Source organism: Oncorhynchus keta, chromosome 20 (genome assembly GCF_023373465.1).
Source record: "Oncorhynchus keta strain PuntledgeMale-10-30-2019 chromosome 20, Oket_V2, whole genome shotgun sequence".
Taxonomy (NCBI): domain Eukaryota; kingdom Metazoa; phylum Chordata; class Actinopteri; order Salmoniformes; family Salmonidae; genus Oncorhynchus; species Oncorhynchus keta.
In genome coordinates, this window is record NC_068440.1 from 3,222,172 (window position 1) to 3,345,226 (window position 123,055).

A 123,055-nucleotide genomic window follows, 5' to 3' on the forward strand; every position below is an offset into this window, starting at 1 on the left:
GAAAAAAGTGAAGAAAAAAGGTTAAGACAAACATGTGGCCAACAGGGGGTTCTGGGTGAGTTTGATGCAGACTCACCTGGGGTGATCGAGAAGCGTTCCGCCTGCCATCTCTACTCCCAGACGGACCCCCCCAGCACTGATCAGACGTGTGTCCTCTCCGACCACAGTTGGTGCAGGGAAGGCCTCCTCCTCCGGTACCCCTCGGCGCAGCCCCTCCCAACTCCAACGGAATGGGAGCGGAGGGGCTGGGTGTTGGAACGCACAGGACCCTCTCTGAACGCCCGCGGGCAGCCAGCAGATTGTCCAGTCGAATGGACATGTCAATCAGCTGATCCAGTGACAGAGTGGTGTCCCGACACGCTAACTCCCGGCAGACGTCCTCTCGGAGACTACACCTGCAGTGGTCCATAAGGGCCCTGTCGTTCCACCCAGATCCGGCTGCCAAGGTCCGGAACTCCAGCGCGTAATCCTGGGCGCTCCTCCTCCCCTGCCTGAGATGAAAAAGTCGTTCTCCCACCGCTCGGCCATCTAGAGGGTGATCAAACACGGCACGGAAGCGGCGGGAAAACTCTGGGTAGTGCTCCCGCACTGAGTCTGGGCCATTCCAGACTGCGTTTGCCCATTCCAAAGCATGACCCGTGAGGCAGGAGATGAGGACACTCACCCTCTCCGCTCCTGAGGGAGTGGGTCTGACGGTGGCCAGGTATAGTTCCAGCTGAAGCAGAAACCCCTGGCAACCCGCCGCCGCTCCATCATAAGCCCTCGGTAGCGTCAGACGGAGGGTGCTGGAGTCGGGAGATGAGGAGTCCGGAGCCGGGGGTGCCGAAGGTGGAGAGAGGAGACCACTCCTCTCCCATCGGTCCATTTTCTCCATCACTTGATCCATCGCGGATCCGATCCGATGGAGGACGGTGGTGTGGTGGAGAACCCGTTCCTCCATCGATGGGAGAGGGTTGGCTGCTGCTCCTGCTGACTCCATTCAATTTGATAGGTGCGGGATTCTGTAATGCTCCGGGTGTCGTGGGTGTGGAGTCAAACGCAGGAGACAGAGAGTGCAATGCTGTGCGTCTTTAATAGCACCAACGCACCACAGGGTGCTCACAATAGTAACGGCCCCAAACACAGGGAATGAAAATGTACAACGGAAAAATCACGACCAGGCACTAACACACACCTCTACAACAGAGCCGAAGGTTACACTGAAATAATCCTGCACAACAACCAGGCGGGCCGGCTGTCTAATAAAGACAAACTAATCATACATAAACAGGTGCTACCAATAAACATACAAGGAGGGGGAGGAAAGACAATCAGTGGCAGGTAATAGGCCGGTGACGACGACCGCCGAGCGCCACTCGTGACACTGAGCAAGGAACTGAAACGTTAGCTTTCTTACATAGCACATATTGCACTTTTACTTTCTTCTCCAACACTTTGTTTTTGCATTATTTAAACCAAATTGAACATGTATCCTTATTTACTTGAGGCTAAATTGATTTTATTGATGTATTATATTGTATTGTATTATATACTTATTATAAGTTAAAATAAGTGTCCATTCAGTATTGTTGTAATTGTCATTATTACAAAAAAGAAAAAAAGAAAACGGCCGATGAATCGGCTTTTTTGGTCCTCCAATAATCGGTATCGGCGTTAAAAAAATCATAATCGGTCGACCTTTACTTTGTGCGTGATTGTTTATTGTTAGGTCGGTACGTTTCCGGCTGGTTCATTCCCGGGTGCTGCCTTACTCAAGAAAACAGAAAAAGAGACTCTGATAAGGAGTAAGAAATGTGGGACCAATGCGCAGCGTGGTATGTGTTCATTATGTTTATTCAGACTGAACACTGAAAATACAAAATAACAACGTGAAATAAACCAAAACCAAAACAGTCCTGAAAGGTGCAGAAAACACTAGACAGAAAATAATTACCCACAACTAAAATGGGGAAAACAGGCTACCTATAAGTATGATTCTCAATCAGAGACAACAAACGACACCTGCCTCTGATTGAGAACCATACCAGGCCAAACACATAAACACAACATAGACTACCCACCCCAACTCACGCCCTGACCAAACTAAGACAAAGACATAACAAAGGAACTAAGGTCAGAACGTGACAGACGATGTTTGTTTGCGGCTACATTAAGTCAATTATATATATATTTTTTTTTTATTGTTTTAAAAAATTGTAATCGGTTGACCTTTACTTTGTAAAGGTCGACCGATTACTGATATGTGACACATAATAATGCAACAATAACATGCAAAACAGTCAAGCCCCAAAAAAGCCCAGCTTTATTAACTCAATGATATATATATATATAAATATTTTCGTTTTTTGCTAATAATGTAGGGCTCAAAGCAGATGGGGCTCACCTGCCGTGAATGAAGGGGCCCCGCTGGTCCTGCTAGTATTGCGCCGCTGGTCCTGCCAGCAATGGAACACCGGGAGGCACACACCTCTTCTGAAACAAAAACGCGATCCTCTGTCAACGTCTCGCTTCAGTTCACTCGCACATCAGAGAACTACAGCCCTCTCAAAGGACTAGGTACGAGCGCGAGAGAAAAGAGAAGCTAAATACACCACGGGTGCTTGAGTCGTTTTATGTCAGTTACATGTAGCCTACTGTTCAATACCTATATAGTGTTTGGCGTTTGGATGAATCAAAAGGCATACTTGAGAAAATAACAGAAGGAATCAAGTGAGCAGCTCTCAGCTCTGAGCACTGAGCAGGCATGTCCCGAAGGAAGCAGAGCAATCCAAGGCAATTTAAATGTAAGTTTCTATTTCTCTACCTTTTGTGTTGCCTTATTAAAAAAACATATTTAAACACATGCTGTATTATCTTCAACATATAGAATGTATTTCACAATAGAAAGTGAGAGACATCATTACGATCAACTTTTGATTCGTAAATATTTCAGCAGCCTAGGCATGTCCCGAAGGAAGCAATGCAATCCAAGGCAATTTAAACGTAAATGACTTCTGTGTTGCTTTATTAAAACACAGAAAACACGGGTTAGTGAAATATTTACGAATTAAAAGTTGATTGTAATGATGTCTCTCACTCTCTATTGTGAAATACATTCTACATGTTGAAAAAAATACAGCATGTGTGGAAATATGCAAGCGTATTTGGAAGAAATCATCATTATAGCATTATAGCCTATATACTATATAATGAATGGTCACAATCATTTGTAAATAGTTGTATACAAAATGTTCTGGAGTTTTGTGAAATGTGGTAATTTTTGCAACTGTTGTTCTTGAGCTAGTGCAGTCTACTTTTTGTTGTTGCTCTTTTCATACTATTTCTTAGAAGTGTATGATTTAATACAATGTATCCATGTGTTCCATCAGCAGCCATGTGAAATCCTTAGATTAGGGCCAACTGAATGTATTTAAATGGACTGATTTCCTTATATGAACTGTAACTCAGTAAACTCTTGTTGCATTTATATTTTTGTTCAGTGTATTTTTAACCACTAAAAGTCACTGCATTAAATATCATTTTTCTGTTTGCTTGTGGGAAGATTTTGTATTGTCCATTTATCATTGATTCGGGGTAAAATCACCCAACACATTCTGATAACCTGTCCTAAACCTTTAACCTCATACAAACCACTGCCCTCATATGGCATTTGTTTACACATTACATGTTTATATATATATATATATATATATATATATATATATATATATATATATATATATATATATATATACACATTTCATCATGACTATGCCCGTGGCTGTTTATGATATAGGTTGTTATTGTTATGACAGTGTTATAACTTATTACTGAGAGTTTAAGTGAAGTGTTTACCTTGTATATAATACAGTCTGTTCTGCTCACCTTATGTCATTGGACTGCCTTGGTGTTATCAGAGTAAAAACTCGTGTGTGTGTTTAAATCATTGAACTATTTCAACCCTTCTAACTTACATTAGGTCAACGCACCTGTATCTACTTTAATACAGTGTGTACTGTAATGCAGTGTGTACGTCTCACCCCCTATCATTGGGTTATACGTCAAAGTAAAAACTCAAGTATAGTTGGGGGAATGTGGTGAGCCTGAGAGCCAGCCCATCAGCACAGACAGTTATAGCAGAGGACAAAAAGGTTGTTAAAGGGTGAGGAGGATTTTTCTGCTCCCCCTTCAATGGAACGCATTGCCCCTGCCTGTTATCTGGCCATGCGATTCACAGTGAGCAGAGTATTTTAATATTTAGCTTATTCCATTCTCTGGGGTGCCCTCTGCAGAGCAGATAAAAAAAGAGGAGGTCTGAAAGAGCTCCATTAATTTGCCCCGATGACTGAGGTGATAAGGGGAGATAATGGAGAAGATAAGCTGTAGAAGATATACCATCAGACACCCCATTATTACCATTAGAATTCCAGCCTGGCAGTCTGCAGTTTCCTGATAATCCCCCACCACCACTGGATGATAACACAAAAAATAGTCACTCTGTCCACACTCCCGAGGCCCTTTGTTATCCCACCTCCAGGATATTCTGATAATATGGTGATATATATATATTATGTCTTTTTTCCCCCGCCTCAACTTTTGTGCCCATATTAGTATAATTATTTCTCCATTTTTTCCATCACACAGAGATATAACAAAGGCATTTCTTTCTGGGAATCTTTCACGTTGGTTTTTCCACCTTATTTCATCTTGCCCCCAAATACAGAGCTTTTATTGTAATAAGAGTTAGATCTCAAAACCAGATAGATGAAAAGGTGGTGTTGTATGGGAAAACATATATCAATGGTATCAGCCAAATCTAACCGGCCCAAGTTGGTAGCAGCTGTTGTTCTTTGCCTTATCACCTCTAAGCCAATATGCCAATAAATATTGTTCAGATTGGGCTGGCCAAAGTTATGACAGGGGGATTAAAATAATGTCCAGTGCATTGCAGATTGGGCTAGGCTGGGTATGTGTGATATGTGGCCGTGCGTTGAAACCTTCACAGTGTCCACACACCACCATGTCTCTTCTACACACACTGTACAACTTTAAGTAGTACCGTATTAATTATTTACATACAATTGCATGGCAATGCACTCTGGGTGATTTGAAGCGTAAACAGTCAATTATACCGTAAATTCCAAAGAAATCTTGGTTTAACAGTACATTACTGTTACTGTACAGCACTGTGGGATTGGCAACTTGCAACCTTTTCAAACAATTAGGATTGATAGGACTGAGAGACATCGAGGTCCGAAGTGAACCAAACATGGTGTGTAAAACGTTTACTGCATAGGATTTACCTAAACGAATTACACCAAACATTACTGTAATAAAAACAGTGATTTATACGGTCCATTTTTTACATTAATCAACAGTAGAATACTGTGAAGCATTATACTGCAACATACTGTAAATGGTGCATTATCAAAACATTTTGTGGGCAGTGAAATAATTAATGTATTTTGAATGATACTGTAATTCCATCCCACAGAATACAGTATCATAACGTATCTTTGGAGCGCTAAAAACCTTTTGACCACTAATGGGTGCACGGTGTTGTTGTTTCAGGCTCATTAACGTATTTTGCGGTTTGCCTTGTAAGAGGCTATATTTGTTGCACCTGTGAGTAAGAACGCTGTACCAATTGAACTCCTATGTGGTTATAGTGACCCACTTGTTTTGAGACCCACATTTTTTTTTGCCTGTTTTGCATGTTATTTTGGCATTAAAACGTGTCATATATCAGTTTGCAAACAATGTAAAAAATAATATATATCATTGAGTTAATAAAGCCGTATACAAACATGGTCTCTTTTGTTTTCTTGAGTAAGGCAGGTCACTTTCTTATTTTATTGGTCAATAGGAAAGTGATTAGATGAAGCAAATAAACTACAGGAATGCATTGCTAGTACAAACTGGATTATGTTCCGGGATTCTTCCGATGGCATTGAGGAGTACACCACATCAGTCACTGGCTTCATCAATAAGTGCATTGATGATGTCATCCCCATAGTGACCGTACGCACATACCCCAACCAGAAGCCATAGATTACAGGCAACATCTGCACTGAGCTAAAGGCTAGAGCTGCTGCTTTCAAGGAGCGGGACTCTAACCCGGAAGCTTATGAGAAATCCCTCTATGCCCTCCGACGAACCATCAGACAGGCAAAGCATCAATACAAGACTAAACTTGAATCGTACTACACCGGCTCCGACGCTTGTCGGATGTGGCAGGGCCTGCAAACTATTACAGACTACAAAGGGAAGGACAGCCGAGAGCTGCCCAGTGACACAAGCCTACCGGACGAGCTAAATAACTTCTATGCTCGCTTCGAAGCAAGTAACACTGAAACATGCACAAGAGCATCAGCTGTTCCAGACGACTGTGTGATCACGCTCTCCATAGCCGATGTAAGTAAGACCTCTAACAGGTCAACATTCACAAGGCCGCAGGGCCAAAAGGGTTACCAGGATGTGTACTCAGAGCATGCGCTGACCAACTGGCAAGTGTCTTCACTGACATGTTCAACCTGTCCCTGACGGAGTCAACCTGTCCCTACAGCTCATCGTTCATTACCAGAGTGCCCTCAAAGCTCATCACTAAGCTACTTTACAGTAGGTGTACTGTAAAATGAAATACAGAATTTTGCTAGCCACTGAGTTACCTGTAAGTTACGGCTGTAATGGTTTTCGTCCTCCTCTTCTGGGGAGGAGTAGGAAGGATCGGACCAATGCGCAGCGTGGTAAGTGTCCATAATATAACTTTAATGAAATATAACTGAACACAGAAAACAAAAGAATAAGAGAATAAATGGAAACCGACACAGTCCCGTATGGAGCAAACGCTGACACGGAAAATAATCACCCACAATCAAAATGGGGAAAACAGGCTACCTAAGTATGATTCTCAATCAGAGACAATGATCGACGGCTGCCTCTGATTGAGAACCATACCAGGCCAAACACAGAAATACAACATAGAAAAAAGAACATAGACTACCCACCCCAACTCACGCCCTGACCAAACTAACACAAAGACATAATAAAGGAACTAAGGTTAGAATGTGACAACGGCAACCCCTTTACTTTGTATAGTAGTTCCAGGTGATCAGAATTTGAATCAACAATATGAAATGTATGTTCTAAATATTCTAAATTCCCCTTATTAATTATAAAAGTCTGACTTCTATTGTTATTATATGCCAATTTGATAGTGTGGCTCTCAGTCAGTGAAGAATGAATAATTCCCAGATCAATGCGACATGAAGAGGGGTGACTGCATGCCAGCGTCTCTCTCTCCATCCCCAGCATCTGTGCACTCTGCTAATTAGGTAGACTGTGTTGTGGTCCATTGGTCTACAAAGAGGCGGCAGGTAGCCTAACGGTTAAGAGCGTTCGGCCAGTATCCAAAAGTTTTCCGTTTTGAATTCCAGATCGTACTAGGTGAAAATCTGTCAATGTGCCTTTGAGCAAGGCACTTAACTCTAATTGGGTAAGAGCGATTGACACATGTACAGTAGTTGGGACCTGACTAAGAGGAGTTCATGTTCCTTTCTCTCCCCCTCTACAATATTATAAAACAATACTCTGCATCGTTTCACGTTGACGATGGATATCACTGCGACCAAGATGGCACAGGGATGAAAGGAGCGTTGTCAGGTGATCCTCTCTGTTAGCAAGCGGAGCACTGAGCGGTCTGGCCAAGTCAGACCCTGTGGGAGGTTATGAAAGGTGTTGATGACTGCTTTCTTTGTTAAATGAGGGGGGTTGATAACTACTTCCTCGGATGAATGAAAGGTGTTGATTTGTTACAGTGTTTCCCTTTTGGGGTAGATTTACTGTGGTGTACATTTGGGGCTATTGTGTTGAGAGGCTGGTTAGAAAGTGTTGGAGTTGATGAGAGTGAATGAATGAATTGTATGGACTGTTTGGGCAACTTTCCGTTGTGCCTCAATATGCAGAGAAAATGTGCATTAAAGAATAGAATCTGTCTTCAATTAACCACACTGGAAAAACTTTTAAAGTTTGTTTTGTGATGGAAAAATGAGGTACAAACTGGTGTGAACTGCTTAATTCCAGAATTGACACAATCATCGCAATCCATTGAAATTGGCCTCATTCCTTTCTGATATAATCAATGTAAAAAAGCAAGACAAGCAGGATGTTTATTTGACAAATCTTTATATGTTCCAGTGTTTGTAGATTTGCTATTAGTGATGTCCAGCAAGACTGCGGCAACAAAATCCCTTTTATTTTCAGGTTAACCTTCAGTTAGCTTGCAGGGATCAATGCTTGTGTTAGTCAACCACCATTATCAGTTACACCATCTCCCTTCTGTTTGTTGTTGTTGAATAACATCGATACCAATATCTAGTCTGCTCATGGTAGAACACAGAATGCGAGTTGTGAAGAAAAAAACATTGCAGGATTGAATTCTTTCATTGATTCGTTTTTCTGCACAGAGGGAGGTGGATTTTCCTCAAATTATGGCAGGATAATCAGTGTGTTCTAATGTATTGTACATGTAAAGGATTTGATTCAGAGAGGAAGGAAGTTGATTTTGTTCTGTAATTCGCTTAATTTAATTCCTTGTTGTAATTTGAATAATCTGTGAAGTTCAGAAAGGATTTGACTGTAGAGAAAGAGAGAGAGAGAGAGAGAGAGAGAGAGAGAAGGCCTAACCCTACTAGAGTCTGAACCAAGGAGGGTCTACAGCAACACCTAGATCTTCTGCATAGATTCTGTCAGACAAGGGGCCCTGACAGTACATCTCAGTAAGACCAAAATAATGGTGTTCCAAAGAAGGTCCAGTTGCAAGGACAACAAATACAAATTCCATCTGGACACCGTTGCCCCCCCCCCCCCAAAAAAAAGAATGTTAACTTCCACAATGATGTGAACAATCTTAGAGACAACGCAAGAAGGGCCTTCTAACTCTATTACATAAAATTCGATATACTAAGTAGGATCTGGCAAAAAATACTTGAATAATTTATAGAACCCATTGCCCTTTATGGATGTGATGTCTGGGATCCGCTCACCAACCAAGAATTCACAAAAGGGGACAATCACCAAATTAATACTCTGCATGCAGAATTCTGCAAGAATATCCCCAGAGTACAACATAAAACAGCAAATAATGCAGGCAGAGCAGAATTAGGCCGATACCCGCTAATGATCAAAATCCAGAAAAGAGACGTTCAATTCTACACCCACCTAAAAGGAAGCGATTCCCAAACCTTCGATAACAAAGCCATCACCTACAGAGAGATGAACCTAAGTAAATTGGTCCTGGGGCTCTGTTCACAAACAGACCCCAGAGATCCCCAGGACAGCAACTCAGTTAGACCCAACCAAATCATGAGAAAACAAAGAGATAATTGCTTGACACATTGGAAAAAGTTAACAAAAACTAAACTAGAACGCTGTTTGGCCCTATACAGAGAGTGCACAGTGACAGAATACCTGACCAGTATGACTGACCAAAGCTGCTGCTCCAGTTTCAACTGTTCTGCCTGCGGCTATGGAACCCTGACCTGTTCACCGGACGTGCTACCTGTCCCAGACCTGCTGTTTTCAGCTATCTGAAGCAGAGACAGCAGGAGCGGTAGAGATACTCTGAATGATCGGCTATGAAAAGCCAACTGACATTTACTCCTGAGGTGCTGACTTGTTGCACCCTCAACAACTACTGTGATTATTATTATTTGACCCTGCTGGTCATTTATGAACATTTGAACATCGTGGCCATGTTCTGTTATAATCTCCACCCGGCACAGCCAGAAGAGGCCACCCCTCATAGCCTGGTTTCTCTCCAGGTTTCTTCCTAGATTTGAGCCTTTCTAGGGAGTTTTTCCTAGCCACCGTGCTTCTACACCTGCATTGTTTGCTGTTTGGGGTTTTAGGCTGGGTTTCTGTACAGTACTTTGATAAATCAGCTGATGTAAGAAGAGCTATATAAATACATTTGATTTGATTTAAGGAAAGCTTTGACTATTTACAGACTCAGTGAGCATAGCCGTGCTATGGGGAGAGGCCGCCATCGGCAGACCTGGCTCTCAAGATAAGACAGGCTATGTGCACACTGCCCACAAAATGAGGTGGAAACTGAGCTGCACTTCCTAACGTTCTGCCAAATGTTTGACCATATTAGAGACACATATTTCCCTCAGATTACACAGACCCATGCAGATCTCACTTAGACTTTTCAGCAAAACTCTATAAACACATTCTCATACTCAAAACACATTCTGCACTCTAATGCACATGTCATCCATACTGGTAAACACAAGTGGCAACAATCAAATACAAATAGAGAACCCATGTCATTGATTGAACACAACCACTCAAAATTGATTTAACCTGTTTCAAATGATGCGACACAACCAATATAAACCAGTTCAGAGAGCAAACAGGTTGTTGAAGGTGGGAAGGAGAACGTCTGAGAATGGATACTGTAGTACAGTGCATTTTAGGCTGCATACTGTACAATAGACAAATTGTATGGCCCTGAACATTGTGCTTTACATTTATGAACAGTACTGACTGCTCAATAGATTTTGACTGGTTGCAGGTTCATATCAACAAAGAACAAGAATTACAGTATCACAGAGACAAAGGACACGTTTGTGAGATGCAGGGTACAGTACTGTAAAAACAGGGGAACATGGAGGAGGAAGAACAAAAATCAAAATTGCAAAGTGCAAAGCAAAATAGTATTTCTGATCAAAAGACAATGACGTAAAAATATGAATATTTATTTAGATTAAAAATGTACTTCTCCCTGAGAATTGTATGTTTTGAACAATGTGTTTTCTATTTTTTGGTGTATTGTTTACTGACTGCTTGAGAGTGTATATCATTTTGATCCCTTTGTTTATGATTTGAGAGCAGTGTTTGATTTTGAACACAGGTAAAACTGTTTTGAGGCGAATGTTTCATTTTGCAAGAGGAGTCAGAGGTTGTGTAAATAGTGCTTGAAGATGAGGTTTTGTGTTTAATGTTTTCAGGAAATGGAGCAAGGTTTCAGAAATTGTGTTTTAGCAATTGAGAAAAACTGTAATTGAAATTGAGCTGTGAGTGAGTGAGTGAGAGAGAGAGAGGGAGAGAGAGAGAGAGAGAGAGAGAGAGAGAGAGAGAGAGAGAGAGGGAGAGGGAGAGGGAGAGGGAGAGGGTCTGGGTCTGAAGAGGAGAGTGAAGGTGATAAATTGGAAGGGAAGACAGACAGGTCTGATAAACACAGATTGGTTGATGTGAGGCAGCCAGACCAGCCACCAAGGAATCAACAGTTTGAATGTTGCAACTAGATCAAAATCTCTAGATCTCTTCAAACAGGGGGAACAGTAAGCAAGTCAAGGACAAACCCAGGTCAACTGTCCTTCCGTCTCCTTTCCTTTCTGAGTGTTAACACTACCGGTGTCCCTCTATTGTGAAGTTTAGGCTTTATTTTGTTGACACTAAATACAAGAGGCAACACTTAAGGAAGTATTGGTGCTCCTCTCCTCTCTCCCAGTTAAAAGGGTGATTTGAACCTTTGGTGGTTAAGGGCTGTGCAATCAGTCTTCCTAATCTCATTTAAAGATGGAAATAAACAATCAGTCTTCATGGTGAGGAAGAAAGCCCAGAGATGCACGTGTGTAGGATTATGGTAATGTGGGAATGAAACAAGCGTCTTTAATACACTGCACTAATAACTCTTTTTGCATGCGAGAAGAAGATGGTTCCAACAAAAATGGGGGAAGACGAATCTCAATGACATTGTTTCTTTGAACCGAAAACTAAAATTTGCATGCAGATTTCTCAACATTAATCTGGGACTATTTGTTACAGATGGTAAATGTTCAGAGAACAAGTCAGAAAAAGGCCATAAAAAAAATCTCAGGGTAGGATTTCTGAGCTAGGATCAGGTCATCCACGTCCATATGACCTTATTCATTATGATCTAAAAGGCTAAACTGATGCAATGTTGAGGGAGACATTTTTATCTTCCCTCAAGTCCTGGAGGTAAACAACAGTTAATTTAGGTCTCAGGTTGTGCTCTCTCTCTCTCTCTCTCTCTCTCTCTCTCTCTCTCTCTCTCTCTCTCTCTCTCTCTCTCTCTCTCTCTCTCTCTCTCTCTCTCTCTCTCTCTCTCTCTCTCTCTCTCTCTCTCTCTCTCTCTCTCTCTCTCTCTCTCTCTCTCTCTCTCTCTCTCTCTCTCTCTCTCTCTCTCTCTCTCTCTCTCTCTCTCTCTCTCTCTCTCTCTCTCTCTCTCTCTCTCTCTCTCTCTCTCTCTCTCTCTCTCTCTCTCTCTCTCTCTCTCTCTCTCTCTCTCTCTCTCTCTCGATTCCTGGCCCACTGAAAACAGCCCTGAGGTGATAGCAGCACAGACCTAGGGAGAAATAGAGAGAGGGAGAGAGAGTAAGAGTGAGAAAGAGTGAGTGATATAGAGAGAGGCCAGAGATAGAGAGAGCCGTTAGTCACGGCACTGAGGAGATTGGACACACAATGCAGCATGGCACCGCACAGCGTAACGTGGTGGATCGGATTCCCTTGTCCCCAGCCAAGGTGCCACAGCTGCGTGTTTGATGTGTGGCAGCCGGGCAGGAGGGGCATGTGGAGAGTGCTATGCTCTCTCTCTCTCTGAAATAAAAATTCTGATCGCATTATTGGCATGAAATACAATTTGTAGATTTTTCCAAAGCAGTATAGTGGTATAGCATTTCAGTAAATACAGTACAATGCAATGAGGATAATGAAATACAGTTAATTTCAGTAGTAACAATAATAATAGTACATATAATCATGTATACAGGTACAACAATACTGCTGTTGTATTGTGTAATCTTCAGTTGATACATTTTATAAAAAATAAAAATAAGATTATAAAAATATATATATATTGGTAAATAAATAAAAAACGAAATGTACATGGATGATGGTCACACTATTACTTGTAAGTTATATACAATGTAACTACTTCAAGGAGTTAATGGCCATGGGATATCCCTTATACGTACATACTGTATCTGGCAGTAATATTTTAGGTTTCTCCCTCATCCAAATTCACAGCTTTATGTAATTAGTAAATGCATAGAAGTTGGGAATTCATTGAGATATTTTCTTGAAAAATATTTGGGAGTATTTCTCACAGTAGAGGAAAAAGTGCATCTCTGTCTCTACCTCCCCTGTCGTGCAGTGACCACATAGACACTCCTCTTTGGATAGCCATGTCTTTTTTGTCTCTCCCTTTTTCGATAGCCAATTAGTGATCACTGAGCCTGTATTTGGTCAGGATCTGTCTATGTTTTGTATCTCTGATAGCTCTGCAGCTCAGGAGTACTGTGTTTAAGCATTTTATTCTTGATTCTGCCAGGGCCACATGCCTTTCCAGGTTTAAGGCGTTGTATTTTCTTTGAAAGTTCAGCCTGTGTAAGTTGGTAGTCCATTGGGTTCTGGTTGTTTTTAATTTTATGTTGTAAGGAGCTGCGTTTTTCTTGAATATTTTGGGGATTTAAAGTAAGTGTAACGATCTGAGTGTAGTGGGTGAGGAGTCAGGCGCAGGAAGCAGAGAGTTCAGGTGAGTGCTATTTTAATGCACAGAGAAACGGCGAACATAAGCCAACCCTCACTAAATCACAGGGTGTAATGAACAAACAAATGCCCCAAACAGGGGGACTTAAACTGTCCAGGGAAAACCCACAAAATGGGAAAACACAAAACCCATAGACGTGCACACAAGTACACCAAACAGACGGTCACAATAATTAATCCCGCACAAGGAACCAGGCGGGCCGGCTGACTAATAAAGCCTTACTACTAACTACCTAACTCAAAACAGGTGCACTCAATAAACACATAAGGAGGGGGAGGAAATAATCAGTGGCATCTAGTAGGCCGGCGACGACGACTGCCGAGCTCCACCCGAGGGAAGGGGAGTGTCCTTCGGTCGGAGTCGTGACAATAAGGTCTTCTGATGGTATTATTTCATAGAGATTTTTTTTTAAAAATCCAAATGTTACCATTTTGAATGGCTAGGTCATTCCTTTGTTTTCCATTTAAACCATTCCATTTCTCCCAGAACAATCTTCAATCTCTTTCAGAGTATTTCCAAAATGCTTCCATTTCTTCCATCTTAGATTTTGTTTGTATTCTTTCAGTGTCACAATATTGTTGCCGAACGTCTCTATCCTGTGGTTGGTGATGTTTCCTACTTGATTTAAGCTCTAAAACATTTTCTTATGAGATTACGTTCAGCATCAAACAATTTCCCTTTTTGAGGTTTACAATTGTCATTTTTTTGCCCCTGTTTGCATAAATTTACTTTTGTGGCTACTTTATGATATATCTCATTTCATTTATTCATAGCCAAATTTATGTCAGGGAGGTTTGGGCTGAATGTACTTGAAAGGAAATCAGTGATACAGATTGTAATTTCTGGGCAAAGCACTGCTGTGTTTAAGTGTGCTGCGATGTCAGGGGCCCATCTGTATATTTTATTTAGATGAATCAGTGTACACAAACTCCCGCCCGTAATGGTGTCTGTGTTCTGACAGTGAATGCACTAATGGTGGAGGGGTTCAAGTCTGAGATTGCATAGTCAACAACATTGGTCACAAGAGCTGAGCAGTAGGTGAATCTTCCCAAAGAAGAGATGCACTCTCCTTTCCATTTTAGTTAACTACCTGGTCAGGGCTATTTCTATTACTAGTGGGGTATATGGAGGGACGTCCAAATGTACTGTATGTCTATTACCCTCAGGCTTTGCGGTTCAGAAGCTGTTCTAACATTAAAATACCTACACAAACTGACATTCCCCTCATCTTGAAACTGGTTGGTCTCTCTTTGGAGATGACCAGAAAACTGATCATCATGGGTAAGATGAATCTGAGGGAGAAGCATAAACCACACCTATGTATAAATCATTGTCACTAAGGATTGTGCCCTTTTCTGAGTTTAACCCTGTTTTATGTTTTAATGTTTTAATGATTGAAGTAGAATTTCCCTATAGCCCGAAGGACTTTTAGAGTTTGTGGTCTTAAGACCTAAGGTAGAGGAGTACAAGCCCTGGATAATTCAATAACTAAAACCCAACTAAAATATAAATCCAACATGCAACAATCTGAGTTACGGTTCATATAAGGAAATCACTCAATTGAAATGAATGAATTAGGTTCTAATCCATGGATTTCACATGACTGGGAATGCAGATATGCATCTGTTGGTCACAGATTCTTTAAAAAAAGGTAGCGAGCCTCCCGGATGGCGCAGTGGTTAACCTCTTGGTCCTACCTGGAACGCAGGCGTCCCATCTAGACATCTGGAAATGCAAATGCGCTACGCTAAATGCTAATAGTACTAGTTAAAACTCAAACGTTCATTAAAATACACATGCAGGGTATTGAATTAAAGCTACACTCGTTGTGAATCCAGGCAACAAGTCAGATTTTTAAAATGCTTTTCGGCGAAAAGCATGAGAAGCTATTATCTGATAGCATGTAACGCCCCAAAGGACCCGCAGGGGACGTAAACAAAATAATTAGCATACACAAACCGCACAAATAAAATATAAAACATTCATTACCTTTGACCATCTTCTTTGTTGGCACTCCTAGATGTCCCATAATCACTATTGGTTCTTTTTTAATTAAATCGGTCCATATATAGCCTAGATATCGATCTATGAAGACTGTGTGATAAACGGAAAAAAATAGCGTCTTATAACGTAACGTCATTTTTTTTAATTAAAAAAGTTGACGATAAACTTTCACAAAACACTTCGAAATACTTTTGTAATGCAACTTTAGGTATTATTAAACGTTAATAAGCGATCAAATTGATCACGAGGCGAAGTATATTCTTTAGCTGTCCGTCTGGAAATAATGTCCGGGTAATTCTCAACCAAAATATCCGGTCAGAGACCGGAGGAAATGCGTTGCCTTGCGTCTGTTTGACCAAGAAACAAAGCCTAGGCAAACGAGTAGACTCTAGACAACGTGTGGAAGCTGTAGGTATTGCAACCTCAGCCCCATTAAATGTGGTTCACCATTATCAATGGGTTCAAGTCGCGCATGGATATATATTTCCATTTTCAGTGATCAGATTTTCCTGCGCTTTTCGATGAAACGCACGTTCTGTTATAGTCACAGCCGTGATTTAACCAGTTTTATAAACGTCTGAGTGTTTTCTATCCACACATACTAATCATATGCATATACTATATTCCTGGCATGAGTAGCAGGGCACTGAAATGTTGCGCGATTTTTAACAGAATGTTCGAAAAAGTAGGGGGTAGGATTAACAGGTTAAGGGCGCTATACTGCAGTGCCAGCTGTGCCACCAGAGACTCTGGGTTCGCACCCAGGCTCTGTCGTAACCGGCCGCGACCGGAGGTCCGTGGGGCGACGCACAATTGACCTAGCGCTGTCCGGGTTAGGGAGGATTTGTCTGGTAGGGATATCCTTGTCTCATCGCGCACCAGCGACTCATGTGGCGGGCGCAGTGCGTGCTAACCAAGGTTGCCAGGTGCACAGTGTTTCCTCCGACACAGTGCTGCGGCTGGCTTCCGGGTTGGATGCGCGCTGTGTTAAGAAGCAGTGCGGCTTGGTTGGGTTGTGTATCGGAGGACGCATGACTTTCAACCTTTGTCTCTCCTGAGCCCGTACGGGAGTTGTAGAGATGAGACAAGATAGTAGCTACTAACAATTGGATACCACGAAATTGGGGTGAAAAAGGGGTATAATTAAAAAAACAAAAAACAAAATAAAAAGGTAGCGGTGTGACCACCATTTGCTAAAGAGTTGATCAGGCTGTTGATTGTGGCCTATGGAACATTGTCGACCCAGAGCATCCCAAACATGCTCATTTTCAGCTTCCAGGAATTGTGTACAGATCCTTGTGACATGGAGCAGTGCATTATCATGCAGAAACACGAGTTGATGGCAGGCGGATGAATGGTACGACAACGGGCCTCAGAATCTCGTCACGGTATCTCTGTACATACAAATTGCAATCGATAAAATGCAATTGTTTTTGTTGTCTGCCTATACCATAACCCCACCGCCTCCATGGGGCACTCTGTTCACATCATTGACATGAGCAGACCGCTCGCCCACACGACTCCATACATGCTGTCTGCCATCTGCCCGGTACAGTTGAAACCATGATTCATCCGTGAAGAGTACACTTCTCCAGCGTGCCAGTGGCCATCAAAGGTGAGCATTTACCTTCTGAAAGCGGTTACGTCGCCAAACTGAAGTCAGGTCAAGACCCTGGTGAGGACGGGGAGCCCGCAGATGAGCTTCCCTGAGACCATTTTTGACCGTTTGTGCAGACATTCTTTAGTTGTACAAACCCACAGTTTCATCAGTTGTCCAGGTGGCTGGTCTTAGACGATACCACAGGTGAAGAAGCTTGATGTGGAGGTCGTTGGGCTGGCGTAGTTACACGTGGTCTGCGATTGTGAGGCTGGTTGGACGAACTGCCAAATTCTCTAAAATGACAGTCCTATGGTAGAGAAATGAACATTTAGTTCTCCGGCAACAGCTCTGGTGGACATTCCTGCAGTCAGCATGCCAGTTGCATGCTTCCTCAAAACATGAGACATCTGTTCCTAATGAAGTGACAATGGGCTGATTGATTTGAAAATGCTTCTTAGGTTTCACGCCTTAGTGTTATCACGAACACTGGTAAGATGCATGTCTATGGAGATGCTAACCATTGCACTAAGGCCGAGGACGAGTTCAGGGCCAGGGACCGTAGGTTGAGAAACACTTCAGATCACATTGACTTCTATTGAAGTCTCAGGTGCTGCTGCAGTGCTGTGTCCCTGGGCCAAGCAAGCTACGGTCACCAGGTTCGAAAACCAGGAGCCAGGCATCAGCCAGCATTGTGTGTTTGTGTGTGTTTGTGTGTATGTGTGCGTATGTGTGTGTGTGTGTGCGTGCGTGCGTGCGTGCGTCTGTCCGTGAGTGTGTATGGTATAGAGGCAGTGTAGTGGCTGAGGCTCAGGAATGATTTCCACATTCAATTACCTCACCTCTAATTAGGGGACCTGTGGAGGGCCCCAGCTCTGTGATACAGGCCCCATGTTGTACTGTGGAGCCAGCTGATAGTGTGCACTGGCGCTATCACCTTGCAAACACACTCCTATTACATCGCAGGAGGGAGACAAACATAACCATGTAATTTACAGTCACTCAGATCATACCTGCATATTTTATTTTGTAGGTTAGTGAGTGTGTGTGTGTGTCTCTATGTGTTGTGGTTTCTCTAGCTCTTCTGATTCAGTCAGTGTTTGAGAGAAGGAAGGCTTCTATCTCATCCATTTCTGTACATTTGTATTGTTCGTATCACAGTCAGACTACCAGAACTTAAAGTAATGTTTTTTTAGTGAGCTTTATCAACAAGTGAATTACAACAAAATCCACCCAATCAATCAATCAAATTGTATTTGTCACATGCTTCGTAAACAACAGGTGTAGACTAACAGTGAAATTCATACAGGCCCTTCCCAACAATGAAGACAGAAAACAAGTTAAATAATAGAAAAACAATAAAAGAAGGAATAAATACACAATGATAACTTGGCTATATACACGGTACCAGTACCGAGTTGATGTGCAGGGTACGAGGTAATTGAGGTCGATATGTACAGTACAGTGCATTCAGAAAGTATTCAGAGCCCTTCCCAATTTCATCATTTTATTACGTTACAGCCTTATTCTAAACTGGATTAAATTAATTTCCCCATAAATCTACACACAATACCCCATAATGACAAAGCAAAACAGTTTTATTTTTTATGTTTGCACATTTATTAAAAATTTAAACAGAAACACTTTATTTACATAAGTATTCAGACCCTTTGCTATGAGACATGAAATTGAGTTCAGGTGCATCCTGTTTCTATTGATCATCCTTAAGATATTTCTACAACTTGATTGGAGAAACAAATTCTATACATTTTTTTCCCGGAAGGTTCTCTCATCTCCACAGAGGAACTCTAGGGGTTCTGTCAAAGGGACCATCAAGGCACTTCTCCCCCAGTTGCTCAGACTGAACCAGGTTTTCCTCTTGTCTGAGTTTAGCACCGTTCTGTTGATTTTTATTCCACATCAGTTAACTGATGCTAGCAGTAGAATCCGATTTAAAAAACAGATACTGTCACGTCTACCCCTGCTCCGGAATACTATCCACTGGTCCTGGGAATCATCATTGCTAACACCTGGCACTCATCATTACGCACACCTGGCACTCATTGTTATGACTCACACCTGGACCTCATAACCTCCTCTTTTTAGGTCCCTTCCTTTTGTTCAATCCTCAGTTGGTATTGCACCTGCGTTCATGTTACCTCGCTTCTGTTACGCTGTCTTGTTTCATGTTTGTTGTTTTCATTAAACGTTTCACCTGCACCTGCTTCTCGACTCACGGAGTCATCGTTACAGATATAAATATAACTTATGGAACAGTGGGGACTGTGAAGAGACAGACACACGCATACACATGATAACACACGCACTCCACACACACGTACACATGTACTCTGTCTGGTGTAAAGCAGACTGAACCAGGTTTTCCTCTATGTCTGTGCTTAGCTCCATTCTGTTTCTTCTTATCCTGAATAACTCCTTAATGATTACAACAGCCATGGCTACATGGAACTCTATTCCACATCAGTTAACTGATTTTGTATTGTGTCTATATACGTATGTGCTTAGTAGGGTAGTGGCACGAGGGCACACACTTAATGTGTTGTGAAAAGTATTATGAAATTAAATATATGTAACTGCCTTAATGTTGCTGGACCCCAGGAAGAGTAGCTGCTCCCTTGGCAGCAAATAATGGGGATCCATAATAAATACAAGCAGACCAATAACATGATGCAGCCACCACTATGGTTGAAAATATGGAGACGGGTACTCAGTAATGTGTTGTATTGGATTTGCCCCAAACATAACACTTTGTATTCAGGACAAACAGTGAAACAGCCACATTTTTTTCAGTATTACTTTAGTGCCTTGTTGCAAACAGGATGCATGTTTTGGAATATTTTTATTCTGTACGGTCTTCCTTTTCACTCTGTCAATTGCGTTAGTGGAGTAGCTACAATGTTGTTGATCCATCCTCAGTTTTCTCTTATCACAGCCATTAATAAACTATGCAATTGTTTTAAAGTAACCATTGGCCCCATGGTGAAACCCCTGAGCAGTTTCCTTCCTCTCTGGCAACTGAGTTAGTAAGCACGCCTGTGTCTTTAGTTACTGGGTGTATTGATACATCATCCAAAGTGTCATTAATAACTTCACCATATTCAAAGGGATATTCACTGTCTGCTCCCCCATCTACCAATAGGTGACCTTCTTTGTGAGACACTGGAAAACCTCCTTGGTCTTTGTGGTTGAATCTGTTTTTGAAATTCATTGATTGACTGAGGGACCTTACAGATCATTTTATGTGTTGGGTACAGAGATGAGGTAGTCATTCAAATCAGGATGAACACTTATTGCACACAGAGGGAGTCCATGCAACTTATGTGACTTGTTAAGCACATTTTTATTCCTAATCTTATTTAGGCTTGCCATAACAAAGGGGTTGAATACTTATTGACTCAACACATTTCAGCTTTTCATTTTGAATTAATTTGTAAAAATGTTAAACCATTCCACTTTGACATTATGAGGTACTGTGTGTAGGCCAGTGACAATGAAAAGTAAATGTAATCCATTTTAATTTCAGGCTGTAACACAACAAAATGTGGAAAAATCAAGGGGTGTGACTACTTTCTGAAGGCACTGTAGGTGGGGATCAAGTGACTAGGCAATAGGATAGATAAACAGTAGCAGCAGTGTGTGATGAGTCAAAAGAGTTTGTGCAAAAAGGGTCAATTTGTATTTTGTATTAATTATGGATCCCCATTAGCTGCTGACAAGGCAGCAGCTACTCTTCCTGGGGTCCAGCAAAATTAAGGCAGTTATACCATTTTAAAATCATTACAATACATTCACCGATTTCACAACACACTGCAATACAGAGAGTCCGTGTAGATATTGGTTTGCTATTTAACTAAGTATTTGGCAGTCTTATGGCTTGGGGGTAGAAGCTATTCAGGGTCCTATTGGTTCCAGACTTGGTGCATCGGTACCGCTTGCCATGCGGTAGCCGAGATAACAGTCTGACTTAGGAGGATGAAGTCTTTGAACATTTGTAGGGCCTTCCTCTGACACCGCCTGGTATAGAGGTCCAGGATGGCAGGGAGCTCGGCCCCAGTGAAGTACTCGGTCGTACGCACTACCCTCTGTAGCATCTTACAGTCAGATGCAGAGCAGTTGCCATACCAAGCGGTGATGCAGCCAGTCAAGATGCTCTCAATGGTGCTCTCACGCTGTGTGTAAGAATAAGAGAGAGTAAAGTCTGTTGACATTGTCAGTTTTAAGGGACTCAAATCAACCAGCCAAAATCAAGCCACATTTCAAACACCTTCGTAGGTAGTTTGAAGTCAGATACAAATCTGATTCCTGATTCCTGGCCATGCGACCTGTGTATGAATGGTCAAATCTGATTTATTTGTCCTCAAGTGTTTTTTAGACTGTTGCTTGTTGACAGTTTGACAAGAACATGTGGTAGCTAACTAGGTTGTGAATTGATTAAAAACAAATGAGTGAATGTGCTAGAAAGCTAAGCAGCTACCTAGCTACGGTATATACTGTATTATACTATATACTGTACTGCTGTGGCTAGCCAGAAAGGACTCGTTTTGAAAGTTGGATCATCTTATCCTTTAAGGCTTTAAAAGTGTTCTCACACTATCACTTTGAACATTCTAAGCAACTGGGAAACATCCGTGGCAGGCATATTGTTGTCACCTTAGCTTGCTGCATAACTTCTGAGTGATAGGAAGCACGAGCACCACCACCAATCAGCCCACACCACCGTGCACACACCCATCGTTACTTTGGCAACTAGCGTAGCCATGTCAGCAAATTACTTCTGTCTGTACACACACAAAGGCCTTTACTGCTCAAAACTGATTTGGGCATTAAGGCCTGCAGTGTGAACAAGGCTTAAGAGAACACACATGCATGCGTACATGCATGCACAAACATACTCAGATGTGTAAGTGCACACACAGACACACATACACACGTTATATTCTTCTCTCCGTGTGGGGACCTAAAATGTATTTCCATTCAAAATCCTATCTTCCCTAACCCCTAACCCCAAGCTTAACCCTTACCCTAACCCGTAACCCTAAACCTAACCACTAACCTCTTACATGACTCTAATTTGAACCCTAACCCCTAAGCTTAAAATAGCCTTTTCCCTTATGCGGAAGTGGGAAATGTCCACACGAGGGATACTTTTCCTTGTGTTACTATCCTTGTGGCGACTTTTGGGGATTGAAGATCCCCACAAGGATATTTGTATTTATGTATTAATGATCCCCATCCTGTGGTCCAGCAACATTAATTAACAGTTATATACAGTTTAACATTTGACATGACATTACATTCCATAACACTTTACACAACACATTTAGTGTGTTCCCTCAGGCCACCACTTCACGATCACATACAGTATTTACAATAAAAACATCCATGTGTACGTGTGTGTAGAGTTCGTGTCTCATCATGTATGTGTGTGTGTCTGTGCCTTTGTGTGTCTCTGCACAGTCCCCATTGTTCCATAAGGTGTATTTTTACCTGTTTTTAAAAAATCTGATTCTACTGCGTGGAATAGATGTCCATGTAGTCATGGCTCTATGTCATGTCTCTACACGACTGAAAAGTAGTCCAGGTGCGAGAAAACTAGAAGAACACACACACACACACACACACACACACACACACACACACACACACACACACACACACCACAAACAATAAGTTTGTGTTGCAAAACCAATATTCTCTTTACACCTCATGTAATCCTCAGTCAGACTCCAAGCATAAATTCTAATGTAAATATGCAAAGTTTCAAATGACTTGAAAAAATGTCATACAGTATTTCAAAGGTGAAAATGTCCTGAACTAATTCCTTCAGGCAGGTAGGTAGCCGCAATTCCTTCACCGCCCCTGATTAAAGCAAAAACAGGAATATACAAATATCAAAGAATTTGCGTAGCTCGGAGCAGCAATGAATCATTGGGATTTAAATGAGTACAATTGTGTGGAGGGGAGGAGAATTAATCAAATATGAACTTCCCAAAGGCATCAGGAGTAAATGAAAAAAAATAAACATTGTACTGGCAGATAAAAAAGTGTGTTATGTTCTGACTACCTTCAGTGGCTTGCTTTTGCTTTTGTGAATATTTAGCCCTGCAGTGCAACCTTAGGCTTTTGGATCAGTTCCCGTTTTGCTCACTGTGGAATAACCACTTTGTTGTGTAGAACATGCTTTTATTCAGAATTTAAAAGCAGAGTGGAGTAGAACCCATTGATTGTATCAACCTATTTCTCTCTTGATAAAAAATGTTTTCTATTATTCTAGTCTAATCTCGGCCTGAGAAGAGGAAAGACCTCTGTGAAGGCAGATTATATTGATCATTGATGTGGACATCTTATTTTGGGAATGCTTGAACTGACTCTCTCTCTCTCTCTCTCTCTCTCTCTCTCTCTCTCTCTCTCTCTCTCTCTCTTTAATTTAAGGGGCTTTAATGGCATGGGAAACATATGTTTACATTGCCAAAATATGTGAAATAGATAATAAACAAATGTGTAATAAACAATAAAAAAAAACTGTGAACATTACACTCACAAAAGTTCCAAAAGAATAAAGACATTTCAAATGTCATATTATGTGCAAATAGTTAAAGCACAAGAGGAAAATAAATAAACATAAATATGGGTTGTATTTACAATGGTGTTTGTTCTTCACTGGTTGCCCTTTTCTTGTGGCAACAAGTCACAAATCTTGCTGCTGTGATGACACACTGGGGGTATTTCTCCCAATAGATATGGGAGTTAATCAAAATTGGATTTGTTTTCAAATTCTTTGTGGATCTGTGTAATCTGAGGGAAATATGTGTCTCTAATATGGTCATATATTTGGCAGGAGGTTAGGAAGTGCAGCTCAGTTTCCACCTGATTTTGTGGGCAGTGAGCACATAGCCTGTCTTCTCTTTAGAGCCAGGTCTGCTCTGTAAGGCTATGCTCACTGAGTCTGTACATAGTCAAAGCTTTCGTTAAGTTTGGGTCAGTCACAGTGGTCAGGTATTCTGCCACTGCGTACTCTCTGTTTAGGGCCAAATATCATTCTCGTTTGTTGTTTTTTTGTTCATTCTTTCCAATGTGTTAAGTAATTATCTTTTTGTTTTCTCATGATTAGGTCTAAAGGGATCGGGAGACAGGCACAGGAATGCGTCATCTTTTTTTAAATGTTAAATTTCACCCAAATTACAGCGTGCCATGTAAAGGCACGGGGACGAAGACCAAACAAACGCGTATGCAAAACACAGGAATGAAACCACAAAAAAAGAGAGAGGAGTACCTTGAATAAATACACCGGGGCGAGACCCGTAATCATCTGCGCAACACAAGCGGCACGAAAGCCAAAACAACACAGCACAGGTACTCACATGACCAACGGACATTGGAATAATAATCGACAGCCCAATGGAAACCAAAGGGCACATTTATACAATTAGTGTGCGCAATGACACAGTTCCGGAGGGATCCGTGACAATATAGTGTTTTACGTTGTACACTAAGGATATTTATGCAGAATCCTCCATGCAGAGTCTCAATTGGGTGTTTGTACCGTTTTGTGAATTATTGGTTGGTGAGCGGACCCCAGACCTCGCAATGGGTCCTATAACTGATTCAAGTATTTTTCACCAGATCCTAATTGGTATGTTGCATTTTCTCATTCTCTCAATCTCTCTCTATTTTGTTCTCTCTCTCCCCCTTTTCGGAAGTTGGTGTGGAAGGGGGCCAGACGTTGTGTGAATTAGAGGAGAACGTGGCGCTGTCTTATGAAGACTCTATGGATGAGAACCTCTCTGATGATGCCGGCCGCAAAAGTGTGAAAGATGCAGATGACTCCAGCAGCAAAGGTGATGCTTCTACTTTTTATATGCTAGCCATAGTATATATGTTGGTTTATTTATATACTGTAACACTTGATAACTGTTGAGATCCCCCACCTCTTTTGAAAAAGTCTAACCAATTAAGGAAATACATTTTTTGTTTTATTATCCTGCTAAATGTCTAGAAAAATGCACAGACGTTTTATACTGTCTAGATCTAACTGATGGGACTGGCAGTTAGTTGGCTTTAGTACCCAAAGAAGGAACAACAAACAACCTGAAACACAATCATCTTCCATTCCCCTCTTCAACATCTCCAGTAACACCCACCTAGAGTGAATCTGTCAATCCTTCCCTCTCTTTCTCTCCACTCCACCCCCCATCATTCTCTGTTGCTGGAGGATCATTCGTTGCCTTTTCATTCTAGAATACAATTCCAACAAGAAGTGCGACATTGAGTGAGAAATACCTCTTCTTTATTAACAAATGTATTGGTCATAGAAGGTCAATAACAACATGATCGCTGCAGGGTTTCAACATCCCGGGCTGCAGTATACTATCACTAGCTCTCTGAACTGAAATGAAATGACACACATTTCTCCTGGCCACACCTTACGATCACACAAGGCTAATTTGCGCACTGCTCCAGAGTCATTGAGGGGAGGATATTATATCTGTCGTCTCCCGTACTGGAATTCAACAACACCAGGCCTTTTTTAAATTCACTTTCTGTTTAAATGGTACATATGTTATTTTAAAATGATGAATCTTCCCTTGAAATGTTTTTCAATATTTCCTGCGTTCAAGAAAGTTTGGAGACAGCAAACTTTATAAACTACCTGCAAGGAGGAAATCTTCAGAAGGGAAATCTTTCTAAATGGTGTTTCAGTTAATTAGTATCCTTTTGTTCTTTCTGTTAAAGAACGAAAGGGACAATGTTTCAGTGCATTCATTTCTACAAATGAAATGTAAAATGTTTTGGCCACCTGCTTTTTTGTAATTGTGTGTGCTCGTCGAAATTATATTTGTCTACAGGTGAAGACATGTATTTGATATATTTTAAATCATTTACATGTATGCTAAATGACCAAAAGTCGAACTCGTCGAACATCTCATTCCAAAATCATCGGCATTAATATGGAGTTGGTCCCCCCTTTCCTGCTATACCAGACTGACAGCTCCTTGCAGACTGACAGCTCCTTGCAGACTGGCAGCTCCTTGCAGACTGACAGCTCCTTGCAGACTGACAGCTCCTTGCAGACTGGCAGCTCCTTGCAGACTGGCAGCTCCTTGCAGACTGACAGCTCTGGTTGTTCCATGCAGACTGACAGCTCTAGCTGCTCCATGTAGACTGGCAGCTCTGGCTGCTCCATACAGGCTGACAGCTCTTTCTGCTCCATGCAGGCTGACAGCTCCTTGCAGACTGGCAGCTCCTTGCAGACTGGCAGCTCTGGCTGCTTCATGCAGACTGACAGCTCTGACTGCTCCATGCAGGCTGACAGCTCTGGCTGCTCCATGCAGGCTGGCAGCACCTTGCATACTGGCAGCTCCCTGCAGACTGGCAGCTCCTTGCAGACTGGCAGCTCCTTGCAGACTGGCAGCTCTGGCTGCTTCATGCAGACTGCCAGCTCTGGCTGCTTCATGCAGACTGACAGCTCTGGCTGCTCCATGTAGACTGGCAGCTCTGGCTGCTCTATGCAGGCTGACAGATCTGACTGCTCCATGCAGACAGGAGACTCCAGTAGCGCAGGAGAGGAGAAAGGCTCCGACAGCGCAGGAGAATCCGGCAGCAGCGCCGGACAGGCGGGAAACTCCGGCAGCAGCGCTGAACAGGCGGGAAACTCCGGCAGCGCAGGAGAGGCGAGGCGCACTGTAGGCCTGATGCGTGGTGCTGGCACTGGTGGTACTGGGCCGAGGACACGCACAGGAAGCCTGGTGCGGGGAGCTGCTACCGGAGGGCTGGGGTGTGGAGGTGGTACTGGATAGACCGGACTGTGCATGCGCACTGGAGCTCTTGAGCACCGAGCCTGCCCAACCGTACCTGGCTCGATGCCCACTCTAGCCCGGCCGATACGAGGAGTAGGAATATACCGCACCGGGCTATGCACCCGCACTGGGGACACCGTGCGCACCACTGCATAACACAGTGCCTGCCCGGTCTCTCTAGCCCCCGGTAACCACAGGAAGTTGGCTCAGGTCTCCTACCTGGCGTAGCCATACTCCCTGTGAGCCCCCCAAGACATTTTTGGGTCTGAATCTCGGGCTTCCATCCGCTCTGCCGTGCTAGCTCCTCATAATGCCGCCTCTCTGCTTTTGCTGCCTCCAGCTCGGCTTTGGGGCGACAATAATCTCCAGGCTGTTCCCAGGGTCCTTTCCCGTCCAGAATCTCCTCCCAAGTCCATTTCTCCAGGTAGTGCAGCCTCTCCCACTGCATTTGCTGCTTCTCCTGCTGCTGCTGCCTCTGTTGCCTCTCCTGTGGCTCCTGCCTGTTGACACGCTGCTTGGTCCGTTTGTGGTGGGTGATTCTGTCACGGTTTTCTAATGGTGAAGGAGAGTCGGACCAAACTGCAGCGTGTCGATTTCGATCCATGTTTATTTAAACAAACGTAAAACACGACTCAACACGAACACTACAACACTACAAAACAATAAACGAAACGAAATCCCAAACAGCCTATACATGTGTCAACTAACATCGAAAAGGACATCAAGACACTCAGGACATTCACCCACAATACAACCAAAGAATATGGCTGCCTAAATATGTTTCCCAATCAGAGACAACGATAACCACCTGCCTCTGATTGAGAACCACTTCAGACAGCCATAGACTTTCCTAGAACACCCCACTAAGCTACAACCCCACTAAGCTACACACCACATACAAAAACCCATGTCACACTCTGGCCTGACCAAATACATGAAGAAAAACACAAAATACTTTGACCAGGGCGTGACACTTCTGACATACCTAACGTCAGCAGAGGAGTCAGTCTCGTACTTTATGTAGACGTCGAGCAGTCAGGCACATACAGTTACGGCTGTAATATCAGGGCTAGCAGGCAATCAGTCTAGCAGCTGTGTACAGTAGTTTTGCAAATCTCTCTGTAATCTTCCTCATGTCCTTCATTCAACTGATGTTGAACTTTTCCTGTTAGCTTCGCAGAACATCACTGCTACATTACTGCATTGTAATAAACACACATCAGACATTTACTCCAGTTTAGGTTGCTCAAGGAGCACAGCTTAATGTCACTGTCCTGAGGCTGCATACTTGTGAAGTCTATACCACATTCTCTCTCTCATTCATTCCCAGTATGAACGGCGTCAGTTAGATAGCATAGACTCAGCTAATGCTTTAGTTTGCAGTCATATTTCAACAGTTAAAAAAATGTTTTTTTTTGCGTAATAACCATTTCATGTCTAAATGAATAGCAGGTTGACTGTAGAATAACCAAGTCGATGTTACCATTAGATGGCCCCTTTGCTGCCGAGTGAGGCTGACCTCTGAATTATCCTTCCTCAGGTGAAGAAGAGTGTGGACAATCAAAATCACAGGTTGATGATGGACACAGTGGGAAGTCGGGAGTAAGGCCACAGAACAAGGAAGAGTGGGACGGACCAAGTAAGACAACACACACTACACCATTCCCGATTATTTAACCAACTCGTAAATCCACCACAACTTCATAAAAATTTGCTGGACGTGTGGTGGACTTATGAGTTGGTTAATTAACCGGAACAAACACAAATCATACACGTAAAGGATCTGGCATATCTGGTTCATATCTTTTCATGGTTTTGTAGCCATTGTCTAGTGTGATATTACTAGCACAGACAGACATTCAGTCTTTGTCCCAGATTACTACAGTCAGTGTGGTATCGTCTCTCTCTCTCTCTGCTCTCCTTCAGGGCAGAACATGATTAAAAGGAGATAACGAATCATATCCATGTCAGTAATGAGCTACACTGCCTTTTATCTGATCGTTTAGAAATATGTATTTTTCTTCAAGATTTTGCTGCTCTTTGGTGAGGTTGCTTAGGGAAGGGTTTTCCAAACCTCTCCTTGTGGGACCCCCAGTCGTTCCAAGTATTTGAACTATTCCACAGCTAGCAGACCTGATTCAAAGGGTCAACTAATCATGAAACACTTGACTAGGTGAATCAGGTGAGTTAGTTCTGGGCTATAACACAATTGTTAAATGTCTTATTGTCCCCAAGGAGAGGTTTGAGAATCACTGGCTTAGGGAATAATTACAGTATATGGAAAGGTGGTTATACACACTTTCCTCTGATGGGATACAACATATTTTATATATGAACCTTGAAATTTAAACCAATGTGATTTTTTTAATGGAGATTTTTTACTTTTATGTCAATTGTGGTGTCCTGTCAACGTTACATCTTCCTAACAGTGAAATATACATGTGTTATATAATCACAAACCTATTCTATAATCAATCTATAATAATAAGCCTGTAGGCATACAGTTTCAATTGACTTTCAACATTCATTATCACCGACAACCACTCTGACTTGGATATAACTTTTTCCAACGGCCAAGAAATGTACATTTGATCCTGTCCAATAATAAGTCCAATAATACGTTTCGGGAGAGAGTAGAGCGAGAGAGAGATGAATAACGAGAGAGAGAGAGAGAGAGAGAGAGAGAGAGAGAGAGAGAGAGAGAGAGAGAGAGACAAAGTGAGACGAAGGAGCGACACGGATACACCTGCAAGTTACGAGGGCCTGGGAGGATCGGACTAGGGATGGGGATGGAAAATGGATTTTTAATGGCAGTGTTGGATTAGAGAAATCCCTGGAACAATGTTAAATCATTACAGCTCCAGACGACATCAAAGTCCCCATGATTGAGTCCCTAAAGCCTTTTCACAGGGGGACTGGCGGAGAGCAAAGCGGGTGTAAACCAGTGGCGAGACCAGGCCGGCCACATTGGGCTAGAGTGGATTGGAAATGTAAGAGCAGGGAGATACATCGGGAGACAGTCTCTTTACTTCTGATATATTACAGAATGTGATGTGGTGAAGCCAGGGATGTATGTCAATACCATATATATATATATATATATATATATATATATATATAGTATATGTATATAGTCCTACAACTGAGAGGTGTTATTGAAAGGAGATAGTTATGTGAAGTGATGAAGTCAGGGATACAGGATACATCTACTGTATAGTATACGTGTACATCTGAAATGTATTTTTGAAAGTGCCATATTGGAAATGAACTCAGTTAAATAGCAAGAGTTAAATCAACTCCAAATGTAACACTGATTTGGGGTTTATATGGTCCCACCCACGGGTTGTGTTAAAACTACTCTTGTCATCGTGTTGATATTTTTGGAGTTAAAGCAACACTAAATTAAGTGAATATCCAACCCTCAGAGAGTTACTTAAATTTAACTCCAATTGCCATTTTACTATTGTCGGTGTTGTTTTTAATCAACTCCCTTGCCATTTTACACTTTTCTGTGTTGTTTTGAATTAACAATCAACTTCCTTGGAGTTCTAAGTGTGTGAAGCCTTATTTGAAAATGTCTTAATGTGTCACATTATGTTGGTTTGCAATGTGACATCCAACGTCTGTTGGAAGCCAACTTGCAGGAAGATATCCAGCACTGTTACATCACTCACAACTTGTGTTTAGAATGCTTGTCAGAGTAGGGAAGAAATCCCAGTCCATGAAGACGACCTACACTACGTAAACTGGAATAACTATCTCACTAACGGTTGCTCTAAATCCAACCACTTACATTTTTGCAAAACTAACACAATCTGTATGTTTCTTATCTTTGGGTGGCATAAGATAATTAACAATCAAATTCAAACAATCAAAACGCAGATTAAAAATCATTTTCAAAATCTATCTGTAACAGGACATGCTTGGAAATATGACAATGAAGCCCCTCCCCTGTGGATCACTCCATAGATGTAACTTCCTGGCTCTGGTTACTCTTAGTGGAGTTAAAAGTACTCCGTCTCAATCAACTCCAGATATCAACTCTAACTCCAGGAATCGGATCACTCTCTTCAATTTAACCCACATTTTTTTAAAAGACTGATTTCAACAATCCTTGATTTACTGTGTTAGAACAGGAAGATTGACCTTTGACATGCAGAATGTGAATAGGCTTCTGTATACATCTGAAAGGTGTGGAAAGTGTCATTCGTATAACATAAGCCAATCGAGTATTATATATCTCGCTATACTTCCAATTCCTCCTTGGTGAATATTATCAACACACTTGTCCACCTGACCCTCACTTTGTCTCGCTTATAAAGGCAGTGTCTAAATGATGGATCTCTCACTATGTGGATGAACGAGGGAGGGAGGAGGAGGAGGGACCTGGTTGTCAGCCGAATTAACTAAGATCTCAAATAATGCTGTTAATAATAATATTCATATCGATAATGATAAAGGCCTCTAATCTTCACAAAAACAAAACGCCATGTTCCTCCCTGATTGTTGGAGTGTTGCGGTATTCAATTAGGAGGTTTTCTCCAGCATATTAATCATCTCCTCAACAAACAACTCGGCAGTAATTAAAGCCTCAGCCTGGATAAAGACTTGTTGCTGGATCATCAGTCTGTTTATCAACGCTCACACAGCCGCTGTTAAGTAAATTTCGTGTCTTGAGGGGAATTTCAATTATCGCAGTCAGGTTAGCCTATATTTTTTGGTGAGTTTAGTTTATTTGGATCAAACAAACAAATACATGATAAAGTACAGAACACTAACAGAGAAGAACAACATAAGATATTACATTAAATTAAAAAATAAGAGTTGTAAAGACACCAAGAGGCAACAAAAATACTATTTACACAGTATTCATATATACATATTCATATATACAGTACAGTTAAATTCGAGATGCTCAGTGATACAAGATGTTAATTCATTTTTTTTTTAAAGCTAAACTTGCTTTTTGCGAGAGTTACCTCTGGTGGCAGAGCATTCCACGGTGACATGGCTCTATACTTATAACTGAGCGACGTATTAAATCTGTTTTTGGTTTGGCTACCGTGAAGAAACCCATAGTGGCGTGTCTGGTGGGGTTTGTCTGTTTTAAGTGTATGCAAATAGATTATACAGGTGGTTAGGCATTTTCAACACACAAATGTTTCTTAAAAAGATTAGAAGTAGTGAGGGAGAGGACAACTGTTTAAGTTTGGATGTTTGAATTCAAGTCTGTCAATGGAATGGAAAGTGCCTTAAGTGTTTGTAAATGGGGGGAGAGTGGCAGATCTAAAGGAAGAATAGAACTAGAAAGGCTTGACCCGAGCAGCGATGCTCCCTACCCCACAGGGGTTTGACAGAAAGGCCAGGGGAGTGAAATGTAAGCTTTCTGATAATGGTAAAATAAAATGGGAAGTGTGTGGAAGGAAAAGAAAGCCTGTTGGGCCAGAGGAAACATATACAGGTTACTGAGGAAGTATGGAAGTCAATCAAGGAATAAATTGTATCATTAATATTGTTATTTATTTATTTATTTGAGCTCATTTATAGGTCTGTTTTTATTTATTTTTATCAACTCCATCTCACATTCTATGAAGATGCATATTTTAATTATTGCATTAGTGTTTTGTGGAATTGGTTATTTAGATGGTTCTAGACCGGTTGTGGGATTGGGATTTCAGTCTACAGAACACAACCTTTTATTTAATGTTGGGGTGATCATATCAGTGCGATACTGTATATCTGAGTCTTGAGCTTGTGGTTGGTCAGCCCTGAACCATCAGCAGGGGCTGTACACGGTCTCACAGTACGACTGTGAGAGGACTTAACACATCCATCACTGTGCTGCAGCACATCATAAAATCACTCCACACCCTACAACCTCTTTATTCTCCAACAGCTTGAAACCCCCAACGCACTCAAACAGACTGCACCACAGCAGCAAGATCATTCCCTTCTCCGTGAAATCTAGACAGAGAGCGAGAGAGGGAGAGAGAGAGAGAGAGAGAGAGAGAGAGAGAGAGAGAGAGAGAGAGAGAGAGAGAGAGAGAGAGAAGCAAAAAACCTGTGACAATGTGCCTGAGAAATGTGTTTTTTTCCTCTCACTTCCTCTCCTAAGCCAAAGATGGGCTTTCTCCAAATCCTTGTGCCCTATCAGACAAATTAAAGTAAATCAAGCATGAAATGAAGCAGTAGAGCCTGGAGATAAGGTCCCTTTAAGTCCCTCACAGATTACGCTGTAGAGAGAGCAAGAGAGGGAGTGAGGGGAGTGTGAGAGAGTGAGAGGGAGCGAGGTGCATCAGGTCCCCAGCAGTGGAGGAGGCCAGCCTCTCATCTCAGCACAATAGAAGCCTGTGTATTGGATTACTGATGTGGGGGAGCGGTGCAGTAAGACGAGAGGGAGACAGAAAAATGAAAACAGAGTTTAAAATGTTCTTTAAATCTCCCGAGCCCCCAATGTTCCCCCCAAAACCAAACTTAAATTAATTGTATTTTTTTTTAACAGAGAAAGTCATCAGAGAGAGAGAAATTTGACTTGAGAGTGAGAGAGAGAGAGGGAGAGAAAGACAGAGAGTGAGGGGGAAATGTGCGTTGCGTGTCAGACTTGAAGATATTTTTAATGGATATTGGAGTATTGGATTTATGTATTCCGTGATGTTTTTACGGGTATGCTCAGTGCTCATTGAATTTAACAAGACCAGTGGGCCGCTCAACCAGGAACTCCCTGCCTCTCTGTAATCCAAGTTCTTAGTCACGAAGAAAAAACTACTCCTGATCACACTGAGCCAGAGACTTAGGTTCGTCAGCCTTTCTATTTGGTTGGTCTCCTAGACCATTTTCAAAAAATACTCCTGAAACTGTATTTTGTATTTTATTTTGTATGAACTTTTATTTAATCAGGGGAGCCCAATTGAGACCAATGTCTCATTTACAAGGGTGCTCCGAAAAAGTCCACCAATACAACAAAAAGATATAAAAACTACAAGACAGCTAAAAATACATTACATCCGGTTATTGCAACAAGTTTCAATAATCAATTGAAACAAATGCACAATTCAGTGAACTCATTTAATAGCAGTTTTAAACTACCCCATCGGCACCAGGGAATCCAGGTGTCATTTGTTTTGTAAGGTATTCATAACTGTGGTGCGTTAAATCTTAAGATGGATTCACTAAACTTTGAGGAGACAAGCGGGACCTTAAGAGTTAATCCACCCTGCGAACGGGTTTGGTATCAAAATGTTGTTATATTTCAACAGAGAAATTAGGTATGTTAGAAGCTTGTGGAGCCAAGCTTTGTAAACAAGAAGGGAGTAATGAAGTGGGTATGCAGGATTTTTGTGAGGTCCAGCTGACCTTCTTATACAGGATGCAGTGATGAGTATTAAAACTGTCACCTGTAATAAAGCCAAGGGCGCTATGGTAGACAGCATCCAAAGGTTTAACTATCACCATAGTCAAGAACTGGCAGAAACATGTACAGTACAATCTGCTTCCTGCTGTTCATGGAGAGGCAAGAGCTATTTCCAAGAATGAAATTTTAATTAAAGCTGCAATATGTAACTTTTTGTCATTCTCGTTAAAAGCAAGTGTAAAACGGTAGAGCTGTTCTAGGTGCACTATTTCTATACTTCACATTCTTAATTTTTGTTTTAGCGTCTTTTACATCAGTTTCAAAACAGCTGAAACGACTATATTTTTGGATATGGAGCTGTTTAGATGGTACAATCATTCTCTCCACTATACTTGCTTGTTTTGTCACAAACTGAAATTAGGCGAATTTGAATTTTGTCTACATAGTGCACATTTAAATCTTTGCTTTTTAACTAGCTCATCAGTATGTTTTTTTAGGTGTTAGATCTTAATCAATCTCAACGTCCAGATCTTTATTGGCGGTAACCCGCTCGATTTGAGAAACAATCAATGAGTGAATATGTAGCCCATCTGACATATTTTTTGTTTGGCCTGCATTAAGTACAAGTTTTAAATCAACATTGCCTTCATGTAATGTATCAAAATCAGCATGGTCAACAGTCATTGCAATGGCATACATAACCATATCATCTGCATACTGATTAATATGAAGGGATTAAATACATAGACCAATATTATTTATATGAATAGTAAAGAGAAGAGGACCAAAATCGACCCCTGCGGTGCACCTTTCATAATATCAAGGAAACTAGACTTGACACCATCAGAAAGCACACATTGTGTCCTGTTTGTCAAATACAGTGTAGGTCTTAAACCATTTGCAAACCATGGTAAACCGTTTGGGGCGGCAGGTTAGCCTAGTGGTTAGAGCGTTGGACTAGTAGGAACCGAAAGTTAAAGTTCATATCCCCGAGCTGACAAGGTACAAATCTGTCATTCTGCCCCTGAACAGGCAGTTAACCCACTGTTCCTAGGCCGTCATTGAAAATAAGAATCGGTTCTTAACTGACTTGCCTAGTTAAATAAAGGTGAAATAAAAAAAACATTTGCAAGACTCCTTATCCAGGCCCATTTCAGACAACATTTGAATAATATAGCAGACGCTTTTATCCAAAGCGACTTACAGTCATGTGTGCATACATTCTACGTATGGGTGGTCCCGGGATCGAACCCACTACCCTGGCGTTACAAGCGCCATGCTCTACCAACTGAGCTACAGAAGGACCACATGAATGAGTAGGGAATGGTCAATGGTGTCGAATGCCTCGGAAAGATCTATAAATAAGGCAGCACAATGTTTTTTATGATCTAGGCAATTTAACACCATCTAAAACAAGCATAGTGTCTGAAACCGTGCATGTTAAGAATAGAGTGAGAAGTTTAGAAAGTTCTTAGCTGGGATTTGGTCAGGGATTCTAATAGCTTGGCTAGGCAAGATAACTTGGAGATTGGGCAGTAATTATCTAAGTCAGAAGGATCTCCATGCTTATGTAGAGGGAGGACATGTGCCACCTTCCAAATCTAAGGGATAAACCCAGTATAAATGTAATACATCATATACAATACCAGTCAAACGTTTGGACACACCTACTTATTCAAAGGTTTTTCTTTATTTTTTAAAACTATTTTCTACATTGTAGAATAATAGTGAAGCCATCATAACTATGAAATAACACATATGGAATAATGTAGTAACCAAAAAAGTGTTGAACAAATCAAAATATATTCTATATGTGAGATTCTTCAAAGCTTTGCACACTCTTGGCATTCTCTCAACCAGCTTCATGAGGTAGTCACCTGGAATGCACTTCAATTAACAGGTGTGCCTTGTTAAAAGTTCATTTGTGGAATTTTTTCCCTTCTAATGCGTTTGAGCCAATCCACTGTGTTGTGACAAGGTAGAGGTGGTATACAGAAGATAGCCCTATTTAGTAAAAAAAAACAAGTCCATATTAAGAGCTCAGATAATCTTTTTTATTTATTTATTTATTTGTTTTATTTATTTTTTTACCCCTTTTTCTCCCCAATTTCGTGGTATCCAATTGTTGTAGTAGCTACTATCTTGTCTCATCGCTACAACTCCCGTATGGGCATGGGAGAGACAAAGGTTGAAAGTCATGCGTCCTCCGATACACAACCCAACCAGCCGCACTGCTTCTTAACACAGCGCACATCCAACCCGGAAGCCAGCCGCACCAATGTGTCGGAGGAAACACCGTGTACCTGGCAACCTTGGTTAGGGCGCACTGCGCCCGTCCCCCCACAGGAGTCGCTGGTGCGCAATGAGACAAGGACATCCCTACCGACCAAGCCCTCACAAACCCGGACGACGCTAGGCCAATTGTGCGTCGCCCCACGCAAACCCAGAGTCTCTGATGGCACAGCTGGCGCTGCAGTACAGCGCCCTTAACCACTGCGCCACCCGGGAGGCCCTAGAGCTCAGATAATCAAAGAGAAGCGGCAGTCCATTACTTTAAGACATGAAGGTCAGTCAATCTGGAAAATGTCAAGAACTTTGAACGTTTCTTCAAGTGCAGCCGCAAAAACCATCAAGCGCTATGAGGAAACTGGCTCTCATGAGGAGTGCCACAGGAAAGGATGACCCAGAGTTACCTCTTCTGCAGAGGGTAAGTTCATTAGAGTTACCAGCCTCAGAAATTGCAGCCCAAATAAATGCTTCACAGAGTTCAACAGACACATCTCAACATCAACTGTTCAGAGGAGACCACGTGATCATGGTTGAATTGCTGCAAAGGAACTACTACTAAAGGACACCAATAAGAAGAAGAGACTTACTTGGGTCAAGAAAGCAATAATCATTAGACCGGTGCAAATCTTTCCTTTGGTCTGATGAGTCCAAATTTGAGATTTCTGCTCACAACCGCTCTGTCTTTGTGAGAAGCAGAGTAGGTGAACAGATGATCTCCGCATGTGTGGTTTCCACCATGAGCATGGAGGAGAAGGTGTGATGATTAGGGCTCCCGAGTGGCACGGTGGCCTAAGGCACTGCATCTTAGTGCTAGAGGCGTGACTACAGATCCTGGTTAGATCCCAGGCTGTATCACAACCGGCCATGATCGGGAAACCCATAGGGCGGCGCACAATTTGCCCAGTGTTGTCCGGGGTAGGGTTTGGCTGGGGTAGGCCGTCATTGTAAATAAGAATTTGTTCTTAACTGACTTGTCTAGTTAAATTTAAAAAATGTAAATGGTGTGCTGGTGACACTGTTGTTGATTTATTTAGAATTCAAGGCACACTTAACCAGCATGGTTACCACAGCATTGTGCAGTGATACCACATTCCATCTGTTTTGCTCTTAGTGGGACTATAATTTGTTTTTCAACAGGACAATGACCCAACACACCTCCAGGCTGTGTAAGTGCTAGTGATGGAGTGCTGCATCAGATGACCTGGCCTCCACAATCACCCGATCTCAACCCAACTGAGATGGTTTGGGACGAGTTAGAGTGAAGGAAAAACAGCCAACAAGTGCTCAGCATATGTGACTGACCGGCTCAAATGTAGCAACATTTGAAATGGTGTTTTTTACATTGGATAAAAGTAGAAACTCAGAGCTAAAATGTTATACCATACAGTACAGTTTAGGAACAATGGGAAAGTAATTTTGCTTTGAACGTCGATAAACTTGTAACTCACTGGTGAGAAAATGGCCTTTGATTGTTTTGGTAGTACTATTGGAGAGCCCTTTGTCGACACCCATTCAGCATCGTTCACACCCTTTAATGCTTTAGCCCCACCCATCTCATTAAGGGTTGATCCGAATGTACTAACATCAGTGAAGCACCCAACCTAACTTGCTAGCTACTTCCAGACATCTAAGTGAGAGAGAACAGTTCACTGAGCATTACTCGCCCTAGCAGAGCTGGTTAGGCTGTTATGTTATCCAGAGTGTTGGTGACTGCAACTGTGCTGTCAGATTGTCAGTTCGTAAATTCAGAGCGTTTCGCATTCAGAGCGCACACCAGACCCTCTGGCCGATGTTTACTGATGTTTACTGACACCGGCCATATTCAGTGGGTATAGAGCTTTCGCAAATTCATCAGTTATTCTGCGCCCTCTACCACACTCAGATGAGAGTGCTCTGAAATCAGAGTAGATGGCCAGACTGAATTTACGAACGCACCCGAAATGGTTACCTGGATAGTGGAGTCTTTTGTTAAGACATGTAGCTAGCTAGCTAGGTACGTAAACAATGAACCATAATCACAACTCATGATGTTACTACCCTTTATGAATCTGCAGGTAGCTAACCAACCAGGTTCAATGTTAGCTAGCTAACATTAGGCTTTAGTTAGCGAAGCAAATGGCTCTGAGATACGAATAATAAGGTTATACACGTAACGTTATCTAGTGAGCCAGCCAGTTAATGTCAGCCAGCTAGCTATATAATTAAACGATGAACCATAATCACCACTCATGACTTTACTATCCTGCATGAATCTGTAGGTAGCTAACCAACCAGGTTCAATGTTAGCTAGCTAACATTAGGCAATAGCTAGCCAAGCAAATGGCTCTTTCCGTCCTAATTAGAAAGGTGTAATATCTCAAAATGTGAGATGTGAATGAGATGTAATCTGGAGACAGTTGTTTTGTCCATCTCCTTAGCTATCATACTAAACTTCCACTGTTATCAAAACCCAGTCCTCCAGAAAGTTGAGAGCAATACTTATGCAGTTTTAATACACTATAAAAAACGTTTTAAAGCAGTGTTAGACAGGATTACCTAGACATACTGACCCGCTCAAATTGACAGAAGCGTGCTATATGGTAGACCAATCCAAACTCATATCTCGGCATATCCAGCCCACACATTATCTCAGCCAATCATGGCTAGTGGGAAAGTTGCTGACTTTTTCTTTGGCTACACCAACTAAGCTCAGAATTGAACACTTTTATTCATATTTTACAGATGGTATACACATTTGTTATTAAGGCACATGAAAGTTCACATGTTCTAAAAGGCATTTCTACCCCAAAATGCATTTTGAATTTAAAAAAGTTTACGTTCAAACGGCTCTCCTGAGAGGTAGAGACCCGCGACATACGCCTAGTTTCCTGAAACGGGTCACATATGTGGGCACTCCTTCAAGGCTTTTGGAAAAGCATTCCAGGTGTGGCTGGTTGAGAGAATGCCAAGAGTGGGCAAAAGGCAAAGAGTGGCGACTTTGAGAATCTAAAATATTTGGATTTGTTTCAACATTTTTTTGGTTACCACATGATTCCAAATGTGTTAGTTTTGATTTCTTCACAATTTGTATATAATGTAGAAAATAGTACAAATAAAGAAAACCCTTGAATGAGTAGATGTGTCCAAACTTTTGACTGGTACTGTACATCAAATGGTTGAAATGAAAATAAAGTACACAGTATTCAGACCCCTTGACTTTTTCCACATTGTTACGTTACAGCCTCATTCTATTTTTTTTTCTTTTTCTCATCAATCTACACACAATACCCCATAATGACGAAGCACAAAGAAACAGTTACAAATGTATATAAAAAAATGGAAATATCACATTTAAATCATTATTCAGACCCTTCACTGAGTACTTTATTGAAGCACCTTTGGCAGCCTCGAATCTTCTTGGGTATGAGGCTACAAGCTTGGCACACCTGTTCTTGCAGAGCTTCTCCCATTCTTCTCTGCAGATTCTCTCAAGCTCTGTCAGGTTGGATGGAGAGTGTCGCTGCACAGCTATTTTCAGGTCTCTCCAGAGATGTTCGATCGGGTTCAAGTCTGGGCTCTGGCTGGGCCACTCAAGGACATTCAGAGACTTGTCCCAAAGCCACTCCTGCATTGTCTTGGTTGTGTGCTTAGGGCCATTGCCCAGTTGAAAGTTGAACCATGGCCCCAGTCTGAGGTCTTGTGTGCCCTGGAGCAGAGATCTCTCTGTACGTTGCTACATTTATCTTTCCCTCTATACCGATTAGTCTCCCAGTCCCTGCCGCTGAACAACATCCCCACAGCATGATACTGCCACCATTATGCTTCACCGTAGGGATGGTGCCAGGTTTCCTTCAGACGTGACGCTTGGCATTCAGGCCAAAGAGTTCAATCTTGGTTTCACCAGACCAGAGAATCTTGGTTCTCATGTTCTGAGTCCTTTAGGTGCCTTTTGGCAAACTTCAAGCGGGCTTTCATGTGCGTTTTACTAAGGAGTGGCTTCCGTCTAGCCACTCTACCATAAAGGCCTGATTGGTGGAGTGATGCAGAGATGGTTGTCCTTCTGCTAGGTTCTCCCATCTTCACAGAGGAACTCTGGATCTCTGTCAGAGTGACCATCGGCCTTGACCATCGGGTCTTGGTCACCTCCCTGACCAAGACCCTTTTCTCCCGCTTTCTCAGTTTGGCCAGGCGGCCAACTCTAAGAAGGGTCTTGGTGGTTCCAGACTTCTTCCATTTCAGAATGATGGAGGCCACTGTATTATTGGGGACCAGCAATGCTGCAGAAATGTTTTGATACCCTTCCCCAGATCTGTGCCTCGACACAATCCTGTCGCTGAGCTCTACGGACAATTCCTTCGACCTCATTGCTTGGTTTTTGCTCTGACATGCACTGTGGAACCTTTTATAGACAGATATGTGTGCCTTTCCAAATCATGTCCAATCAATTGAATTTACCACAGGTGGACTCCAGTCAAGTTGTAGAAACATCTGATGATCAATAGAAACAGGATGCGCCTGGGTCTGAATAATTACACTACCGTTCAAAAGTTTGGGGTCACTTAGAAATGTCCTTGTTTTTGAAAGAAAGCACATTTTTTGTCCATTAAAATAACACCAAATTGATCGAAATACAGTGTAGACATTGTTAATGTTGCAAATGACTTTTGGAAATGGCTGATTTTTAATGGAATATCTACATAGGCGTACAGAGGCCCATTAACAGCAACCATCACTCCTGTGTTCCAATGTCACGTTGTGTTAGCTAATCCAAGTTCATAATTTTAAAAGCCTAATTGATCATTAGAAAACCCTTTTGCAATTATGTTAGCACAGCTGAAAACTGTTGTCCTGATTAAAGAAGCAATACAACTGGCCTTCTTTAGACTAGTTGACTATCTGGAGCATCAGTATTTGTGGGTTCAATTACAGGCTCAAAATGGCCAGAAACAAAGAACTTTCTTCTGAAACTTGTCAGTCTATTCTTGTTCTGATAAATGAAGGCTATTCCATGCAAGAAATTGCCAAGAAACTGAAGATATCGTACAACGCTATGTACTACTCCCTTCACAGGACATCGCAAACTGGCTCTAACTAGAATAGCAAAAGGAGTGGGAGGCCCCGGTGCACAACTGAGCAAGAGGACAAGTACATTAGTGTCTAGTTTGAGAAACAGACACCTCACAAGTTCTCAACTGGCAGCTTCATTAAATAGTACCCACAAAACACCAGTCTCAACAGTGAAGAGACGACTCCGGGATGCTGGTCAGAGTTCCTCTGTCCAGTGTTTGTGTTATTTTCCCCATCTTAATCTTTTCTTTTTATTGTTCAGTCTGAGATATGGCTTTTCCTTTGCAACTCTGCCTAGTAGGCCAGCATCCCGGAGTCGCCTCTTCACTGTTGACGTTGAGACTGGTGTTAGAATAATATCTGTGTTAGATTAATATCTAAGAGAGTCTTTATAGTTGAGAGTAGTTATCAGCTGAGTTAGATTTAGCTCAATACAAATATCTTTAAGCCGATCAGATACTGGCATCAACCAATCCAGAATAAGACCACCCACTGTTAATGAATCGGATTTAGCATAGTTAGACAGCAGGTCAAACAATTTGTTAATGGCACATAAGGAGGCCGAACGGAGGGTGATAAATTACCGCTAGCATCAGATGGGCATTATTACCAAGGGCCACATTTAAGACAAGACATTCAAATTACTTAGGGACAGAGGGTGTAATGGATACAGAAACATTTAAGTTGCTCTTTATGTATATGGGGACACCCCCTCCTCTGCCAACTCTGTCAGATCTAAAAACATTATAATCAATCAGAGACAAATCAGAGTCTGGCGTAGACTTCTTTAGCCGAGGTTCAGTTATAACCATGTCCACCTTCGTTTGTGTAATGCTCCGGGTGTCGTGGGTGTGGAGTCAAATGCAGGAGACAGAGTTCAATGCTGTGCGTCTTTTAATAGCACCAACGCACCACAGGGTGCTCACAAAAGTTACGTTCCCAAACACAGGGAATCAAAAAATACAATGGAAAAAATCACGAACAGGCACAAACACGTACCTTTACAACAGAGCCGAAGGTTACAATTAAATAATCCCGCACAACAACCAGGCGGGCCGGCTGTCTAATAAAGACAAACTAATTAACATGAACAGGTGCTACCACTAAACATACAAGGAGGGGGAGGAAAAACAATCAGTGGCAGCTAATAGGCCGGTGACGACGACCGCCGAGCTCCACCCGCCCGGGAAGGGGAAACACCCTCGGTCGGACTCGTGACAGTTTGAGAAGCCAGAGTTACAATAAAATAGATTTTCTTAATACAATTTCTGGCATTTACGTGAATTAGTCCAATGCCCCAGGTGTGGGATTTCAGATCAGAGGGAGTTTCAAATACGTTCATACCATGTTTAGCAAGTACATTTAGAAAATATTAGAAAATCTCATGCGGTAGGCTTGAATTGGAATAGATACAGTACAAGATTGCCTAGAACTGAACCATTAGGCCTATGCCTTAGAATCAGGACGTGGATTAAAACAAGAGTCAATGAGGGTTATTTTTGTAGTACCTCTTCGATATTAGCAGTCAGCATCCTAGTTCCTCTCCTGTTTGGGTGCAACCTGTCCCTTTTTAAGAGAGGATGTTCCCAAAATAAATTGAAATTGTCAATAATATCCAACGCTCTTTCGGGTCAGAGTTTAGACTTCATCAAAGAGTCCAACGAAAAAAAGACGGGAGAAACTATCAACTCCAAGATCATGGTTAGGAATAGGACTAGAAAATATATTCCGCTTGCCGGTAGCCAATAGCCCTCAGGTATTTGAAATTCCGTCTCAACTCCCAACACTCTCCTCCACTATTCACATCAAAACGGGATGGACAAAGAGGCTTAATCCACTCTATCTGTTGGCTGTCACACTGCTGGGGCTAAAGCCTAATCAAAGAGACAACTAGGTCATCAAGGATCGAAGCTAGGGAGAGTCGCTTTAGTGAAGTTTATGATCTGTTAATTGACTGCAGAGGGAAGAGGGGCTCAGTGATGATGTCGATAGTGGTGGTGGTGTTCAGTATGATGAGGAAGGAAGTAATTCTGAAATACACTGAAGGGACCTTGTGATAAATGTTCTCTAGCTAAATGTTCTCTACCTGTGTTCCCGGTAGAATAACTGTAGAAAGGCTTCTACATTGAAACCAAAAGGTACTACCTAGAACCAAAAAGGGTTCTTCAAAAGGTTCTTTCATGGGGACAGCTGAAGAACCCTTTAAGGTTCTAGATAGTACCTTTTGTTCTAAGAGTGTACCGAAGACTATCATACACTAGTACTCTCTGACTGAAAATGCTACTGCAGTGGTGTGGTGCCTCATTAAGATAATATGGAGTAAAAAAAAACTGTTTTTATTGAAGAATTTTGAACTCAAGCTGAGCCATGATTGAATGTTAATAAATAATCTAAATACAGATTGTGCTCTGTTTTATAGGAGAGCTGGAGATTCTCTATGATGGTACGGAGTGGCAGACACGTTCTCGCCAGGCACTTCCTGTGGGCATCACATGGGGTCCTTTCGAGGGGAAGATCGAAATGACCACAGCAGGAAGTTACATGGTAGGCTACTCAATAATGAACACCGTTTATGTTCTGGAGATGTGATATGAGCGATATGATAACTATGTTTGGATGGATCCAAATATACAATGCATATTGTAAAGATCTTCCCAATGACATGAAACATTTCCATATTTTCACAAACTATACTGAACAGAAATATAAATGCAAAAATCTAAAGTGTTGGTCCCATGTTTCAGGAGCTGAAATAAAAGATCCCAGAAATGTTCCATTCGCACGAAAAGCTTATTTCTCAAAAATGTTGTGCACAAATTTGTTTACATCCCTGTTAGTGAGCATTTCTCTTTTGCCAAGATAATCCATCCACCTGACAGGGATGGCATATCAAGAAGCTGATTAAACAGCACGATCATTACACAAGGTGACTAAAGTAATACTGTGACACTAGAGGGACAGAGATGGCGGACTGAAGATGGCGGTGCAAAATGCCTCATGAGAAATTGCAATATTCAATATCTAAAACTGACTAAATAGTAGTACTATACTGATCTATGTACTCGTGGGCAATAGCGTTCAAGCTGGATAATAACTCCCCAAAAAGGCTAGAGAAGTTTATTGACACATATTACGAACACAGTCAAGACCAAAGCATGTTGGAGAAGAAAGGGAAAAAACTGAGAATCAAACTCCAAGAGAAAACTATGAGATTCCTCCACAGACACCTATGATTTATGCTTTTCACCACCCGGTACGGTAAGAATTGAAACCAACCTGCTAAAATCAATAAATGACAAGTTGGGTGTACTTGAACTTGTCAGTAAAGCGATGAAGGCGAGCCTCGAAATGTGTGATAAAAAAGCTGTGACAACGTAGAAAGAAACCAACAAGCTTAAAGGTCAATACTATTGAAACGGACATTAAAGAACATCAAGAGGAGAGCATGTTTCTGAGAGAAGCCTTACTTGGAATACAGACTCGATCCATGCAAGAATATCTGGTATTGGGTGAAGATCCTGAAAGTGTGTTGAAAGAATTCCTTTTTAAAGCCCTACAGATCCCAGCCGATACTGTCGACAAAATCAAACTCGAACAAGTACCCCGTTTTGGACAGAGATATGAGTGCCCAATCGTTGCCCAATTTGCATTCTTTAAACATAAAATAATGGTTAAAAGCCTGGGCAAAAGACTCGCTGGCATGAAAATAAGAATGAATGATCAGTTCTGGAGGAACGTTCAGAATGAAGCAAAGTTCTGTACCCATTCTTCAAGGTGAATAGACTTAAAGGGAAACGTGTAGCTCTCAAGGTCGATAAACTGTACACTGATAATCAACTTTTCCCGAGACACCAATCACTTCTCCATGGCTATTCTAAATAATGCAAAGTTTCCATAGAGGATTCAAATAATGGAACACCCAATATTATCCATGGTCGGGATGGTAGAAAAACAGCAATTGAAAAACAGTCAAATACAACAATTGATACAAAAATAAACTACAAATACACTGTACCATTCAAGATGGGGAATGTTTTGCAAAAATAATTAGTATTCAACATTCTATTCTTAGTATTTATAAATAGATTTTAAAAAGAGCATTAGAAGAAAGGATCATTATGAAATAAAACATCTTCATACATAAGGAACTGAAACACAAAAAAGTACTAAAAAGCCAGAAATGAGGTAGGAATCAACACGGTAGGGATAAAAACACAGCAGACAGAGGACATAGAAGGCACCGTATATGGGCATGTGCGAGTGTATATGTGATGGAAGGTGGGGTGTGTGTTTTTGTGTTTGGAAAAGTGTGGAGTTAAGTGAGTGTAAAAGGAAAATGGTTGCAAATGCCAGAGCCCGTGTGTGTGTAGGTCTGCGAGCAGGAGTTGTGACAGAGAGAACTATTCAATTTTGTGCAGATATGGGATAAACATTTGAAAGGAAATTCTAAATATAGTTTATGTATTTTATTGTCCTATCATGATGGAACAGTCCCTCACCCTATACACCCACCTGAGTGACCCACACATATCTGTTTTATAGGCCTACTGCAAGTAGCCTATACGCAGCCAAGACAGAAAGACCAGAAACCCACTAAAGCAGCACTGCCCCCTCAAGAGTCTGAGCCTGCCTGACAGGGTTGGTCCAAATGAAGCCAAAGCCCCTAGATGGGTGAGCATAACGTATAAGGAATTTCTCAAAGTTGCTAATGAGACCCTTGATGAACTTCCGGTGGGGTGCCCCCACCCAGGTAATGGAAGTGCTGGCAACACTAGCTGCTGTAACCCATGGAGAGGGGGGGTCACACTACGACAATCAGAGATGGTGAAACTTATTGTGACCCTGGTGGCACAAAATAATCAAAATGTCTGACTGCACAGAGATGTTTGGGAAAATGGTCACAACTGGGGACCAGCGTGTGTGTGTTTCAGGGTAGGGGGGTGTATTTGAACTCCATCAGCTAGGATTTGAAATTGGTTAATGAAATCTCCCCATTCTTTCTCAATTTTGCATGCCTGCTTAAACAGCTACAACTGTATATGCATTCACACCTCAAGTATTCTCTTGAGTTGGGCTCGGAGATGGAACAACTGAGCTTGTGGTTGTTTGTGGGGAAAGGGTGGGGAGTGTGTGTGTGTGTGTGTGTGTGTGTGTGTGTGTGTGTGTGTGTGTGTGTGTGTGTGTGTGTGTGTGTGTGTGTGTGTGTGTGTGTGTGTGTATATCCCACATCTGTTGCTATGGGTGATGATGTTAGGGACAATACAGGATGGATCACAATAATTGTTTGCTTGCCCGAAAATGTAATTTTTGTAATGCCAATCCTTGTTATAGGTAACAATCCTGGTTATAGGTAAAATCCTGGTTATTGTAACGGTCTGAGTGTAGTGGGTGAGGTGTCAGGCGCAGGAAGCAGAGAGTTCAGGGGAGTGCTATTTTAATGCACAGAGAAACGGCGAACATAAGCCAACCCTCACGAAAACACAGGGCGTAATGAACAAACAAATGCCCCAAACAGGGGGACTTAAACTGTCCAGAAAAAAAACACAAAATGGGAAAACACAAACCCCATAGACGTGCACACAAGTAACCAAACAGACGGTCACAATAATTAATTCCGCACAAGGAACCAGGCGGGCCGGCTGACTAATAAAGCCTTACTACTAACTACCTAACTCAAAACAGGTGCACTCAATAAACACATAAGGAGGGGGAGGAAATAATCAGTGGCATCTAGTAGGCCGGCGACGACGACCGCCGAGCGCCACCCGAGGGAAGGGGAGTGTCCTTCGGTCGGAGTCGTGACAGTTATGGGTAACAATTGTGGTTAGAGGTAACAATCCTGGTTATAGGTAACAATCCTGGTTATGGGTAACAATCCTGGTTATGGGTAACAATCCTGGTTATAGGTAACAATCCTGGTTATAGGTAACAATCCTGGTTATGGGTAACAATCCTGGTTATAGGTAACAATCCTGGTTATGGGTAACAATCCTGGTTATAGGTAACAATCCTGGTTATGGGTAACAATCCTGGTTATAGGTAACAATCCTGGTTATGGGTAACAATCCTGGTTATGGGTAACAATCCTGGTTATAGGTAACAATCCTGGTTATGGGTAACAATCCTGGTTATAGGTAACAATCCTGGTTATGGGTAACAATCCTGGTTAGAGGTAACAATCCTGGTTATAGGTAACAATCCTGGTTATGGGTAACAACCCTGGTTATGGGTAACAACCCTGGTTATGGGTATCAATCCTGGTTATATGTAACAATCCAGGTTAGAGGTAACAATCCTGGTTATGGGTAACAATCCTGGTTATGGGTAATAATCCTTTGTAGGAAGTGCCTACATTATTTCGCATATCATTTGTTAATTGTGGAAATAAATTAAGATATCCAATTGTCTTTATATATATATTTATTTTAGTTACTTTATTTTAATTATTTTAATTACTGTATACAACGCAGTTGAGGTGAGGGTGTTGGAAATGCTTTTGTCAGTTAATCTGCTTCGGTTCTGTGGTGGCACTGTGTGCTTTTTTAAAAGGATGTCCCAGCGAAAAAGAAGAGGGAAACATGCCACTGATAACTGCAAGACAAACTGCCCGAGTGGCTCCACCTGTCCACCGACAGGCCCATAAAACTCGAGAGAGCTCACCGAGCACTGACGCCCCCACCAGCAGCCAGACAACCACCGTGCCCAATCACTATACGTTTCCTGAGATTCACCAACAAGGAACGAGTCCTACAGGCGGCAAAAATCATCACCATTACAGTGGGAAACGTCAAACTCACTTTACACCAGGACCTGTCAGCTGGAATACGCCGAAAGCGCCGAGAGTTTGACGAGGTGAAGAAATACTCCATTGACCGAGGCATCTTTAGGGGATTCAAATACCCAAATGAGCTCAGGACTAAATGCAATTAATGCTATTACTAAAGGGGGTAAGACAACATATAGCCGATATCCAAAGACCCACCCGCCCCGCTAAATGTCATTATAGCCATCTAATCTATATTTGTTTTCCTTTAGCTGAGAGGGATATAGCCTAACCTAGGCCTACTAATATTTCAGCCTAATTTTATTTCCCTTTTTTTGTGTTGCTATTATTACTTGTGGTTCCCTATGTCCCTTGGGGGAGGTTTATGTAGGCTGGGCTATTGATTTTATTTTCTCCCTCTTTTAATGTGGTCAGGACGGGGACTACGTTGTCACTTATGCGGGGTGGAGAGGATGAGGCATTTCTTTGGTGGGGAGGGGGAGACGTTGTGCATTGCTAGCTGTTCCTGTTTTTTCCCCCATTTTTTGGGGGGGAACATCGAATTGAGACTGAGCGGGGGGATAATAGATCCAACGGGATATGTTGAGTTGTTTGGGAACTCGGCTGGGGTGTTCAGAGATTATTATTTTATGTACATAATTTATTTTCCTTTTATGTGAACGCAGCTGTAACTATTATCCACCTTTACCCAGAGATGACTTGCACTAAAGTTCGATTACTGTTCGATGACGATGACTAGCACCTTAAATCTATTGACATGGAACTGCCATGGTCTAGGTCATGCAATAAAACGGAAAAAGATACTATGTGCTCTAAAGAAGGAAAAAGCAGACGTTGCGCTATTACAAGAGACACACCTCTGTGATGCCTGAACATGCCAAACTCCACAGAGCTTGGGTGGGACAGGTGTCTTTCTCATCTTTCAAATCAAACAGTAGAGGGACAGCCATACTTATCCATAAGAATGTTCCATTCATAATTGACAAAAACATATCTGATCCGGAGGGGAGATTTATTTTGATAACTGGGTCACTGTATGGACAACCAATTACTATCTTAAACATATTCGCCCCTAACACAGACACTCCTGCTTTCATCTAAAAAATGATAACCCTGTTCAATGAGCATTGTGCTTCCTTTGGAGTGGTGGCCGGATATTTTAATTGTACCCTTAAACCCAACCCTAGACAAATCATCTCAAGTCCCCACCACAAACCCTAGATTTGCAAAGATGTTGAACTCTCTTACTAAATAGATGGGACTGATAGATATCTGGAGAGAGACTAATGGCTCATCTATGGACTATACATACTACTCTAATGTCCATAACACCTACTCCCATATAGATTACATTTTTATCCCAAAGAGTTTCATAAATTCCACCACGTGTACAATCGGACCCATAGCACTTTCAGATCACACCTTTGTCCACCGCTTTGACCTCTGCAAAAACATCCCGAGGTCAAAGAGCTGGAAATTCAACACCTCCCTGTTATCAAATGAAGTGTTCCATACATTGATAACTACATGTATAGACAACTACACACAAGACAACAAAGATTCTCATGTTTCTCAGGCCACAATGTGGGACACTGCCAAAGCCACACTAAGAGGTCATCTAATTGCATATGCTTGCTCTAAGAAAAAAGCAATGGAAGCACACAGGCTATATCTTGAGAGGGAGCTAGAATGCTGTGAAAGAGTACATAAACAATCCCCAGACAGCACCTCCTGGAGTCAACTTAAAGCAGCCAAAGCCAAACTGAATTTGGACTATACTCGGGAGATAAAAATAAAAAGGTTTTCTTTACTAAACAGAAATACCATGAGTATAGCAATAGGCCGAGTAGATTGCTTGCTTGCTTACCAATTTAAAAAAGAGCAGTCAGAGCGTACAATCATGGCTATCCGAACAGCAGAGAACGAGGTCACATATGACCCAAAAAAGATCCATTTCACTTTTCATGATTTCTACTGCAAACTATATACCTCTGAGAGAAAACACACGGAGGCAGAACTCCACTCCTTCCTAGAGGGACTCTCACTACCTAAATTATCAGAGACCGACCAAGAAGATCTCAACTCCCCCTTCACTCCTGAGGAGATCCTGGAGGCAATTACCTCCATGCCAACTAGTAAGTCCCCAGGCCCAGATGGATTCCCCAGAGAGTTCTACAAAGCTTTTTGGCCCCAGCTTAGCCCTATTTTCATGCCAATGCTGGATGATTTTTGCAAAAACGGAGTTCTCCCAGACTCAATGCACACAGCTCGCATTAGAATGTTGCTCAAAAAAGACAAGGACCTTCTATCCTGCTCGTCCTTCCGGCCCATAAGCTTGATGGATTTCGACTACAAAATAATTGCCAAATTGCTCACCAAAAGACTTAACACTCTTCTTCTCAAAATAATAAAAGCAGACCAAACTGGATTTATTAGAGACAGATTCTCTTCTGATAACATTCGCCGTCTTTTTAATATTATTGATAAAGTAAACACACAGAAGACCCCTGTCCTGCTGGCTTCACTGGATGCTGAGAAGGCGTTTGACAGAATGGAGAGGAGCTTTCTGTTCTCATTCTTAGAAAAGTTCAATATGTGCCCAAAATGTATTAAATGGATCAAATCACTATAATCTCATCCAAATGCCATGGTGACTACTAACGGACTGAATTCTGACAGATTCCCTTTGGGACGGGGCACAAGACAAGGGTGCTCACTGTCCCCCCTGCTCTACTTGTTGGGGGCGGAGCTGTTGGCAGTGTTGATAAGGAGCAATCCAAGTATTACGGGTGTTTCTGCAGGCAGCCTGCAGCACAAGATTTCGCTTTACACGGATGATGTCTTGCTCTACATATCCAACCCTGAGAAATCCCTCCCATTTTAGACACAATTGCTCAGTATGGCAAGTTTTCAGGTTATAAGATATATTTTAACAAATCCACTGTCTGCCCTCTCAATCTTACACTCACCAGCTCTATGAAGACACTATGTCCATTCCAATGGAAGAGACAGGAGTTTCAATACCTTGGGATCTTCATAACACTAGATCTGAGTAGCCTTTTCAAGGAAAACTATCTTCCACTCCTGGATCGAATCAAGAACGATCTCCAAACCTGGATCTCCCTCCCAATTAGCTTACTAGGAAGAATTAATGTCATCCATATGAACATCCTCCCTAGACTGAACTATTTATTTCAGATGCTCCCATGCTATCTCCCAGTTTCCTTTTTCAAAACAACTAACCAAAGCATCACCAAATTTATATGGGGCAATAAAAAAACCTAGGATCAAGTTCTCCACTCTATCGAAACCTGAATCTAAGGGTGGTCTTGCCCTTCCCTCCCTTCAATTGTACTACTGGTCTGCCCAAATCCGCAACATGCTAACATGGATTACAAACAGACAAGAATCAACGTGGATTCAGATAGAAGCCCAATCCTGTGGTTCATTGCCACTAAGCTCAATTATATTCATTAATAACTTTAGTGAAGTGGGCAACATAGCCAAAACCTTTGTGATTTACAGCACCTTACTAGCGTGGAGGGACTGTAAGAAATACCTGGGCATTTCCTCCCAAATATGTTCCCACTCGCCCATAGTAGGCAACCCAGACTTGCCAAAAATCCTGAAGGATGCCAACTTTAATCTTTGGCATACTTTAGGAATCAGGACCTTTTCAGACCTATTTCATCAGAAAAACACTACACTGAGATCCTTTCAAGAGCTCTGCAGTGAATTCAATGTGCAAAGATCCCATTTAAATTCAAATTAGACATGTCATTTCCTCATTTACTTCCAAGAGGAGGTGTAGAACTCAGTTGAATGAAGTTGAAACCCTTCTTGTCACAGCACAATCCATTAATGGCAAAATATCTTATATCTATAGACTCATTTCTGAGAAAGGAGGCTCCTCTTTTACTCCTTTGAAAATAATCTGGGAAAGGACCTTGGTCTGACTATCAGTGATGAGTTATGGACGGAGGTTTGCAACAGGGTATACTGTTCCTCTACTAATGTAAAAATGACATTTTATACACTCCTTTGAGACTCCATAGAATGAAAACGGACATCTCTCATAACTGTAAAAGATGTACAGTGGGGCAAAAAAATATTTAGTCAGCCACCAATTGTGCAAGTTCTCCCACTTAAAAAGATGAGAGAGGCCTGTAATTTTCATATGTACACTTCAACTATGACAGACAAAATGAGAAAAAAAATCCAGAAAATCACATTGTGGGATTTTTAATGAATTTATTTGCAAATGATTAAGAGAAGCTCTTCTCTGTCTGCATTAACAAGGACAACACACAGGTCTTTCCATCATTGTATGATTTTTTTTGTGTGCAAATAAACTCAAGCTTACGGACAATGTCAAATGTGAAATAGCGAAGCACCTGAGTGAGTTGGGTGCTCAATTACGTAAGTACTTTCCCGAAACGGACGACACAAACAACTGGATTCATTATCCCTTTCATGCCCTGCCTCCAGTCCACTTACCGATATCTGAACAAGAGAGCCTCATCTAAATTGCAACAAGCAGGTCTGTAAAAATTGAATTTAATCAGAAGCCACTGCAAGATTTCTGGATTGGGCTGTACTCAGAGTATCCTGCCTTGGCAAATTGCGCTATTAAGACACTGATGCCTTTTGCAACCACATTCCTATGTGAGAGTGGATTCTCGGCGCTCACTAGCATGAAAACTAAATACAGGCACAGACTGTGTGTGGGAAATGATTTAAGACTGAGACTCTCTCTAATACAACCCAACATTGCAGAGTTATGTGCATCCTTTCAAGCACACCCTTCTCATTAACCTGTCGTGAGTTATTCACAGTTTTCGATGAACAAATAAGGTTTTATATGTAAGATGGTTAAATAAAGAGCCAAATGATTGATTATTATTATTATATTATTATTTGTGCCCTGGTCCTATAAGAGCTCTTTGTCACTTCCCGTGAGCCGTGTATAATTTGTGTGTGGCAGGCTTACAATGATGTCAACAAATAACATTTGAGAGTGCGCTGACCCTGGTTCTAGAAGAGGTACGCAGCTGAAGGTTGAATGTTTGAAGGGGTACGGGACTATAAAAAGTTTGGGAACCACTGACTTAGAAGATAAGAAAAGACGATCTGTATTTCCCTGGCTAAAAGAGAAGGAATATAGTACCTATTGTTGACAGGACACTCATTCCACTATTTTAGATGAAGTTGTGTGGAACAAGGCCTGGGGGGGGGGGGGTCTAAATATACTTCTCCCATGGGAAAAGGGAAAAGAAGCCCAAAAAGGGTGATGATATTAATTAGCAATCATTTTGATCCGAATGTGCAAGTTGTTGATCCGAATGTGCAAGGTAGATGATTCTTTAAAATATGTTATTGGACCATAAACAGATTTCTCTCATTAATCTATACGGTCCAAATAATGATGATCCACTATTCTTTGAAAATATATATAATACTGTAACTTATCAAGCCTACAAAAAGTAATACAAGACTATATTATTATGGTGGGAGATTATAATACGGTTTCAAATACCTCAATGGAGCTTGAAGGAAATCACACTACAAATCATCACCCTTAGGCACTTAAGGAAACCCCGAATATCATGGATATATTGGAACTACTGGTATATGGAGGCTTAAATATCCTGACCGAGTGAGATAAACATGTCATTCTGAATGAATATAATGGATATATTGGATCTACTGGTATATGGAGGCTTAAATATCCTGACCGAGTGAGATAAACATGTCATTCTGAATGAATATCATGGATATATTGGATCTACTGGTATATGGAGGCTTAAATATCCTGACCGAGTGAGATAAACATGTCATTCTGAATGAATATCATGGATATATTGGAACTACTGGTATATGGAGGCTTAAATATCCTGACCGAGTGAGATAAACATGTCATTCTGAATGAATATCATGGATATATTGGAACTACTGGTATATGGAGGCTTAAATATCCTGACCGAGTGAGATAAACATGTCATTCTGAATGAATATCATGGATATATTGGAACTACTGGTATATGGAGGCTTAAATATCCTGACCGAGTGAAATAAACATGTCATTCTGAATTAATATCATGGATATATTGGAACTACTGGTATATGGAAGCTTAAATATCCTGACCGAGTGAGATAAACATGTCATTCTGAATGAATATCATGGATATATTGGAACTACTGGTATATGGAGGCTTAAATATCCTGACCGAGTGAGATAAACATGTCATTCTGAATGAATATCATGGATATATTGGAACTACTGGTATATGGAGGCTTAAATATCCTGACCGAGTGAGATAAACATGTCATTCTGAATGAATATCATGGATATATTGGAACTACTGGTATATGGAGGCTTAAATATCCTGACCGAGTGAGATAAACATGTCATTCTGAATGAATATAATGGATATATTGGATCTACTGGTATATGGAGCCTTAAATATCCTGACCGAGTGAGATAAACATGTCATTCTGAATGAATATCATGGATATATTGGAACTACTGGTATATGGAGCCTTAAATATCCTGACCGAGTGAGATAAACATGTCATTCTGAATGAATATCATGGATATATTGGAACTACTGGTATATGGAGGCTTAAATATCCTGACCGAGTGAGATAAACATGTCATTCTCGCTGGCACCAAAAGTTGAAAAAGTGTTGATAGGAGACAGAATGCGGCCAGACCATCAAATAATTGTCAGATACATTACTCTTACAGAATTTCCATGTGGGTGAGGATATTGCAAATTTAATCAAAGCCCATTGGATGACAACATATTTTTTAACCAGGACAGAATAATTTATAACAGACTTTTTATGACAAAATATACGCAACCATTCAAAAGTTTGGGGTGACTTAGAAATGTCCTTGTTTTTGAAAGAAAAGCACATTTTTTCATTCATTAAAATAACATCAAATTACTAAGAAATATAGTGTAGACATTGTTAATGTTGTAAATGACTATTGTAGCTGGAAACTGCAGATTTTTTACGGAATATCTACATAGGCATACAGAGGGTCATTATCAGCAACCATCACTCCTGTGTTCCAATGGCATGTTGTGTTAGCTAATTCAAGTTTATAATTTTAAAAGGTTAATTGATCATTAGAAAACCCTTTTACAATTATGTTGGCACAGCTGAAAACTGTTGTCCTGACTAAAAAAGCAATAAAACTGGCCTTCTTTAGACTAGTTGAATATCTGGAGCGTCAGCATTTGTGTGTTCAATTACAGGCTCAAAATGGCCAGAAATAAATAAGTTTCTTCTGAAATGCGTCAGTCTAATCTTGTTCTGAGAAATGAAGGCTATCCCATTTGAGAAATTGCCAAGAAACTGAAGATCTGGTACAAAGCTGTGTACTACTCCCTTCACAGAACAGCAAAAACTATCACTAACCAGAATAGAAAGAGGAGTGGGACGCCCCGGTGCATAACTTTGCCAGAGGGGAAGTACATTAGAGGGTCTAGTTTGAGACACAGATGCCTCACAAGTCCTCAACTGGCAGCTTCATTAAATAGTACCTGCAAAACACCAGTCTCAACATCAACAGTGAAGAGGTGACTCCTGGATACTGGCCTTCTTGGTATATTAACAAAAAATAGATGGAAAAGCAGTACAGATAGATACCAATAAAAGCTGTACCAATATCAAAACAAATTATATTTGTCACCGTGAAATGCTTAATTTACAAGCCGTTAACCGAACAATGCCGTTTTATAGGCACAGAATGCGTTAGAGGAAAAACAAAAAGAAATGGAGTAACTTATTTAAGAAAGATTGAGTGTAATAGATTATAAAAAATAAAGCAAACTGGATGAAATATGGGGAAAAATGCACCAAAATCTTTTTTCATCTTTAAAATAGAAATGCTACCAAAAATAATTTACTGAAACTTGTTACAAATGATGGAGTCACCCATGATTCACCAAAATAGATTTTGTAAGAGGAAGCAAAGTACTTTAAGCATATGTTTTCATTTCAGTCTCCTCCATCTCCATTAATCAAAGTTAATTGTATAGAATTTTTTTCTATTAATAATGTAAAATTAACAGCTGTACAGAAAGACTCATGTGAAAGCCAACATACAGAGGAACTTCTAGATACAATTAAAGCCTTTAATCTTGATCTTCGCCATCCCGGATCCGGGATCGTGACTACACCCTCAGGCTCATTACCATAACGCAACGTTAACGATTTCTAAAAATCGCAAATGAAATGAAATAAATATGCCTGTTCTCAAGCTTAGCCTTTTCTTAACAACACTGTCATCTCAGATTTTCAAAATATGCTTTTGAACCATAGAAAATCAATCATTTGTGTAAGAGTATTGATAGCTAGCATACCATTTAGCGTAGCATTTAGCACGCAACATTTTCACAAAAAACAGAAAAGCAATCAAATAAAATAATTTACCCTTGAAGAACTTCGAATGTTTTCAATGAGGAGACTCTCAGTTACATAGCAGATGTCCAGTTTTTCCTGAAAGATTCTTTGTGTAGGACAAATCGCTCCGTTTTGTACATCACATTTGGCTACCGAAACGAACCGAAAATTCAGTGACCAAAACGTCGAACTTTTTTCCGAATTAACTCCATAATATCGACCGAAACATGGCAAACGTTGCTTGAATCAATCCTCAAGGTGTTTTGTCACATATCTCTTCATTGATATGCCGTTCGTGGAAGCATGCTTTCGTCTCAGAATCCCATGGAAAAATACCAGCAGCTGAGTTTTGCGCACCAATTTCCACGCAGGACACCGTGCGGACACTTGGCAAATGTAGTCTCTTATGGTCAATCTTCCAATGATATGCCTGCAAATATGTCACAATGCTGCAGACCCCTTGGGGAAACGATAGAAAGGGCAGGCTCATTCCCGTCACATTCACAGCCATATAAGGAGATAATGAAAAACAGAGCCTCAGAAATCCTGTTCATTTCCTGGTTGCAGTTTCATCTTGGTTTTGCCTGAAGCTTCTGTTCTAGGGCACTCATAGTGAATATCTTTGCAGTTCTGGAAACGTCAGAGTGTTTTCTTTCCAAAGCTATCAATTCCATGCATAGTCGAGCATCTTTTTGTGACAAAATATTGCACTTAAAACGGGCACGTCTTTTTATCCAAAAATGAAATACTGCTCCTAGAGTATCAAGATGTTAAGTCTGGGAAAGGGCTGTATGACATACCAGTTTTGATATATCAAACATTTGTTATGTACTCAGACTACCCTTAATTAGCATGTATTAACCACTCCTATAAAAATGGTAGATAATCAGATACTCAATAATAAGGTCTGATTTCATTATTACTGAAACAGGACCCAAGTGGTAATTATAAAGATCCAGTCCATTTTAACAGTTGGAGGCCCCTTACAATTCAGTGTTGTGATGCAAAAAAGGAGCAAAATGCATAGTGCATAGAATTAAAAAGGGATTGTCAGATATTATTCATACTAATCAGAGAGTTTTTTTACATGGACGATACATTGGAGATAATATAGGACAAGTACTGGAAACAATAGAACACTGAAAAATCTGGGAAGTATGACTGAAATATTTCAATTTGGAAGAATCTTTTATAGTTATGTATAATAACCCTAGGTGTAAAATAGTAAATAATGGCTACTTATCATTAAGTATTAAACTGTCAGAAGGAACAAACCAAGGTTATCCACTATCGGCATATCTATTTACTATGGCCATCAAAATGTTAGCTATTAAAATCAGATCCAACAATAATATCAAAGGGCTAGAAATCTAGGGCTTAAAAAAAGGTGTCATTGTACGATGATGATTCATGTCTTCTTTTAAATCCACAATTTAGATCCCTCCATAATTTAGATCTAGATACCTTTTCTAATCTGGATTATAACCAAATTATGAAAGATCTACTATATTACGTATTTGATTACAATTTTTGGGTGGCGGGGTAGTTTACCAATAAAATGGTCTGATGGTAAAGTATTCATATCCTGAAAGAAAGAAATTCTCACATTTTATTACAAAGTTATCAAAAATAGATCATATATTGCTACCATGGAATATATTACTACCATGATTTGTGGACATATCACCCCGATTAACTCTTTAGTCATATCCCAGCTTACCTATTTGCTTATGGCCTTCCCCACCCCGGGCGAAATTAAAACGGGCCTATTTACAGTTGAAGTCGTAAGTTTACACACACCTTAGCCAACTACATTTAAACTCAGTTTTTAACAATTCCTGACATTTAATCCATGTAACAATTCCCAGTTTTAGGTCAGTTAGGATCACCACTTTATTTTAAGAATGTGAAATGTCAGAATAATAGTAGAGAGAATGATTTATTTCAGCTTTTATTTCTTTCATCACATTCCCGCGGGTCAGAAGTTTACATACACTTAATTAGTATTTGGTAGCATTGCCTTTAAACTGTTTAACTTGGGTCAAACATTTTGGATAGCCTTCCACAAGCTTCCCACAATAAATTGGGGGAATTTTGGCCCATTCCTCCTGACTGAGCTGGAGTCAGGTTTGTCGGCCTCCTTACTCACACAGAATTAACTATCATCTTTGTAAATTATTTTATAAATAGGACTGGTGGACTTATGTCACACATGCAGCTAACAAAAATATATGGAAATGTCTGCTCTATACTCAACATTTCAAACAACTAATTGCAGCATAAAATGGGAAGAGGCAAGAGTAAGCGGGAGAAACTATGGAACATGTCTGTCGGCCCTGCATTAAAGACCAACATTGGTTAAAGAAAATTGTGATAAACCAGAAAGTATACCAGCTTAATTTCAAGACCTAAAAATGGATAGCTGTGCCATATAGAATGTGAAATAGTTGGGAAGAGATTTTTGATTTACCGATTCCATGGCACATGGTTAATGAACCGATAAACAAAACGACGCTGGATTCAAAACTTTGACTTTTTCAATTTAAATGATTATTCAACATTTCTACAACCAATATAATGTTATATATATATATGAGGGATACAACCATCCCAGCTCTGCAGATTTAGCTGTGAATGACTGAAGAATTGCACCATTTACTTGAAGCTAACTCTGGAAATAACTCTTCTGGGTGATTTAAAACGTCAAAGTCAATCGATCAATAATATAATAACACTCTTAGCAAAAAAACGTTATCTTTAATAAAAAAAAACGTTTCTGTAGAAACTATAAGAACAGAAATGTTCAGAATTTTTCTAAAACTTCACAGCACAGTTTAAAAATATGGCAAATAGAAATCAAAACTGGATGCTGTTCAGAAATAGATGGGAGGGGTTGAGTGGAGATGAAGGGTGGGACTAAAAATAACAAGATAACTCATGTAAAATATACTGTGTCCGTAAAGTGTATATACAGTAGGTTTGGAACTTTTGTGTAACAGTACAGTTGAAAAATATATGGCAAACAGAAATCAAAACTGCATGGTCTCAGGAGATGGGAGGGCTTGAGGGTAGCTTAAGGATGGGACTAAAAACAAACAAAAGATAACTATTGTAAAATATTCTCTGTCTATAAAATGTATATAATATTTATAACTGCAATTGGCACGCTGACTGCAAGAATGTCCACCAAAGCTGTTGCCAGAGAATGTAATGTTAATTTCTCTATCATAAGCTGCCTCCAACGTTGTATTAGATAACTTGGCAGTACATCCAACCGGCTTCACAACCGCAGACCATGTGTAACCACGCCAGCCAAGGACCTCCACATCCGGCTTCTTCACCTGCGGGATCGTCTGAGACCAGCCACCCGGACAGCTGATGAAACTGTGGGTTTGCACAACTAAATAATTTCTGCACAAACGTCAGAAACTGTTTCAGGGAAGCTCATCTGCCTGCTCATTGTAGTATCTGGGATCTACATCTGTTTATATTAGTTACTGTGCTGTTACTAAGCAGTAATGCATTACGGCAGTGTTACGTTACTACACCTAATAGGAAATGCACATGCGCACTGGGGTGCCCGGAACTGTAGAGTACGAGGGGTTTTGACTAAACGAAAACTAACTGTACTCCCGTCTCCTGCCTGGTAATTTCTCCACAACACAAATATTACACTCATCGTCCTCACTAGGGTCTTGACCTGACTGAAGTTTTGCGTTGTAACTGATTTCAATGGGCAAATGCTCACCTTCTGGAGAAGTGTGCTCTTCACGGATTAATCCAGATTTCAATCGTACCGTTTCAACTGTACCAAACAGATGTCAGACATATGGTGTGTATGGCGTTGTGTGGGCGAGCGGTTTGCTGATGTCAATGTTGTGAACAGTGCCCCATGGTGGCGGTGGGGTTATGGTATGGGCAAACATAACCTACGGACAATGAACACAATTGCATTTTATCAATGGCAATTTGAATGCACAGAGACACCGTGACGAGATCAACAGTGGGCCGTGGTCACACCAGATACTGACTGCTTTTCTGATCCACGCCCCTACTTTTTATTTTAAGGTATCTGTGACCAATAGGTACATATCTGTATTCTCAGTCATGTGAAATCCATAGATGAGGGCCTCATGAATCTATTTCAATTGACTGATTTCTTTATATGAACTGTAACTCAGTCAAATCTGTTAAATTGTTGTATGTTGCCTTTATATTTTTGTTCACTTTAGGAGACAATCGTTGTGACCTCTATCATTCCACCAACTTACTTACATTTTTTTGGTTTCTGCAAAGTTACAATATGTTCGCTTGTATTTGTTTGGAATGTGTGTGTGTTTGTGTGTGTGTGTGTGTGTGTGTGTGTGTGCGTGCATGTATGTGTACCCACGTGAGCATGTGTGTGTGTAATCTGCGCCTGTGGCAGGTTCCCCTCTCTGAAGCACGGTGGTATCGCTGGCCCATTGTTGTCGCTGCTGTCAGAGCAGGGAGAGGCCGATGCAGCCTGTGCTGGCCTGATAAGGAAAAGAGGATTCAGCCAGGCTGGGAAGAGCAGAATCAGTGGGACTTGAGGAGAGTGGACTACACTGGAGTTCTCCCTCTCCCCCCCCCTCTCTCTCTCTCTCTCTCATATTCCCACTCAGTCATATTCACGTAGACACAAATCTGGAACGTTGGACTTACATGTCCTGTCCAAGATGTCTTTGAAAGATTCCTTTGATGACAACATTGGAATGCACCTCCTGTTTAAAGTCCATCTTATTCTTCGAAATCCATTGGAATGTTTGCATTTTGAATACACATCATACAACTCTCAAGTTTATACTATCCTCATTCAACATCATTTGACCAGTGAAATCGTGCAATACTGCATGAGGCATCAAGTTCCATAGATACTGAGGGATAATCAATACAAATGTGAACAGCAGCAGTCCAGCAGCTTTGAAGGTCTATCCTGTAAGGATGATGCTGCGGTATCCCATAGCTTAAAGCAAAGTTCTTTAGACTCCTCTGTGATAGAGATCATGAACGCCTGAACAGTCTCCATTGGTCATAGATGCGTTTCTTCTCCTCTCTCAACTCCCTTGATTCTCTCACCTCCACCAGAAAGGCAGGCAGCATGGTACAGGCTGACGATCTGCCCGGTGAGGTATTTGGTATTTTATTAGAATCCCCATTAGCGGTTGTGAAAGCAGCAACTACGCTTCCTGGTGTCCACACAAGACATAAAACATGACATAACACAGAACATGAATAGAAAATAACAGCTCAAGGACAGAACTATTACTGAACAAAAATATAAACGCAACATGCAACAGTTTCAAAGATTTGACTGATTTACAGTTCATATAAGGCAAACAGTCAATTAAAATAAATGCATTTGGGCCTAATCTATGGATTTCACTGGGAAAACAGATAAAAAGGTAGGGGCCTACAAAAGGTAGGGGCCTGGATCAGTATCTCGTTTGACCACCATTTTCTTCATGCAGCATAACACATCTCCTTTGCATAGAGTTGATCAGGCTGTTGATTGTGGCTTGTGGAATGTTGTCCCACACCTCTTCAATGGCTGTGTGAAGTGGCTGGATATTGGCTGGAACACGCTCAATCGGTGACATGTCTGGTGAGTCTGCAGGTCATGGAAGAACTGGGACATTTTCAGCTTCCAGGATTGTGTACAGATCCTTAAGACATGGGGATGTGCATTATCATGCTGAAACATGAAGTGATGGCGGCGAATGAATGGCATGACAATGGGCCTCAGGATCTCGTCCCGGTATCTCTGTGCCTTCAAATTGCCATCGATAAAATGCAATTGTTTTCATTGTCCGTAGCTTATGCCTGCCCATACCATAAACCCACTGCCACCATAGGGCATTCTGTTCACAACGTTGACAGCAAAAATTCTCTAAAACGATGTTGAAGGCGGCTTACGGTAGAGACATGAACATTAAATTCTCTGGCAGTCATCATGCCAATTGCACACTCCCTTAAAATGCGAAACATCTGTGGCATTGTGTTGTGTGACAAAACGGCACATTTTAGAGTGGTCTTTTACTGTCCCCAGCACAAGGTGCACCTGTGTAATGATCATGCTGTTTAATCAGCTTCTTGATATGCCACACTTGTCAGGTGGATGTATTATCTCTATCGATTGCGCAAGCAGGGCTGGTAAAACCCTGGATCATTGTTATTCTAACTTCTGTGACGCATATAAGGCCCTCCCCTGCCCTCCTTTCAGAAAAGCTGACCACGACTCCATTTTGTTGCTTCCAGCCTACAGACAGAGACTAAAACAAGAAGCTCCCTCGCTCAGGTCTGTTCAACACTGGTCCGACCAATCTGATTCCACGCTTCAAGACTGCTTCGATCACATGGATTGGGATATGTTCCGCATTGCGTCCAACAAGTGCATCGGCGATGTTATACCCACAGCAACGATTAAAACATTCCCAAACCAGAACCCGTGGATTGATGACAGCATTCGCACGAAACTGAAAGCGCAAACCACTGCTTTTAACCAGGGCAAGGTGACCGGAAACATGACCGAATACAAACAGTGTAGCTATTCCCTCCGCAAGGCAATCAAACAAGCTAAGTGTCAGTATAGAGACAAAGTAGAGTCGCAATTCAACGGCTCAGACACAAGAGGTAATAGGCAGGGTCTACAATCAATCACGGATTACAAAAAGAAAACCAGCCCCGTCATGGACCAGAATGTCTTGTTCCCAGACAGACTAAATAACTTTTTTGCTCGCTTTGAGGATAATACAGTGCCACTGACACGGCCTGCTACCAAAACCTGCGGAGTCTCCTTCACTTCAGCCGACGTGAGTAAAACATTTAAACGTGTTAACCCTCGCAAGGCTGCAGACCCAGACGGCATCCCCAGCCGCGTCCTCAGAGCATGCGCAGACCAGTTGGCTGGTGTGTTTACTGACAATTCAATCAATCCTTATCCCAGTCTGCTGTTCCCAAATGCTTCAAGAGGGCCACAATTGTTCCTGTTCCCAAGAAAGCTAAGGTAACTGAGCTAAACGACTACCGCCCATAGCACTCACTTCCGTCATCATGAAGTGCTGGGACCCTGGTCTCGACCCGGCCCTGTGCAACTGGGTACTGGACATCCTGACGGGCCGCCCCCAGGTGGTGAGGGTCCACCTCGCTGATCCTCAACACTGGGGCCCCACAAGGGTGCGTTCTGAGCCCTCTCCTGTACTCCCTGTTCACCCACGACTGCGTGGCCATGCACACCTCCAACTCAATCATCAAGTTTGTGGACAACACTACAGTGGTAGGCTTGATTGCCAACAACGGCGAGACGACCTACAGGGAGGAGGTGAGGGCCCTCGGAGTGTGGTGTCAACAAAACAAAGGAGATGATTGTGGACTTCAGGAAACAGCAGAGGGAACACCCTCCTATCCACATCGATGTGACAGTAGTGGAGAGGGTACACATCACGAACAAACTGAATTGGTCCACCCACACAGACAGCATTGTGAAGAAGGCGCAGCAGCCTCTTCAACCTCAGGAGGCTGAAGAAATTTGGCTTGTCACTTAAAGCACTCACAAACTTCTACAGATGCACAATCGAGAGCATCCTGTCGGGCTGTATCACCGCCTGGTACGGCAACTGCTCCCCACACAACCGTAAGGCTCTCCAGAGGGTAGTGAGGTCTGCACAACGCATCACCGGGGGCAAACTACCTGCCCTCCAGGACACCTACACCACCCGATGTCACAGGAAGGCCATAAAGATCATCAAGGACAACAACCACCCGAGCCACTGCCTGTTCACCCCGCTATCATCCAGAAGGCGAGGTCAGTACAGGTGCATCAAAGCAGGGACCGAGAGACTGAAAAACAGCTTCTATCTCAAGGCTATCAGACTGTTAAACAGCCACCACTAACATTGAGTGGCTGCTGCCAAGATACTGACTCAACTCCAACCACTTTAATAATGGAAATTGATGGAAAAAAATGTATCACTAGCCACTTTAAACAATGCCACTTAATATAATGTTTACATACCCTACATTACTCATCTCACATGTATATACTGTACTCTATATCATCTACTGCATCTTTATGTAATACATGTATCACTAGCCACTTTAAACTATGCCATTTTGTTTACATACCCTACATTAGTCATCTCATACGTATATACTGTACTCGATACCATCTACTGCATCTTGCCTATGCCGTTCTGTACCATCACTCATTCATATATATCATACATCTTTATGTACATATTCTTTATCCCTTTACACTTGTGTGAAAAAGGTAGTAGTTGTGGAATTGTTAGGTTAGATTACTCGTTGGTTATTACTGCATTGTCGGAACCAGAAGCACAAGCATTTCGCTACACTCGCATTAACATCTGCTAACCATGTGTATGTGACAAATACAATTTGATTTGATTTGATCTTGACAAAGGAGAAATGCTCACTAACGAGGAAGTAAAGACATTTTGTGCAACACATTTGAGAGAAATACAGTTATTGTGTGTATGGAACATTTTTGTGATCTTTTATTTCAGATCAACAGTTTACATGTGTTCATAGTTGTGTTCAGTGTTCATACATTTAACACATTACACATAACCTACATATCAGTACATACTGTGCATTCACACACAGTATCTATATCAAATTGGGGAGAGGTGTGCCGTCAGGCTTTATCTGTTTTTTTTCAAACCAGGTTTGCTTTCCACTTGAGCTGAGATGGAAGGGAGTTCTATGCAATCATGGCATCTATCATGGCTCTTTAATACTGTACATTTTCTTGAATTTGTTCTGGATTTGGCGACTGTGAAAAGACCCCTTCGTGGCATGTCTAGTGGGATAAGTGTGTGTATCAGATCTGTGTGTACGTTGACTATGCAAACAATTTGGAATTTTCAACATATTGTTTTGTATAAAAAAATAAAAATTGATGCAGTCAGTCTCCTTTACTTTTAGCCAAGAGAGGCTGGCATGCATAATATTGGCATTGTCCCTCTGATTACAGTGAATACGTTTTTCTAAGTCCTTCTAATCAAGATACAACCAAACTAAAGCCTGTAATACTTATTTTGTGGAGTGTGGTGTATAAAAAGCAAAGCGTCTCTTTATCACGGACAGACCATCTTTACAACCATTGAATCAATATGCTTTGACCATGACAGTTTACAATTTACAACAAACACCAAGTCATTTAGTCACCTTAACTTGCTGAACTGCCACATTATTCATTAACCGATTCAGCTGAGGTCTAGAACTTGGGGAAAGATTTGCACCAAATACAATGCTCCTAGTGTAACACCCTGACCATAGTTTGCTTTGTATATTTCTATGTTTTGTTTGGTCAGGGTGTGAGCTGAGTGGGCATACTATGTTAGATGTCTAGTTTGTCTGTTTCTGTGTTTGGCCTGATATGGTTCTCAATCAGAGGCAGGTGTTAGTCGTTGTCTCTGATTGGGAGCCATATTTAGGTAGCCTGTTTTGTCATTTTGGGTTGTGGGGGATTGTCTATGTTAGTTGCTTGTTTCAGCACAGTTCTCGGTATAGCGTCACGGTTGTTTTGTGTTCAGTGCTTTTTTTAATTAAAAAATCATCATGAACACATACCGTGGCTTTTTCTTTGTGACTCTGCCAAGAAGGCCAGCATCCCAGAGTCGACTGTTGACGTTGAGACTACTTTCAAAATCTTAGCTAGCAGTCATCATCATGAATCAAGTCGACAATCTCCTGGAAAATCCTTTTTAATCCTTGTTTTATGAAGAGAAATAATGAATAGAAATGATAGATAAAACATATTGGGTGCTCATCGGCCATTGGACATAAACATTGCACAACAAGTTGGAAATCGTAAATTCAACAATGAGTGGTTGACAATTGGAAGGAATCAGTGGCTATCTGCAAGCATTACAAAGTAATCACTAGCATGCTATTCAGTGGAGTGGCTGTGTGGTCCCAAATCTGGGATTAAGTGTCCCTTTTCCAAATATAAAATGATTTGTGCCGTGCTCAAAACAACTGTTAACTCAGAACTGTGAAAACTTGACTTCAGTGAGTTCAAGAGACTGGGAATTCTGGGAAAAACGAGCTCCGAATGATGAAACAGGTTTTGAACGGTCATCCAACTCAGAATTGTAAATCGGGAACTCTGGCCTCTTTCTAGAGCTACAACCTGAAGACCAATGATGTCATTATGATTCGACTTAGTTTTTTTCTGAGTTCCCAGTTGTCTTGAAAGCACCATAAATCCAGAGAATTCCAGACTTTGATGACAAAATTTGCACATGATGGACCGCCATGCCACCTTCCTGTTCAAGTGAGCACAGCACAACAAGGTGAGTCCAAAAATGTCTTGTATGCTGCTGCATAAATGACGTAGTATGACAGGGAGATATGTATACTGTAGCTAAGAAAGTAATACTAAGTGTATGTTGTGTAGTAAGCTGTTAGTAGCTCATGTGCCACACCCTAATAATTTGGTCTATTTACCCCTCTTAATTTTGCAAACTGTTCCACTTGTTGTCCCATTATGCCATAGTTTGTACATATCAAATGTCATTACAAAACCACATTTGTTTTAGCAAGTCAGCCAAATCAGGTATGTTTTTCTAAAACGCAGTAAATGAGCCAAATGAACTGTTTCGCTGCCAGACAAAACTCTGCTGATAGCCAGGTGTAGCAGTGGTAAGATGGTGGGACTGCTGTTAGGACAGCTTTATGTAGGCCCCATTTGTCAATGTTATACTCCAATTATTGTATTGTTTAGTGTTGTGGCTTTGCTTGTATGCATCCCACTTTTATAAATAGATTTTTTTGCTCCACCAAGATTCACATGCTAAAATCACCACTGGGCCATTATACTATGGTCAGTACATCCAATGGGTATGGATACAGCTTTGAGCAGAATTCTGTAGCACTGGTAAAAATGTCATCAATACATGTATATGATATAGTTCCTGTACTGTTTGTTTATTAATAACCTGAACCAGATTACAGGTACAGGTGTCTTTACATGACAAGTGTTTTAATGTTCTAGAGAATTACAGACCATTTCCAATGCATGTTTTCAGTTTTGTGGATATGCACCGTATTCTGACAAATTCTGAATCCAGATGTGCCTTTTAGACAAATATGATATTAGGATATAGGATATATATTAGGATATAGGATATATATTAGGATGATATTAGGATTCGTCTGCATATCACACATGGACATGCAATATCATAAGAGATGTGACATCCTATTTTCTCTCTTAACGTTGACACATATGGACTGTATACATCAAACATATGTGTTTTGTGAAGATATGAAGCTACACTACATGACCAAAAGTATGTGGACACCTGCTCGTTGAACATCTAATTCCAAAATCATGGGCATTAATATGGAGTTGGTCCCCCTTTGCTGCTATAACAGTCTAGACTCTTCTGGGAAGGGTTTCCACTATTTGTTGGAACATTGCTGTGGGTACTTGCTTCCATTCAGCCACAAGCATTAGTGAGGTCAGGCACTGATGTTGGGCGATTAGGCCTGGCTCACTGTCGGCATTCCAATTCATCCCAAAGGTGTTCGATGGGTTTGATGTCAAGGCTCTTTGCAGGCCGGTCATGTTCTTCGACACCGATCTCGACAAACCATTTCTGTATGGACCTCGCTTTGTGCACGGGGGCATTGTCATGCTGAAACAGGAAAGGGCCTTCCCCAAACTGTTGCCACAAAGTTGGAAGCACAGAATCGTCTAGAATGTCATTGCATGCTGTCGCGTATGCTGTATGCTGTTGGTAGGTAGAGTGTTCTTCTCCTCAGTCTCAGTCTCAGTCTTCTTCAGTTTAGTCATGTCAAACTGAGCGATCTCACTCACATCTTTCCCTTCACTGGAACTAAGGGGCATAGCGAAACCATGAAAAACAGCCCCAGACCATTATTCCTCCCCCATCAAACTCTACAGTGGTACTATGCATTGGTGCTGGTAGCGTTCTTCTTGCATCCGCCAAACTCAGATTCGTCCGTCGGACTGCCATATGGTGAAGCGTGATTCTTAACTGCTCCAGAGTCCAATGACAGCGAGCTATACACCTGTCGTGTCTTTGGCTATGCCAGATTAATTGCTATGACATGCTATTCTATAAAATACTTTCTCCGTAATTAATATCACCTGATTGAGCTAATCAGGTAAATGTAATTAACTAGAGAGTCGGGCACCACAAAATAATATTTATAGAGCTGTTATCTTCCGGATAAACTCTTAAAGATTTAGCAATATTTTACATCAATAGCAGTCAACATTAATCGTCATCTTACTTCAGTCTCATCTGAAAGTTGTAAATTCTTGGTTATCTGCAAGAATCCTGGCCAACAAGTTGAATCAGCAATACAAAATTGGGTTTAATGATTTATTTACTAAATACCTAACTAATCACACAGAATAACATATACAAAGAATTTATTATACCTGGATAATTCTTTACGTCATGGGAAACGTCCCTAGCGGGCGGAACAGATATGACAGCTTGTTACACAAAGGAAAAGGGGCTGGGTTTGAGTGAAAGAGCGGGAAGACTGAGCAACACAGGGAGAAGCTGTGCTATCGTAAATACAGTATCTTATGCATTCTAAATTACCGCCCATTTGGAAAAGGAAAATGCACTAAATATTTACTCTGAGCTGCGCTTCAGTAGGTTGGTGGTAGATGGGAGACCGTGTTTCCAAACCGAGTCCTCTGTCCTTTGAGGAATGTTTCTGGTGGTCACTTGGATAAGTTGTAGTAAAGTCGTTGTGTGGTAGATGGGATACTCTGTCGGTTCCTTCCTAACCTGTGTTTGCGGCTGCGGTCGCTAACTCAACGGCTAGGAGGTATCACTTCTGTCGTGAATAAGAGTTCAAGGTTCATACCATTCGCAACCAAAGCTCATGCTGATGTTGGCTTCGTTCTGTAGTTTTTGTCTGAACTTTCTGACATGGGATCGTCATCTCACATCCTCGGAACAGGAAGTTATGTTGTCGTCAAGAGCTCATATATGAAGGGAGAAAAGGGGTGTGTGTCATAGTTTACAACCTCTGTCTCTTCACGTGGGCAGGCCACTGAGTGAGCATCTCTAACTTATGAAAACCCACATCTCACATTTTAGAAGCTAAAATCCCATTTCATCCCATCACAAATAATTTCATATTCAAACATTTAAATTGAAAGACAATTCCATGTGAATCTGAACTGATGTATAGACATTCCACTGTGGAGTTTGTCATCTTATCATTGATGAGAATGTCTCAGATGACAACCGAACTGACATCATATTCATTAAGTACCACTGCATATGTTCAATTGTTCGGATTACCAGAATATATTTCATTTCCCCCCACATTCTGACGTTCCCAGAATCTCTATGTTAACCAAGGGGTTTTGCAAATGTAACCTTAGTAGGGGTAGAGAGCGGAAAAGGGGGGTAAGAGGTATTTATGACTGTCATAAACCAACCCCCAGGCCAACGTCATGACACACCCATCCAGCCGACGGCTGGTATTGCACGTAGGCTTGTTTGCGGCTACTCGGCCATGGAAACCCATTCGGCCATGCAAACCCATTCGTCGGGAGCTACATGAAATTTTCATGAAACTCCTGACGAACAGTTCTTGTGCTGCCGTTGCTTCCAGAGGCAGTTTGGAACTCAGTAGTGAGTGTTGCAAACGAAGACAGACGATTTTTACATGCTACGCACTTCTGTGAGCGGTCCCACTCTGTGAGCTTGCGTGGCCTACCACATTGCGGCTGAGCCGTTGTTGCTCCTAGACGTTTCCACTTCACAAAAACAGCACTTACAGTTGACCTGGGCAGCTCTAACAGGGCAGAAATTTAAGGAACTGACTTTCTATGACGATGCCACTTTGAAAGCCACTGAGCTCTTCAATAAGGCCATTCTACTGCCAATATTTGACTATGGAGATTGCATGGATGTGTGCTCGATTTTATACACCTGTCAACAACATGTGTGGCTGAAATAGCCAAATCCACTAATATGAAGGGGTGTCCACATAATTTTGTATATATAGTGTATATTGATTCCAGATAAGCTTCTTTTGGCTGCGGTCCATATCCAAATATTTTTGATATGCTGAAGATAAGGACAATTCCTAATGCATTTCTGTGTTTTCATCACATGCTCAATCATTTCACAAATATGAGATTCATATTTTTCTTTCATGCACATAATTTTGGGATTTCCTCCAGATATCAGACCGGATACTGACTCATTAGATATCCTGAGATAGGCCTTTTTGGACATCTCATGTACTTTATTTGATGACAAATACTGACGGTATTGTACATTATCTCACCACGTACAATGCATATGCTCTTGAATGAGGTCCATATCAGAATATAACATTTTCTAATGATATGCATTTTCTGATACTTATTTTAGTTTTAAGGACATGCTCAATAATTTGACAAATATTAAATCCATATAATTCTTTCAGATATTAGCTATAATTGTTGTATTCCCTGTGGATAAAGGCGCAGGCAAACCTCAAGCTAAAGGCATTTTAACTGGCAGCCTAGCAACAAGAATCATGTATTTTCTGCTGTGGAGTTCCAACTGTCATTTTTTATTTGGGTGCCACAAATGAGTGTGTAAACAGTGTGTGGTAGAGCTGACAACTGGAGAAACAAAAGAAGTGAGAAGCTGATCAGAAAACACCTGAAAGAAGTTAACGCTAAAGTGAGTAGCTAATTCGAGAAGTTTTATTTGTCTTTTGGCCTTCGCTTCAGGGATTTTTTTTGACCCCCTATCAAACCTCAATGTGACAGCTAATGTTTTAAAACATATATGTCTGGATGTTAAATGAAGATATGGAGGCATTGATGCGAATAACCAGTCTTGTTCAGTACATTGCAATACATCTGGGTATCTCAAGCACACCGGTAAAACACTGGAGTTGCAGTAATTAACATTTACCACCAGATGGCATCACTATCATCTTACACCCATAACGTCTTCCCTTTTATAAAATAGAACAGGAGCTGCCAATTCACGAACAAAACAAACTTAGTAATAATTTCCAACATGAACAGTTTAGCTTTTTTCAGGTATCAACACATTTTGATAGTGTCTTCACTTTTCCCATTTAAAAAAAAAATATCTCTGTCTGTCAACAATCCCGAATTGGAAACCTACAGATTAAGTATTTTTGGTGGCTTGGACTTGGTCTGCGAGGACTGCGGGTTCCCGCACAGGCGTGTCACCTGACTGTCTAAGGGGAGTATTGATGGGCGAGGGAGTGGCTCACCTGTGATCCGCTGGTTCTTTGCCCAGTGCCTCAGTCCCCATGTGACTTGCTGGGGTTCCGTCCTTTGTCACGCGACCCCTATGACCATCGGGGTTCTGAGTAGAAATCACAAGTGCAGTATAACAAAACACAGCTTAGCTTGTAACCTGTTAGTCCTATAGGGGCAGTATTTCATTTTTGGATAAAAACACGTGCCCGTTTTAAGCGCAATATTTTGTCACAAAAAGATGCTCGACTATGCTTGGAATTGATAGCTTTGGAAAGAAGACACTCTGACGTTTCCAGAACTGCAAAGATTTTCACTGTGAGTGCCTTAGAACAGGCAAAACCAAGATGTTTGAGCGACCAGGAAATGAACAGGATTTCTGAAGGTACGTTTTCCATGATCGCCTTATATGGCTGTGAATGCGACAGGAATGAACGGACACTTTCTAGCGTTTCCCCAAGGTGTCTGCAGCATTGTGACGTATTTGTAGGCATATCATTGGAAGATTGACCATAAGAGACTACAATTGCCAAGTGTCCCGCACGGTGTCTGCGTGGAAATTGGTGCGCAAAAGTCAGCTACCAGTATTTTTCCATCCGAATCAGAGAACAAAGGAGGCTTCTAGGACTGCCATTTCAATGAAGAGATATATGACAAACACCTTGAGGATTGATTCAAACAAAGTTTTCCATGTTTCAGTCGATATTATGGAGTTAATTCGGAAAAAGTTTGACGTGTATGTGACTGAATTTTCGGTTAGTTTCGGTAGCCAAATGCATAGTAACAAAAAATAGTGGCGGAACGATGTGTCCTACACAATAATCTTTCAGGAAAAACTGGACATCTGCTATGTAACTGAGAGTCTCCTCATTGAAACATCTGAAGTTCTTCAAAGGTAAATTATTTTATTTGATCCCTTTGCTGGTTTTTGTGAATATGTTGCGTGCTAAATGCTAACGCTAAATGCTAAGCTAGCTATCACCACTCTTACACAAATTATTGATTTTCTCTGGTTCTAAAGCATATTTTGAAAATCTGAGACGGACAGGATTGTTAAGAAAAGGATAAGCTTGAGAGCAGGCATATTTATTTAATTTAATTTGCGATTTTTAGAAATCGCTAACGTTAAGTTATGGTAATGAGCTTGAGGCTGTAGTCACGATCCCGCATGCGGGATGGGGCGGACTAAGAATCCACCTGGTGTGTCAGATTTTAAAAAAGCTTTACAGCAAAAGCTATCCAAGCGTTTATGTTAGAACATCTCTCTCAGCAGACAAAACATTACAAACAGCTAGCAGCAAAGTAGATTAGTCACGAAAGTCAGAAAAGCAATAAAATGGATCGCTTACCTTTGATGATCTTCGGATGTTTGCACTCACGAGACCCAGTTACACAATAAATAAATGTTCCTTTTGTTCAATAAAGATGATTTTTATATCTTTTTATATTCAAAATACCTCCATTTGGTTGGCGCGTTTTGTTCAGAAATCCACAGGCTCGAGCGGTCACGACGGCGCAGACGAAAATAGTGGTAGAAAATAGTATCCGAGAAAATGTCTGCTCCAAGCTTTTGCACATGCAAAACTCTGCTGGCACCCAGCCATCCACTGACGCGATGTGATCCTTCTCACTCATTTTTCAGAGTAAAAGCCTGAAACTATGTCTAACGACTGTTCACACCACGTGGAAGCCATAGGGAAAGGAATCTGGTTGATATCCCTTTAAATTGAGGGAAGGCATGCAATGGAACAGGGAGATTTGTAATAAACCCCTTTTGTGGGGAAAAACTCATTCTGATTGGATGGGCCTGGATCCCCAGTGGGTGGCTGACTAAATTGGTGGCTGACTAAATACTTTTTTGCCCCACAGTATATATATACAGTGCCTTGCGAAAGTATTCGGCCCCCTTGAACTTTGCGACCTTTTGCCACATTTCAGGCTTCAAACATAAAGATATAAAACTGTATTTTTTTGTGAAGAATCAACAACAAGTGGGACACAATCATGAAGTGGAACGACATTTATTGGATATTTCAAACTTTTTAAACAAATCAAAATCTGAAAAATTGGGGTTGCAAAATTATTCAGCCCCCTTAAGTTAATACTTTGTAGCGCCACCTTTTGCTGCGGTTACAGCTGTAAGTCGCTTGGGGTATGTCTCTATCAGTTTTGCACTTCGAGAAACTGAACATTTTTCCCATTCCTCCTTGCGAAACAGCTCGAGCTCAGTGAGGTTGGATGGAGAGCATTTGTGAACAGCAGTTTTCAGTTCTTTCCACAGATTCTCGATTGGATTCAGGTCTGGACTTTGACTTGGCCATTCTAACACCTGGATATGTTTATTTTTGAACCATTCCATTGTAGATGTTGCTTTATGTTTTGGATCATTGTCTTGTTCAAAGACAAATCTCCGTACCAGTCTCAGGTCTTTTGCAGACTCCATCAGGTTTTCTTCCAGAATGGTCCTGTATTTGGCTCCATCCATCTTCCCATCAATTTTAACCATCTTCCCTGTCCCTGCTGAAGAAAAGCAGGCCCAAATCATGATGCTGCCACCACCATGTTTGACAGTGGGGATGATGTGTTCAGGGTGATGAGCTGTGTTGCTTTTACGCCAAACATAACGTTTTGCATTGTTGCCAAAAGTTCAATTTTGGTTTCATCTGACCAGAGCACCTTCTTCCACATGTTTGGTGTGTCTCCCAGGTGGCTTGTGGCAAACTTTAAACAACACTTTTTATGGATATCTTTAAGAAATGGCTTTCTTCTTGCCACTCTTCCATAAAGGCCAGATTTGTGCAATATACGACTGATTGTTGTCCTATGGACAGAGTCTCCCACCTCAGCTGTAGATCTCTGCAGTTCATCCAGAGTGATCATGGGCCTCTTGGCTGCATCTCTGATCAGTCTTCTCCTTGTATGAGCTGAAAGTTTAGAGGGATGGCCAGGTCTTGGTAGTTTTGCAGTGGTCTGATACTCCTTCCATTTCAATATTATCACTTGCACAGTGCTCCTTGGGATGTTTAAAGCTTGGGAAATCTTTTTGTATCCAAATCCGGCTTTAAACTTCTTCACAACAGTATCTCGGACCTGCCTGGTGTGTTCCTTGTTCTTCATGATGCTCTCTGCGCTTTTAACGGACCTCTGAGACTATCACAGTGCAGGTGCATTTATACGGAGACTTGATTACACACAGGTGGATTGTATTTATCATCATTAGTCAATTAGGTCAACATTGGATCATTCAGAGATCCTCACTGAACGTCTGGAGAGAGTTTGCTGCACTGAAAGTAAAGGGGCTGAATAATTTTGCACGCCCAATTTTTCAGTTTTTGATTTGTTAAAAAAGTTTGAAATATCCAATAAATGTCGTTCCACTTCATGATTGTGTCCCACTTGTTGTTGATTCTTCACAAAAAAAATACAGTTTTATATCTTTGTTTGAAGCCTGAAATGTGGCAAAAGGTTGCAAAGTTCAAGGGGCCGAATACTTTCGCAAGGCACTGTATACATTGGGGCAAAAAAGTATTTAGTCAGCCACCAATTGTGCAAGTTCTCCCACTTAACAATATGAGATAGGCCTTTAATTTTCATCATAGGTACACTTCAACTATGACAGACCAAATGAGGGAAAAAAAATCCAGAAAATCACATTGTAGGATTTTTAATGAATTTGAAAATTATGGTGGAAAATAACTATTTGGTCACCTACAAATAAGCAAGATTTCTGGCTCTCACAGACCTGTAACTTCTTTAAGAGGCTCCTCTGTACTCCACTAGTTAACTGTATTAATGGCACCTGTTTGAACTTGTTAAGCAAGATCTTACCCCGTGGGGTCAAAATGATCACAAGAACGGTGAGCAAAAATCCCAGAACCACACGGGGGGGACCTAGTGAATGACCTGCAGAGAGCTGGGACCAAAGTAACAAAGCCTACCATCAGTAACACACTACGCCGCCAGGGACTCAAATCCTGCAGTGCCAGACTTGTCCCTCTGCTTAAGCCATTTCCAGGCCCGTCTGAAGTTTGCTAGAGAGCATTTGGATGATCCAGAAGAAGATTGGGAGAATGTCATATGGTCAGAAGAAACCAAAATATAACTTTTTGGTAAAAACTCAACTCATTGTGTTTGGAGGACAAAGAATGCTGAGTTGCATCCAAAGAACACCATACCTACTGTGAAGCATGTGGGTGGAAACATCATGCTTTGGGGCTGTTTTTCTGCAAAGGGACCAGGACGACTGATCCGTGTAAAGGAAAGAATGAATGGGGCCGTGTATCGTGAGATTTTGAGTGAAAACCTCCCATCAGCAAGGGCATTGAAGATGAAAGGTGGCTGGGTCTTTCAGCATGACAATGATCCCAAACACACAGCCCGGGCAACGAAGGAGTGGTTTCGTAAGAAGCATTTTAAGGTCCTGGAGTGGCCTAGCCAGTCTCCAGATCTCAACCCCATATAAAATCTTTGGAGGGAGTTGAAAGTCCGTGTTGCCCAGCAACAGCCCCAAAACATCACTGCTCTAGAGGAGATCAGCATGGAGGAATGGGCCAAAATACCAGCAACAGTGTGTGAAAACATTGTGAAGACTTACAGAAATCATTTACATTTACATTACATTTACATTTAAGTCATTTAGCAGACGCTCTTATCCAGAGCGACTTACAAATTGGTGCATTCACCTTATGACATCCAGTGGAACAGTCACTTTACAATAGTGCATCTAAATCTTAAAGGGGGGTGAGAAGGATTACTTATCCTATCCTAGGTATTCCTTAAAGAGGTGGGGTTTCAGGTGTCTCCGGAAGGTGGTGATTGACTCCGCTGTCCTGGCGTCGTGAGGGAGTTTGTTCCACCATTGGGGGCCAGAGCAGCGAACAGTTTTGACTGGGCTGAGCGGGAACTGTACTTCCTCAGTGGTAGGGAGGCGAGCAGGCCAGAGGTGGATGAACGCAGTGCCCTTGTTTGGGTGTAGGGCCTGATCAGAGCCTGGAGGTACTGAGGTGCCGTTCCCCTCACAGCTCCGTAGGCAAGCACCATGGTCTTGTAGCGGATGCGAGCTTCAACTGGAAGCCAGTGGAGAGAGCGGAGGAGCGGGGTGACGTGAGAGAACTTGGGAAGGTTGAACACCAGACGGGCTGCGGCGTTCTGGATGAGTTGTAGGGGTTTAATGGCACAGGCAGGGAGCCCAGCCAACAGCGAGTTGCAGTAATCCAGACGGGAGATGACAAGTGCCTGGATTAGGACCTGCGCCGTTTCCTGTGTGAGGCAGGGTCGTACTCTGCGGATGTTGTAGAGCATGAACCTACAGGAACGGGCCACCGCCTTGATGTTAGTTGAGAACGACAGGGTGTTGTCCAGGATCACGCCAAGGTTCTTAGCGCTCTGGGAGGAGGACACAATGGAGTTGTCAACCGTGATGGCGAGATCATGGAACGGGCAGTCCTTCCCCGGGAGGAAGAGCAGCTCAGTCTTGCCGAGGTTCAGCTTGAGGTGGTGATCCGTCATCCACACTGATATGTCTGCCAGACATGCAGAGATGCGATTCGCCACCTGGTCATCAGAAGGGGGAAAGGAGAAGATTAATTGTGTGTCGTCTGCATAGCAATGATAGGAGAGACCATGTGAGGTTATGACAGAGCCAAGTGACTTGGTGTATAGCGAGAATAGGAGAGGGCCTAGAACAGAGCCCTGGGGGACACCAGTGGTGAGAGCGCGTGGTGAGGAGACAGATTCTCGCCACGCCACCTGGTAGGAGCGACCTGTCAGGTAGGACGCAATCAAGCGTGGGCCGCGCCGGAGATGCCCAACTCGGAGAGGGTGGAGAGGAGGATCTGATGGTTCACAGTATCGAAGGCAGCCGATAGGTCTAGAAGGATGAGAGCAGAGGAGAGAGAGTTAGCTTTAGCGGTGCGGAGCGCCTCCGTGATACAGAGAAGAGCAGTCTCAGTTGAATGACTAGTCTTGAAACCTGACTGATTTGGATCAAGAAGGTCATTCTGAGAGAGATAGCGGGAGAGCTGGCCAAGGACGGCACGTTCAAGAGTTTTGGAGAGAAAAGAAAGAAGGGATACTGGTCTGTAGTTGTTGACATCGGAGGGATCATTTGACCTCTGCCATTGCCAACAAAGGGTATATAGCAAAGTATTGAGGTAAACTTTTGTTATTGACCAAATACTTATTTTCCACCATAATTTTCAAATAAATTCATAAAAAATCCTACAAGGTGATTTTCTGGATTTTTTTCTAATTTTGTCTGCCATAGTTGAAGTGTACACATGATGAAAATTACAGGCCTCTCATCTTTTTAAGTGGGAGAACTTGCACAATTGGTGGCTGACTAAATACTTTTTTTGTATATATATATATATATATATATACATTTTTTTTAACACCAAATACAAACATACATATATACGAACAACAACTTACAGACGTACACAAACAACAACAATCTCCTCTGCCTGCATTATTGTTTGCCACATGGCCTTAAATAGTATCAATTTGTTTTTCTTTGTCTCCCATGCTATTTCAATAAAAAAATGATTTTTCCATTGTGTTAAGGATGGCAGATTGATCAAACTTTTTCAATAGAACACTTTTTCAGTGACTTTCAAAACAACAAACTGTGCTCTCCCTCGTTCCGCGTTGCCTCTCAGTGAATCGAAGAAGAAACATGGAAGACCTGTATCCAGTTGCTGTTAAAAAAATGGAACCATGATGCTGTTTCCCTGGATAAGTAGTGAGAACCTAGAATGACATATTGAAGTCAACATTCTAGCTATGTTGAGGATGACCTCAATGCAAAAAAACAGCCCAGTCTGACCATGAGATGGCAAGCCCCTACTGCTGCTGAGGCCTGAGAAGTGTCCCTCACCCCTGCCTCTTATCTCCCCCGCACGGTGCAGTGCCAGGGCCCTACGACAAAACCCTGTCAAATTAGCCAACCAGGTGACTGAAGAGATGAGGGAGAAGAAAAATGGCAGCATTCAGCAGAAATGCAGATTTCTGGCCTATTAGGCTAATGAAAGATTAATGCTATAATTAAATAAAATGTCTGAGAGCAAATTTAGAGAGCTCTTTCTTCCGTGGTTGAATATAGCCACATATTTTGTTAAAATAGTTGCTAAAAATGTTCCTTATGGGACACTATAATTCACATGATTTTACGTATAGCTGTTATCGATATGATAAATCTGGCTCATCTTTTATTGTCTAAAGTGGACAGCTGCCTGCAGATCCATGTCATCATCTAATGACATACAAATCTATGCATCAGCTGGGTGTGATACATTCAGTCACAATGGCTCAGGATGAGTTAAATGCATTCAATTGTACAACTGACTAGGTATTCCCCTTTCCCATGTATGTATGCAGAATAATTAGATACTTAAAGCTTCAGCCTGGGATCTGGGAATGTGTTTCATTTCAATTCTTGATATAGAGTATACTCTGTCACTACCATTTTGTTATTTTTCGAATACCAGAATGTAGCTTTAAAACCAGTGTGATCTGGGTTGTATGGGAACAGACCCCTTCTTCCTTCTTCGAGAAGCAGTCATTGATGGTATACCAGCCTATTGCTGAACATGAGGTAGAGATCAGCTCACAGAGATACATTGGAACTTATGTCCTGACCTGATCCACTCACTGTGATCCTAATCTAGCGGTTGAAAGTTCACATTTAGATGGAACAGTTGGCCAAAGTCTAGAAAAACTCAAAATCAATGATGGTTATCTTGTAATGGGAGTCAACTTGTTGTTTATATTGATTTTCATTTAACGACAAGGTTCCTAGAACCATGGCAGAGGCTGTGTCTGAAATGGCACCCGCCTCCATAGAAATACATTAAATGTGTTATTTTTAATTACATGCGCTATTCCTTATGCACATTCAATATTCCATTGTCAAAAGAAGTGCACTATATAGGGAATAGAGTGCCATTTCGGATGCACTCAGAGTCTCTACAGTACACACAGTTGGATATAGATAAGTTCACTTCAATTCAAGGATGCCCAGCATTGCTGTTTAGCTCAGAGGAGAGGGTCAACTTGTTACAGATTAGGAACACTTACATTTAGACGGAGAGTAATGTGTCAAGCAGTGGTATTATGTCGATGTCTCTTTGAAAGCACATGAAACCACTCTTTATGAGAAATGACATACCATATCCGAACTAGGCAGCAAGTGAAATATAGTCCAAGATATTGACACAATCATTTATCCCTGCATTGTGATCTGTAGACCTGGGTCACTCTTTTGAAACGCACACCAATTCTTTTCGATTCTTTCCCTTCCCTGCCAGGCTTCAGGAGGCGGCGTCGATGGTACAGATAGGGAGGTACAATGTGTCTAAAGATCACTTCTAAAGCAGCTCTCCTCCCTTCTTCTTCTTCTTCTCCATCCGAACTCTCTTCAGGATTCTAAAGCACCCCGAAGGACAAGAACATTCAAAAGAGCCCCGTAACCCCATTGTCACTGAGGACAAATTCGAGTGACGGCCTAGGCCTGGGCTGTACCCCATAAGACACTCCCCACCACACACACACCACACATGCCATCCTTCAATCTCACCGTCAGATCAACTGTGAAAAAGACTTTGAAAACTTTCCATAAGAGCGACAGGCCTGATTGATGAATGAGTGATCACAGGTTTTTAGACAGCAAAATGCTAACGTACCACCAACGTCTTTCCTGTCCTTCAGAGTGCCCTGTCCCCAAAGCGGCCTGTCCCAATGGTTCTGACTGGTGGTCCCAGGTGGCTTCAGGACATCACCTGGCTGGCAGCAGAAGATGGCAAGAACAACTGTGTAGTGTACAGCATAGGTACGTAACCTATTTGTTCTTTCACTAATACTGTACTATTGGGAACAGGTCTCCCTCGTAAAGGTGTCTATCGACCTGAGGGGACTTCCAGGTTTAGTAAAAGCTGGAGTAGAAAATCTTGTCTTTAACACAAACTGTAGTAATCAACTTCCCTGGAGACTGTGAGAGCAGGGATGTGTCTTTGGGGGTCTTTACATATAGTTGAAGTTGGAAGTTTACATACACCTTAGCCAAATACATTTAATCTCAGTTTTGCATTTGAGTCTATTTGTTCTCAGTTGACTCTTTTTTTTTATTCAAGAAGTTTTCAAGACACCGACTATCGTTTATTGTAAGAAGTGGTGCATTTATTCAACATATTACTTCCTTTACAGTTTTCAATGATTCTGTATATTTAATGTTGTTGCTTAATATACCGCTTACAGTTGCAATTCGTTGTCATAAAGAAGAGTGTTGTCCTTGATTTTCAACTGTAAGCTGTCTGTATATTAAGCAACATCATTGAATCTATACAATCATTCCATATTAACAACAAACATAAACATGACATTTCCATGAAATTAACACCCCTAAAATGTGTAGAGGCATAATGTTAATAATTCACTTCAGTTATCATTGTTTGACGAAATCAAATCTCTAAATGCTTTTTAACATATGAAGACTTCAGGCAACGAGAAGCTTTTCAGGTCACTATCAGTTATCTTAGGACACAGAGCAATACTGAGAGTGAAGAATAACAGAACATCTCCACCAATGTCATATTCTATTATCAGTCTGTTGAAAGAGAATTGCCTCCTGAGGGAGACTCCACAGACACAGCATCGACAGTAGCAGCCAGTCAGTGTGCTGCGATTGTGTTTAATTAAAACACAACAGAGATGAACTGAATCATGGTTCTCAGAGGGAAGTTAGTCATGAATTGTACACAGCGGTAATTGATTGGGTTTAGCCACAGGTTCTGTCGTTATAGTCAGGCTGGATAGAGACTGGATGGGGTGGCAGAGGATCAGACAGAAAACAGAGGCCTATAATCTATAGCTGGGCAGTGGGTAGTTCTGTCACTGAGATAATGCCAATGTACAGTAGATTGGCTGTGGATGGGTGATTTTAGAAGATGTTTTAAATATTGATAGTTTACTCATCTGATCTATTGTAGCTACTGTAACATGCTAATAATGTATTCATATTTAGTGGACAGACGCACGTGACATAGGATGGTATGTCAACAGACTGTGGTATGCAACAATTAATGAGGAATTTCTCACTGCTCATTTGGACAAATTACAATTTAGCAGGTGTTTGCATATTTTCAAATCTTGGAATTGGAGGGGACATTTGGCCCATGGTTTGGCTCTGATGCATTTACTCAAGATTTTAGTTTTGGGTTTCTGAGATTAATACTGTATATGCCAACTGTTCTTGGTGTTTGTTTCAAAACACATTTATAAAGCAGGGTGCCTCACATAATGTCATCTTTGCTGGTGACTTCAATGTGACTTTCTATAGAGGTTTTCAATGCCTTTTACGATGAGGTGCATTGCTTTAAAAATAGTTTTTCTTTTAATCGTGTCAGGATTTGTTACCAGATTTGATTGTGAGAATTCACTTAAACAGAAATGGTGAAACAGAATCTTATGCTCCATTGACTCCCGGTGCCAAAATGGCAGCACATATTATTTATGTGTTTTTATATATGCTCTCTATACTGTCAGAAGGCTTTTGGCTTATCTTGAATGACTGTCAGGGCCTGCATGGGATGTCAGAGGAAAGGAAGGAAATATATGAGATTATTAAGCTCTGCTGGATGTTGTCGGAAGGTCTGACGACACGTCATAAAGCCCGGTTTGATCAATGCTGGACGAGGTGACAAGACTTAAGTCCTTATCGTGCCCTAGTCCCTGATGCTCGTAGACGGTTGTTAGGACTAGGCAGGGGGTTTAGACTGTTCATTAGATGGTAGCCAGGCCCTAGTCGCTGCACTTAGATGTATCATCGCTCCCCCGTCTCGCTCCTCCTCCCTTCATCCCCCTTCTCCCTGACTGATATGTGACAGCCTTCTGGAAGTTGCTTGCTCTGAGGAAACATAATGGAAGTGCGGGGTCGGGACGCAGCAGGGTGAAACTGAGGCCAATGTCAGAAAAATGTCTGGCGTTGCAACAGGGAGATAGAAATTGGTAGTGGCTTATCAGTACAGTTCCTGTTTTGGGCGATGGCAGGCTGTTGTAGCATCTAGCAGGTATACAGTAATATGCTGCAGCTATGTATTTTTCAGATGTTGTAAAACTGGGTCTAAATAGTAGTTACAGTAGTGGGTCTATATTACATACAGATACTGGAAATACATTATGGCGCCGCTGTGGTTTTCAGTCAAATGTCTTATTGGATCTTGGATGTTGTAGAAGTTTGATATCAATGTTTTGCTTTCACACTCCCACACTTTGAGGAAGTGAGAAGTAACAGCACCAGAGATCCTGGCACAGGGAGTAAAACGTAACAGCCCCAGAGATCCTGGCAGAGGGAGTGTAAAGTAACAGGCCCAACAGGAATAATCCTGGCACAGAGATGGGCAACCATCCTGGATAGAGGGAGGGAAGAAGGGAGGGAGAGAGAGAGAGAGAAGGAGGAAAGTATCTGACAGGACAGGAGGAGTGATCCCTTAAGCTTTTCAGGAACAGAGGATGCCTCTCTTTGTATTTCCCTCTTTCCTTTTTTTAACCACACAAAGATTATGATGTGCTTTGTTTATTATACATCATGCATATCCCTCTTAAGTGTTCCAGAGCATTCCTACTTACCTCAAAATAGCTCATTTTTAAATGCAATTAAAATATCTGTATGCATGAATATGCTACAGTACCACCTCTTCAGTTTAAATTATGAAAATCAAAAACATTAGGATTACATTTCCAGGAACATAATGATGTGTTAAATGGGCCTCAATTTGATCATAGTGTTACTGGTTACACCAACCAAGGACCAACTAATTAGGGCTACGTCCTTGCTGTAATCAAGCAAGAGCCAGGGCTTACATAGTAACTAGATGCCATAGATCAAATGATGTATCCATCTACCCACAACCAACTATACAACCTTCTGCACCAACCGTGGCCACAGAAAAGTATAGTGTAGTATACCGACACCCTGAGAGTAAACCTGGCCAGTCTCTGTTTGACTGATCCGAGCAGAGATACACTACATGACCAAAAGTGGAGTTGGTCCCCCCCCCTTTGCTGCTATAACAGCCTCCATTCTTCTGGGAAGGCTTTTTACTAGATGTTGGAACATTGCTGCAGGGACTTGCTTCCATTCAGCCACAAGAGCATTAGTGAGGTTGGGCACTGATGTTGGGTGATTAGGCCTGGCTCGCAGTCGGCATTCCAATTCATCCCAAAGGTGTTCGTTGGGGTTGCAGCTGTTCGTCGGGAGCTCCATGAGCTCCATTTCATGAAGCTCCCGACGAACGGTTCTTGTGCTGCCTTTGCTTCCAGAGGCATTTTGGAACTTGGTAGTGAGTGTTGCAACCGAGGACAGGCCAAAAAAAATTTAAGCGCTACGCGCTTCAGCACTCGGCTGTCCCGTTCTGTGAGCTCTGGTGGCCTACCACTTCGCGGCTGAGCCGTTGTCGCTCCTAGATGCTTCCATTTCACAATAATAGCACTTACATTTGACCGGGGCAATGACTTGTTGGAAAGGTGGCATCCTATGATGGTGCCACGTTAAAAGTCAGAGCTCTTCAGTAAGGCCATTAATTCTACTGGCAATGTTTGTCTATGGAGATTGCATGGCGGTGTTCTCGATTCTGTACACCTGTCAGCAGCGGGTGTGGCTGAAATAGCCAAATCCACTAAGTTGAAGGGGTAAATAAAATAAAGGGAACACTAAAATAACACATCCTCGATCTGAATGAATTAAATATTCTTATTAAATACTTTTTTCTTTACATAGTTGAATGTGCTGACAACAAAATCACACAAAAATTATCAATGGAAATCAAATTGATCAACCCATGGAGGTCTGGATTTGGAGTCACACTCAAAATTAAAGTGGAAAACTACACTACAGGCTGATCCAACTTTGATGTAATGTCCTTAAAACAAGTCAAAATGAGGCTCAGTAGTGTGTGTGGCCTCCACGTAACTGTATGACCTCCCTACAACGCTTGGGCATGCTCCTGATGAGGTGGCGGATGGTCTCCTGAAGGATCTCCTCCCAGACCTGGACTAAAGCATCCGCCAACTCCTGGACAGCCTGTGGTGCAACATGGCGTTGGTGGATGGAGCGAGACATGATGTCCCAGATGTGCTCAATTGGATTCAGGTCGGGGGAACGGGCGGGCCAGTCCATAGCATCAATGCCTTCCTCTTGCAGGAACTGCTGACACACTCCAGCCACATGAGGTTTAGCATTGTCTTGCATTAGGAGGAACCCAGGGCCAACCGCACCAGCATATGGTCTCACAAGGGGTCTGAGGATCTCATCTCGTTACCTAATGGCAGTCAGGCTACCTCTGGCGAGCACATGGAGGGCTGTGCGGCCCTCCAAAGAAATGCCACCCCACACCATGACTGACCCACCGCCAAACCGGTCATGCTGGAGGATGTTGCAGGCAACAGAACGTTCTCCACGGCGTCTCCAGACTGTCACGTCTGTCACATGTGCTCAGTGTGAACCTGCTTTCATCTGTGAAGAGCACAGGGTGCCAGTGGCGAATTTGCCAATCTTGGTATTCTCTGGAAAATGAAAAACCTCCTGCACGGTGTTGGGCTGTAAGCACAACCCCACCTGTGGACGTCGGGCCCTCATACCACCCTCATGGAGTCTGTTTCTGAGCCGTTTGCACATTTGCGGCCTGCTGGAGGTAATTTTGCAGGGCTCTGGCAGTGCTCCGCCGGCTCCTCCTTGCACAAAGGCGGAGGTAGCGGTCCTGCTGCTGGGTTGTTGCCCTCCTACGGCCTCCTCCACGTCTCCTGATGTACTGGCCTGTCTCCTGGTAGCGCCTCCATGCTCTGGACACTACGCTGACAGACACAGCAAACCTTCTTGCCACAGCTCGCATTGATGTGCCATCCTGGATGAGCTGCACTACCTTAGCCACTTGTGTGGGTTGTAGACTCCGTCTCATGCTACCACTAGAGTGAAAGCACCACCAGCATTCAAAAGTGACCAAAACATCAGCAAGGAAGCATAGGAACTGAGAAGTGGTATGTGGTCACCACCTGCAGAACCACTCCTTTATTGGGGGTGTCTTGCTAATTGCCTATAATTTCCACCTGTTGTCTATTCCATTTGCACAACAGCATGTGAAATGTATTGTCAATCAGTGTTGCTTCCTAAGTGGACAGTTTGATTTCACAAAAGTGTGATTGACTTGGAGTTACATTGTGTTGTTTAACTCTTAGAACTCCCCATCCCGGATCCGGGATCGTGACTACAGCTCAAGCTCATTACCATAACGCACAATGCGAAAAAATATTCCTGAAAATATTTAACCTCCACACATTAACAAGTCCAATAGCTCAAATGAAAGATAAACATCTTGTTAATCTATCTCTATATCTATAATCTACCCAGCAAGTCAGATTTCTAAAATGTTTTACGGCGAAAACATAGCACATATTTATATTAGATAACCACCGAAACAAAAGGCAAGCGGGTGTTAGCTGCTAGCAGTGTTTTCTATTCAATAATAATTTTTATATGCATATATTAGCAATTTTGGGAAAAAATATTTTCAGTTTACTATGGGTACGCACTTTCTCCAACAGGGGCAGTATAGAGGGGGAGCTCTAAGAGGTTATTAACTTCTTGACGCACCCATCCCGTTAGCGGGATCATTTTCATCAACAACCGCTGAATTGCAGCACACCAAATTCAAATTAAATTACTAAGAATATTACATTTTCATGAAATCACAAGTGCAATATAGCAAAACACAGCTTAGCCTGTTGTTAATCCACCTGGCATGTCAGATTTCAATACATATTTTCGGCGAAAGCATAACAAGCGTTTATGTAGGAACATCTCTCTCATCTCACCTAGCAGCCAAGTAGATAGGTCACGAAAGTCAGAAAAGCAATAGATTAAATCGCTTACCTTTGATGATCTTCGGATGTTGTTCACTCACGAGACTCCCAGTTACACAATAAATGTTCCTTTTGTTCCATAAAGATTATTTTTATATCCAAAATACCTCCATTTGTTTCTCGCATTATGTTCAGAAATCCACATGCTCGAGCGGTCATGACATCATAGATGAAAATTCCAAATATTATCCGTAATGTCCACAGAAACATGTCAAGCGTTTTTATAATCAATCCTCAGGTTGTTATTATAATATATAATCTATAATTTATCAACCGGGACTGTCACTTTTTCAATAGGAGAGGAAGAGACAATGGCTGCCCCACTCTGTTGCGCAAGCAAAACTCTGCGAACACCCAGCTATCCACTGACGCTATGTTATCTTTCTCACTCATTTTTCAAAATAAAAGCCTGAAACTATGTCTAAAAACTGTTGACACCTTGAGCAAGCCATAGGAAAAGGAATCTGGTTGATATCCCTTTAAATGGAGGCAAGGCATCCAATGGAACAGAGAGCTTTCAGGAAAAACAGCACCAGTCCCTCCTGCAGCAAAGCACCACCACAACATGAGGTCCTTCTGTAGCTCAGTTGGTAGAGCATGGCGCTTGTAACGCCAGGGTAGTGGGTTCGATTCCCAGGACCACCCATACGTAGAATGTATGCACACATGACTGTAAGTCGCTTTGGATAAAAGCGTCTGCTAAATGGCATATATTATGATGCTGCCACCACCGTGCTTCACGGTTGGGATGGTGTTCTTTAGCTTGCAAGCCTCCCCCTTTTTCCTCCAAACATAACAATGGTCATTATGGCCAAACAGTTCTATTTCTGTTTCATCAGACCAGAGGACATTTCTCCAACAAGTATGATCTTTGTCCCCATGTGCAGATGGAAATTGTAGTCTGGTTTTTTTATGTCAGTTTTGGAGTAGTGGCTTCTTCCTTGCTGAGCGCCCTTTCAAGTTATGTTGATATAGGATTTGTTTTACTGTGGATATAGATACTTATGTACCTGTTTCCTCCAGCATCTTCACAAGGTCCTTTGCTGTTGTTCTGGGAGTGATTTGCACTTTTCTCACCAAAGTACGTTCATCTCTAGGAGACAGAACGCGACTCCTTTTTGAGCGGTATGATGGCTGTGTGGTCCCTTGGTGTTTATACTTGCGTACTATTGTTTGTACAGATGAACGTGGTACCTTCAGGTGTTTGGAAATTGCTCCCAAGGATGAACCAGACTTGTGGAGGTCTACAATTCTTTTTCTGAGGTCTTGACTGATTTCTTTTGACTTTCAATTATGTCAAGCAAAGAGGCACTGAGTTTGAAGGTCGGCCTTGAAATACATCCACAGGTACACCTCCAATTAACTCAAATGGTGTCAATTAGCCTATCCGAAGCTTCTACAGCCATTATATAATTTTCTGGAATTTTCCAAGCTGTTTGAAGGCACAGTCAACTTAGTGTATGTAAACTTCTGACCCCTTGGAATTGTGATACAGTGAATTATTAGTGAAATAATTTGTTTGTAAACAATTGTTGGAAAAATGACTTGTGTCATGCACAAAGTAGATGTCCTAACCGACTTGCCAAAACTGTAGTTTGTTAACAAGAAATGTGTGGAGTGGTTGAAAAACACATTTTAATGACTCCAACCTAAGTGTATGTAAACGTACGACTTCAACTGTATGTGATCAATACATGTTGATGATTTCATTCCTGTGCTGTTTGTAACTACCCCTGTACAGTAGGTTGACTGATAACTTGAACCAGGTTTCAGGCAAGTGCTTACAGTTTGAAGCTTATTTTTAAGTGGGCAGCTTGATGAAAGCCAGTCAATATTCAAATCACCCAGAGAATATACCTCTCTGTTTATATCTAATACATTATCAAGCATTTCACTAATTTTATCCAGATGCTGATTGTTAACACCTGGTGGTCTATAGCACCCTCCTACAAGAATGGGCTTTAGGTGAGGCAGATGAACCTGCAGCCATATTACTTTAACAGTATTTAACATGAGATCCTCTCTGAGCTTTACAGGAATGAGGTTCTGAATATAAACAGAAACACCGACACCATATGTATTGCTTCCACTGTATCATCAAAGGTATTATCTAAGTGAGTTTCAGACATAGTCAGAATATGAATGTCATCTGTTACTAACAAATTATTGATTTCATGAACCTTGTTTCTTAAGCTACATATGTTAACGTGGGCTGTTTTGAGCCCTTTTCGTCTGTGATGCTTACTTGCTTTACTGGGAAGCTTAGCAGAAGTAGTTATTATCATGTTATCTATGTTAGGGGTAAAGGTTGACGGAAGGTTGCCGACGTCGACTTCGAAATTGTAGGATTAGGCACGCGGCCGCAGACCCCTAGCGACGAAGGTGCAGGAAGATCAGACTCCAGGATGGCCAAACTATTCGTTGTTTGTATCAGCTCCGGGCTTCTCGTTGGGAGTGTAGACTGCTTTGCGGGAGGCCGCTTTCTTCGTCTTCCACGGCTCGACGACATGCGACCATCGTTGATTGATCCTTCGACTCCGCTATTTAATGGGGAGCTCTGTGCAACACCGGGCAGTTGGATAACGACAAACGACAAGGTGGAGATGCATCCAACAAGCGCAAACATTCCACTCTTAGTTTTCTACAGTTTCTTTCGTAGGCTGGCGACCTGCGGTGATCAAGCCTATAATCCTAGGCAAGCAAACAATTGGCGCATTGGAACTCTAAGTGATCTGGTTTGTCCAGAACCATGAAACAGCCTCTGTTGTTCAGCAAAATAAGCATTTGCCAAAAATGTAGAGAGTGCATAGTGAGGTTGGAAGGGTTCAGGCAGCTCTGCCACACTCTCTCCATATTCATATTCCTCAACAGCTGTGTTATCACTTAAAAGCCTTTCCAATTACAACAACAAGACAAAAACTCCTTTGGATTCAGTCCAGACCTGCTAAATGATAAAATAAGCGCTCATTCTCTCGCTCCCTGTCTTTCTCCCTCTTAATCTCCACAAAGCACCTTGGAGGCCGCTCACCCAAATACATGCCAATGAAGGCGGAAGTGTCATTCAGAGATGCAGGTGTCACATTTGATAATAAACTTCTGGATGAAATATGTCTGGGCTAATGAGGCACAGGGCTATAGCCTGTCAGGGTTGGAACCATTGGCAGTGGGGATTGTTTGCGGGCTGATAACGTTCTGCATTGCGTCGACATTCCAAAATCCATCATTAATAAACAGAGCAGTCTCCATCATAGGGAGCGTCTGGATCTGTGTGTTAAGTGGAAGACATTGCTTTCCATTACGGAATGCTTGTGGGATGCAGGGTGGGAGGACTGGAGGAGGATAATGGGGTGTATAATCTGCTCATATTTATTTAGCTGTTCGTGAGGGTTTTATACTGTTTCCATAGAAGAACACAAGAAAGCTATGTAATTGTCATTTATTTAGCTAGTTTTGAAAATAAAATCAGGAATGAAGAACTTCTCAGTGGAGTGTTCTGACCAACTTTTAAAAGACCATCCAAAGGTCTACAAGAATTGTTCTGTCATTATTTGATACTCTCTACCATTATCAATTATACCCCCATTGAACTGATATGTGGATCTGGTGAATATGTTTCTCTGTTCACATTTTTAGGTTTTCCTAAATAATTTATCCTCTTAGATGTAAGGGACCTTCGTGGTTCTGGTACCGGTTCCGACCACAGACAAAGCACATGCCTGCAATTGTTACATCGTAGCGCAGCATGGTAGCACATTCCGAGATCAATTTATAGCCATTAATCTAAAATAATTTATATAGATTTTAAACAAAAAACGCTTTCTATTTCTCATAGACGGAGAAGTTTAATATAAGATGAACGAGCTCAGGAAGCCAAGCTCGAGCTTTGTAAAATGTTTACAGTGATGGTGACTGACCTTTTGATCAAGAAAGACCTTTAGAAAATAAGCACATTTTCTCTAAACATACAAATGTGTATTTTACAGTTATAAGGAAAGTGAAATCTTATAGTTAGTAGTTTTATAATGTGATTCGGAAAGCATATACTGTAAGTAATTTCAAGCCTAATTCATAGTTTTGTTGAATAGGAAATAAAATCATATAAAATATCATATTTGAATATTTCTACCATATTTATACTGTGCACTTGAGCTTATGTCTTCAAAACTGACTAAACCTCAGAGTAATTTATAACTATTTTTACCAGAAAGGTGAGATTTGAACCTTTCTTTGAGTATGCGGCATTACTATTCTGAAAAGTTAATATATTCGAAAATGCAACTATTTCAAAGCTACAGTTCATAGTATAGAAGGAAATCATTCAATTGAAATGAATTCATTAGGCCCTAATCTATGGATTTCATATGACTCGGCAGGGACACAGCCATGGGTGGGCCTGAGAGGGCACAGGCCCCCCCATTTGGGAGCCAGGTCCACCCATTGGGGAGCCAGGCCCAGCCAATTAGAATCAGTTTTTCCCCACAAAAGGGCTTTATTACAGACATAAATACTCCTCAGCACCCCTCCTCAGACGATCCCATAGGTGAAGAAGCCGGATGTGGAGGTCCTGGACGTGGTTACACATGGTCTGCGGTTGTGAGGCCCATTGGTTGTACTGCCAAATTCTCTAAAACGAAGATGGAGGATGCTTATGGCAAAGAGATTAGCATTCAATTATCTGGCAACAGCTCTGTTGGACATTCCTGCAGTCAACATGCCAATTGCACGCTCCTTCAAAACTTGAGACATCTGTGGCATTGTGTTGTGTGACAAAACTGCACATTTTAGAGTGGGCTTTTATTGTCCATAGCACAAGGTGCACCTGTGTAATGATCATGTTTAATCATCTTCTTGATATGCCACACCTGTCAGGCGGATGGGTTATCTTGGCAAATGAGAAATGCTCACTAACAGGGATGTTAACAGACATTTTAGAGAAATAAGCTTTTTGTGGTGTATGGAACATTTATTGGGATCTTTTATTTTATTTTATTAAAAATGGGACCAACAGTTTACATATTGCATTTATATTTTTGTTCAGTATAGTTATTGTTTATGGCCCTCTCATGATAAATTGTTACTTTTGGTGATTACGTAGATGACATTTTGGATGACATTTAGTTACATCTGGTTTTAAAGGAACGTTCCACAGCATGTCTCCAAGACTTCACCACAAGTTGTTAATGGCCCTAGTTATCCAAATTGGCCAAGAAAAAACAAACAATCGCGCTAATAAACAATACAATTGTATTTTATCCAACCAGGAAGTCATTTGTTTGACTCATGATATTACTACAGCTTCGATGATGCCTGGAAGGCAGGTACGTGGAGGAGTGTCTAAACTAGATGTGTGTTAGATTGGCACTAGCTCTGAATAATACATTTTTAAAAACAGGCAGAACTCGAAGTGAATCTAGTAACGATACACAACCTCAATGCACACAACACTATATGAAAAGATGACGATATAAAAGCATTAGCTAGCAGTCGCAAAACACTTACTCTGGGATCATTTGAGTGATGAGGCGAAAGCAACCAACTGTAGACAAAAGTCGAGGAGTGACGTAGGGGGAGGTTAATCTGCGACAGCCGAAAGTCGGACACTGATGTGGTTTTCCAACAGCAGGGCTCACTGCAACATGGTAGTGTTGCCATTGTTTATAAAAGTTGTTCCTGATAATGTGGAAATAAACATGTCTCCAACCCCCATATCACACACTCACAAACTGGAAATGTGTGTGTACATCGTACACATGAATTGTGGCAAGTCTTTGGTCACATTCGCGTGTGGGGGGGGGGGACGATTGGTTGATAATAGTCTCCCACAATGCAGGTAATGGTTGCAGGATTAAGTTGGTGAAGAGCAACTGAAGAAACTTGCAGTCGATTGCAGTCCAAACTTTATGACCTTTGATCACATGATTTTTGTAAAGTTCATGCAGTCAACATGTAGGCACAAGTCGGACAATTGGGCATCAACTTGACAAAAGTGTTCTGCCCTCTGTCTCTGTAGTGATTACAGTCAGGGCGGATTCCACATAGTCAGTGTTTCACGAGCTTCCACAGCTTTGCAGCTGCTTGCTGTTCCGATATTGTATTCTGTGTATTCTGTTTGTATATTGTCTACTGCTGGCAGCACCTTCTCACTCAGTCAAATTCCGGTTATGTGTAAATGTACTTGGCGAATAAAGGTGATTCTGATTATTCAACAAAACTTGATAAAAGTTGTACTCGTCCAACTCTGCAAGGGGGTCATTGCTTGCAGCAGCCATTCTACTCATGACTTCTACTCATGGTTCTCTGACAGTAGTAACGAGAGAAGCTCGGGGTCACTGAGGGTCAAATCTGGAACATAACCATACATAACTTTTGCTCTACAGAACTCCTTTGGAAGCTGTTTTCACAGTCCTACATGTTTGTAATGTGATCTGGGAAATGATTTTGGGGTACAAAATGTCCAGAACGTTCCTTTAAAATCATGAGGAGAACTGTCCTCCTCTTCCTCCCTGGAGGAGCCTCCCTGTTACATTAATCCCACAAACCCATTACAATGCCGTAACTTTAAGACTTGGATAAACAAAGACCATCATTTAGATTGAGGTGGACATTTGTTGGCTCTGGGTCTTTGAGTCTGTTGGAAGAGAGGAAACAAAGACCAAAGGGAGGGGAAGTTTGTTGGCTCATGTACTGAGGCAATCGAGGAAGACAAGAGTTAGATGGAGACTAGGAGAGGACTGTCTGTCTGACTGGCACTTTGCAGGAGCTTAGCTCATCCAGCCAGTAAAGCAGCAGCAGACTGACAGCAGCTGGTTACCCACACCAATAACAGTCCGTCAAGAAACTCACTCAACTCGCACTCCCAAAATGAGAAAATTGGACACAGGTAGAATTTTTTTTACATATGCGTAAAGACCCTCAAAACTCACTGCACCCCCACCCCCCGGCCCCACCCATAAGTAGGACGGAAAATAAATATGAATATGAAATATGCATTACCCCTAAACAAGCATCCTGGCCCTGGGATTGTAGCGGATGTTCAGTCGCTTCGTGCTGCTGTCCTCTCCGCTGTCTGTTTGATCTAGTGCTCTGGCATTGCGATCAATGAGGACACAGGTGCAGGGCGCAGATGGCAGCGTGCTGATACCAGGAGGGGTGCGGGTTGGATGGAGGGGGAGTGGAGGGGGGTTCAGAGACCGTGCCAGGATGACAGAATGGTACCAGGGACGGGGGCCCTCCCCGTCCCTCCCCCTCCTCTGAAACATGCAGTCCCATCTTCACTAATGGAGGTTGTTGTTGTTTTGTTCTCAGTGCAAGCTTTTGATTTGTGGTTCAAGCTAAGGGAAACTGCACTCCGAAACGTAGTTTTAGTGTTCTGAGTTCCGATTTAATAGATCTTTGGACATAAAAGGTTTAGGCCTCCTGGGGAGCTAATCATAACAAAGTAGCAAGGGCAGCCTTTTACCACTGTAGTGTCCATTTAACGCTGGTTTAATAGTCCAAAACAAGCATTTCATTACACCTGCAATAACTCCCGAGTGGCGCAGCGGTCTAAGGTACTGCATTCTCAGTGCAAGAGGTGTCATTACAGTCCCTGGTTTGAATCCAGGCTGTATCACTTCCTGCTGTGATTGGGAGTGCCATAGGGTGGTGCACAATTGGCACAGCGTCGTCTGGGTTTGGCCGGGGTAGGCCGTCATTGTAAATAAATATTTTTTCTTCACTGACTTGCCTAGTTAAAATATAAAAAAATAACATCTGCTAAATATGTGTATGTGAGCAATAAAATGTGATTTGTAAAAAGTGACTGTTAAAGCGTAACTGTCAAAGGTATGGTATGTTAGGCTACCCCCCTCTGTATGCTATGGTATGTCTAATGTCATGTGAATCTCTGTGTAATCTGGATTCCCTGACTGAGAATGCAATTGATTCTGGTATATGAGCAAGAAAAATGTTAATTAGAGACAAATCAAATTATAATAAAATGTTGAAATACTCTTAATTCCCATCTCATTGCTTGTTTATGACTTGTTTATGACGAAGTGCAGTGTGGTAACAGTAATCCATGGAGAGATCGCCACCTTGTGGAGAAGAGGTGTCACCTCTTGATCAACTGCTACAAGGGAAAGAAAGGAATGGCATTTTTATTGTATTTAACTAGGCAAGTCAGTTAAGAACAAATTCTCATTAACAAAGACGGCCTACACCGGCTAAACCCGGACAACGCGGGGCCAATTGTGCACCGCCCTATGGGACTCCCAATCACGGCTGGTTGTGATACAGGCCAATTTCATCCTTTACAAACCTTTGTTGCTGCTGTTGCTGCTTGGCTTTGAGAAGTGATTGGCAGAATTTTCTTTGAATTCTTACTTGTTACTATAAACAGTATATTTTTAAAATGTAGTACCTTGCTAAGAAATCACCTGCAATTATAATTTGAAGGTTATGTGAATCCACCACATTTACATGTAATGTTGAAATAGCAATTGTCTCAACATAAGGCTCTGGCTTTAGCTGAAGTCAATCATACTAGTTCCATTCACATGCGTATGATTGTTTTGTGTGTTTGCCGTGCACATCTTTAAATGGAGAGCAGAAGCATTGTCCAGCTGGTCTGTCAGTACCCTGTGTCTTTCTTCTAGTGTTTAGCTCCAACGTATCATGGTTAGCACGTTATCTCGGCAGCCAGACTTTTGTAAATAGTCATATTAAAAGATGGAGAGGCTGTCATTGGGAGAGAGATAAATGTTATCATGGCTCCAAAGCCCTCCTTTCTTGTTCTTCTGCCTAATTAGTTTGTTCTCTGGCCTCCTGTGGAATGTTCCATGCCAAGGCTTCTAGAATTAGATTTTCCGTGACTTTCATGTTAAAAGTGTTTTGTTCTAGGATGTAAACTCAGAATAAAAAGAAACGTCCTCTCATTGTCAACTGTGTTTATTTTCAGCAAACTTAACGTGTAAATATTTGTATGAACATAACAAGATCCACCAACTGAGCCATAAACTGAACTTCCATAGACATGTGACTAACAGAAATGGAATAATGTGTCCATGAACAAAGGCGGGGTCAAAATCAAAAGTAACAGTAACAGTCAGTATCTGGTGTGGCCACCAGCTGCATTAAGTACCGCAGTGCATCTCTTCCTCATCGACTGCACCAGATTTGCCAGTTCTTGCTGTGAGATATTACCCCACTCTTCCACCAAGGCACCTACAAGTTCCAAGACATTTCTGAGGGGAATGGCTCTAGCCCTCACCCTCCGATCCAACAGGTCCCAGACTTGCTCAATGGGATTGAGATCAGGGCTCTTCGCTGGCCATGGCAGTACACAGACATTCCTGTCTTGTAGGAAATCACCACAGAACGAGCAGTATGGCTGGTGGCATTGTCATGCTGGAGGGTCATGTCAGGATGAGCCTGCAGGAAGGCTACCACATGAGGGATGATGTCTTCCCTGTAACGCACAGCGTTGAGATTGCCCACACTGACAACAAGCTCAGTTCAATGATGCTGTGACATGCCACCCCAGACCATGACGGACCCTCTACCTCCAAATCGATCCCGCTCCAGAGTACAGGTCTCGGTGTAACGCTCATTCCTTCGATGATAAACGCAAATCACCCCTGGTGAGACAAAACCGAGACTCGTCAGTGAAGAGCACTTTTCGCCAGTCCTGTTTGGTCCAGCGAGAGTGGGTTTGTCCCCATAAGCAATGCTGTTGCCGGTGATGTCTGGTGAGGACCTGCCTTACACCAGGCCTACAAGCCCTCAGTCCAGCCTCTCTCAGCCTATTGCGGACAGTCTGAGCACTGATGGAGGGATTGTTTGTTCCTGGTGTAACTTGGGTAGTTGTTGTTGCCATCCTGTACCTGTCCCGCAGGTGTGATGTTCGGATGTACCGATCCTGTGCAGGTGTTATTACACATGGTCTGCCACTGTGAGGACGATCAGCTGTCCACCCTGTCTCCCTATAGCACTGTCTTAGGCATCTCACAGTACGGACATTGCAATTTATTGCCCTGGCCACATCTGCAGTCCTCATGACTCCTTGCAGCATGCCTAACCCACGTTCACGCAGATGAGCAGGGACCCTGGGCATCTTTCTTTTGGTGTTTTCCAGGGTCAGTAGAAAGGCCTCTTTAGTGTCCTAAGTTTTCATAACTGTGACCATAATTGCCTACCGTCTGTAAGCTGTTTGTGTCTTAACGACCGTTCCACAGGTGCCTGTTCATTTATATTGAATGCGGTGGACTACATGGGTTTTACTCATGTTTGACTTGCACAGAGAGAATTCCTTTATATAATGTTCAAGCTGGTCTATCTGAATTTGACCTATTAATCATGTAGCCTAGCCCTAAGAAATTGTACAGTGTGCGAGCTGAAGCAGAGAGCATACCATATACTTTACGATACAACATTGGAGTATTATTGCAGGCATAGTCTTTTTTTCTACAATACATCTTTTAACTGATATTCAGACATTATAAGTACACAGTTTCTACCTGATTACTACAAAGAAGAACACATTTTTTTTTTCTCAGGTGGACAACTTTGGTGCACTACAACCAAACCCATCATCGAAGGAGAGGAGCTAGCTGCGTTTGCTGTGGACTTCTACTCCCGTCTTCAGGCGGTCAACCAGGCAGCTCTCTCTGAGGGAATGTACCCGGCCAGATTGCTGGACTCCATCCAACTATTGCCCCAACAGGCAAACATGGCATCCATACTTCCCAACGCTATTGTCAATAGTAAGTACATCTAAGCCTAGGAGACTAGGGCCCATGCCAAATCTTTTCAGCCTCCTGAGGGGGAAAAGGCGTTGTTGTGCCCTCTTCACGACTGTGTTGATGTGTGTGCGTGTGTGGGTATGTGTCCATCCATGCATAGTTGTGTGTGTTTGTCTGTGTACGTAAGTTTGTATTTTTGTGTGTGTGCGTGTGAATGCGTGTGTGTTTGTCAATTAGCTATCTCAGCTTAGATTAGTCTGTTTGGCAAGTATAAGAGCCTACGGGTTCTCCTTGACCTTCAGTTTGTGTTAAAATTAAGTATTTACTCTTCATCCACATAGACAGCACCCCCATCAAATAACAGCCCATTTACGCTGATTGAGGTCTATTGGGTTCAGATCATCACTGTTTGACAGTCTATTCCAGCCCTGGTGAAAAATGTAAGTTAACTTTAAGCTAAAACGCTTTCCTCACCCATGAGACCGCACTGAGGCTTTTTAGAGAGTCGATTAAGTACAGTGAGATGTGATTCTAATGTCTATGTGTGTGTATTCATCATGATCGGTTGGATTTATAATGCTTTTCCAGTGCTCAATGCACTGTACATGGTAGGCCTAATGGGGTGAACCTCACCTCATCTCTGTATTCATCTCTGTCTTTCTGCAGAGGACATCTTCCCTTGTAAGGCGTGTGGGATATGGTACCGCAGTGAGAGGAACCTGCAGGCTCATCTGATGTACTATTGCAGTGGGAGACAGAGGGACTCAGACATGATGGCAGAGCAGTTAGACAGGAAGAGTGGTCCCCATCACATGCCCAACGTAGGCCCCGGCCCCTACCCACACTGCAATTTAACTGGATCAGTACAGCAGGCCTTGGAGATGCACTTAAACACCCACAATGGTAAGCTGAGAGGAGAATATGTTGACATTGTTAGATTCTAAGTTCTGGTACAAATCTAGTCGGATACCAAAAGTCAAACTAGATGTATTCAACACACTGGGCGTTGCAGCTACAAAAGCACTCATACAATTCACAGAATCATGTATTTATACCTTCCGATTAGGTGTCACATCCTTAGGAGTCACATCCTTGTATTTCTAGGATCAACAATCAATCTCTGTTGCAGTGCAAGAACTGTGTCTGTTCCTCCTATTTATTATTATTGACCTTTATTTCAACAGAGATCACATACAGGTGAAGTGGGAAGTTTACATACACTTAGGTTGGAGTCATGAAACTTGCTTTTCAACCACTTCACAAATGTCTTGTTAACAAACTATAGATTTTGAAAAGTCGGTTTGGACATCTACTTTGTGCATGACAAGTCATTTTTCCAACAATTGTTGACAGACAGATTATTTCAATTAGAATTCACTGTATCACAATTCCAGTGGGTCAGAAGTTTACATACACTAAGTTGACTGGGCCTTTAAACAAAGTCTTGCTCCAAAAGCTTCCGACTTACCTAACATAACTGTTAAGTTTAAAACTACAAGTTGGTTAACTTTGGAGACTCATTTTGTGTCTACAGAGCTAGGTAAATCGGCTTTTAATTTCTTTTGCACCCAATGTTTGGAATAATCTCAAATACTTTTTGATTGGAAGTCCCTAGGGCAATTCAGACAGCAGACGGAGGATTTTTATTTAAAAAAAAATGTTTTAACCTTTTATTTAACTAGGCAAGTCAGTTAAGAACAAGTTCTTAATTTCAATGACGGCCTAGGAACAGTGTTTTAACTGCCTGTTCAGGGGCAGAACGACAGATTTGTACCTTGTCAGCTCGGGGATTTGAACTTGCAACCTTTCAGTTACTAGTCCAACTATTTATGTTTATCTATACTTGCCTGTTGCATATGTTGTTCTTCCAAGATGGCGTTGCAGTCAGACGTCTTTGTCTTTTGTCCTGTCGTGTCCCTTGTATATATTTTCTACATTTTTTTCTTCGCATATATTTTTTAAAATATTTTCCTAAACCTCAACTTCTAAATACTCTCACCCAATGTGGCGTGGATGTAACAGTTTTCTGTATGGCAAAGAGAGTCGGACCAAAATGCGGCGTGGCTATTGAGATTCATGTTTAATATAAACTAAGTAAACACAAATCAATACAAAAAAACAATAAACGTAATGAAAACCGAAACAGCCTAAACTGGTGCAAACTAACACTAGACAGTTACAAGGACACAAAGGACAATCACCCACGACAAACTCAAAGAATATGGCTGCCTAAATATGGTTCCCAATCAGAGACAACGATAAACACCTGCCTCTGATTGAGAACCACTCCAGACAGCCATAGACTTTGCTAGATCACCCCACTAGCTACAATCCCAATACATACACACCAAAACCCCAAGACAAAACACACCACAAAACAAAAACCCCATGCCACACCCTGGCCTGACCCAATACATGAAGATAAACACAAAATACTTCGACCAGGGCGTGACAGTGGATCTGCTTTTTTCTAAAGTATTTCTGTTTAACTCCGAACTGGAATACCTCAACTGAAGCTATCCAGCTAACTACCTACCAGCTATCAGTTAGCAAACCATTGCTAGCGGTCATCAGCTAACCTTTAGCTCAGAAAGCTCTCGCCAGCTCGTACGCGTTTCAAATCAGAGCATTACCGGAACTATTTTTCTCTCCATATCCCCAAATTCCTACCATAAACCATAAACATTTTCATATGGATCTTCGCAACTAGCTAACCGCAATCCCGGGTGACCACTCCTGGCTAGCGTTTCCATCCCGGAGCAAGCACCAATTAGCCTGAAGCTAGCCCGGCCAGGGCTCCTGTGCTACTACCGAAGTCCACTCCTGGGCTACAATATCTGGACCCCTTCTACTGCCGGTACGGGGCACGAAACCCCACTGATCCTCTATGACTGGAATACCGACATCATCTGCTCGAGGATTCCAAAAGGCCCCTCAGGCGCAACGCCCGCTAAATGCCCATTCTGCTAATCTGCTAGCTACCTAGAGCTTCTTGGAACCCTACTAACTCCACGACTGGTCTATTGACGTCACCGCACGAAGAGGCAAAAACACTTACCCCCATCGCGACGTCCCCCAAAAGCTAACTTGTTAGCCCCGGTCTACTAACTGCTAGCTTGCCTGCCCCGGTCTGCTAACTGCTAGCCCCGGTCTGCTAACTGCTTGCTGGCTAACCCCGGTCTGCTAACTGCTTGCTTGTTAACCCGGTCTGCGAACTGCTAGCTTGTTTAGCCCCGGTCTGCTAACTGCTAGCTTGTTTTGCCCCGGCCTACTAACTGTTAGTGTGTTAGCATCGGCCTGCTAACTATCTAAATCGCCGTGTTCCCAGTCAGCCCAACCACTCACTGGACCCATATGTTTACTTGGCTACGCATGCCTCTCTCTAATATCAATAGTTAGTGATTACTGTCTTATTTCACTGTAGAGCCTCTAGCCCTGCTCAATATGTCTTAACAACCATGTTGTTCCACCTCCTACATATGCGATGACATCACCTGGTTTAAATGTCTCAAGAGACTATATCTCTCTCTTCATTACTCAATGCCTAGGTTTACCTCCAATATACTCACATCCTACCTTACCTTTGTCTGTACACTATGCCTTGAATCTATGCTATCGTGCCCAGAAACCTGCTCCTTCTACTCTGTTCCGAACGTGCTAGATGGCCAGTTCGTATAACATTTAGCCGTACCCTTATCCTACTTCTCCTCTGTTCCTCTGGTGATGTAGAGGTTAATCCAGGTCCTGCAGTGCCTAGCTTCACTCCCCAGGTGCTCTCATTTGTTGACTTTTGTAACCGTAAAAGCCTTGGTTTCATGCATGTTAACATTAGAAGCCTCCCTAAGTTTGTTTTGCTCACTGCTTTAGCACACTCTGCCAACCCGGATGTCTTAGTCGTGCCTGAATCCTGGTTTAGGAAAACCACCAAAAACCCTGAAATCTCCATCGCTAACTATAACATTTTCACCAAAATAGAACTGCCAAAGGGGGCGGTGTTGTAATCTACTGCAAAGATAGCCTGCAGAGTTCTGTCATATTATCCAAGTCTGTACCCAAACAATTCGAGCTTCTACTTCTAAAAATCCACCTTTCCAGAAACAAGTCTCTCGCTGTTGCCGCTTGCTATAGACCTCCCTCTGCCCTCAGCTGTGCCCTCGATACCATATGTGAATTGATTGCCCCCCATCTATCTTCTGAGCTTGTGCTACTAGGTGAACTAAACTGGGACATGCTTAACACCCCGGCCATCCTACAATCCAAGCTTGATGCCCTCAATCTCACACAAATGATCAAAGCGTCTGCTAAATGGCATATATATATCAATGAACCTACCAGGTACAACTCCAAATCCGTAAACACGGGCACCCTCATAGTTGTCATCCTAACTAACTCGCCCTCCAAATACACCTCTGCTGTTTTCAATCAAGATCTCAGCGATTACTGACTCATTGCCTGCATCCGTAATGGGTCTGCGACCAAACGATCACCACTCATCACTGTCAAACGCTCCCTGAAACACTTCTGCGAGCAGGCCTTTCTAATCGACCTGGCTGGGGTATCCTGAAATGACATTGACCTCATCCCGTCAGTAGAAGCCTGGCTATTCTTTAAAAGTGCCTTCCTCACCATCTTAAATAAGCATGCCCCATTCAAAAAATGTAGAACTAGGAATAGATAAAGTCTGTGGTTCACTCCAGACCTGTCTGCCCTTGACCAGCACAAAAACATCCTGTGGCGTTCTGCATTAGCATCGAATAGCCCCCGTGATATGCAACTTTTCAGGGAAGTTAGGAACAAATATACACAGGCAGTTAGGAAAGCTAAGGCTAGCTTTTTCAAACAGACATTTGCATCCTGTAGTACTAACTCAAAAAAGTTCTGGGACACTGTAAAGTCCATGGAGAATAAGAGCACCTCCTCCCAGCTGCCCACTGCTCTGAGGCTAGGAAACACTGTCACCACCGAAAAATCCACTATAATTGAGAATTTTAATAAGCATTTCTCTATGGCTGGCCATGCATTCCACCTTTCTGCCCCTTCCCCGTTCAACTTCCCGGCACCCTCCACAACAACCCGCCGAAGTCCCCACCATTTCTCCTTTACCGAAATCCAGATAGCTGATGTTTTGAAAGAGCTGCAAAATCTGGACTCCTACAAATCAGCCGGGCTAGACCCTCTATTTCTAAAATGATCTGCCGAAATTGTTGCAACCCCTATTACTAGCCTGTTCAACCTCTTCTTTCGTATCGTCTGAGATTGCCAAAGATTGGAAAGCTGCCGCGGTCATCCCTCTCTTCAAAGGGGGTGACACTCTAGACCCAAACTGCTACAGACCTATATCTATCCTACCCTGTCTTTCTAAGGTCTTCGAAAGCCAAGTTAACAGATAGATTACCGACCATTTCGAATCCCACCGTACCTTCTCCTCTATGCAATCTGGTTTCAGAGCTGGTCATGGGTGCATCTCAGCCACGCTCAAGGTCCTAAACGACATTGATATGAGACATTACTGTGCAGGCGTATTCATCGACCTGGCCAAGGCTTTCGACTCTGCCAATCACCACATTCTTATTGGCAGACTCGATAGCCTGGGTTTCTCAAATTATTGCCTCGCCTGGTTTAGCAACTACTTCTCTGAGTTCAGTGTGTCAAATTGGAGGGTCTGTTGTCCGGACCTCTGGCAGTCTCAATGGGGGTGCCACAGGGTTCAATCCTCGGACCGACTCTCTTCTCTGTATACATCAATGATGTTGCTCTTGCTGCTGGTGATTCTCTGATCCACCTCTATGCAGATGACACCATTCTGTATACTTCTGGCCCCTCTTTGGACACTGTGTTAGCTAACCTCCAGACGAGGTTCAATGCCATACAACTCTCCTTTCGTGGCCTCCAACTGCTCTTAAACACAAGTAAAACTAAATGCATGCTATTCAACCGATCACTGCCCGCACCTGCTCGCCCGTCCAGCATCACTACTCTGGATGGCTCTGACTTAGAATACATGGACAACTACAAATACCTATGTGTCTGGTTAGACTGTAAACTCTCCTTCCAGACTGACATCTCCAATTCAACATTAAATCTAGAATTGGCTTCCTATATCGCAACAAAGCATCCTTCACTCATGCTGCCAAACACACCCTTGTAAAACTGACCATCCTACCGATCCTCGACTTTGGTGATGTCATCTATAAAATAGCCTCCAACACTCAACAAACCGGATGCAGTCTATCACAGTGCCATCCATTTTGTCACCAAAGCCCCATACACTACCCACCATTGTGACCTGTACGCTCTCGTTGGTTGGCCCTCGCTTCATACTCGTCGCCAAACCCACTGGCTCCAGGTCATATGTAAGTCTCTGCTAGGTAAAGCCCCACCTTATCTCAGCTCACTGGTCACCATAGCAGCGCCCATAGCACGTTCTGTAGCAGGTATATTTCACTGGTCATCCCCAAAGCCAATACCTCCTTTGGTCGTCTTTCCTTCCAGTTCTCTGCTGCCAATGACTGCAACGAACTGCAAAAATCTCTGAAGCTGGAGAGTCATATCTCCCTCACTAGCTTTTAGCACCAGCTGTCAGAGCAGCTCACAGATCACTGCACCTGTACATAGCCCATCTGTAAACAGCCCATCTATCTACCTACCTCATCCCCATACAGTATCTTTTTATTTATCTTGCTCCTTTGCACCCCAGTATCTCTACTTGCACATTCATCTTCTGCACATCTACCATTCCAGTGTTTAATTGCTATATTGTAATTACTTCGCCATCATGGCCTATTTATTGCCTTAACTTACCTCATTTGCACTCACTGTATATATACTTTTTGTTTTCTGTTGTTCTACTGTATTATTGACTGTTTTGTTTATTCAATGTGTAACTCTGTGTTGTTGTATGTGTCGAATTACTATGCTTTATCTTGGCCAGGTCACAGTTGCAAATGAGAACTTGTTCTCAACTAGCCTACCTGGTTAAATAAAGGTGAAATATGCTTGTTTTTGTATTGTGCAGGGCTCATTTGTAAAATACAGTTGGAGATGGAAGTTTACATAAACCTTAGCCAAATCCATTTAAACTCAGTTTTTCACAATTCCTGACATTTATTCATAATAAAAATGCCCTGTCTTAGGTCAGTTAGGATCACCACTTAATTTTAAGAATGTGAAATGTCAGAATTTCAGCTTTTATTTCTTTCATCACATTCCCAGTGGGTCAGAAGTTTACATGCACTCAATTCGTATTTGGTAGCATTGCCTTTAAATTGTTTAACTTGGGTCAAACGTTTTGGGTAGCCTTCCACAAACTTCCCACAGTAAGTTGGGTGAATTGTGGCCCATTCCTCCAGACAGAGCTGGTGTAACTGAGTCAGGTTTGTAGGCCTCCTTGCTCGCAAACGCCTTTTCAGTTCTGCCCACATATTTTCTATAGGATTGAGGTCAGGGCTTTGTGATGGCTACTCCAGTACCTTGACTTTGTTTTCCTTAAGCCAGTTTGCCACAACTTTGGAATTATGCTTGGGGTCATTGTCCATTTGGAAGACCCATTTGCGACCAAGCTTTAACTTCCTGACTGATGTCTTGAGATGATGCTTCAATATATCCACATAATTTTCCTCCCTCATGCTGCCATCTATTTTGTGAAGTGCACCAGTCCCTCCTGCAGCAAAGAATCCCCACAGCATGATGCTGTCACCCCCATGCTTCACAGTTGGAATGTTATTCTTCTGCTTGCAAGCCTCCCTCTTTTTCCTCCAAATATAACGATGGTCATTATGGCCAAACAGTTCTATTTTTGTTTCATCAGACCAGAGGACATTTCTCCAAAAAGTACAGTCTTTGTCCCCATGTGCACTTGCAAAACGTAGTCTGGCTTTTTTATGGAGCAGTGGCTCCTTCCTTGCTGAGTGGCCTTTCAGGGTATGTCGATATAGGACTTGTTTTTCTGTGGATATAGATACGTTTGTACCTGTTTCCTCCAGCATCTTCACAAGGTCCTTTGCTGTTGTTCTGGGATTGATTTGCTTTTCGCACCAAAGTACATTAATCTCTAGGAGACAGAATGCGTCTCCTTCCTGAGCGGTATGATGGCTGCGTGATCTCATGGTGTTTATACTTGAGTACTTTTGTTTGTACAGATGAACGTGGTACCTTCAGGTGTTTGGAAATTGCTCCCAAGGATGAACCAGACTTGTGGAGGTCTTCAATTTGTTTTTCTGAGGTCTTGGCTGATTTCTTTAGATTTTCCCATGATGTCAAGCAAAGAGGCACTGAGTTTGAAAGGTAGGTCTTGAAATACATCCACAGGTACACCTGCAATTGACTCAAATTATGTCAATTAGCCTATCAGAAGCTTCTAAAGCCATGACATCATTTTCTGGAATTTTACAAGCTGTTTAAAGGCCCAGTCAACTTAGTGTATGTATACTTCTGACCCACTGGAATTGTGATATAGTGAAATAATCTGTCTGTAAACAATTGTTGGAAAAATTACTTGTGTCATGCACAAATTAGATGTCCTAACCGACTTGCCAAAACTATAGTTTGTTAACAAGAAATTTGTGGAGTGGTTGAAAAACAAGTTTTAATGACTCCAACCTAAGTGTATGTAAACTTTTGACTTCAACTGTATCCCAGCCGTCGGTAAATACACCCAAAATCAAAAATGTAATTCAACAAAATAGCCTCTAGCCTGTTTAACCGTAACTTTCTTCAACTAACAATTCCCTCTCAAACAAATATGTGCTGTTGGGTATACTCCTGTGTCCGAATTGCATTTACTTGGTAATAGACACGCTTCTAGTTAAAAATATTGAACCTTTTTTTTTATCTAGCCAAGTCAGTTGAGAACAAATTATTATTTACAATGACGGCCTACACCAGCCAAACCCGGACGAAGCTGGGCAAATTGTGCGCCGCCCTATGGGACTCCCAATCACGGCCGGATGTGATACAGCCTGGGGGACTGAGATGCAGTGCCTTAGACTGGTGCGCCACTCGGGAGCCCGAATACAAAGTGTTATGTTAGGGGTAAATCCAAGACAATACATCACAATGCCACTCTTCATATTTTCAAGCATGGTTGTGGCTGCATCATGCTATGGGTATGCTTGCCATCGGCAAGGACTAGGGATTTTGTTTTAGGGTAAAAAGAAACAGAATAGAGCACTCTACTTTCCAACAGACACTGGGAGACAAATTCACCTTTCAGCAGTACAGTAACCTAAAACTCAAGGCCAAATATACCCTGGAGTTGCTTACCAAGACAACATTGAATGTTCCTGAGTGGCCTAGATACAGTTTTAACTCAAACCGACTTGAATATCTATGGCAAGATTTGAAAATCGCTGTCTAGCAATGATGAACAATGAACATGACAGAGCTCAAATATTTTTTTAAACAATAACGTGCAAGAATTTTGTGTAGATTATTGACAAGAATGAAATACATTTTAATCCCACCTTGTAGCACAACAAAATGTGAAAAAAGTACATGAGTGGAACTTTCTGAAGGCACTAACAATCTAAAATGTCTTCTTCTCCTCAGGTGTTAAGATGGAGGAGGTGGTGTCCACTGGCAGCAGTAGTATGACATGCACAGTCTGTGACCACACAGCGGACTCCCTCACCAGCCTCCAACAGCACATTCTCTCCCACCTGTCTCAGACAAGCTACCGGTGCTCCCACTGCCACTTCAGCTTCACCTCCCTCAGGGAACTGGACAAACACCGGGAGAATCACGGACACAGCCACAGCCCACTCAGACAGCACGGTCCCAGGCAGGTTGAGACAGAGTACTCTCCCAGGGAGGGCAGCAGCGTGGAGAGGAGCCCCAAGCGGGCCATAGTGAAACAGGGGAAGGAGATCCTTCAGAGCCCAGTACTGGGTAGCATCCTTGACACCAGGACTAGTCCCAATGCAGAGCTGGAGAAGATGGAGACTTTCCCAGTGAAAGCTGACCCTAACTCAGGAAGCAGGTCTAGTTTCTCCTACACCAGTGTCAAATCGGAACCCAACAGCCCTCGCCAGGCATCCTCACCCATCCAGAACTACATGGGCCCCGCTGCTTTCCCAATGGGGCCATTCTTACCCCATTTCCCCTTCTCACAGGACATAACAGCTGCCCCCCAGGCCTCGGAGATCCTGGCTAAGATGTCCGAGCTGGTCCACCGTAGACTGAGGCATGGAGGTACTAACAACTACCTCCCTCATGTCATGTACAGCACCCTTGTCCCCAAAGGGGCCACGTGTTTCAAATGCAATATCACTTTCGGTAATTTGGACAACTACTTAGTTCATAAAAAGGACTACTGTAATAGCCGTTGGCAGCATGTGACCAAGCCACATGATTACGCCGGTGTCCTGGACAAAGTGGCTGACACAGGGAGCCCTAAAAGTGGGGATTTGGGTGGGTTGGGCAGCATGAACATGGGTCAGGGTCATCAATCTGACCACAACAGTCATCTCATGTCCCCCCGCCTGAACTTGTCAGGACTGGATGTTGGGGAAGGGAAGGCACAAGTACATGCTGAGCTCACTGGTAGCGTGAAGAACCCCTCCACCCCCACCAGTTCAGATGAGAACCCTTCTATACAGGGAGATGTGACAAGTCCCAAAACATCCCAAACGCCCGAGACAGACCCTAACAAGACAACGTGCGAGCCCTGTAAGATTACCTTTAGTCGTACCGAGACCTACATGGTTCACAAGCAGTATTACTGCGCCACGCGTCATGACCCACCCATGAAACGAGTGCATGGAAACAAACTGCCCGCGACCCAGAGAATGGTTCGTACGCGGAAACGGAGGAAGAACTTAGAAATTAGTGTTCCCAACCATGAACAACAGAGGCCTCCCGTGAGTCATCATCCACATTACTTTGGGATAGCATCCATTGAAGGACGAGGCATGTACCAAGACCCAGGGAAGATATATGGTGACCAGTTTCACCCCAGTTACAACTTGTTTCTTGGCATGGTTCCAAAGCATCCAGAGGCTAATCTCCCTGTCACTAAATCAGCTCTGATATCTAAGTGCAACACCATAGCTCAAGATGATCAGGACAGCCCTATTGATCTTAGTAAAAAGTGTTCATCATCAAGCCCTGGCAAATTATCTACCGCTCCTAAAAGACTCACGGACTATCACGAGTGCACAGAGTGCAAGATCAGCTTCAACAAAGTGGAAGACTACCTTGCGCACAAACTGAGCTCTTGCCCCATCACTGCTCCAGATCACAACATATCTGCGGTTGTAAAAAGAGAAGGGTTTAACAACCCAGTAGATGACAACGATACAAACCTGGAGAAATGTGTCACCAATGGAGCCAATAAGGTGTCTTTTCAAACAGGTAGCACTAAGGGGGATCAGCTCGCTGTCATCAAAGAGGAAAACAGGGACCAGTGTCTGTCCCAAGAATTTAGCCCTCCATTATTTAAGAAAATTCGACGTGATGAACAGATTTCACCCTTTTATGGAATCAAGCCTGCCGACTACACCACAGGTACAGTGGTGATGCAGAGAGAGCTCAGCGAGCAGAGACAGAGCCCCAATGAAGGGAGTGAGGTGGAAAAAGAACAGCCTATGCCTGATGGCTACCAGGAAACACCAGGTGTTTTGCCCCAAAATGGCTGCCAGGAGCCCGAGAGCACAGAGAACACACTCCAGGACAACAAGCTTGTTAATTCCTATCTCCCAGACAGCCAAGTATCATCCTTGTCAGATTCAGACAGTCCTGTCAGTGTCAACCCCAAGAACAGCCCTTCCTCATCCTCGTCCTCCCCAGCAGTATCTAAGACAGAGGAGGTCCTACCCTCCTGTGTGAGAAGCCTAAATGGCTCCATCCAGGCAACACAGGGTAACGTCAAATACTGCCACCCCTGTGACATTCAGTTCAACAACCTGTCCAACTTCATAACGCACAAGAAGTTCTACTGCTCGTCACACACGGCCGAGCATGTCCAATGAGTCCGGTCCGGTTGCCCAGTCTCTCCTCCTAAACCTGCCTCACACAGGGTAAATGCAGCACTGCTGGTGGACAATCAAGAGTAGCAGCTCCTTCAGTTTAATAATGCAAACATGTTTGTGGGACAAAATAAATGTCATCCTTTCCCTCCTATGTGATTTATTTATTTAATTTGAAAAATACTTCCACTGTTAAGATTTTTAATTGAAAAAAAGTTCTATTTAAAGCCTTGTGTCATACGCCCAGAGAATTTGACTTTTGAATGCCTATTTATATATTGATTATGAAGAGAGGTACAACAAAAACTATTTGGGTCTGAAAAGCCTCAAACCCTAGTCTATCTGTACAGATTATTTGAGTATGTTTACCGTCATGAAGTGATACAAAAATACTGTTTTTGAAATGATAGGACATGTTTGTTAATCTTATATTTCAGTGTAGAACTTTGTCATGTACTTCATCTGTAAATTGTAGCTTGTATATTCATTTTAAATGTCTGATTTTACTCTGATGCAAAACTTGTTTTTAAATGTCCCTCTGATTTTGTTCTCCTTTTATATCTCTATTAAAAAGTGAATTCACATTTTTATTTTGTCTGCTTTCATGAATTATTGATAACATGTTTGAGTATTGACCATGAAGGCTGGGTGATGTGATCATTCCAATGTCAAAAATACAGTACATTGTTCAAATGTGTTGCTATGCATGCCTGTGTTCGGAATGAAATTCCTCAATGTTTGATATTTTTACTTTACGTGTTGTGGAAATATTAATAAAAATCTCAGGCGCAATTTGCTTTGTGATGTCTGTCTATAGTACCTCCTACCTCAAATATGCATCCTCACAATACACACATGATATTACATCACCACCTAGTGGGTGTATATGGAATAGATATAAAAAATAATAATAATAATACTTGTTTTATCTGCATACCAAGGATACTCATGACTGAATTGGACATCACTTCTATGCGTGCTAATATCAACAGGGGGCTTTTGGCTATTTCAAAATGCTGAGTAATTTATGTTGAAGGAAATGGACAAATAAATTAAACAATGTTCTGCAGTCTGACCATTCCATTTGGCTTAGTAAGGGTTGAATGTCCTCAATGGTATTTGATACTTCACAGCCTCAGTCTACATTACAGTGCAGAATTCAAATTATATGACCTGAAATATCTAGCAAGAACACTCATTTAGTTTGTTTTTGCAACATGTCATGTACTACAAGATATGGGAGTTTTACAAACATGTCATTTACAGAAGCATTATAAAGTGTCATACAAAATGTATTACAAAGTCTTTCTTTCACCTGTCCATCTCCTCATTTGAAGTCCATGCTGTCACTGTCACTTGTCCACTCAAGCTCAACATTGTCATCTATCACCCACCGGGTGCCCTTGGAGAATCCCTCAATGAACCGGACATCTTGATAAGCTAATTTCCTGACGATGGCTCACTGCTCTTCTTACTAGGCGACTTTAACCGCCCAACGTTTGCCTTCAACTAATTTCTTTCCTCTCCTTGCCTTTTTTTGGCCTCACCCTTTCCCAATCCCCTCCAATTCACAAGGCAGGCAATATGCTTGATCTTTACTTGAGGTTGTTTGCCTACTAATTTCACTTCAACCCCCCTCTGATCACTACTTTGTTTCCTTTTCTGTCTCTCTTTCCTCCAACCCGAGCCACTCAGCCTCTTCCCAGACGGTCATGCGCTGTCACAATCTTCTCTCTCTCGACGACTGGTCCCAGGTTGACGACATCCGCTCCTCATTCACTCAGCCTATTAGGTCCACTGGTCCCACTCTCACAGAACTAACCTATGCCTGGACCTCTTTCTCCCCTCTCTCCAGATGAAATCCTGCAACTGGTGAGGTCTGGCGACCCGACAACCTGTCCACTCAACACCATCTCCTCCTCCCTACTCCAGACCATCTCTGGAGGCCTTCTCCCATTCCTCACTTCCCTCATCAACTCATCCCTGACCACTGGCTGCATCCTCTCTGACTTTAAAATGGCTCGAGTCGCTCGCCCCTCAAGAAACCAACACAACTTACTGTATCTGGACTTCAACAACTATAGACCTTTATCCCTTCTTTCTTTTCTTTCCAAAACAATTCAGAGTACTTTCTCTGATCACCTGAGGACTTATCTCTCTCAGAACAATCTTCTTGACCCTAACCAATCAGGCTTCAAGACGGGTCACTCAACCCAGACTGCTCTTCGCTGTGTCACGGAGGATCTTCTGGACCCCTAACCAGTCAGGCTTCAAGACGGGTCACTCAACCCAGACTGCTCTTCTCTGTGTCACGGAGGATCTTCTGGACCCCTAACCAGTCAGGCTTCAAGACGGGTCACTCAACCCAGACTGCTCTCCTCTGTGTCACGGAGGATCTTCTGGACCCCTAACCAGTCAGGCTTCAAGACGGGTCACTCAACCCAGACTGCTCTCCTCTGTGTCATGGAGGCTCTCTGCACTGTCAACGCTGACTCTCTCTCCTCTGTTCTCATCCTCCTAGATCTATCTGCTGCCTTCAACACTGTGAACCATCATATTCTCCTCTCCACTGTCTCAGGGCTGGGGGTTGCAGACTCTCCTCTCTGCCAAAGCTGACTCTCTCTCCTCTGTTCTCATCCTCCTAGATCTCTCTGCTGCCTTCGACAGCTTGAACCATCCGATCCTCCACTCCAACCTCTCAGGCCTGGGCGTCTCAGGCTCTGCACACTCTTGGATTGCATCCTACCTGGCAGGCGACGTGGAGAGGATCTGTGTCTGCACCACATACTCTCACTACTGGTGTCCTCCAGGGCTCGGTTCTTGGCCCTCTCCTCTTCTCTCTATACACCAAGACACTCCGCTCCATCATATCCTCATATCATTGCTATGCAAATGACAGTCAACTAGTTTTCTCCTTCCCCCCTTCTGACACCCAGGTGGCAACACACATCTCTGCGTTCCTGGCAGATATCTCATCTTGCATGTTGGCCCACCACCTAAAGCTCAAATTCGACGGAGCTGCACTTCCTCCCTGGGAAGGCCTGCCCACTCAAAGACCTCTCCATCATGGTTGACAACTCCACATTGTCACCCTCCCAGAGTGCAAAGAACCTTGGCATGACCCTGGACAACATCCTGTCGTTCTCTACAAATATCGAAGCAGTGACTCGCTCCTGCAGGTTCATGCTCTACAACATCCGTAGAGTTCGACCATACCTCACACAGGAATCGGTGCAGGTCCTAATCCAGGCACTTGTCATCTCCCGTCAGGACGACAGCCCCTCTGGTTTTCAACCTTCCCAAGTTCTCCCATGTCACCCTGTTCCTCCACACAATTCACTGGCTTCCAGTCGAAGCTCGCATCTACTTCAAGACCATGGTTCTTGCCTACGGAGCAGCAAGAGGAACTTCCCTCCCTATCTTCAGGCTATATTCAAACCCTTCACCCCAACCCGACCTCTGTTCTGCCACCTCTGGTCTCTTGGCCCACGCACCCCTACGGGAGGGCAGCTCCCGCTCAGCCCAGTCCAAGCTCGTTTCTGTCACCGAGTCCGATAAAATATAGAATTTTGGCCTTTACAACTATAGCCCATAGAAACGCATTGAATATATTGAAAAAAAGACAGCCGAAAAATATATCATAAGGAATAAGGTTTAGAAGTGTCTGTCCTACAGTACTAGGAAATATAAAATATAAGAAAGCTCAGATTTTTTTTTTTTTACACATATTTAACCCCATATTTTTAGGGGCACAAAATTACCTCCGTACTTTCATTTGCTTGTATAGGTTATCTTCAGACGTGTCCCGTGACACTTGTGGGGGACCTAGAGCAAAACGGTGAACACCGTCGTGTTTGTGAGAGTCTCACCTTTCCATAGAGTGGTCATAATAGTTCTGGCGCTACAGTCGTTTTTGTGAGAAGACCGATTTTGGGGATGTCTAAAGGTCTGACGTCTTCCAGATGCAAAAGGCCAACATAGGTGAATGCGTTAGATTGATGGGGACTTTTTTTATTATGTTACTCAGTTTGATGCATGGGTGAATACACTAACTGTAAATCACTCTGGATTAGAGCATCTGCCAAATGACTAAAATGTCAAATGTCGGCTCCTGTTGGTGATGATCACAGGGGCAGTGCCCACTTTGACCACTAAGTGTCCCTGAAGCACTAATATCACAGATGGAGTTAATTATCAACAGTACTTTGATTTAGATTTTATTAGGATTGTTTCTAGCCCAAGGGCTAGTCTTTCAATAGTCCTTAAGAAATGTAATTTAAAAAAACATCACAAAAACACAAAACAAGATCCACATTCCTATTACCTATACATATGAGGTACACCCCCCCAGCCTACATACCTCATGTGCACATATTAATAAATAATACAACATATTACAATAACCTCTTAGACCCACTATATTCATTGAAGACATTTTGCGATTTAATCTCTTTAAAAAAACTTTTTGGAACTTTCTAGCAAGGAGTTCCAGTATTTCACTGCCCTGAAACTAAAAGCTATTTTGCCAAGCTATAATTTTGTTTTTGGTGGTCTGTAGGTGGTCTTGGTTCTGCTCTGTGTGTTACGAGAGACTTTGTTTTTGACCATATCCAGTTTGTCATATATATATATAGTGCTTGGTCTTTCAGAGTGGTGAATTTGATGTACATGGACGTTTTGTAATGCTGAACATATTTACTCTCCCTGATAGATTTTCCTTAATGTTGTCTTGTATCAGATTAACATGGCTCTGGTCTGCCACACAGATCTCTGTTTGACTAGACTTTCTCATCACAAAGCTAAGCAGAGAGACTTTATACAAAACTGTTCTCTGTAATATATTTGTCATCACACAGACTAGTCGACTAGGTCTATGTCAAAGAAAGGCCGTGGCAGCACAGGCTGCTAAGGAAACACATGTCCATCTTGTCATGACGCTCCTGGAGACACCAGGCTGTTCATTCTCCATCATTTAACATAATACATTTTTGTTTTACATTGTATTTATTGGTTGCTGTATTGTTGTGATCAGGGCATCCTTGGGAGTGATAACATGGTCTCAATGGGTTTTCCCTGAATAAATCAATAAAGAACAATAATGGTAATAAAAATGGTTTTATTCTACCCTTACAGAATAACCACATGATTTGTATTTGTTAGGGATCCCCATTAACGTTAGATGCTGACTCTTTCTGGGGTCCAAAAACAATAAGGCACTTACATTATATATAAAGTAAATATAGTGCCTGTGTGCGTATGCATGTTGTGGCAACCCGGGGGCCAACACACAAAGTGAGTCAACACCATGGACAGCTCTACAGGGATAGAGAGGCCATGGTGAGTTAACACCATGGACAGCTCTACAGGGATAGAGAGGCCAAGGTGAGTCAACACCATGGACAGCTCTACAGGGATAGAGAGGCCAAGGTGAGTTAACACCATGGACAGCTCTACAGGGATAGAGAGAGCCATGAGTTCACACCATGGACAGCTCTACAGGAATAGAGAGGCCAAGGTGAGTCAACACCATGGACAGCTCTACAGGGATAGAGAGGCCAAGGTGAGTTAACACCATGGACAGCTCTACAGGGATAGAGAGGCCAAGGTGAGTTAACACCATGGACAGCTCTACAGGGATAGAGAGGCCAAGGTGAGTTAACACCATGGACAGCTCTACAGGGATAGAGAGGCCAAGGTGAGTTAACACCATGGACAGCTCTACGGGGATAGAGAGGCCAAGGTGAGTCAACACCATGGACAGCTCTACAGGGATAGAGAGGCCAAGGTGAGTTAACACCAATGGACAGCTCTACGGGGATAGAGAGGCCAAGGTGAGTTCACACCATGGACAGCTCAACAGGCACCAACAGGGGCTGGTGATTCAACGCTGGTGATTCAACACCATGGAGGGCTCTACAGGGATAGAGAGGCCAAGGTGAGTTAACACCAATGGACAGCTCTACGGGGATAGAGAGGCCAAGGTGAGTTCACACCATGGACAGCTCTACGGGGATAGAGAGGCCAAGGTGAGTTCACACCGTGGACAGCTCTACAGGCACCAACAGGGGCTTGTGATTCAACACCATCAACAGCTCTACAGGCACCAACAGGGGCTGGTGATTCAACACCATGGACAGCTCTACAGGCACCAACAGGGGCTGGTGATTCAACACCAATACTACCCAGTCATGGTGCTGCAACCAATTGGACCTGGAATTGGTCCCACCTGTTCATAGATAACTTAACGGGTATAGGTAGTGGTGCAGTCACTCGGGCAGACAGGCAGAGGGTACGCCTAAACCTCAGAAGAACCAGAGTGAGTATGATAAGCACAGCGATTAGACACCAAAGAAGATACCAGGCCATGTTTGACTCACCTGTCTCTCGCTCTTCCTTTTCTTTTCCCCCAAAGGAAGAGAACTCAGTCCCGGGCAGCACACCACCCAGCGCATGTTTAGAGAACACATTTAAACCCCAGACTCATCTCTGTCTCTCTCTTTTGTTTGTGCATTAACATAGGCAGTCCGTGGAGCCGCAACGCCAGACACAGAGCGACCAACTCGTTATCTGAGAGGCCTTTCAGTTGTATTTCTCCCCTTGCTGTTCCCCCCAACCTTTATTAAAGAACTACTTTTGTTTGAGCACCGTAAAACTGTTTCCCGCTGTGTTATTTTATTGTGAGTGTCACCTATGACTCCAACGGGGCTGCCACACTTGGTGGAGAATGCTGGCAGAACCCTCCCATGCTCTGAACTCACAATAAAATAAGAAGCCAGTGGTCATCATGGAAGATGCTGTAACAGCATCTTCCTTGTCCTTCAGGAGGCAGTCCCAAAGCTTACCCAAGCCATTCTCAGGCTGGACCAAATGGCGGAACCAGGCAAGGTGGCCCCCTTTCTGACTGGCGAAGTCCAAAGGGCCTGTAGGGACTTGACACTGGCGGACGTCGACAATTATGTTGCTCTGAAAACTGTCATCTGGCCAATTATGGGCACAACATACCAACCCGGGCCCAACGGTTCCACTCCTGGGCCTATGATAGCCACCCCCGGTAAGACCTCTAATGTGGTGACAGGTAGCCTAGTGGTTAGACCATTGGACTAGTAACCGAAAGGTTGCAAGATCAAATCCCCGAGCTGACAAGGTAAAAATCTGTCGTTCTGCCCCTGAACAAGGCCGTTAACCCACTGTTCCTAGGCCGTCATTGAAAATAAGAATTTGTTCTTAACTGACTTGCCTAGTTAAATAAAGGTAAAAATGTCAAAAATAGCCGAGCTGGTTAGACTAACTAGAAGTTGGCTTAGTACGGGGGACGGCTATTAGCAATAGATCGACTAGTAATGTACAAATGTATCCGGGGCCTCACCACCGATGCAAAGAGCCATGCTGCTCAGTGCAACATGTTGACACCCTGGTCGCTATATTAGAAAATGACCAGGTTACTGTAGAGATGTTGCGAAGCAGTATGCCAGAGCCCAGTAGGCCTGAAGTCAAGGCCGAACCAACGCATGGTAGAAAGGGAGACACCTATTTGAACCCCACTTCAAGATGGCTTCCTATTACTGAACCCAGATCACCCCAGAAGCGGGGACCAGGAGGGACACCCAGCCTGAAGCTGCCCTTTGAAACAATGAGTCCATGCAAATGGCCAGTCCCGCAGAGAAGACCACCAGAACGTGTGGCTACATCACAACCTGCTGGGTCCAGGAAGCAACTGCAGCCCCTCAGATCCCAGTCAAAATAGGCAGTCAGGATGTGGCTTCCTAGTTGGACACAGGTAGTTTGGTGACTCTCATCATGCCTCAATTTGCCGCCGACCCCTTAGGGCCGCCCATAATAGTCGCTTGTATACATGGAGATACAAAAAGTTACCGTACCTGCCGTGTGGAAGTGAAAACTCAAGTTAGCTTTGTGATTGTAGACAAATTGTAGACAAATTGCCAGTAAATGTCCTAGTGGGCCGGGACTGCCTGGTTTTGCAGAGATTCTGGAGCAGGGGGGTCACAGCCTCTAGGAGAACAGCTTCATGGAAAAGGAAAATCGTTCCCCGACATAGAAGCATCATACCAGGCTGTGCCGCCACTTTCCCTCCCTCCTCCTCAGGCTCCGTGCAGGCCACAGCTGATCCCCCCCCCTTGGCTCTCCCCAGCACCGATCGAGATGAAGAGTTTTCAGAGTTTTCCTTTACGGAGGAGGGAAAGGGAACCTCCCTGGGACAGTTCGGCACTGCCCAAATCACCGATCTTAACCTGGAGCAGGCGAGTGGATGAGTGTGGGAGTTGTCAGTCGAAAACCAGTAGAGGAGGTGAGTGTGGGAGCTGTTGGTCGAAAACCAGTAGAGGGGGTGAGTGTGGGAGTTGTCGGTCGAAAACCAGTAGAGGGGGTGAGTGTGGGAGTTGTCAGTCGAAAACCAGTAGAGGGGGTGAGTGTGGGAGTTGTCAGTCGAAAACCAGTAGAGGGGGTGAGTGATCGTTCCATTCCACATTTTGCGGTCAAAAACAATCTATTGAGATGAGTTGAAATGCTAGAGTTGTTCTTAGTGCCCAAATGTTACATCTCCAAATTCCTATACCTAGCACACTCACATTTGCTTGGAGCACACCTAGGAGTGAAGAAAAACTATTATCGGATCCTGGCTCGGTTTTACTGGCCCGGAATGAAGAGGGCTGTCCACGATTACTACCAGCAGTGCGATGAATGCCAGAAAACAGACCCAAAGGTAACCTATCAAAATCCCTAAACCAATAATCAAGACCCCTTTTCAGAGGATAGATAAGGACAAATTGGGACCTCTGCCCAGATCCAATCGAGGACATATAGTTTAAGTCGGAAGTTTACATACACCTTAGCCAACTACATTTAAACTCATTTTTTCACAATTCCTGACATTTAATCCTAGCAAAAATTCCATGTTTTAGGTAAATTAGGATCACCACTTTATTTTAAGAATGTGAAATGTCAGAAAAATAGCAGAGAAAATGATTTATTTCAGCTTTTATTTTTTTCATCACATTCCCAGTAGGTCAGAAGTTTACATACACTCAATTAGTATTTGGTAGCATTGCCTTTAAATTGTGTAACTTGGGTCAAATGTTTTGGGTAGCCTCCCACCAGCATCCCACAATAAGTTGGGTGAATTTTGGCCCATTCCTCCTGACAGAGCTGAGTCAGGTTTGTAGGCCTCCTTGCTCGCACACGTTTTTTCAGTTCTGCCCACACATTTTCTATGGGATTTTCTATGGTCAGGGCTTGATACCTTGACTTTGTTGTCCTTAAGCCATTTTGCTACAACTTTGGAAGTATGCTTAGGGTCATTGTCCATCTGGAAGACCCATTTGCGACCAAGCTTTAACTTCCTGACTGATGTCTTGAGATGTTGCTTCAATATATCCACATAAGTTTCCTACCTCATGACGCCATCTGTTTTGTGAAGTCCACCAGTCTCTCCTGCAGCAAAGCACCCCAAAAACATGATGCTGCCACCCCCATGTTTCACGGTTGGGATGTTGTTCTTCGGCTTGCAAGCCTCCCACTTTTTCATCCAAACATAACGATGGTCATTATGGCCAAACAGTTCTATTTTTGTTTCATCAGACCAGAGGCCATTTCTCCAACAAGTACGATATTTGTCCCCATGTGCAGTTGCAAACTGTAGTCTGCCTTTTTTTATGGTGGTTTTGGAGCAGTGTCTTCTTCCTTGCTGAGCGGCCTTTCAGGTTATGTCAATTTAGGACTCGTTTTACTGTGGATACCTCCAGATACGTTTTGTTTCATCCAGCATCTTCCCAAGGTCCTTTGCTGTTGTTCTGGGATTTATTTTAACTTTTCGCACCAAAGTACGTTAATCTCTAGGAGACAGAACGCATCTCCTTCCTGAGCGGTATGGCGGCTGCGTGGTCCCATGGTGTTTATACTAGTGTACTATTGTTTGTACAGATGAACGTGGTACCTTCAGGCGTTTGGAAATTGCTCCCAAGGATGAACCAGAGTTGTGGAGGTCTACAATTTTTTTCTTGGCTGATTTCTTTTGATTTTCCCATGACGTCAAGCAAAGAGGCACTGAGTTTGAAAGGTAGGCCTTGAAATACATCCACAGGTACACCTCCAATTGACTCAAATTGTGTCAATTAGCCTGTTGTCAATCAGAAGCTTCTCAAGTCATGGCATCATTTTCTGGAATTTTCCAAGCTGTTTGAAGGCACAGTCAACTTTGTGTATGTAAACTTCTGACCCACTGAAATCGTGATACAGTGAATTATAAGTGAAATAATCTGTCTGCAAACAATTGTTGGAAAGATTACTTGTGTCATGCACAAAGTAGATGTCCTAACCGACTTGCAGAAAACTATAGTTTGTTAACAATACATATTTTGGAGTGGTTGAAAAACAAGATGTAATGACTCCAACCTAAGTGTATGTAAACTTCCGACTTCAACTGTATACTGAATATGCATATATACTACCGATCAAACGTTTGGGGTCACTTAAAAATGCCCTTGTTTTTGAAAGAAAATAAAAAAGAATTGTCCATTAAAATAACATAAAATTGATCAGAAATACAGTGTAGACATTGTTAATATTGTAAATGACTATTGTAGCTGGAAACGGCTGATTTTTAATGGAATATCTCCATAGGCATACAGAGGCCCATTATCAGCAACCATCACTCCTGTGTTCAATGGCACGTTGTGTTCGCTAATCCAAGTTTATGAATTTAAAAGGCTAATTGATCATTAGAAAAAAACCTTTTGCAATTATGTTATCACAGCTGAAAACTGTTGTCCAGATTAAAGAAGCAATAAAACTGGCCTTATTGAGACTAGTTCAGTATCTGGAGCATCAGTATTTGTGGGATCTATTAAAGGCTCAAAATGGCCACAAACAAAGACCTTTCTTCGGAAACTCGTCAGTCTCCTCTTGTTCTAAGAAATGAAGGCTATTCCATGTGAGAAATTGCCAAGAAACTGAAGATCTCGTACAACGCTGTGTACTACTCCCTTCACAGAACAGCGCAAACTGGCTCTAACCAGAATAGAGAGAGGAGTGGGAGGCCCCGGTGCACAACTGAGCAAGAGGACAAGTACATTAGTGTCTAATTTCAGAAACAGACACCTCACAAGTCCTCAACTGGCAGCTTCATTAAATAGTACCCGCAAAACACCAGTCTCAACGTCAACAGTGAAGAGGCGACTCCAGGATGCTGGCCATCTAGGCAGAGTTGCAAAGAAAAGGCCATATACAGTGGGGCAAAAAAGTATTTAGTCAGCCACCAATTGTGCAAGTTCTCCCACTAAAAAAAAATGATAGACGCCTGTAATTTTCATCATAGGTACACTTCAACTATGACAGACAAAATGAGGGGGGAATCCAGAAAATCACATTGTAGGATTTTTTATGAATTTATTTGCAAATTATGGTGGAAAATAAGCATTTGGTCAATAACAAAAGTTTATCTCAATACTTTGTTATATACTCTTTGTTGGCAATGACAGAGGTCAAACGTTTTCTGTAAGTCTTCACAAGGTTTTCACACACTGTTGCTGGTATTTTGGCCCATTCCTCCATGCAGATCTCCTCTAGAGTAGTGATGTTTTTGGGCTGTTGCTGGGCAACATGGACTTTCAACTCCCTCCAAAGATTTTCTATGGGGTTGAGATCTGGAGACTCGCTAGGCCACTCCAGGACCTTGAAATGCTTCTTACGAAGCCACTCATTCGTTGCCCGGGCGGTGTGTTTGGGATCATTGTCATGCTGAAAGACCCAGCCACATTTCATCTTCAATGCCCTTGCTGATGGAAGGAGATTTTCACTCAATATCTCACGATACATGGCCCCATTCATTCTTTCCTTTACACGGATCAGTCGTCCTGGTCCCTTTGCAGAAAAACAGCCCCAAAGCATGATGTTTCCACCCCCATGCTTCACAGTAGGTATGGTGTTCTTTGGATGCAACTCAGCATTCTTTGTCCTCCAAACACGACGAGTTGAGGTTTTAACAAAAAGTTCTATTTTGGTTTCATCTGACCATATGACATTCTCCCAATCTTCTTCTGGATCATCCAAATGCTCTCTAGCAAACTTCAGACGGGCCTGGACATGTACTGGCTTAAGCAGGGGGACAGGTCTGGCACTGCAGGATTTGAGTCCCTGGCGGCGTAGTGTGTTAATGATGGTAGGCTTAGTTACTTTGGTCCCAGCTCTCTGCAGGTCATTCACTAGCTCGCCCCGTATGGTTCTGTGATTTTTGCTCACCGTTCTTGTGATCATTTTGTCCCCACGGGGTGAGATCTTGCATGGAGCCCCAGATCGAGGGAGATCTTGTATGCCTTCCATTTCCTAATAATTGCTCCCACAGTTGATGTCTTCAAACCAAGCTGCTTACCTATTGCAGATTCAGTCTTCCCAGCCTGGTGCAGGTCTACAATTTTGTTTCTGGTGTCCTTTGACAGCTCTTTGGTCTTGGCCATAGTGGAGTTTGGGGTGTGACTGTTTGAGGTTGTGGACAGGTGTCTTTTATACTGATAACAAGTTCAAACAGGTGCCATTAATACAGGTAACGAGTGGAGGACAGAGGAGCCTCTTTAAAGAAGTTACAGGTCTGTGAGAGCCAGAAATCTTGCTTGTTTGTAGGTGACCAAATAGTTATTTTCCACCATAATTTGCAAACAAATTCATTAAAAATCCTACAATGTGATTTTCTGGTGAAAAAAAATCTAATTTTGTCTGTCATAGTTGAAGTGTACCTTTTAAATGGGAGAACTTTCACAATTGGTGGCTGACTAAATACTTTTTTTGCCTAGTGGTTAGAGAGTTGGACTAGTAACCGAAAGGTTGCAAGTTCAAATCCCCGAACTGACAAGGTACAAATCTGTCGTTCTGCCCCTGAACAGGCAGTTAACCCACTGTTCCTAGGCCGTCATTGAAGTAAGAATTTGTTCTTAACTGACTTGCCTAGTTAAATAAAGGTTAAAAAAATTGCCCTTTCACACCTGGACAAAAGGAACACCTGTGTGAGAATGCTATTCATTGACTACAGCTCAGCGTTCAACACCATAGTGCCCTCAAAGCTCATCCCTAAATTTAGGACTAAACACTTCCCTCTGCAACTGGATCCTGGACTTCCCGACGAGTCGCCCCCAGGTGGTAAGGGTAGGTAACAACATGTCCACCACAATGATCCTTAACACGGGGGCCCCTCAGGGGTGCATGTTCTGTCCCCTCCTGTACTCCCTGTTCACTCATGACTGCATGGCCAGGCACGACTCCAACACCATCGTTAAGTTTGCCGATGACGCAACAGTGGTAGGCATGATCACCGACAACATTGA

General features: G+C 42.4%; 1 protein-coding gene across 2 annotated transcripts; it reads left to right on the forward strand.

The window, feature by feature from the left end:
- Nucleotides 1-2,536: 2,536 nt before the first annotated feature.
- Nucleotides 2,537-110,311, forward strand: LOC118399161 (zinc finger protein ZFPM2-like). Of its 2 annotated transcripts, XM_035794995.1 has the most exons (8): nucleotides 2,537-2,783; nucleotides 24,878-25,015; nucleotides 28,515-28,613; nucleotides 44,080-44,204; nucleotides 80,840-80,960; nucleotides 97,579-97,785; nucleotides 98,431-98,667; nucleotides 107,311-110,311. In XM_035794995.1, the coding sequence occupies exons 1-8, from the start codon at nucleotides 2,744-2,746 to the stop codon at nucleotides 109,728-109,730; spliced, it is 3,387 nt and encodes a 1,128-aa protein (XP_035650888.1). In that variant the 5' UTR covers nucleotides 2,537-2,743; the 3' UTR covers nucleotides 109,731-110,311. The 2 variants fall into 2 exon arrangements, with proteins under 2 accessions (XP_035650888.1, XP_035650889.1); XM_035794996.2 differs by lacking the exons at nucleotides 2,537-2,783; nucleotides 24,878-25,015; nucleotides 28,515-28,613; nucleotides 44,080-44,204 and adding an exon at nucleotides 66,188-67,196.
- Nucleotides 110,312-123,055: the final 12,744 nt, after the last annotated feature.

Bases quoted from the DNA above. Each gene is read 5' to 3' on its own strand.
- LOC118399161 (XM_035794995.1), top strand. From the start codon at position 2,744: ATGTCCCGAAGGAAGCAGAGCAATCCAAGGCAATTTAAAT. The intron at 97,786-98,430 runs GTAAGTACATCT...GTCTTTCTGCAG, and splicing joins TCCCAACGCTATTGTCAATA to AGGACATCTTCCCTTGTAAG. The intron at 98,668-107,310 runs GTAAGCTGAGAG...TCTTCTCCTCAG, and splicing joins GCACTTAAACACCCACAATG to GTGTTAAGATGGAGGAGGTG.